Source organism: Mirounga leonina, unplaced genomic scaffold, assembly GCF_011800145.1.
Source record: "Mirounga leonina isolate KUSES-001 unplaced genomic scaffold, KU_Mleo_1.0 Mir_92, whole genome shotgun sequence".
Taxonomy (NCBI): Eukaryota; Metazoa; Chordata; class Mammalia; order Carnivora; family Phocidae; genus Mirounga; species Mirounga leonina.
This window is the reverse complement of record NW_023270852.1, coordinates 26,415,648-26,559,826: the sequence shown is the minus strand read 5'-3', so window position 1 is coordinate 26,559,826 and position 144,179 is coordinate 26,415,648. Positions and strand designations below refer to the sequence as shown.

The 144,179-nt window shown below is 44.1% G+C and overlaps 2 protein-coding genes and 1 long non-coding RNA gene across 6 annotated transcripts; 2 read left to right on the top strand and 1 right to left on the bottom strand.

The window, feature by feature from the left end:
• The first annotated feature begins 17,079 nt into the window (after window positions 1-17,079).
• FZD4 (frizzled class receptor 4) lies at window positions 17,080-26,201 on the top strand. The gene is made up of 2 exons (XM_034995061.1): window positions 17,080-17,681; window positions 19,801-26,201. The coding sequence occupies exons 1-2, from the start codon at window positions 17,397-17,399 to the stop codon at window positions 21,127-21,129; spliced, it is 1,614 nt and encodes a 537-aa protein (XP_034850952.1). The 5' UTR covers window positions 17,080-17,396; the 3' UTR covers window positions 21,130-26,201.
• A 24,659-nt stretch (window positions 26,202-50,860) lies between these two features.
• Window positions 50,861-78,962, top strand: LOC118003942. Its single transcript, XR_004677463.1, has 2 exons — window positions 50,861-51,432; window positions 78,678-78,962. It is a non-coding gene; the product is annotated as an uncharacterized LOC118003942 (long non-coding RNA).
• On the bottom strand, window positions 61,414-130,968 carry PRSS23 (serine protease 23). 4 transcript variants are annotated; one of them, XR_004677462.1, is made up of 4 exons: window positions 130,820-130,968; window positions 117,708-117,797; window positions 76,250-76,364; window positions 61,414-62,130 (listed from the first exon to the last, which is right to left on the bottom strand). XR_004677462.1 is itself a non-coding variant. In XM_034995062.1 (2 exons), exon 2 carries the CDS (start codon window positions 122,865-122,867, stop codon window positions 121,731-121,733), a length of 1,137 nt encoding a protein of 378 aa, XP_034850953.1. In that variant the 5' UTR covers window positions 122,868-122,880; window positions 130,820-130,953; the 3' UTR covers window positions 119,299-121,730. The 4 variants fall into 4 exon arrangements, 2 of the variants coding, with proteins under 2 accessions (XP_034850953.1, XP_034850954.1); XR_004677461.1 differs by lacking the exon at window positions 117,708-117,797 and adding an exon at window positions 75,602-75,683; XM_034995062.1 differs by lacking the exons at window positions 61,414-62,130; window positions 76,250-76,364; window positions 117,708-117,797 and adding an exon at window positions 119,299-122,880 and having other exon boundaries at window positions 130,820-130,953.
• Between the last annotated feature and the right edge of the window lie 13,211 nt (window positions 130,969-144,179).

Here is a 144,179-nt window from a genome sequence, read left to right as displayed (position 1 = left end):
ATCCAAGGGCCTGGGCACATAGCCATTACACCACACTGCCTCCCATCCCAGAGGATGAAGACAGATCAGCTCTCGAGCAGACATGGTAGAGAGCCTGACACATTGTAGGCACTCCATTCAGGTTAGTTTCTTCTCTTCCTCTTTCCTGACTTTTCCTATTCACATAACGGAGAGGTGTATGAGCAAGAAATCCATATGTATCCTTTGGAAGAACACTTTAAGTAAAATTTAAAAAAATCTCCCTTTAATCAGTCTTGCTGTCAAAAAGGCAGAGCAAAAATAGTAAAGGTTCAGAGAAGGGCAGTGAAAATAATGTGTGGCATGCATGGCAGAAGAGCATGCCATGAAAAGAGGCATTCCAAACCTGGGGATCATTTCATTTGGAAGGGCAAGCTCCCAGAGGCACAGTGTTTACAGTATCACAAGCTGACGACAGGTATAGGAAACGCTAATCAGGACCTGGTATTTACTTTTCCCCCAAAATACAAGAACCAGACTGTTTAACGCATTGTATAATAGCCGTGTCACCTTCCACTTTGGAACACTATCAAAGTGAGCTCTACCCTCCCTTCCTCCTGACTGTGGTGCCAAGCCACACCTCCAGCCCCAATCAGTACACAAGACACTGCGCTCTACACGTACTATGCAGCATCGAGGTTTCTAGCTGGAAGGTGTTTTGGGGCCAGGTAGATCAGCCTCCCGTGTTATACACGAAGTGCAAGCCCAGTAAGGTGAAATCGTTTGTCCAAATCTGCAGGGTGAGCTCATGGCATGTCTAGATTTAGCTGGGCCTTGCGACCAGTCAGAGGAACTGGACTGAGGTCCTGGCCAGACCTAGATGACCTTCCTGAGACTCAGTATCCTCATTTCTAACGTGGGTGGAAGATCAAATCGTGAAAGTACCCTAATGCTCAGTTTAGTATATCGCGGCTTACTGCTCAGTTTAGCACTTTTTCCTCTGTCCGTTCTGCTCCTTCGAATAGCCTTACATAGGAAAAAGAGCGCAATGCTGGACTGTTGAAAAAAATTGGAAGATGCAGCACCCCCTCCCCCTCTTGACTTCCCCCCACCAACAATAAAGTCCAAACTTCAAAAGAAACACACTCGCAAATGGTGGCCAGTCTCAGAGGCCTTTCCCGGAGTGGAACCCTGCGGTCAGATACTGGCCAGGGCAATCCTTGAACAACTTGGTTACAATCCAAGCCTGTTTTCAGTGGGGAATAAAGTTCATGTTTTGGAGACAGTATCCTTGACTTTTTTATCCTGTTATTCAAATATTTCCTAATAATCTTCGGCATTTATACACTCAAGAGACCTTGAAGGAAAAGGATGCATGGCTCCAGTCTTTTTTCCTTCCTTTTGCTAATGAATAGATGTTTTCTTTCTGAATTCACTGGCCCTATCACCCTATTTTTTTTAACACTCAAATAACCCTCCAAGCAAGAGGTCAACTAGCAAATGGGTAAATTACCAAGTTTTGGTTTGGACTTAATGCTATGAGTGCCTTTTCAACATGAAAAACCTAAGTGGAGAGGAATTGAAATTTGAGCAAATACATACATAACGCATCAATTAGTTGGAATAAGTGTGGGTGTTTCTGGTGCCACCTATTGGTCATACTGTAAGACTGACTATATGCAGTATGATTGGTCCTGCAAATGAATACCAAAGGGAATTTATGCTGTAGCAGTACCGGTTACAAATTTCAGCAGGTCAGCTGAATGTCAAAATAGGGTGACTGTTGCTTGAACATCATCTTTAGTCACAGCTACTTGGAAGTGTAAGACTATTTTACTATGTGGTTTTTGCCTTGGTTTATTCACCGATACATGTTTAGAGAGAAATACATAATGAGGCATAATCTCTGGGAACTCTGAGATTAATTAACCAATACTCAGATTCAAATGATTTTTGTGTCTTGTGATTCAGAACTGGTGTTGGTGCCCTGCCCAGATTCCTTTACCAGCCAGCACACCAGGCAGTTTCCCCGAGCTGCTGGGAAGTTGGCTAATCCAACAAACAGCTACCCCCTTCTCTGGAGAATTGCCCTTGGCCAGGAGGGAGCCACCTTGACAAGGAGACTACGTGCACACGTACACATTCATGTGGCCTCCACAACCAGTGGCCAATAGCTGACTGTCTCGGAGGCACAAAAGACCAGCCCTCCTAACCTTAAGGCAACACTAACCCTGTGGTGCAATTTGTTGCTCCAGAGCTCCCCATGGGATAAAGCCAAAGCCAAATTCTTGCTTAGCCCCCCTTCCCTGTCCTGTGTGGTTTCTCCTTGAAAACACTCCGTAAATCACTTGAACACAACTCATCTCAGGCTCTGCTTCCAAGGAAGCTGACCTAAGACAAGAACTATCCCATGGAAAGCTGTATCTGTGATGATGGAAGAAATCATGAGAGCAAAATAGCCCTTCGGGTCTATGAGTGTGGTTTTCCCAACATGCTCGAGTGGCTAAACAAAGCGACTCTTCTCCATAGGCGGTAGGTCCCAGACTAAACAGCAGCAGTGATATTGCACTGTGGGACCATGGACCTGTGTGATGATATAAAATATATCCTTGAAATGGCACTATGCCTGCGTTTTCTGAGAAATGCATTTAGTTTCAAAATAGTACATCCGTGCTGGCATTAGACCTAGTGCTCCCAGGGGTAATGAAGAATGACCTGGAACCGGAGCACTTGAGGCCTTTCACATTTCTGCATCTTCTGGAGGAGCCAGGACTTTTTGGCTTGTGCCAAAGGAGAGTGTTGGGGAAAGGAGAACGCTCTGCAGGGGATAGTTCTGGAAATCTCCTAAGAATGGGTGGCTGATTAAATCGGGTTCTGCCTGCCGAAGTTCCAGCTCGTTCTCCAGAAGTCGTCATGGCCAGTAAGAAGAAGCTGGAAGGGTAGGAACTGGTCAGGCCTGGGCTTGAATGCTCCTCCTACTTACTAAATCAGTTTCCTCATCTACAGAATGGGGAACCTAATATTCACTCCCTCAAGTTTCTGGGAGGTGGGGGAGGTAGAAATAGTGTCAGGTTAGCACCTGGCATACATTAGCCAGTGAATACAAGGCAGCTACTTTTCTGCACTCAAGTAGTAGCATCTACCAATCAGCCTAGCTTCTCTCACTAATTAGGGTGATATTTTGGCCTTATTTATTTATTTATTTACTTATTTACTTATTTATTCAACTTGTTTCAAACAAGTCGGGAAAAGGAGGCTGTTTATTTAGAGCTCTACTGGCCCCCCCCCAAGAGCTATTTTAATTTAATTTTAATTTTTTTTATTAATCCTCGGATTATTATGATCCTCACATAATGTAAGGCCATCCTGTATGCTTGAGCAAACTGTACAGTGTTCAGATGTGCCCCACTGTGGGTAAGCGGGGCTAAAATCTAGCCTTCTTCCTCTCCCCAAGCCATCAACCCCACAGGTAGTGTCCACCAGGAGGTGATACTTTACTAGTTCTCATAGAAACTGGGCTAGAAGCAGCCCTGACATTGTATAAGCCCTTTGTTCAAGGTTAGATCCCCAGAGGGGACCACGAGGACCCCCCCTGAAGAGAAGACCTGAGCATCATGCTCTCTAGACCCACTTTCTCCCACCTATATGCCTAACCCTCACAAATAAAAACCTGACAAAGATATCTTAGGCCATAGTAATTATCTGCCAGGGGTCGCCTCAAAATATGGTGCCTAGCTCAGATGTCCCCATATCATAATATGGTAGGGTCTGAAAAATTACCAATACCATCACCTGGGGCACTTGGTGAAAAATGCAATATCCTGAGCCATACACCTGACCTTCTAGATTCTACAATCTCTAGAGATTAAATTAGGGAACAGCTGTTGAGATATGATTAATTTCTTCCTCACAGGCTTGCTGACTATAAAGAAGGCTTCCGTGGTCAAGGATTCCCTTCATTAACAAAGTCTACAGAAGAGTCATGGTGAAGAGTTGAATGTTCCCTAAAAAGGCTCTTCCTCTGAGAAGAAGCCCAAAGATAAAAAAAAAAAGCCATAGGCTTCCCTTTCCTTGATAACCTCCTTCCACTCCATATCCAATTCCCCCAACACATACATAATATTATCTCTCTTAGGGCTCTTCCTTCTCTCTCCCTTTCTTGTTTCTGGTTGCTGGTATATAGAACATATCCCCCAGCAAGCAGAGGCAACTTGGTGATGGCTATCCTTAAAATTCTTGTTTACTTTTTAGAATCACATCTAGCATTTTCTATTGCTCTTCCTAGAGTCCTGGGTTACCCAAGACCTTCCAAGCAACCTAACTGTGTCCTTGGTGGCAATCCTAACAGTCAGGGACTGTCCATATGATGAGTTGTTAAGTTAATGATACCTTCAATACAGCATAGGTTTCACATAATGGTAGTTAATATATGAGCACATCACTTTCAACATAAGGTTTGCCCATTGGAGAACCAAACTGACCTGTTCTATAACCAACAACTATACTACAAGGTACACATCTAGAATTGTGTCAAGTTTACCTTGCCCAGTTCCTACAATGATAAGAGAACATTAAGGAAGAACTAATTCATTAAAAGATAGGGTCTAAAAAACATTCAACACCTATGCTAGGAGCTAAAGCTAGAGATAAATCAAATGTGTCACTATCTTCATGAAATTCAGCCTAGTAGAAGAATGCCTATGGAAGCATTCTGTGGCAGACAGACTATACCACTTAAGGGATTATCATTATTAACAAAAGAGTCTTGTGCTGTAACTTAGATGCTGAGAAGAAAAGTAGTATTTACTGACCACCATTGAATTTTCACAAAGATCCTACTGCTTGGTTGCTGGGTCAGTTATGATGCCTCCTGGTGCAAGACATAGGAAACCCAGCTAAAACTGATGTAAACAAGAAGAAAACTGTATTATCTCAACCCACAAGTCAAGATGTAAAGATTACTGGGGTTGATTAACTCAGTAGCTCAGTCATAACTGCAAGAACCCAAGTTCTTTCTGTCCCTCTGCTCTCTCATTGTATTAGGGTTTTTCAGAAAAACAGAACCAATAGGATATATATACAGTTACACACATACATATACACTTATGCACATATACAACACATACCTATGTACACACATATATTTAAAGAGATTTATTACAACAAATTGGGTATAGAGGCTGACTAGTCCCAAGATCTGGAGGGTAAGTTGGTAAGCTGGAGACCCAAGAGAGCTGATGGTGTAGTTTCAGTCTGAAGGCTGGCAGGCTCAAGACCTGTTCAGTTCAGTTAGTGTCCAAAGGCAGAAACAAAACAATGCCGCAGCTTGAAGGCAGGAAGGCAGGAGGAATTTCCCCATTTCAGGGGAGGGCTGGCCTTTTTATTCTATTTAGGCCTTCAACTGATTGGATGAGGCCCACCCACATTAGGGAGAGCAATCTGCTTTACACAGTCTACTGATTTAATTGTTAAACACATCCAAAAATCCTCACAGAAACACTCAGAATAATGTTTAACCAAATACCTAAACACACTGTGGCCCAATCAAGTTAACACGTTAAATTTAATCATATATTCATCTTCAGCATTTGACCCAAATCCTTGTTGGTATGACAGCAACACTTCCAGTTATCACATCCTCACACAACATCCAAAAGCTGGGTACTTTCAGAAAGCTCCTCTTCTTAAGAAAGCACTTGATACCCTGATACATTGTTGTTAGGAAGGAAGAAAGGTTTGAATTGCGCTGGGGGAAGCTACTGGCTCAACATCCAACAATGTCTTCCATAATTTCTATTATCCTGTTTTAAAGATATGAACACTGAGACTCAGAAAGATTGACTTGGTCAGCATCACACACCTAGTAAACTGTCAAGCACAAAGTTCAATCAGATCTTTCTGGCTCTAATTTGCTTGCTCTATTTGCAGGTCTATTTGTAAATATTCCTAACTCCACCTGTACCGTAACCTTGGGTGAGTGCCTTATTCCCTCCAAATCTTCATTTCTATCACTGAGAAATAGACATAACAACAGTCCTTACCTTTTAGAGTATCATTTAACTTAGTGTATGTAAACTTTCATTATTACAGATATTCCTTGACTTATGATGGGGTTATATGCTGATAAACCCATCATAAGTTGAAAATATCATTAAGTCAAAAATGCATTTAATCTACTAAACATCATGGCTTAGCCTCGCCTATCTTCAAGGTGCTCAGAATACTTATATTAGCCTACAGTTGGGCAAAATCATCTAACACAAATCCTATTCCTATTTTATAATAAATGCTGAATTATCTCACATAATTGATTGAATACCGTACTGAAAGTGAAAAACAGAATGCTTGTATGGGTACAGAATGGTTGTAAGTATATGCATTGTTTACCGTTGTAAGCTGTGACTTGCTGCCACTGCCCAACATCATGAGAGAGGATCATCCCCCCATATTGCTAGCCTGAAGAAAGATCAAAACTCAAAGTTCAAAGTATGGTTTTTCCTGAATGTGTATTGCTTTTGCACATTGTAAAATCATACTTATAAGTTGAACCATTGTTAAGTTACAGACTGTATTTGCTGCCCCACCACAGTATAAAGAGCCACATATTGTACAACTGTAGGGGGCACTATTCACCTAGAATATACTATGAATTATTCCCCCTGGAGTTTCACCATAGCTTACTAAGAGGTACAGAAAACTTACCTCTAGAATGAGAAATGGAGAATTCTTGGGTTTAAGTAGTACAGCACTGGCAAGTTTTAACTCAATGCCACAACAAACAGGTGAAGGAAAGCTAACAGAATTTTCCAAGCCCAATGGTAAGGACCTTCATATATGTATCTCATTAATTCTCACAAAAGCCCTACAATGATAAAGAAATTTTGTTATGCTTTTGTTTTTCCTGTAGAGAGTTACCATGGTAGGTTTTAATTCTAAGAAAGAAACAATTTCCTGATTTCCTTGCTGGAAGATACTGTCAGTCATTCAACACTCTTTCCTGGAGCTCACTGTGTTTCTGTGTTCTACCTGCCAAGGCTTCAGCATGATGCAATAAGTACTGATCTGTGAAGTCAGAGGCCTGGGTTCTCTAGGCTTACTCTGTGTCTAGCTAACAGTATCAAAGTGGACAGTCAATTAACATTTCCTTTTCCCTCTGTATCCACAATTATCTGCAAATGAGGTGATGAGGTAAGATTCTTTGGTTTCTAAGAATTTCTTTTTTCCTTTTTTTTAGGGAGAGAGAGTGCACACACTCTGCACGCTAGAGTTGGGGGGAGGGTGGAGAGGGTCAGAGGCAGAGGGAGAGAGAGAATTTTTTTTTTTAAAGATTTATTATGAGAGAGAGAGAGAGAGAGAGTACATGAGTGGGGGAGGGTCAGAGGGAGAAGCAGACTCCCCGCCGAGCAGGGAGCCTGATGCGGGACTCCATCCCGGGACTCCGGGATCATGACCTGAGCCGAAGGCAGTCGCTTAACCAACTGAGCCACCCAGGCGCCCGGAGAGAGAGAATCTTAAGCAGGCTCCATGTCCAGTGCAGAGCCCATCGCGGGGCTCAATCTCACAACCCTGAGATCATGACCTGAGCTGAAATCAAGAATCAGATGTTTAACTGGCTGAGCCACCCAGGTACCCCTCTAAGAGTGGTTTCTAAGGGCCCAGTTATACTGAGCAATCTATCACCCAGCTCTCTGCATATGCAGACTGAACCCTCAGGTCTGATTAATAGGTCTGCTGCTATTTACCCAAATAATCCTGGTTTGCTAAGGAGGTGGAAGGAAGACAGTGTGATGTGGTGGGAAGAGTCCTAAAGGCAGGGTAAAGGATATCTAGTGCTAACTCTGTCTTGGAGAAGTCATCTGCACCCACTGGGTCTCAGCTTCTTTTTCTGTTAAGTAGGGTTCTGCAAAAGATGATCTGGAAGGTTTCTTCCAGGTCTATGGTAGTCTAACAGATGCTATCAGATGCTACTGTTCCTTTGCATGTGTCTGAAAATTGTTTTCTTAAAATGTGTCCCTTGTTCTTGTTTTAGAACAGAAATGAAACCCCAGGTATAGATTCTTTTTTTTTTTTTTTAAGATTTTATTTATTTATTTGATAGAGAGACAGGAGAGAGGGACTACAAGCAGGGGGAGTGGGAGAGGGAGAAGCAGGCTCCCTGCAGAGCAGGGAGCCCAATGCGGGGCTCGATCCCAGGACCCTGGGATCATGACCTGAGCCGAAGGCAGACGCTTAATGACTGAGCCACCCAAGCGCCCCTCAGGTATAGATTCTTGAAGGCAAAAGAGATAATGGGAAAAAACAAAGGTAGGAAGGCCTAAAATCTAGTCAAATTCTTGAAACTAAAAAATTGAGGGCTACTCAGATGTCCATCAACAGACGAATGGATAAATCAGATCTGGTAATATATATATAAAACGGAACATGACTCAGCCATCAAAAAAAATCTTGCCATTTGCAATGATGTGGATGGAACTAGAGGGTATTATGCTAAGCGAAATAAGTCAATCAGAGAAAGACAATTATCATATGCTCTCACTCATATGTGGAGTTTAATAAACAAAACAGAGGATCATAGGGGAAGAGAGGAAAAAATAAAACAAGATGAAATCAGAGAGGGAGACAAACCATAAGAGACTCTTAATCATAGGAAACAAACTGAGGGTTGCTGGAGGAGAGGGGGGTGGGGGATGGGGAAACTGGGTGATGGACATTAAGGAGGGCACGTGATATAATGAACACTGGGTATAAGACTGATGAAGCACTGACCTCCACCTCTGAAACTAATAATATATTATATGTTAATTGAATTTAAATTTTTAAAAAATTAGAAAAAACATTTTAAGAAGTTGAGGGCTGCTGAAGGAAAATCAGATAAAATGTAAATTCCCAGGATGTGATAAATGAGTGATCTTTAATGTCTGCCCTGTTTGGGGGAGCAATTTCTGTTACCTTAGCAATACACACTGTAAGAACTCAAGAAATGGTTGCTGACTGATTAACTTTACTATAATGATTAGGCAGGGAACTAGCTGATTATCAAAGGTTCCTTGTAGTTCTAGTATCCTATGATACATTTTGCTGAATTACAACACAGGTCTGCCTGACCCCACAGCCTGAGCTCTTGACCATTAGGCATCCTACTTTAGACAGCTTCATTGCCTCCACAAGTTGGAATTCAGCGTTCTCAGTGACTGTTTCCTCACCTTAAAATGGGGAGAATAATAGTAGGTACTGTATAGGTTTGTTTACTTAACAAATATTTACTGAGTACCTGCTGGGCACCAGGGACATCTTAGTGAATCAGACAGTTAAGACCCTGTGCTTGTGGAGATTCTTTCTAGATAGGAGAGAGAGAAAATTAACAAATAAGCAAGTGAATAATCAAGACAGTGACAGACATTAGTAAGTGCTGTGAAGGAAATAAAACAGGGCTAAGGAGTGACTGCAGGGAAGGATGAAACAGGAGTGTTGGAGAAGACGTCTCAGAGAAAAAGACATTTGTTAGGAAGGAGCAGCCTTGGGAAGATGGGGGAGAATATGATAATGGCATTCTACGCAGAGGAAAGACTACAGACCCTACAGCAAGAAGTAGCTGGACATGTTTTAGGAATAGAGGGAAGGTCAATGTAGCTGGAGTGTGGTGAGCAAGGCAGGGGTGTGACTGAAGGTGAGGGAAGATGGCCAGATCTTACAGGACTTTGTAGGCCAGATAAATTTTCTTCCAATGGCAATGGGAGACCACTGACGAGTTTCCAGCAGTTTCAGAGAGGAGCATGATCTGTGGAAGCTGGTTTGAAAGCATCCCTGTTTGCCTCGTAGAGAAGAGATTGTCAATGAGCAGTGGTGGAGAGAGGCCTGTCAGAAGACAGCTGTCCACGTGAGAGCTGATGGGGACTGGACAGTTTGTGGTGGTGGAGATAGAGAGTAGAGAGAAATAATTCAAATTTAGGATATCTTCTGGAAGGCATGTGGATTAAATGAGGTAATTTATGCAAACACCTCACAAAGTGCCTGACAGAAGGGGCTCAATTAAGTGCTTGCTGTAAATAATACAGCCTGGTGTAGCAGGCCAGTCACAATTCCATAAGTCAAAGAGAAATCTGCCAAATACTTAGATCACAGAGCAGGTTAGCAAACTGGTTCAAGCACTCATTATTTATGTGCCACTTGGGAAAGTCACATTTGGGGCCTCAGTTTCCCCAATTATAAAATGAGAAGTGGGCCAAATGAACTCTAAGGCAGCTTCCAGAGCTAACATCCTCCAAACCTTTTTGATGGCATATATCATCAGGGTTTGCTCGGAGAAGCAGAGTCACTGTGAGTGAGATAGAACAAGGAATTTATAGCAAGGAGTAGACCTTACAAAACTGTGGAAACCAGTGAAGTACTCTATGCAACGCATTGCCTCTGTGCCTGGTGTTGGGCCCAAAGTCATGATAGATCAACCAACCCTGCAATCAAGAAGAAAAGTGAGGCACAAAGTTTGGGAAGTCAAGGGCAAACTGGAACACACAGGGATAAACTGGATGCCAAGTCTGTCTAACCATCTCTAATCTTGATGCAGGTGATCTGCAGAAGCTAGAGCCCTTAACCATGGAGCTACTCATGCACCTAGCCCAAGACTCAGAGCAGATGAAGGAGGAGCTCATGCAGGTCCGAGTGCTGCCCCTGCCAATAAGTGAGCCAGCCGACTCAATGTCATGAACTGCCACTGTGCCTGGCACCCAGCTGTGACTTTCAGAGTAGAAAACACAGCTTTGCTTCCACCTCTCCAGTCTTGTGCCAATTTCTCTTGTGGCCAATCCCAATCTGGAGCCATGCAGGGAAGGGAATTCTAGCAAATGAGTTCCACTGCAGCTAAATTGACAATAAAGAGCTACCAGAATCCACTCCTTGTCAACTTGGCATTCATACACACCTTTGAAAACCATACGTAACTGTTAAATAAAGACAATAGCAAAATCATGCTTCCACTTAACATGACCCAATGGTCCCTCATGCAACTGAAAACATTCTATCCTTCTCTCAAAGGGAGGATATAGGTCCCTTTATGCACCTTTGGGTGATATTCATTCTTTTTCTAGCTGAGTCACCCTCTCCTTTGGAGGTAAGGGCTTTGGGAGGTGATTAGGTCATGAGAGCAGAGCCCTTATAAAAAGAGACCCCAGGGAGTCCCCTCATCCCTTCTGCCCTGGAAGATACAACAAAGAGACAGCCATCTAGGAACCAGGAAATGGGCTCTTATTAACACTGAATCTGCTGGTGCCTTGATCTTGGAGCTCTTAGTATTCAGAACCATGAGAAATAAATGTCTATTTATAAGCCAGCCAGTATATGGTATTGTTATAGCAGCCCAAATGGACTAAGATAGGCATAAAACAATAATCATCATGGATTTTGTGTGTCAGGAATTTGGAAAAAGCACAGCAAGTGTGGTTCTTCTATGCCCCACAATGTCTGGGTTGAGATGACTCAAACAGCTGGGGGTAGGAACCCCTGGGACCAGAGAATCTACTTCCAAGATTCATTCATACTTCTGGTGCTCAGCCTGGGGTGGCTGAAGGAGAGGCTCATCTGGCACTATCAACTGGAAAACCTGCACGGTGGTCTCAAGGTAGCTGGACTACTTACAGGGCTGCTCAGAGCTCCAAAGCAAATTTCCCAGCAAATAATCTGCATGGCCTTTTATGACATAGCTTTGGAAGTCACCTGGTGTCACTTACACTATTTTATTGGTTGAAGAAGTCACAAGCCCTCCCAAATTCAAGGGGAGGAAATATAAACTCTGCCCTTCAATGGGAGGAATGTCAAAGAACTTGAGGCTATGTTTTAAAACCACCACCTGACACCTTGTCTAGTCTAGTTCATGTTTATCCACAGCAGGTGGCTAGTTCACAATTTTTCATTATTTAGCATTATTTTTATTACTGTTCATTTCTCACCTGTATCAACTGATGAGAATGCTGCCTGTGAGAGATATTATTACAGGTGCTTTCCCTTCCATGCTTCCCTGGGTTTCTTGGAAAGTCACACACCCCTCATAGCTAGACTCACATTTCAATTGTTCTACAAACTTACTACTTACAGGTGATCTCCTGACTTATTATAACTCTTTGGCTGGATACTCCTGCACATATGGCCTATATGATTCCTAATGCCTTCAGGTGACAATATTGAGATCAGTGGTCAATTAGCTAGTGAACAGTGATAAGAAAATATCTTGGGCTGATTCATGAAGTTTAGAAACAGGCTTCTGAATCAAACAACAATTCTAGCCAAGACATCTTTCTACCTTAAAATATTTAAGAATCTGCAGAGAAAAACAGAAAAGGAAGATAAGTGATTGGCAAATCCTCCGAACTGTGAAGAAAGCAGAAAGCTATCTTGTAGGCGTGGCCTGTAGAGTAGACTTGACCATCATTCCAGAACCAGTTGGGTTGCATTTTGATGGCCTCCTATACCCAGAACATAATGAAGGCTCTCTTTTTCTGAAGAATTAGAGCACTTATAGCCTGAACTATTCATTTATTCATTCAACAAGCATCTATCGAGTGCTGCGGACAGGCCAGGTAGTGTCTCCTTTGCTGTTCAGGAACACAATGGTGAGGAAGACACAGCCTCTGACCTTGAAGGACTGTGAAAGGGATCAAAACCAAGCCAAACCAAAACCAATTCCGAAACAAAACCCCAAATTTATAATGAGTAAGGGAGCTCAAGAAAAAGCACTTAATTATAAATAAGTTTCACTGTGGGTCTCGTGTCTTAGTCTCCTCTAATGTGACTGTAAGCTCGTTGGAGGCAGGAACCACATTCTAATGCCTCCATACCTCCCAGGACACTGCTCAGTGACATGTCCACAAGAACCTATCACTAAACATTTGCTACTGGTTTGACTGACAGATACTGAAATGAAATGAAGTTGCAGAGGTACAAAGTGTGTTAGCAGTATTTTTTGCCTCCTGCGCAGGTTCACAGTTGCCCATCTGTATATTAAACCATCACCACCAACAAATAAGAATGTCCTCTGTACCATCTTATGCTTGGTAGGAGGAACAACAGGGCTTTGATTCCTTGACATTCAAGAGCTCTCTGGTGACTTGATTCTTCCCCAGCTAGTGGTGCAAGTGATAAGAAGGCAGGGGTTTGGCTCTGCCACTTAAGAGCCGTTACTGAACCTCTTGGGGCCTGTGATTCCTCAACTTTGAGTGAGATTAGGGTTCCCTCCTGCTTTACTCAGGACACATGTTTTTGTTTCATAACTAGTTTGGGTGCAAAGGGAGATGTAGCACCCAGACCATCTATAAACTGATGGGATGTGACCTGACTTCTCCCCATGCTTCTCTTATTCCACGATAAATTCCCAGTCCTTATGAGGTTTTGGTCCCAGTGAATTTTCCCCTCAAAAACCAAACAGGATAATAATGAACCATTTTCTTGCATTTTCTATCAAGACCGCTCTTTGTGAGTTCTAAATGTTCTGTCCATATTCAAAGAAGCTGGTTTCTTCATGAGTGGTTGGAATAAGACTTCTCTTGGAAGCTACTGAATATGGATTAGTTGGATTGTTTCGCAGGAAATAAAAAGCAGGCTCTGGGGTGACTACTTCAGTACTTAATTGGGTTAGCAAAGAACTGCAAATGAGAGGTTTTCCTTAGGAGGGAAAGGATGTTTACGGCCCCCCACCCCCTTAGGTGGTGGATTTTTAACCTAAACCCTAGTGTTCAAATGCAGCTTTTAATTTAGAAACCATTACAAGAATCTATTAGAGCAGAAAATGTCAGGTTGAAAAATTAACACATCACAGGAGTTAATTAGAACCCAGCCTCTCATTAGATGCAAATAGAGAGCCCTCCAACTGGCCTGCTGAAGTCACATTTGTTGTAGCTCCAAAGTGGCTGCCTCCTTCCTACTCAGAGAGTGGACAGAGGAAACCGTCCAGGCCCTCAGGCCAGAGCCACTAGGGGCCCACAGCCTGCCCTTCAGGTTAATGGAAGGTTCCATTCCCCTGTCCCCATCTTCTGCTCCTCTCCTAAATGCTCTGCCTATCACAGGGTGGAGAGCCCTTGGTGTGGAACTCCCTCAGGGAAGTGTTTTCTGCAACAAAGACAAAATGCCAGGCCTGTCACTGGGAGCAGACTGGCGACTGTGTAAACCGCTCTGTGAGAGGAGAGGCTGAGGGGCTCCGGGCCATTCAGAGTGAGCTCTAAGTCGTGGTCTTTGTTTTCTTTCCACATGCAGACTGAAATGTGATTCCCCTGGCTTTCTTTTCTGGAAAATACCTGCGATGAGTTCCATGCCGGGGAAAGAAAAGCTGTTGACAGGAAAAGCTTCTGCCCAGGGAAGGGGCTTCTTCCAGCGTTCTCCAAGGAGACAGTGCTTCGAGCAAGCCAGGGCAGGGACGCCGGGGCTAGGAAGAAAAAGTCCTGATGGCAAAAGGGGCATCTCTAACCAGGGATTAGGCAAAGCGCACACAGTTTCCTCTGTGAGAACAGTACCATGCCCATAAACAGGCACACGTCTGAGTCCCCTGTCACTTACTGTGTGATCTTGAACAAATTGCTTAACCCCTCAAAACATCAGTTTTCTCAAGCTGCTGAGTGAAATAAATGAGATAATACACGGAAAGCATGTAACCCAGTATCCGGCCCAGAGTAAGGGTTCTATGGAAGTTCTTGGTTGTTGGTCTGATAATAGTATCGCTTCCCTCAACACTGATGGTGTAGCCTCTTTGTGCCAGGCCCTGTGCTGCTCCTTGACCTCGCGGAGTTCATCCTTCAATAAACCATGCACATGTACCATCAGTACATGGCAAGCCTTTCTCCCCTTCCTGCAAATGCGTCAGGAGAAGTGCCCATTGCACACTAACTCTGCTTTGTTGAGTAGCTCAGAATCCTGCAGGCCATCTGCCTCTGCACAGCTCTGTTACCTCAGCTACCTCCACCCTCAATTTACCTACAATTCTCTCTCTATGTACTTACCACATTGAGTTAGAGTTGTCTGTTCCTTCTTTGTCTCCTCCTGTGAGTTCCTAGAGGGTGGGGATCATCTATTCATTGGATTCATTCATCTCATCATTTATTCATCTCTGTGGGCCTATGGTCTCCTGCATTACTCAGCACAGTCAAACGGAAGAGTCAACCCTACTCCTGAGTATGTAGACTTCCAGCTGGGAATATTTCTAGGGAAAAAACCCTGCCTCCCATCTTTGAGGGGCCCCCTTGGGCCCTGGTTTGGTTGGTCTTCCATTTTCTTTTCTTTTTTTTTTAGGAAAGGTCTTCCATTTTCTAACTATTACTTCAGTTCTAGCCTCAGTTTCGTCACCTCTTTAAGAAGCTAATAGAGTCTCCTTTTCTGGGAGGTTGTGATGATGGCGGGAGACAAAGCAGCTTTTATGTGCCCAACACAGTTCTAGGTACAGAGCCAAAAACCAAAACAAGTTGATTCCATTCTTGCCCTCAGCCAAGTCTAGTTGCCAGTATATGAAAACTAAAGCTATAAGGCAAAATAGGAGCACCACAGGAGTGGAACAGATATCCTTCCAACTTGTATCCAGCCTCTGCCATCTGCCAGACTTGGCTGAAACAGAGGACACAAACATGCATACAAACCTGGTCCCTGTCACCAAGGCCCAGAAAACCTTGGCAAGTGTTGGTCAAAAAGATCTCAAGAAGAGAGTAGAAAGCTCTTTATCCAGATCTTCAGACCTGGGCTGCCAGGAGATGTCTTTGGGACCTGGCTGGAAAGTAGGAGGTCACCTCACAACGACAAAAACCAAGTTATTTGGCACTTACTTTGTATGTGCCAGACACTGTGCTAAATGATTTAGGGGCATTCTCTCATTTAACTCTTAGAACAACTGTGTGGGGTAGACATGAATTTCCTTATTTTACAGATGGCCCATTTGAAGCTCAGAGAGGCACAGAAGCTTCACCACAGTCAAGCAGTAAGTAAATGGCTTAGAAATCCACCTGCTGAGTGTTTCACTGGTCTGACTGGAAAGGGAAAGGGTGAACTAGCACAAACCTCCACCCGAGGGGTGGGCCGTGGGGAGGGGGAGGGCTGGGAAGGGGGGGCGGGGGCGGGGAACTGGATCAAAACAGCGGTCGCGTGATCCCGAGACCTCCAGGGCCCTTCGCAGCAGCTGAATAAGTTAAGAGATGCAGGCTGCAGGGGAGGGATGCCCGGGAGGCTGGGGGAGGGTACCCTCGGTGGTTGTGCGCCTTCATCGCCTCCTGTGCACAGGTCAAGCCTCTCCCCTCCCGCCCTCTCACCCTCCCAACCTTATTTAGAAACCGTGTCCTCGACACAGGAAGGGCGGCGGGCCGAGAAGCACGGAGCGTCCCGGTCTCATTTCCTTTTGAATCCCCCTGTGGAATTTCATTTCATACGGTGAGGAAATCGGAGCGCGAGACCGTCGGCTGGTCGGCTGCTCCGGGGCGCCTCCCCCACTAGCGGCTGGAGACAGGCAGCTCCCGGGCGCAGGTCGGGCCGAGTCTGGGGGCGGGGAGACGCGGCCCGGCTCCAACCCAAGCAAGTTAGCAGTGAAAATAGCTGCGAGCTTGCGTTGTACCAGGCACCGGGCTAAGCGTTTCACGCATTACGTCTAATCCTCCCAAGTCTCTTTACGGATGAGGAAACTGACGCCGAGAGGTTGAGCAATTTGCTCAAGGTCACACAGCCAGGATTTAAAGCCACAGTCTTTGCAAATCTAAAGCCCGTGTTCTTTGTGTACGTTTCTCTGCCTGATAGGTAGGTAGCCACGGGCCGAGGTGACAGCCGGAAGAGTGGAATGAAAGGGAGTCGACTGATCTGGGAGCATTTCTCACCTGGAAGAGGAGGGGGCAGGCTGGTCCGGCGGGAGCAACTCGGCTCCATCCCCGCCTGGCTCCCGAGCGCCGCGAACCGGGTGGGAGGAAAGTGAGAGCCGGGAAGCCGGGCGGGGCGCTCCGGGAGGGAGAGAGGGAGGGGCGGGGCAGGGGGCTGGCGGGCGGGGGCCTGACCCTTCCAGCGGCAGAGCGGCCCCGCCCCTCGCTGCCCACGGCGCCCGGCCATTGGAGAGGCGCGCTGTCCGTCCCGCCCTGCCACCGCCCAGCGAACCTCTAGCGCCGCGGAGGGCTCGGGCGGTGAGAGCGGCGCGGCGCTGGGTGCTGGCGGGTTTTGCCGAGAGGCAGAGCGGACGGGGCAGGCGCCGGTTTGGGGGCTCGCCGCCTGTAGCCATGCCCCTCGCAGCCTGTCCTTCGGCCCCGGCCACGGGCGTCTAATATCCCACACAGTCGCGCGCAGCTGCCAGAGACCCGGCCGCTGCCCCTTCTTCGCCCTTGGCGCCTTATCACACTCCCTTCCCGGGAGTTGGGAGCAGCGCGGGCAGCCGGCGCCCCGGTGCAAACTGGGGGTGTCTTCTGGACGCCCCCCCGCCGCCGCTGCCCCCGGCTCTGGCCATGGCCTGGCGGGGCGCAGTGCCGAGCGTCCTGGGGGCGCCCGGGGGCGTCGATCTCAGTCTGCGGCTGCTGCTGCCGTTGCTGCTGCTCCTGGAGCCAGCGCGGGGCTTCGGGGACGAGGAGGAGCGGCGCTGCGACCCCATCCGCATCTCCATGTGCCAGAACCTGGGCTACAACGTGACCAAGATGCCCAACCTGGTGGGGCACGAGCTGCAGACAGACGCCGAGCTGCAGCTGACAACTTTCACGCCGCTCATCCAGTACGGCTGCTCCAGCCAGCTGCAGGTGGGCGCCCCCACCCCCACCCCTCGCGGGACGGGACCCCTTGGGCGGGGACGGCCCAGACTAACTCCATGAAGCCCTTGCCAAGCCAAGCCCCCTGCCCCCTTCCAAGGCTGAAGGGTAAAACTATCCTGGGAAAGTGATTTCCACCCCCACCCCCACTTTTCTGTCCTTTCTCAGGGACTGGAAGCCAAAACGTTGTGTAAGTCGTCTGGCCTGCGAAAGAACCCACTCTTACACCCCGCCCTTCCGTTTTTCTCCCCTGCTCACCCTTGTCTGGCCAAGCCCCTAACCCCAGTGGAGCTGAGGGTTATCTTTGCCAAGGATTCTGGCCGCCGCTGCTCGGTGGGCGAGTCCGCAGCAGGGCAGCCAGCTGCAACTAAGACTTGGAAGGAGAGATAAGGAGCCGGGAACTTCTCCTCCCTCTCCGACCTCCTTTCTCCCCCATATTTTGGGGGTGTGTTATTAAATGAAACCCCACTGCTTGCTTCGTTTTCTGCGGAGTGGCCCCTCCTCGCGTCGTCCTGCATGACTTTAGAGGTCATGCAGGAAGGAATGGTTGGGTGGCTTGAGATCATTTTGGATCCTCAGGGTTGAGGGCAGATTTAGGATTTGGTGGGGAGAAAACACAGCTTGGGGAAAAGGTGATAGTGTGTGGTCAAGCTCCAGGAAGGTATTTTGTATATTAGAAGATTTTTTTTTCAGTCGTTAAAAATTTTAAAGCTTCTGTAATGATAGAGAAAATGCTCAGCCTACAATAGGTGAAGAAATAATTTGCATATACAGGGTGATTATAATCTTACAAAACCAACAACCAATTCACTTTTTAAAAAAGGAACTGAAAGAGATTTTTAAAAAAGGGTTAGCACTGGTTGTGTTTTGGTTAGTGAGGCGATGAGTGAGTTTTAGAAATTTAGACAGGAAAGAACTTGGGAAAAAAAATAGAGGGTAGTTGTCCAGGCTGAAAGCTTCAGAAATCCGTGGTTCTGGTTGTAACTTCTGAGAGATAAGAAACAGGCAGGCAGCTTACTTAGTAGGTGCGTGTTTTTACATAGGTCATTTTAAAAGTTGGACTGTGGTTTCAGAAAGATGATTGGGATTAGACCTGTTGCTGCTGAAATGTCCCTTCGGAGTTTTCAGAACTTTAGAACTAGGTTATAAAAGCTTAAGAAATGATCCTCTAGCTCTCAGTTTGGAAACAGCACATATCCTGACATCAGTGGCAATTTTGTTGGAGAAACAGCTTTTGCAGGGATATATATTTTTAATTACATGTATCCTGGGGAAGCAGCCAAGCTGTTTTGAAGGACAGGACTGGATCCCTTTACATGCTGGAAAATAGTTACTTGTAACTCTAGACTTCATAGACAACATCTGTAAGGAGCCAAGCCGACTGTTTATCAATGCTGGAAGAATTGAGGACAGCAACTGGACTCTCCCCTGCTGGTACTGCAGTTCCAGGGACTTCACATTTATATTTTCCTATTGTGCTTCATTATTATTCATTGAGGAAACCTGGCCAAACAAAGCCCTGGTGACCAGAGACCTCAACCTGCATCCCATCCTTGGGTCTACTAGTGTCTCAATTAGGACATTTTCTGTTTCAGTATGGGACTGATTAAAAAAAATTTAGGGGATAAAGTAAAGTAGAGAAAAGAGAGAATATTAATAGGAGAAAAGCTGGACCTACATTTTTTTTAACATTTATTTTTATGGTGATAAAGAAATGAGGACAAAAATAAATCACCCCATCACTGGAATGACTCAGTCATTCAATTAGTCTGTTCGGCTCTTTCAAAGAGGGAGACGCAAAGTCAAGTCTTAAGGTTTATTTTCTTAAGCATTATGCAAAAAAGGGATTATGTAATCCTTTAGGTCCTTTTAATATATTTATTTATTTATGTTCTGCGGGAAAGGATTGCTAGAACCCAAAGAAGCAAAGTGTGCAAGCAACGGATTTTTTAGGCACCCTAGTCTGAGGTCGGAGTAAGTAGTTAGAGTCCCTATAGCTGGTTAAAAGTCGGTATGTACTTTGCCTGGAAGCATTCAACTCCGCTTCATGCAAGCATTTGGTCAGACTTCCAAGTCATTGTTTTCTTTGTTCATTTCATTACTTTTCCAGTTCTTCCTTTGTTCGGTTTATGTGCCAATGTGCACAGAGAAGATCAACATCCCCATCGGCCCATGCGGCGGCATGTGTCTTTCAGTCAAGAGGCGCTGTGAACCCGTCCTGAAGGAATTTGGGTTTGCCTGGCCAGACAGCCTGAACTGCAGCAAATTCCCACCCCAGAATGACCACAACCACATGTGCATGGAAGGGCCAGGTGATGAGGAGGTGCCATTACCTCACAAAACCCCCATGCAGCCTGGGGAAGAGTGCCACTCCGTAGGCACCAACTCGGATCAGTACATATGGGTGAAAAGGAGCCTGAACTGTGTTCTCAAGTGTGGCTATGATGCTGGCTTGTATAGCCGCTCGGCCAAAGAGTTCACGGACATCTGGATGGCCGTGTGGGCCAGTCTGTGCTTCATCTCCACCGCCTTCACGGTGCTCACCTTCCTGATCGATTCCTCCAGATTTTCCTACCCTGAGCGCCCCATCATATTTCTCAGTATGTGCTATAATATTTATAGCATTGCTTATATTGTCAGGCTGACCGTGGGCCGGGAAAGGATATCCTGCGATTTTGAAGAGGCAGCAGAACCTGTTCTCATCCAAGAAGGACTTAAGAACACAGGATGTGCAATCATTTTCTTGCTGATGTACTTTTTTGGAATGGCCAGCTCCATCTGGTGGGTTATTCTGACACTCACTTGGTTTTTGGCAGCGGGACTCAAATGGGGTCATGAGGCCATTGAGATGCACAGCTCTTATTTCCACATTGCCGCCTGGGCCATTCCTGCTGTGAAAACCATTGTCATCTTGATTATGAGACTGGTGGATGCGGATGAACTGACCGGCCTGTGCTACGTCGGGAATCAAAACCTTGATGCCCTCACGGGCTTTGTGGTGGCTCCCCTCTTCACTTACTTGGTGATTGGGACTCTGTTCATCGCGGCCGGTTTAGTGGCCTTGTTCAAAATTCGGTCCAATCTGCAAAAGGATGGGACAAAGACGGACAAGTTGGAAAGGCTGATGGTCAAGATTGGGGTCTTCTCAGTCCTGTACACGGTGCCTGCCACCTGTGTGATTGCCTGTTATTTCTATGAAATCTCCAACTGGGCGCTCTTCCGGTATTCTGCAGATGACTCCAATATGGCAGTGGAAATGTTGAAAATTTTTATGTCTTTGCTGGTGGGCATCACTTCAGGCATGTGGATTTGGTCTGCCAAAACTCTGCACACCTGGCAGAAGTGTTCTAACAGATTGGTGAATTCTGGGAAGGTAAAGAGAGAAAAGCGGGGGAATGGTTGGGTGAAGCCTGGGAAAGGCAACGAAACTGTGGTATAAGGCAAACTGGGCTCCACGCTTTCCAAATTTTGAAGGCATTGGGGCGGGCGGGGGGGAATGCTAGCATTTTGGTGCAAGTGCGACTAAAAGTTTCCTGCAGTGAATCTCAGTTTGAGCAGACTGGCAACACTTAAGTGACCCCTGTAAGCCACCACCACCTGCCCCCCGCCCCCCCCCACTTCCCAGCATCATAAAAGGATTTTGCTGCAGACTTTGGAATGATCCAAAATGGAAAAGCCAGTTAGAGGCTTTCAAAGCTGTGAAAAATCAAAACATTGAACACTTTAGCAGTTCGCAGCTTGGAGCGTGGAGGTCCTGCCTAGATTCCAGGAGGGTCCAGGGCGAAGCTGCTTTTCCCTGCAGAGTGAGATCTGAGCTGTGAGTAGGTAACTCGCAGGGAGAAAGATTAACTTTTTTAACCCTTAAAATCTTAAATACTAACTGGGTCTTTCAGATAGCAAAGCAATCTATAAACACTGGAGACACGGGGTTCAGACAAGTGTTACAAGAGTTTTATAGTTGGGCTGATCTAACATAAACATTTTCTGTGGTGCGCAGTCTGCTGTTTAGAACTTTGTGGATTGCTCTCCCAAGAGGTGGTGTCAGAATCTTTCAGTGCCTTTGTCCTAAGACAGAACTGTTTGGAAAAACAAAAGTACCGTACAAACATACATAAGGTGTCCAGTGGATTTTTCTTCTCTCTCTTCCTCTTAAATTTCAACATCCCTGTTCTGGGCTGCTGCTGTTTTCTTCATTTTACATTAATGACTCAAAATAGGTATTTTTATAGGATTTTTTTTTGCACCGCAGCATGCCTAATGAGGGGGAAAGTAAGGGTGATTTACTTTCTGACAATCATTTAATTCAGAGGAAAATGAGATTTATCAAGTTGACTTACCTTACCGACCCGGAGACCTATTGCATTGAGCAATGGGGACTTAATATATTTTACTTTGTGTGATTGCATCTATGCAGACGCCAGTCTGGAAGAGCTAAAATGTTAAGTTTCTTGGCAACTTTGCGTTCACACAGATTAGCTGTGTAATTTGTGTGTGTCAATTACAATTAAAAGCACATTCTTGCACCATGACATAATAGTATACTCAACTGACTTTAAAACTATGGTCAGCTTGCATTCTCAGAATGATAGTGCCTTTCTTTCTTTAGCATAAGAATGTTATCAGTCTAGTCTACTACCCACAATGAAGACTTTGCTGTTTTGTAGAGAGAACTAAGGACAGCTAATCCAACTACTTGGTGCATAATTGTTTCCTAGTAATTGGCAAAGGCTCCTTATAAGATTTCATTGGAGGCAGTGTGGCCTGGAGTATTTATATGGTGCTTAATGAATCTCCAGAATTCCAGCCAGGAGCTTGATTGGTTAGTAGGGAATAAAGTGTAGACCATATGAAATGAACTGCAAACTCTTAACAGCACAGGTCTTAATTGCCTTTTGCAGGGGTATCCAGAGCTTTTAAAATTTATGCTTTATGTTCCTCACAATGGGGTACCCCCCTAGCAGCCTCTCAAAAAGTTGCAATTCTTTTAAAATTGTAACTGGACTCTCTCAACCTGCCTTAGGCCTTCTAATCACCAGCTCTCTGGGACAAATTGTCGACAATGTCACAGGTTGCTCTCCTTGTAGCTCATACCTATCTTTGCTTCAGCAGCTACTTTGCAATGACTCATTTATTTATTCATGCCCCACCCCACTCCCCTTTTAAAAACAGGTAGGAAAACTCTTTTATCGCCTTTCTTTGTGGAAAAACATTTCCAGGGACTCAAATTCCCGAATAGGTGGTCAGATTCTGGAAATACGCGTGTCCTTTTCTGTCTTTTTTGAGTTTTATGTCCGTGGTTTGACACTTTCCTTTCTTCTTTGTTTTTGGGGGCTCCTGAGCCGTCTGAGTGAAGATGCATATAAGGTCTGTTGTGTCTTTTGGGAGGGAAAGTCTCGGGGCTTTGAGGACAGATGCTAACTGGGCACGGGTGGTCCCTGGTGTGTGTGTGAGCCGAGCCCGAGTACCTTGGCTGGACTCTGGGTCAGGGTTCCAGGAGCATGAGAAATGATCCCCAGAAGGACCAGTTGAACTCCATCTGAGACTACGTCTCCTCTGAAATACAAAATGTGAACTCCCTGTGCTGCTTGCAGACAGTTCCCAGAGCTGGCCAGGGCCCTGGAGCATGCACCCAGGGGCAGAGCCTGCCCTTACTCACGCTCCACTCAGTGTCTTGGGAGTTGTGCTGAGACTCTGGCCCAGGAAAGGGAAGGACAGTACAGTGGGGCACTGGCCTTGCTGTGCGACTGTAGGGCTTTGTCACAGGCACGGAGTAGGTGCTCAATATTTGTGAATAATGAAATAATAATAAGAGTACTTAGGTGAACCTCTACACCCACGTTCTGGAGCTAGTGCCCCGACAACTCTCTGGGTTTATAGCATGTCCCTTCTGCAAATCTCTGGCCTTCCCAGGGGAAAGTATATTTGATCAGAAGTGGCCATCGGTGCAGCCTGGATTAGTAGCCCTAGCTATCAGGGCTGTGGGCCTTTCCTTTCACATTCCAGACAATGGAGAGTGTTTACGGTTTCAGGAAAAGAGCTTTGTGGCTGAGGTCAGTTACCAGTTACCTTGACACGACTCCATCACCTCTTAAGTTGCTATTTGTTTAAAAAAAAAAAAGTCAATTATTAGCACATTTATTGAGTGTCCACTCTGTGTAAAGCCCTGTGTTAGGCACCTCAGGGGATGTCGAGGAGTACAAAGCTCAGTTCTTCTCAATGACCTGAACTGAGGGTGCTCCTGGGTCTGCTGAATTTTGCTGTTGGTTTTGGGGAAGGAGGACAGGCCTCTGAATGTTCATCCATTTTACTGTCTCCCGTCCCATAAACCGCTTCCTGGGTCTTTCTGCCTTTACTGTCTCTCTCAGCCCTCCCCACGATTCCCTGCTAGTCAGTCACAAGGGTTTTGACAGAAGGCCTCAGCCCTGTTTCATGACCACCTCTGTGGAGATCACCGAGGAAAACTACGAACACTGGCTGAAAGGATGTGAACTCCCACACTTCATGTGGCTGTGGGGACAGGCCGTGCAGGGCTTGGGGTGTTCCATGTGACTTGCACAGGGGAATTTGAGGGCATCTTGCAAGGGAAAAGGTTAGGGCTGGGGTTTTTCTTGAAAACTAGAATAAGTAGGGATGATTGGAGCTTCCCACAAAATGCCTTGGCCTCTGGAGATTTTATTCAGCGGGGCCTAAGGGAACCCCTGTCCACCCTCTGCTCTGGCAAACCCCTCTTTCTCTTCCTTTGTAAAGACCACCATTCAGGGCAGAGGAACATGAGGTAGGGTGGAACTGGCCAGAACCATCTGGTTGAGCTACTTGGTTGATTCATATCCTTTTTCCTCCCATTTCCTGATCTCTGAGACGGCTTCTGAGCTGGCAGCTTGCTCCGGGTCCTGAAACCAGAGAAGGGGGTGACACTGTTTATTTCCCTGAGATGCTCCCCGACTTTCCCCTCCCCAGTCACTCCCTCACCTGCACCCTGAAACCCAGAATCAGGGACACTTCTGTGTTGAGGTTCTGAATTGTGACTTTACCAGCACCCTGAGCTCTTGTCTTCTCTGCCCCCCCACCCCCAAGCCTCCCGGTCACTGAATTCAGGGCTTACTGTGTTAGCAACCAAGTCAGGACCCGAGGACACGGAGGAGCTCGACAGCTTCAGCCCTGGCGCGCGCGTAGACTCCGTTTACAGGGATGTCACCAAGCTGGTGCAGTCTGTGGCTTCTGGGGAGGTGGCCCCAGCAGCAGTCCGCGGGGAGAGCCACAGAGCACAGACTTTGGAAGGAGCCCCCCTACGTCCTGAATTTCATTCTGTGATGGGAGAGATTGGAGGGAGTTGCCTTTCCAGCCAATTATGTCCAGTCACTGGACTCTAATGGTTCCTGGTATTCTTTTATTGTATTTGGGTTCAGAGTCCTCCTCTGGGTTTGTATAATGCCTGGCGAAGGACCCAGGTTATCATTTTTCCTCTGGGCCTAGGTCATAGATCTTGGATACTCCTAGAAGAGCATTTTGCTCCTACTGAGGATCAGATACCGGAGCCTTAAATAATGGATTTTGTTTCCCTGTGGCCTGCTCAGGGCTCTCTGCTGCTGCGGCTTGCCATGCGCTGTGCGGTCACGGCACCCTGGCTCTCACCAAGAGGGAAGTGAACCCTGACCCTCCCCAACAGGCTGCTTCCCTTTGGGCGGCCCATTTGCCCTGTAGCAGCTTGTTCCTGTTTCTGATTTACCTATTTCCCTTCTTCTTTGCACCAGCGAATTCCCCGTATTTGCCCAGGCAGTTTGGAGAGGGCCTGTTTGGGGTCCTCTGTGAGCCATGTCCTCCGGGCTTTGATGGCCCCTGATCCCCTGCAATATTCAGGATCTGATCACTGTCATCTCAGAAGGGCTTCTGAGAAGAGGGGTGGGAGCAGTTCTGCTCTCCGAAGGCTGGTCCATCTTCTCCCCCAGGATGTGCTCCCCTCCGTGTCCTGCTCATGGGCTCGGGCCCCAACTTGGTTGTGCACTTTGGGAGAGGGAGGCTGCTCTCTCGCTCTCTCTCCAGTGGGGCATCTAGGTGGTTCAGAATTTTTTCCTACCTCACGGGGATGTTGTGAGACTTTCGAAGGTCTGAGGATGAAGGCCCCTTGAGCTCTTTGCAGGAAGGGTGGAATAACTATCAAGTGTGACGTGTGACAAGACGAACTGGGCCTCGGCCTGCTTGTGCAGCAGGCAGGCTGGTGCCCTGTGGCCTGTCCTTGGGCCCCCGCGCTGCCCTGCAGCTCCAGCCACCTTGAGGCCAACCCTGGGGGCTTTCAGATGTTCGACATACAGGTACCAGGCAAAGCCCTGCTACACGTGCCCTGATGAATTGCTGAACGTCAAAGGAAGTGGACCCTGCTTTTAAGGATGTACAACGTGTGTCTGCATTGATGTCTGTACTGTAAATTTCTAATTTATCACTGTACAAAAAAAAACAACTTTGCTATTTAATTTTTGTATTAAAGGAAAATAAAGTTTTGTTTATTAACTGGTCTGAGATGTGGCGTGTTCCTGGAGGAATATCATAGTTCCCAGGAAGCACACATTCCCAGCAGTGAGAAATCGAGAATTTGGTCTGCAGGGCAGATTGGGAGCCTCTTTCTGAGAGCCTCTTTGTTTCTTTTTTGCTGGTGCTATTTTTCCCCTCTGGGATTTCTCCTGGGTCAGCAAACCCCTGAGGTCCAAGGTCAACAGAATTTATCACTACTGTGGTCATCAGTATCACTCTAATGGTCACATGATGCTTTGGAGGTAACCATAGTTCCCAAGCTGTCATCCATGACACCTCTTTTTGGCATTTCCACTATGGGTGGCCATTTTTAATATTCTTTCCAAGCACCTTTGACTTAATCTGGTGGCTTGAAAAAGTTTTTCCTATCACCACTAGAGCTTCAGGGGTCTTTAAAAGGGGCGAGGGGAATTTTTTTTTTTTTTAACATTTTCATTAAATTTTTTTTCCTGGCTACCCAGTGGTCATTTTTGTATAATAGACATGGGAGTATGTTGTATCAGTCAACCAGGATGACGACTTCTTTCGTTAATTTTATAAATTGGGTGGTCTATGTCTCCATAACCAGAAGTCATCAGACAAAGCAAATTTAAAGCCATTATCAGGACACTGTCCTGAGAGCAAATAATAAGGACACACAGACACAGATGAAAGGGGAACCACGGCCATTGGAGATGTCTGCTGTGGCCCAGAAGAGAACATCAGCCCTCTTCGTTTGCCTTTAAATTACTTTCCACACCCTGGTTTCACCTGAATACCACCCTGTTTGGTGTAAGGAAAAAGTCCAGGGAAGAAGGATCTGTAATACTATTCTCCTTCACTGCAGATTGCTATTGTACTTGTATCTGAAACCATAAATGAAGGGAGGTATGTAATTTAAATTCTCTTCCCTGGAAGACAGGCTGTGTTTCTCATTTCACAACCTACTCATTAGGTAGTTATGAAGTTAAGGAAAAGTCAACACAATCTGGAATGAATTCATAATTGCACTTGTAGGAACACTTTCCATATGAAAATACTTTTATACTTACATGATTTCATCTTATTCTCATGGCATCTTTAAAGTAAGCAGGGCAGGCATTGTCTTGTTTAAGGAAGAACTGAAACTTGGGGCAAGGGACTCACCCAGGGAGGTAACAGGTTGGACATCCTAGTCTTCTCACGCCCGGCCCATGGATTTTTGTTGTCTTACACACAGTGTGGTGAGTGTGTGCATTCACCCAAAAGACATGTTGAAGTCCTATCCCCTTGTACCTGTGAATATGGACTTATTTGGAAATAGGGTCTTTGCAGACGTAATCGGGTTAAAATGAGCTCACACTACATTTGGGTGGGCGCTCATTCAATGACTGGTGTCCTTATAGTAAGGGGGCAGTTTGGACACAGACACTGAGAGGAGAGATGGCCTTGTGAAGGCAGAGGCAGAGATGAGGGTGATGCAGCTGCCGGCCAGGCCAGAAACCCCAAGAATTTTCAGCCTCCCGAAAGCTAGGAGGGAAGCAAGAACAATTCTTCCTCAGAACCTCCAATGGCAGCCAGCCCTGCCGACACCTTGACTGCAGACCTGTAGCCTCCATACCTGCACGAGAATACATCTCTGGGTCTGAAGCCACCCGGTTTGTGACCATTGGTTATGGCAGCCCTAGGAAACAAAAACCTACTCGATTCCTTGGATTCCTTCAACCACTGCAAACAGTTTGGTGGGAATGGGTAAATGTTTTGGAAGGCAACTCTCTCAATAATGAAACCTGGCCATGAGCTTCTGTTGTTTAAGGATTATGTAGCATAAATCACTGGGATAAGTTTCTTTATCTGCAAACTGGACACCTCTAGAATCAACCCCATGATCCCTGACACTCAACTGACTTAAGCTGGTCTTGGCTGGTCTCCCACCCACCCACCCCCAATGGGAGCTCTGTGTGCAGGGCCAGGACCTTGACTGGAATGTGGCCCAAGGGTTTTTAGCATTTCTGTCCTGAGAACTGATTTTTTCTTTCCCATTTTAGCTTTCACATGCGATCACAATTTTAAAGTTGAGCTCACTCTTGACTAGAGAGGTCAGCCTCGGCTTCCTGTCTTCAGAGGTTCCGTGGACAGAAACAAATCATGCTTGGAGAAGGCTGTCATCCTCTCCTCAGTTTTCCTTCCCAGGGCAGCAGGGTTGGAGGAATGGGACCATCTCGCTAAATGTTGTGAAAATGTTGGACATGAAAAGGTGTATTCCAAAAGGCTTTTGGAATGGGCCTTGGCCCCATCTGAAATTCCTAAAATCACCCTGTCCTCTTTCTCAGTTCATTCTCAGACTAAGAGAATGCATGCATTCACCTGCCCTCACACAAAGGATTCCAACGTCTCACTCCCAGGAGAGAGAATAAAAATTAAAATTTACTACATTTAACCTCAGTGTCCTGATGCTCATTAGCCTCCTGCGTGGTTTCCTCTAAGCGCCTGATTCTGTTTTCACCCAAGGACGTGCCTAATCTCCTGGCGAGCCCACCTTATCAGTGCCTTTCTTTCTGAGAGATGAAGTGATTGGCTATCGAAGTTTTCTAAAATGCCCGAGGGTTGCATCATTTCACATGATAGGAGGCAAATGGGTCGAGTATAAAACCATGAGACGGAATTGATAAATCACATAGAACAATTTGTCCACGCTCTCCCTTGCTTTTTCATAGGTGTTTCCCTTTGCCTAGAATGCCCCTTCCATCTTTCCTCAACCAGGGAAAGTTGTGCTGTTCTTCATCCAAGACTCGAGTCTTGAGTCATCTCTTCTGGGAAGACTTCCTTGACTCTCCTCCTTACACTTCTGGCCTTTCCTTCTTACCATAGTCTAAGCCTCTGGCAGTCTTCACGGCACTGTTTATAATGGTCTCTTCATGTGTCCATCTCGTCACTGGACTGATATCCCTGAGGATGACTCTGGCTGCCCAAAGGTGCCTGCCTGTGTGCCCTCAGGGCCTGGTGCTAGCCGTGCCTGACACAGGGCATGAGTCTCAGGAATGTCTATGGAAAGAAGGCTGGAGGGAGGCAGGGCTTTTAGGTAGGTGAACTGGGGGGGGGGGGGGGGGGGTGGTTGTTGACAAACATAACCAGCATAGGAAAGAAATCAGAGCTAACAATAAGAGCCATCACATAGGTAGGACTTTCTGGAAAGATGCTCTGGCAAAATTCTAAAGAAAATTCTCTACTCTCAGAGACAGGTTTGAGAATGATCACCTACCCCTGTGTTGCTTATTGTTAGTTGTCTTTCTTCCCTTCCTTTTTCCTCCTTCCCCTCCCGAACAACATTTGCTGCGAGCCTACTGTTTGTAGAATATGGGCCAGGCTGGGGAAGGGGGAGATGGAGTGCTTGTAAAAAGCCGCAAAAAGACAAGGTCCAACTCAGAGTCCAAAAGTGCAGATGACAAAACAGAGAAAGAATTCAGCTGTTATTAACAAGCTTAAAAATCCAAACCTGGAAAAACAAATCCTCTACTGCTTAGTAAATATTTGTTGAATAGCTGAATGAGGGCCCATCATGCACCAGCCACTGTCCTTGGAGGGCACTGTAGGGGACACCAAGATAAGTAAGATACCACGTCTCCCTCCAGAAGTTCATTGGCTGCACCGCACGTCCTGGTCTATCCCTACCTGCTAAAGGATCAGTGCTCCTCTTCCTAGCTCATTTACTATGTAATTTCTCCCTAACCGAAGTCCCAGGACCTTGCTGGTTTTGCTCAGAAAGAACAGCTTCTGAGTACCGAGTACAATGGGAAAAAGTTCTTCAAACTGTTGTCATGTCATCATTCGATCGCAAAAATGACACCTCTGCCTCAATAGGTAAATGTGTAGGGAGGCAGGGGGAAGAGGAGAAAGGAAGGGGTGGACCCCAGAGATCACCACTCTTACGATTTGGTCTGCTCATCACAACCACCTGCTGATTTCAGTATGTAAAAAATAAAACATAAAAACGTACTCATGAGGGGCACCTGGGTGGCTCAGTCTGTTAGGCGTCTGCCTTCGGCTCAGGTCATAATCCCAGGGTTCTGGGATCGAGCCCCGCATTGGGCTCCCTGCTCCGCGGGGAGTCTCCTTCTCCCTCTGCTTGCAGCTCCCCTTGCTTGTATTCTTTCTAAGAAATAAAATCTTTAAAAAACAAAACCAGAACGTACTCGAGACGTGCCGCTGAAGGCACTCAATCATCAGAACCACCTGCACCTGAGCATCTTTTCTAGCAGCCATGTTAATTTGGAATATTTGCTCTGAATGGGTGGCTGCGTAGGGGGGTGTGCCTTGTGTCCTCCAAGCCCGTTCCCTTGCTTCTCTCATGTCATAATTCTATAAATCCAAAGAGACTATTCTGTAGAAGTTTAAAAAAGCATGTGGTCAATCCCCATTTCCTCGTTTACGCAGAATGAGAGGAATAAATGTGCGAATCAACGCGCTGAGAAGAGTGGCCTGTTGGGGGTGCGGGCGGCCAGTGCTCAGAGGAATTGGAACCGGAGATTCTTGGAGTGGGAGGGAAGGTGGCCGGAGGCCAAGTTAGGAAAGGCCTGGGAGGCCGTCCCGTACCCCGCGCCCCCGCGCCGGGCACAGTGTGAGGGCAGGGAGGGCTCCGGTCCACGTCGGTGGTTCCGCACAGCTCGCCCTGGCTGCCGCAGGGACGGGGGCTGGAGCCCGGGCAGACGCCGGGCAGAGGCCGGCCGACCAGTTTGGACGAGAAACCACGAAGGCCTGAGGGAGGGTGGTCGCAGAGGGATGGAAAGGCCAGGGCGACGTTCAGAGAAACCACAACACGCGGCGTCCTCCACGGCCCTGTTCTACGAGCCGAATTCGCTTTCTGGGCTGGGGGTGTTTCAAGGCCAGAAGCTTTCTGTTTGCTCTGCGCACCTGATCCTGCACCCTCCCTGCATTGTGAGCCACCAGCCGCAGAGAAATGACCACCGGCACCAAAGGGCCTCCGCAATTTGCAAAACACTGCCCAGGCGGCCCCGGGGGGAGCTGGGCTTTTCCTTGAATGGGGCTCCTTCCCTGGAAGGGCCCGGGTCGGCAGGATACCATTTGCCGGGCGCTGGAAGGAACAGGGCGCTTGTGTCTGGTTGTTCCTATCGGGCCGAGGGGCCCCACCACCTCTTCTGGACTCAGAGTTTCCTATCAAGACACACTTCCTAGAATAGCTGATACAAAGCCATAGGAAGGGCTGAATTTAGGACAAACTTAATCCCCAGTCGTGTCCTTCCATCTAGATTTTATTTCTTGACACAGTTTTCTTTGCGGCTAGTATGCACGGCCTAACCAGATCCACGGAAAAAGATACCACGGGCACACATTTTTCCTAGTCTTTTTCCTTTTCAGTGAGAAATTCTGTATAACATTTTCCATAAGTAAAAGAGAGAACCACTTCCTAGCTTTTTTTTTTTTTTTTTTTTTACAAGAACAGACCTTCCTTTTGGATTTACATCAGCATTTAGCTAACTTCCTGAACACTTCACCCATTTCCTGAACTTATTCTGAGGAAGGAAAAACATCCTCCTTCAGAAATAAATGCAAATAATCGCAGAGATTATTTTTATTAAATAAATAGTGTAAATGCAATGGAATTTCCTGCGCAATATACGTTTACTATGGGTATTTCAACAAAATCTGTGGCGAGCCTGTAGGAACCATCTTATTTACAGATAGTCTGAGGAATTCTAACCATTATGTAGCTACTCCAGAGATAAGTTCTGAACATTTGCCGTTTGTGTTCTTATTAAAAAGCATTTTTTGCTGAAGAAGTCTGAACGCTAGGGGGAATTGTTTTCTTTAGGTCTGCAATTTTGAAGCTTTCTTTCTTTTAAAACGGGGTTTTCATGACATCTAGTGGTGATCAAGGGAATGACATCTTCAGGGCGGAGGATCTACTCCACGGAGTGTCCCAGTAATTAGGATTTTTCTTGTTTCTGCCTTTGCTTGGGAGAAAACACACCCCTTCCAAGGACTTCTTAGCCCATACTGCCCAGGAATCCTGAAAAGTGGTGACAAGGAAACAGCAACCGTTATGCGTTTCTGGAGATGTTCTCTTCTCTTGATTAACATTTCTTCTGAGGCAGCCCCCTACCTAAGGCTAACCTGGTTCAATTTTAAGAATGAATAAAAAATGTGAGACCTTGCAGGGGAAACACATCATACATTGAGCTGGGATCAGGTTTTTAAATTTTTTTAATTTTTAAAATGAAAGTACTTTCTCTGTGACAAGGTCTCCTCCCCTTCAGCCATCTTTTAGTGGAGAAGAACCATCCTTTTCTGGTGAATAAATCTCATTGGCATCTTAGAGATCTATTTTAGGCTGCCTGCCCGTCATTTTTGAATGCTTTCCAGGGCCCTTCTTATGTTCTCTAGTGTTTGGCAGTGGTGGATTTTTATGGAGAGGTGATAGGGATCTGAGAGGCTGCTTGCCCCTCATCCCTAACCCATCCCTGCCCGGCAGAAGTCCGTGCCCTCCTCGTAGTGTCCCCAAGAAGAGACACCTTCATCCATCACTCCGGCTGACATTTTTCCAAGGTCCAAGGCCCCAGAAGCTGGTCCCTTCCAGCATCACCTCCCACGTCTTCCTCAGACAGAGCCTATGTTCTAGACAATCCCACCCACTTGTTCCTCATCCTTCTCTGCCTCCCCATGTGTCCGTCCCCTCAGCTAGAAGACTCTTTCCCTGCATGGCCCAGAGCCCATTCTTCAAGACCCTGTTATAGGAGTTTTCTCTCCCGGGCCATCTCCAGGAGCTGGTATGATCCAAGCAAGCAGAGCCGATGGTGTCCTTCCATATGTCAGCTCTCAGCCTAATTCAAACGTCTGTAATTATACATGTTCTGTTATATTCTGTTGTTGCTATGTGTCTCTCCTCTAGATGTCTGTGAGCCTCTCGAGGACACAAACTGTTCTTATCCCCAACACCTTGGCTTGTCAGGTGCTCTCCGAATGTTCACTAAGGTCCTGACATCAGCCATCTGTGGTTCTAGAATGTCCCACGTGGCAACAATGTTTTGGCAGGCGCACATTAGGAGTGGGACAACTACTTCAACGGAGAGTTGATGATCAGGGGAGTGAGTCCTGGGAACCGTACAGAGCCTTTTATTAACCCAAATGACCTCGGTCTTCACCCTCTCCGAGGAATAAGACAATTTCATAAAAATAGTCTCTAAATTTCTGCAATTCTAGGTTCTGTAATTGGGGAAACTAGGCTCTAAAATGGGTTTTTAAAAAAATCTGGAGTCAGTGCAGGGAGTCTATAGTTGTATGCAAAATACTTATGTACACATGTGTCCTTTTTCTGTAGAGATGGTCCATATTTTCATAGATGGGTCTATGATTACAGAAGATTAAAAACTACTGATTCACAATTGCTGACCAAAAGGGCAATCATAATCTCTGCTGGGTCCATAGGAGCGGACACACCTTGAATGCTTCAGGAGAGAGGCTTATAAACCAGCGTATGCAGAGTCCTGGTTGCTTTTTCCCCACTGCCCTTCGTTAGAGCACACCTACAGGTCTGCCCTACAGTTTTTTTTTGTTTTTTTAAAGATTCCATTTATTTATTTGACAGAGAGAGAGATAGCAAGAGCAGGAACACAAGCAGGGGGAGTGGGAGAGAGAGAAGCAGGCTTCCCGCCAAGCAGGGAGCCCGATGTGGGACTCGATCCCAGGACTCTGGGATCATGACCTGAGCCAAAGGCAGACGCTTAACGACTGAGCCACCCAGGCGCCCTGCCCTACAGTTTTAACAAGAGAGGCTAAGAGGCTTTGGCTATGTTCTGTTTGTGCTGCATTAATGAGTCCCTCCTCTGGGCACCTGGGTGGCTCAGTCGGTTAAGTGTCTGCCTTCGGCTCAGGTCATGATCCCAGGGTCCTGGGATCGAGCCCCGCATCGGGCTCCTTGCTCGGCGGGAAGCCTGCTTCTCCCTCTCCCACTCCCCCTGCTTGTGTTCCCTCTTTCACTGTCTCTCTCTCTGTCAAATAAATAAATAAAATCTTAAAAAAAAAAAAATGAGTCCCTCCTCAGGTTCTAAATGTAAAGTGAGGGTGTGGTCAGAACCCTTGTCAGCCCAAAATGATCTATCTTTCCCCACACAGAAAAATGTTCCTTCTCTGGGAAAGCTACTGCACAGAGCCCCCAAGTTCTGACCAAGTGATCCATGCTGAGCCCTCTGGGTGACATCAGGAAGTGTGCACATGAAGCAAGACCACTGGAGAATTCTGTCACTGAGGTCTGGGCCTCCAGTTACTATGATGCTTTTGCTCCTTGGGAGATGCTATTTGCAAAGTAAATTGTAGCTGGCAGGGCAGACTTCATGGGTGTGTGACCTGGACAGGTGTCCAGGGTCCCATGCTTAGAAAGGCCCTCTGCTTTATTTAATGCTCTACTGTACTGTCCTGAAATTCTTAATAATTTCTGAACAAATGGCCCCATATTTTTACTTTGCATTTGTTTCCACAAATTACGTTGCCAGTCCCGAGTTGCTGCATATACCTGAAGCAGTACCACATAGTGGAAAGAACACAAGCCTTGAAGTTGATAGTTGGGGGTTCAAATTCAGTTCTGTAACTTCCCAGCTGTGTGAGCTGGGTGTGAGTAGATTCCTTAACCTCTCTGAGCTTCGGTGTTCTTTCTTTCTTTTTTTAAAGATTTCATTTATTTATTTGACAGAGAGAGAGACAGCGAGAGAGGGGGAACACAAGCAGGGGGAGGGGAGAGGGAGAAGCAGGCTTCCCGTGGAGCAGGGAGCCCGATGCGGGGCTTGATCTCAGGACCCTGGGATCATGACCTGAGTGGAAGGCAGACGCTTAACAACTGAGCCACCCAGGCGCCCCTGAGCTTCGGTGTTCTTATATCTAAAGTATCCAAAATGGTGATCATTATATCTAACTTTTATAATTGTTGGGGCAATTAAACAGTATGTAATGTAGTAATTGGTAATGGTTTATAATAACAATGATTATTTGAAAATAACTAAGTCAAGGAAGAATAAAATACATTAGTGTGAAAGGCAGATCAAAACAAAACAAATAAAGTCACACATAGACTTTTAAAGCTGGGTCAAGTTGTTTTCACCTTTGTCCTTCCATTGCACTTTGCACAGAGTACCAGTAGAACACTTAAAAATATTATTATTTTCCTTTATTATGCATATTTCCCCCAATTAAACTCTGAGGACCCTTGAGCCTAGGGGTCTATCTATCCTTTAAAAAATATTTTCAGGGCTGCCTGGGTGGCTCAGTTGGTTGGGCATCTGTCTTCAGCTCAAGTCATGATCCCAGGGTCCGGGGATCAAGCCCTGCGTCCGGCTCCCTGCTCAGCGGGGGAGTCTGCTTCTCCCTCTCCCTCAGCCCCTGCTCTCTCTCTCCCTCACTCTGTCTCTCAAATAAATAAATAAAATCTTTAAAAAAATAAAAAAAAATATTTTCAGTTCCTTGCATAAGGCGTGTCCCAGATAGATGTTTAGTAAGTATTTGTTGAAAGAATAAACTAATGTATTAGGTCATTTTATAGTTGAGGAAGTGAGGCCCAGAGAAGTGAAATGAGTTGCCTGAGCTCACAAGGCTCTTCCTTGGCAAAGCCGGAACTGGAGTCCCCTTTGTTTGTTCAGAAGGGATTGCCTGGGGGACTGTGTGGACCCAGCCCTTGGTGCTATTAGACACTGTCTTTGTTGCTTGCTGAGTTGCAATTATCAAATTATCTGGTAAACGTTTGAGCCTTTTGAGCAAGTATGTATGTATTTATTTATTTATTTATTTGGAACAAAAAATCGGAGGGCAAGACCAGCCACTGAACCAGAATATATTTGAGACTATCCCAGGGAACTTCTGGAGACAGCAATCCATCAGATCACCTTTCCTGAGCTCACAATTCTGGGGCAGCTCAGGCTCCCCTCTTCCCTTCCCCAAGTGCTTCCATTCATGAGATTCTCTTCTGTGATGCTGATGTCCTGGGTGTGATTGATTACCTGCTCCTATCTTGGGGACCTGAGAGTGACCTTCTAGATGCATTTGTAAGGAACCAGCTTGAAAACAAAAACAAAAACTTGAAGACGTCCTCTGGTTGGCCTGAGATAAGGGGGCCTTAGGGTCTTTTTTCATCAGCCTGGCAAAACAATCCAAACAGTAAAAATCCATAAGAAAATATTCTGCTTCCAGGGACTTAAAAGACGCTTGCTCTGCTCGTGTTTCACCCACCCCCTCAACGTGAGACCATCCCTGTGTAGGAAAAAATAAGTGTGCTTGTGGGAGGAGAGGAAGGGAGGAAAGAAGAGAAGACAAGGAGAGAAACAGAGAAAGGGAGGAGGGAGGAGCGGTGGAAAGCCAGGGAAAACGTGAAGAGCTAGACAAAAACAGAGAGAGACTGCATATACTTGGACAGTGATGGGGGACTGATGTTTACCTGCAGAATCCCAGGAGGCCAAATCAAATCATGAGCGTGAGTCAGTGCAAATCCCTTTGTTAAGCCCAACTGGTGCAATAATAATTCTTGTGCGGGGCAGGAGATGGGGGTGGGGTCCAGTGAAAGGGTCTGGGTTTGAGTTTTCGTTCGGATGCTAATTTGTTGTATGAACATGGACACATTACTTCAAATCCTGGGTCTCAGTTTTCTCATCCAGAAGTGGGGGAAACAGATGAAATAAAACATATGAAAGTAATTTGAAAAAACAGAGTGTGAGACAAGCAAACACAGTCTCAAATTTACACTCAAGCTAGATCCATTCCCCTTAAATCAAAACAGACTTCAGGGCACCTCCAGCTCTGCTTCTCATGGGCTCAGGAAAGTTTTCTACCTTGGGTTTTTTAAATAAATAAATACATAATCCAGTGATCTCATCACATCATTACGAACTCATTCCGAATCATGGATACAACATGGAAATCATACTGTAAAAGAACAAGGCATACGGTTTACCCACTGGCGCTCAACAAATGTACTCAAGCAGAAAGGGCAGGTCTGGTTAGCAGTGCGGTCTGGCTTTGACGCTGGCTCTGCCATCACGTGCTGCATGGCCATGGGCAAGATCCTCAGCCTCACCCAACCTCACTCCTGCCACTTCAGATGCGAAACACCTCCCTCCCCGTGTTGCCGCCTCAGGGGCATCTGTTAGAGCCTCTGCCTCTGCTGACCCCCTGCTGTACCCTCAGTCCTGGAATGCAGTGGATAGAAAATGTGTGATTCTTTTCCCTCTCCGTCCTCTTCTTCACTCTTCTCTCCTCATCCCCACTCCCACGTATGCAGGTGTCTTCCCATTGCCCCCAAAGTAAAGCTTTGGATCTGAGTGTCTGAGAAACTGCTTGAGAGTGTTTCTATGAAGACATGAGATGGGACATGAAACCACTATTTTACGATTGTGTGTTTGTCTGGGGTGTCAGCAGTGAAAGCAGATTCCAGGTAACTTACATAGAAGGGAATTTACTGAAGGGCTATTGGAGGATAGAAATGGGTACAAGTTAAGGGAGATTCTTGTGCTAGGAAGGAAGCAGTGGGGGTACAGTGAAAAATCTAGGTTTGAGTTTTGGCCTGGATGATAATTTATCATGTGAACATGGACACGTCATTTTAAGTCCCAGGACTCAGTTTTCCAATCCAGAAGTGGCAAGTCAGAGGGCAAGGCCAGAGGAGTCACAGTAATGGTGTCTTGGCGGGAGTATTGGGTCAGCATGCCAACTTTTGAACAAATGACTTTTGCTACTTTTGAACAAATGACTTCCAGCTGTCTCCATGGATAACCACCAACCACATCCATGCTCTTGTATTGCTCCCCTGAGGCTCCCAGTTCAAGGGAATACCACTGGGTGGGCTAATCCCAAGTCAGTTACCCATCATCAGATTTTGCCAAGGCCAAGGGTGTGTGTGTGTGTGAGAGAGAGAGAGAGAGAGAGAGAGAGAGAGAGAGAGAGAGAGAAAGAGAGAGAGGAGTAGGGAGAGAGAGAGAGATCCTGTCTACTTTCAATGTGGAAGATGGGTCCTACCTCACACCAGGAGAAACTACAACAGAGATCAATTCTTAGAAAGAGAGGGGGATTAGGTGACAGATAATACCTAATAAAAATATGGCAAATGCCCACTGTAGCTCTGAAGAGGATCTTCTAACCTCTTCTGGAGGTCATGGAATCTGACTCGTGCAGGCATGGCTCCTCTTCATGGACAAAGGGCCCAAAGACAGTACAGGGCATTTAGCGTCTGTTGGTGTGGATAGGAGGGAGCCAGCTGTGTCTGCTCATTCAAAGTGGTTTTGGGAGAGAAAAGTCAAAAAGAAATGCAAGCAAATAATTAGGGATTTATTAACATTGAAAAAGCACATAAAAAAAGTTGCGTTCGGTTAAATGGTGAGTAGCCAGTTCTTCTGATGTCTTTTGACTGGTTTCCCCATAGCTGTTTCTCTAAACCTGTCTGCACTCAGAGGCAGCCCATGTGTATTTCCCACACACTCTCAGCTCCCAGAGAACTCTCCTGAACCGTGGGTGGCCATGTCACTGATTGTTATGGTCCCTGCCTCAGGAACTAACAGCCTGCTTCCTTTTCTTGGTATCCTTCAAACCCTAATGATTCAAAAAATAAATTCAAGACTCAAGCCCAGGAGCTAAATGCAGTTTTTTTTGTTTGGAAAGCCCAGTTTTTAGTAGAAAATTATCCTTGGCAAGGCAGCTCTGTACCCCGCCCCCCCACCTCTCCCCACACTACTTTATTCGTTTTAAAAATTTTTTGAATATTTTATTTTTAAGTAACCTCTCTACCCAATGTGGGACTCGAACCTACAACCCCGAGTTCAAGAGACGCACGAGCCACTGACTGAGCCAGCCAGGCACCACCACTGCTTTATTTTTGCCTCAAGACCAAGTATTCTGATGAATCGCAGCAGCCTCTGGATCCATTTCCTGCCAAATGGTGACAGACCAACAAGAAAATCATGATTAACAGCCCACAAGCCCTTCATTGCAAATAAACAGGACTGCCTCAGGCAATCAGATGTCCCACGTTCACCTCCAGAATTTGATATGGGTTAAGTTTGACTAAATCCTCACTTTTGCACAGGGCTTCACAGTATGTATAGAGCTTTATGGTTTGCATGGACCTTCATAGTTTGCCATCTTCTACACATTATTTTACTTGATCCCCATGATAGGGCATCAGGCGACCATGACCTTTCTCCTGGATTATTATAAACACCTCCTACCTTTCTCAATGACCACTATTTCTTTCCTCTCCTTTCCTTCCTTCCTTCCTTCCTTCCTTCCTTCCTTCCTTCCTTCCTTCCTTCCTTCCTTCCTTCCTTCCTTCCTTCCTTCCTTCCTTCCTTCCTTCCTTCCTTCTCTTTCTTCTTCTTCTTACTGAGATATATGATACACTTAACATAGAATGAAAAGCATAAATCTCAGCTGTTCACTTTGATGAGTTTTGACAGTTGCACACACTGTGTAACTGCCATGTACAACAAGAAATAAAACATTTCCATCGCCCCAGAACATTCCCTCATTTTTCCAGTCAATTTCTCTCTCCCCCCCAGGCAGCTACTTCCTGATATCTATCACTATGGGTTATTTTTTCTGTACCTGGATTTCATTTCATGTCAATAGATTCATATGGTGTATGCATTTCTGTCCTTTTCTTCCCCCACAGATTTAAGAATCATTTGTGTTGTGTCTGTCAGGAGTCCCTTCCTTCATATTGCCGAATAGTACGCCAGTGTATAAATACACCACAATTTGCTTAGAAATTCATCTTTTGATAGAGATTTGTAGGGTTTGGGGAGATCATTTTTGCTCTTACCAATATGGCTGCTATAAAAATTCTTGTGCAAATACTTCTGTGAACATATGTTTTCATTTAACTTGGATAAATACCTAAGAATGAAATTGCCAGGTCATAGGGTAGGTGTATGTTTAACTTTAGAAGAAACCACCAGATAGTGCTCCAAAGCAGCTTCTCAGATATATGGGTTGTCAACATCCACTCTTGCTTCCCCCAGTCATTTCTCCTCAGAGGCTCCAGAGCAATCTATTCAAAACATAACCTTGATTCCATCACTTTCCTGCTTAAACTCGATGGCTTCCTACTGCCCTTTGGATAAAGTCCAAGTTTTTTAACATAGCTTGCATACTTTGGCTCCTCACTGTGTCTTTAGCTCCCACGTGCCAGTCCCCCTACCCCTTGTGTCTGCAGCGCAGCTGTATGGGGTATCTTTCCATTCCTTGCAGATGAAGCCCCTTCCCTCCTCAGAGCTTTTGTACATGGGGTCCTTTTTCCTGGACAGCCCTCGTTCACTCATTTGCCCCTTTGCCTATTTCTCTGTCAAGTTTCATTTTAAAAAAGTGACTTCCTCAGGGTCTTCCTCTGCTGGCCAGGTCTGTACCCTGTCACCTACGCCCGAAGCGTCCTGGCCTCTGGCTTTGTGCTCATGGCGCTGCTGTTATTTTTAAATTATGTGTATTTGTTTCCATTTTTGAATGGGTTATACATTCATGAGGTTCAAACATTCTCAAAAGATTTTCAGCAAAAAGTTGTATTCCTACCCCTTTCCCCATTTGCCTGGGTTCCAACCTATATATATATATATATATATATATATATATATATATTTAAGATTTTATTTATTTATTTGACAGAGGGTGAGAGCACAAGCAGGGGAGAGGCAGAGGAAGAGGGAGAAGCAGGCTCCCCGCTGAGCAGGGAGCCTGATGCGGGGCTTGATCCCAGGACTCTGAAACCATGATCTGAGCTGAAAGCAGACGCTTAACTGACTGAGCCACCCAGGTGACACACCCCCCACCCACCTATATTTCTTTAAAAACCCAAACCGCTTATATTGGTTTTAAAAGTCTTTCCAGAGATTTTTAAAAATACCTATAGAAGATTTTACACACACACACACACACGCACTATACTAATTATTAGCATTACTATTACTAATACTATCACATGATTTCGTCATATTAGTGTATAACTATTTCTAATCCTATTCGTATTACTATACTATAATGAGTATTACTCTACATGGCTACATTATTCATATAACTGTACTATCACCTAGCATTACGTTAGTACACTCTACACCCTGTCCTGCACTTTGCTTTTTCTGCTCACCAACATGCCTGGGCAGTTTTCCATTTTAGACCTTAGAGAGCTTCTACATTTTCTGTCACCGGTGCTCACTGTTTCACTCTCTGGCTGATCCAAGGCCACTCTGAGGGCCACTGAAGTCATTTTTAATCTGTTGCTATTACAAACAGTGTTGCAATGATGATAATCATATGCATATGTTACTTTTTATGAGTGTGAGAACATCTGAAGGATAATTTCTCAGAAACAAATTGCTGGTACAAAGAGTATATGAGCTTGTATTTTAACAAATTTTGGCACAGGGTTGTACCACTTTGTATTCCCACCCACAATGTATCAGCATAAATGTTTCCCCTTGGCCTCACCCATATGTGTTGCGGAACATTTGGACATTTGGCAATCTGAGAACAGAACAATATTATCTCAGCAGAGTTAGTTTTACTTTGCATTTCTTACTTAAGAAAAGAAGCATCTAGTAGGCTTCACTGTATTTCTGACTACTTAGCACAGTGCCTGGCATGTGGTAGATATCCAAGTACATTTATTGATACAATAATAGGCATCTGTATTATATAGTAATCTATAATGTCTCATATGCTATATATGTATGTCTTAGGTATTAACATACAATATGCATAGGTATTATATACTAATATGTAGATTTGTTTAATGGATGAAGAAACAATTGATGATCAAAGAGCTTCAGGTGAAGAGATTTAGGACACACAGCTTGTAAGTGGTGACTTTCTGCAGGAGATAGTCTGCTTTCTATCAGTGCAGCGCCAACATTTCTAGGCCAGTCCAGAGAGAGGAAAAGGAGGTGTCACTGAAAAGAGGGAAGTACAATCTTAGCTCCGCCTTGCCCTTAGTGTTACTGTTGAAGTCATTTTTTGTAATTAAAAAAAATTTTTTTAATTATTTGAGAGAGAGGGGGAGAATGCGACAGAGATAGTGAGAGAGAGCATGAGCGGGGAGGAGAGGGAGAAGCAGGTTTCCCGCTGAGCAGTGAGCCTGATGTGGGGCTCAATCCCAGGACCCTGGGATCATGACCTGAGCCGAAGGCAGACGCTTAATCGACGGAGCCACCCAGGCACCCCTGTTGAAGTCCTTTTTTATATATGATATGTATTCATTCTCTTTAATGCTAACTAGAGAATACCCAGCTCAAGGCCAACTTCTGGGGCCTCACTGCTTGTTTTCTGTTAAGAACATGCCGTGAGGGTGAATTGGACCTGGGTAAGAATCTCAGCTCTGACATTAGCTGCGAGATTTTCCTCTCCTAAGATGCAACTGCCTGGACAACATGTACCTACCTCTAACAGGAATCTTGAGGCTTCTGCTCAGCCTGATTCTCTCCCTCCAATGAGCCTCCTCCCTCTTTGGACATGGTGACCCCAGGAGCCTGGCAGAGCTGATTGGACCCGGGGTGGGCTGACCCATGTTAGGTCAGTCAGAATCTCAGAGGCATGTGGGCCTAGGACCCAGAGGTGCTGCTAATTCTTGGTCTGGGCAGTGGGGTGAGACCATGACTGGGTAAGCCTCTTTTTGACTGCATGTCAAAACTTTGAGAGGACCCTCTCCTTTCTCTGCCTCATTTCAGAGCCAACTGAGGGATGGACAAGGGAAGAGCAATATATCAGCTTTTTGCAGATAAACATGGCTTAGTGTGGCATTGCTGAACCCCACAGTGAGATAGACTTTTTATAGGCAGCCCTAAATAGCCGGAGGCTCTATCACAAAGATGGAGGAAGGGAGACTGGGGGCCTTCTGGGGGCTTTCAGAGAAGAAAGGGGAGGGAAAGGGCTCAGCTATGAGTGCCTGGTTCTTTTCCCAAATTCATGACCAAAGGCTGGAAGTGTAACCCTAATGAAGTCCTTGTACTTGAAAACAAGGAAGGTCACCTGGGGGTAGGGAGAGAAGTCAGAACAAGAGACAACTCCTTCCGGAGAAGCAGGTCCCTTTGTCTGCACTCTGACATCCTGACCTCTGCTTCCAGTCTCCCTTGGGAAGCCCAGCCACACTTCTTACCCTTACATTCTCTCAGATACAGCACAGTCTTTATAATCAGATGTCTCCCTTTATTTAAATTCTTAAATTCTTTCACATGGTCCTGTTACTGATAACCAGGATTCTGAGTCACACAACTGTTGTGAGGTTTAAATAGAAAAATGAAGAGAGGGCACCTTAACATAGTGGACTAACACATGTTTAGGTTTACAGATACAGACACAGATAATAGGTGGGGGAGGCATGGGGCCAAGTTTCAAGCTGCAGTCGGTCAATTCATTTCTGCTTTGAACATGACACCAAACAAACCCCGAAGTCTAGAAGTTTCGACTTGAAGGTCAAAGAGCCATAAAAAGTAGTCTTTTTGCTGTGAAAACATTGCTGAAGACATGTTTGAAGACATGGGAAAACTGTGTGGGGCAGTAGCTGGGGCCAGATATACTTGAGTAGCAATTCAGGCTCCAACACCTACTAGCTGAGAAGGCTTACGGAATTCATCACCTCTGGGAATCTGAATTTCCTCAATTTCAAGAGAAAAACTTCATTTGGTTGTCGTAAGTACTGTGTTCCTGGCACATAGTGAGTGCTCAGTAAATGGGAGGTAATAGTGTAATATTCTTGATATTCCCAAGAAGGGTCAAGAGAACACTCCTTTCTGATAATAAGAGCTACCTGCTTCAGCATGTTTCCCTTTTGCCTGGAGTTCAGAATCAAACTTAAAAAACGCAGTCATGACAACCTCATTGCCATTAAAGCTGTCATGTCATAAACCCCTTTTTCTGGCTCTTGCTGTTCAACCATTGAAGCTTATTGACCAATGAGAAGAAGCTTATCAACCTGAGCAGGGCATTCGTATATATATGTGTGTGTACACACATGCTCACAAGCTTCAGTTAAACAGTGATTTTTCAAGACAATTCCCACTTGGGTGATTGCCTGCCAAGGGAAAATGTATATCATTTTTTCAGTTCAGCATCCAGGGGCTCTGCAAACGAGTCCAAGAGAAATTTAATCTTGGTGTACATAACAGAAACGGGGCAGCCAGCCAGCAAACTTGGGTTTTATGTTTTAAGAAAAATGGAGAGAAATGCAACGTGCTCTTTGTCACGTGATGTCTAGGGTGATGGAGTGTGGCCCTACTGAGCTAAGGGCTAACCCCAGGAAAAGGACAGGGGTACCTTGGTGGGTTGTGCTGAAGGATGATCTTTGAGGGATCAGTTTCCTTGGGTGACTTAAAGGCTGCAGTAAAGGGTGCCTGGGTGGCTCAGTCATTAAGTGTCTGCCTTCCACTCAGGTCATGATCCCAGGGTCCTGGGAGCCCCACATCAGCCCCTGCTCAGCGGGAAGCCTGCTTCTCCCTCTCCTACTCTCCCTGCTTGTGTTCCCTCTCTCGCTGTCTCTCTCTCTGGAAAGGCTGCAGAAAACGCCAAGGAATGAAACACTGAGCTTCGGCATCCAGGTTGTTGGTGCTAAAAGTGTCACAGATCAGAAGCTGCTAAGGATGGAGTGCAGGGAGAGGGGAGATGGAGGGGGTATGAAGGCAAGAGGGAAGCTGGGAGATGAGCTGGGGCCAGATCATGGAAGGGAGATTACACCTTCCCCTCGGAATTGTGGGGAGCCTTTGGACCATTTTAAACAACAGTATTGTCTTTCCTACTCTTCAACGTCGACTGAACTAGGAGGCAGGAATTATTATCATGTAACTACTATGACAATGCTTGGAGGTCAATTTTATTACTTTTCTTCTCCAATTGAGTAAACTGAGACTCACAGGGTAACTCAATTGCCCAGGATTACCCCGCAGGTGGAGCCAACACTTGAACCTGAGTATTGGAGCCTTCAGGCCCAGTGACTGCATTTTCCAGTTTGGCTTCAAGGCAAAAGCATTATCTTATTTATTGATCTGTGTTTTTCTAGCTCTCCCTACTTAGCCCCAGCTCTCCAAAAGTCAGTTGAGTCTGGGGAGTTGAAAAAGTCAAACATGACCTGGCCTTTTATTTATTTTTTAAAGTCCACCAGGCTCTAGAAATGGCTGTAGGAGCTCACAAATTAAGTGCACGTTGAGGTCAGAGGCCCCTTTCTCCCCTTCTGAGCGTATTCCCTTTCCCAAGCCAGTCTCTGGGAGAGGAATTTTGCCTATGGGAGCTGTCTCAGGTGCCGACTGCTCCCTCTGACCTTTCCTTGCCTCCCTACCACATTCTTGCATCTCAATCAGAACTGGTCAATGTTTCACTCCCCCAGCTCCCCTCCACGCCGGATCTTCTGAGGCTGGTGAACAATTAACCTCCAGCAGCTCTTGATCTTCTCTCCCCGGAAGCCTGCCAGCACTTAACTGCTGGGTGTCAATGATCTACCAAACCTGACAGGTCCCGGGTGTCCTCTCTGGTCTCCCAGGAGCCACACATTTTTACAATGATTCTGATGATATAAGATTCTTCCAGACAAGGAAATACATCTTGGGGAACAACAGAGCCCAAACACCTGCATTAACTCCTGAGTCACGTTTTCTGTTGGAAATTCCTACAAAGAACCAGAGAAGAGGGAGGAAGATTCTAGTCTAGCTCTAGCCAGCTGGCCTCAACCAAGACTCTTCACTTGTGCAGGTCTTCTCTTCTTCATTTACAAAACGAGGAGCGTCATTCTCCCCTCACACTTTTATACGGATTAAATGGCAATGTGTGCAAAACTCTAACCCATGGTAGCAATTTAATAAGTATTCATACTTAAGAAACTGTAGCCTAGGGCACCTGGGTAGCTCAATCGGTTAAATGTCTGCCTTTGGTTCATGATCCCGGGGTCCTGGGATCGAGTCCCGAGTCAGACTCCCTGATCAGTGGGGAGTCTGCTTCTTTCTCTCCCTCTGCCACTTTCCATGCTTGTGCTCTCTCTTTTGCTCACTCTCTCTCTCGCAAATAAATAAAAAATCTTGAAAAAAAATAAAAGAAACTGTAGCCTCAAGTTGATCAAATCATAGAATGCTTCAACTGGAAAGGGCCTCATGGAGCTTGTACATCTTTTACCGAGAGGGAAATCTGGCATGTATCCAATGATCTCTCAGCAAGTAAGGGGTCTATAGTCTAGCTCAGCTCTGTCTAGTAGAAATCCAACATATAAATCATACATGTAATTTAGACGTTTCTAGCAATGTTTTATTTTTTTTTTTTTTATTTTTTTTTTTTTTTTAAGATTTTTTATTTATTTATCTGAGACAGAGAGAATGAGAGAGACAGAGAGCACATGAGAAGGGAGAGGGTCAGAGGGAGAAGCAGGCTCCCTGCGGAGCAGGGAGCCCGATGCGGGACTCGATCCCGGGACTGCAGGATCATGACCTGAGCCGAAGGCAGTCACTTAACCAACTGAGCCACCCAGGCGCCCTCTAGCAATGTTTTAAAAAGTAAAAGGAAACAGGAGAAATTAACTTTAATAACATACTTTACTTAATTCAGTATACACAAATATATTATCATTTTATGTAAGTAATATAAAAACTATTAATGAAATATTTTACTTTTTTGTACTAAACCTTCAAAATCTGGCGTGTATTGTACACTTACCGCACAATCAACTCAGACTAGCCACATTTCAAGTGCTTGATAGCTACGCATGACTAGTAACTACATTATTGGGCAGTGCAGGTCTAATTGAATTAAAGACAGCAAATATTTTGTGCACCTGTCATGTGCCAGGCACTCTGTTAGATGCAGGGAGATGAGGAACAAACAGCAGGGGACTAGGGGGACAGCTTTGGAAACCACAATCATAATCCAAGGCTGGGAGTCCCGCCCCCTCTAGGCTGCTGGATTACTCGTCTGTTTGGTTGAGCAAGTCCAGAAGAAAATTCTCTTGGGAAAATATCGATACCTCTAGGGCATTTTCCTCTGCTCAGGTATCAGAGGATAGAAAAGCATTTATGGGACCACCTTAGATGGGACCAAGGGCAAGTCCTCCACTGGAACAGGATAAACGCAGATAGGTTGGCTGATTTTTGAGATGGGAAGTTTCTGTAGTTTTTTTTTTTTTAATTGCTTCTATGTTAATTTCTCAGGGAAATAGCAGGTATATACTTTTACATATATGCCCAAGAGAAAGAAAAACATATGTCTACTTAAAAACTTGTATGTGAATGTTTAAGCATTAGTCATAAGAGCCAAAGTGGAAACATCCCAAATGTCCATCAACTGATGAGCAGAATATAGCATGTGGTATATCTATGCAAGGGACATTTCTTCAACAATAAAAAGAAGTACTGACTCATGCCACAATAGGGAATAATCTTGAAAACATTATGCTAAGTGAAAGAAGCCAGTCACCACGAAAGATCACATATTATATGACTCTACTTATATGAAATGTCAAGAATAGGCAAATCTAGAGAGAAAGCAAGTCTGTTAGTGGTTGCCTAAGGCTGAGATGGGGCTAGGAGGAAATAGGATGTGACAATTGATGGGTATAGGTTTCTTTTTGGGTGATGAAAATGTTCTAAGATTGATTGTGCTGATGACTGCACAACTCTGAATATACCAAGAAACATTGCATTTAAACTTTAAATGGGTGGATTGTATGGTATGTGAATTACATCTCAATAAAGCTGTTAAAAAAGAAAAAAAAAAGAAAAGCACTTATGTGTACTGAGCTGCTCTTACGTCCCAGGCGTTGAGCTCTGCACTCAACAGGATGGATTTACTTCTCATAGTGACTGTGTGGGGACAGTATTTTGTCCATTTTAAAGAAAAGGAAATAAAGGCTTGGAGAAGTTAAATAATTTGTCCAAGAGTCTTACAGTTTATCATAGGTGAACCTAGGGCTCGGTCTCAGGAAGCAGGCATCTTTAACTTGGTCATTGTCACCCCATGGGGATGTAAGAGAGATGAATGTTCATTGACCATTACTATTTTGGCCTATTCATAAACATTCCCAAAGCTTCTTGAATTAAGTGACTGGAGGTTTATTTATTTATTTTTTTAAAGATTCACTTATATATTTTTAGAGAGAGAGCACGAGATGGGGGTGGGGGCAGAAGGAGAGGGGAATCCTGAAGCAGACTCCCCGCTGAGCGCAGAGAAGGAGGCAGGGTTTCATTCCAGGACCTTGAGATCGTACCTGAGCCGAAATCAAGAGTCAGGCACTTAACCACTTAACCAGCTGAGCCACCAAGGCATCCCTGGAGGTTTATTTTGATAACAACTTCCCATCCCAGGGAAGCTCCCCCTGCCTGAAGCTTCTTTCAACTCAGTTCCTCTCAGCTGCTGAGAACGAACCACTGTGTCTCAGAGGCCTCAAGTTGAAAAGGGTGTCAGGCTCAAGTTCATCTCAAGGAGGGTTTACCTCATTTCTCTAACCTGAGCATGTTGCCCACAGCTTCCCTTTGCCAGTGTGCTAAGGAGCCGGGCCAGGAATGGCTTTTTCTTTCCCAAAGCCTGGACAGCTCTGCCTCTGGTTCCTGCTGCCATCACTTGGGACCTGTGTATGCTGGTTAATAAAAGCCCCCAGAACGTGAATACACACCAAGCTGGAGCATGGGCTATGGCAGCTACAATATTTCCCGAAAGAATGTCAGCTGCCCTGAGGGTCACAGATAAGAAGCTTGTAAACTCAGAATAATCAAGGGGAATACAATATTCTGATCAAGTTCATCAGTGTGATTTAATGGGGAAATCTCCCTTTAGAGGAGAGTAGACAGCGTGTTGGGGGGTGGTACCAATTCCTAGACAAGAGTGATACTTTACATCAAGAAACAAATAAAAATTAGACCACATCCTAAAACATAGAGCATATGACACCCTGTGGGGCTTGCCTGGCTGAACTTGAACTAGATTGAGGGAAGGATTTTTAAAAAACCCTCAAAAACTACAGGTTTATTCTGTCATTTGAAATAATGTATTTACTTGTATTTCATTCAGTCAACAAATACTTTTTTAATTGCCCACTAGGCACTGTACTAACCATTATACATACAAGTTTGAAGACAGTAAAATGGATCTACCCATATGGGGGATTTTCAGTCTAGCAGGAAGCAGATAGGAAGAAGAAAAATACCAGGGAAAGGCACCCAACTTTCAGGTGCCAGAAGCTAAGACCCTAATATTGAGAAGTCTGGATTTCAGAAGTCATGTGTGGATATGCAAATTTTGGAGCCAATCCATGATATTTAAAACCATGGGAATGAACGAGATTCCCTAGGTAGGAAAAAAAAAGGTTCAGGACTGAGCACCTACGGATATTGATAGTTCTCGAGGGGTGGGCTAGGAGGAGCTGACAAGGGAGAGGGTGAAGGGGAGGAGCAGAGAGTCAACTTCGGTGTGAAGAGTGCCTCATCATGCCTAACGGCTGCTGGGAGACAAAGTAAGCCAGCAACAACAAAGGAGGGTTGTTTGGATATGGTGTCCTGGTGACATCGGTTAGTCATTGAGGGGTTTGGGTGAAATTTAAATAAGAAGCGGGGTTGTGAGGACAGAGCAAGAAGTTTGCTCTTTTGGAAAGTTTGGCCAAAATAGGCATCTGAGAAATATAGTGATAGCTAGAAGGGGAATCCCTTGGGTTGGTCAAGAACATTTTGGGTTTTGATCTCAGAGAGGGCATAGAGATGATGTTTTTGTGTCCACGGTCACCCTGTTCCTTCTTCCTGGAGTGTCTCTCTGGCAAATTTCTAGCTATTCCGTAAGGTCCAGATTTAAGTGTGCTGTCATCTGTCAAAATTTTCCCCAGGCCCATGTAGATGTCTGTCTTGAGCCCCCAAGCCATTCTGTATGCACGTTGTCTTCCTTATCTGACTGCATGGTAATGGAAACTTTTTCTGTCTCTCTTCTCCATTAGACAAAAACGATGTCCTTGAAGCGTATGGACTGTGTCTTCTCAAACTTGTATGAGCACAGGTAGGTGCTTAAAAGTTGGCACTTGGAAGATATCCATTAAATATTTGACAAATGAATAAGTAAACGAATGAATAAACTAACCATGAGTTTGGAAGCAGTTTGAGTGGCAACTCTAGGATATGAATGGAAAAATGAAGGTACAGAGCAGTTTGGAGTTTGATAATTTCACAAAGTCGGAGGAGCACCTGCAAAAACCATCAAATCTCCGGCCTGACCCTGTTCACTGTTCCCAGGTCCCTGCCAGCCCGCAAGACACCAGCAGCTGAAACCCTCCCATTCACATCAAGCCTCAAACTTCACCACAGACACACAGACCTTGGGTGTGGGTGGCCGGCCAGGGATGGGGGGGCGGGGGGGACTTGGCTTCCTGCAGATGGAAAGCATCAGGCTGTGGGCTAGAAAAACTGAAGCTCAAGGGGTCCACAAGGTGTCACTGTTGATCCTTGGCTTAAAAAAAACTGATTTGGGCAGGGACTTTAGAAAGCTTTTAAAAGCACTTTGCAGATGAAGAAACTCAGGCACAGAGAGGTAAATATGATTTTAACTAAGCTCACATAACAAGTTAGTGGCAGAACAATTCACAGAATCCAGTCCCTTAACTTTGGAGCCAACGTAACTACCTTCTCCCACTGCTCTTAGAGGGGCATTTAAAGATGAGGACCCAGCAGTCTCTACAATCATTCACTCAAGACAGTGGCTCTAGATTGGAAATAGACTAGAGAAAAAATGGAGAAAGAAAAGAGAATGAAGAAAAGCCCCCAGCTTTCACCTTCACATGTGCTGTATTCACAGTGTCTGGGTTAGATACCGTCGCCGACAATGAGAGCACAGCACGCAGGGCCTCCGTCTGCGGCGGGGTTTGAAGAGCTGAATAGAAAGTCTCAGGTAATGGATTTCATCCTTTTTTGGCTTCAGCTTAAAAAGAGTCTGGTTCCCAAGGAAAACAAGAAGCCAAGTTGCTTCAGCAAAGAATTACCGAAACCTAAGTAGGAACTAGATACAAACATTTGCTGGATGGGACAAGGATACATTTCTGGGCCCTGCTGTTCAGGGAATGGGAGGCTTCAGGGCAGAAGAGCCTTTGTGAGCCAGTGACCCCGAGACCAGGCATTTATCCCCGTGTCTGGAAAGAACCACGTAGCCAAGGAGTCCCGAGGGAGGGACTCTGGGCTCCCGTCCAGGTGTCCCATGAGGTCGCTCCCATGCTCCTTGGCCTGAATGCCATCAGCCCCTTCTGCTCCCTGTGTGGCTTCTATTGGAGTCTCCTTTTCTTGCCTCCCAGGTAACATTTTTTTTTTTAAATTAAAAGAGCTTTATTATTTACTTAGGTAATAAAATTAATATGAGCCCATGACAAAAATTCAGGTACCAAGTAGCAGAAAGAAGAAAAGGTAAGATCCATAATCCTTCCATTCAGAAATAATTGCTGTGAACAGCAGTTGGCCTGCAGAGCACCTACCTGGTGTGTGAGGTCCCGGGTTCAGAGCCAGGAAATGACACCCACCCATCTGACTTCTCCCAGAGCTTACATTCTAGTGGGGGGTGGGGGGGGAGATATCAGTCAATTTTAAAAAGAAGTGAAATATATAGGATGTCAGATTGTAGTAAGCACTATGAACACAAATAAACCAGAGAAGGGGATGGGGACTGAAAGTAGGATATTTATTTATTTAGATTTATTTATTTGAGAGAGAGAGTGAGAGTGGGGGCGGGGGGCAGGGAAGAGGGGCAGAGGGGGAGAGAGAGAGACTGAAGCAGACTCCCTGCTGAGTGTGGAGCCTGATGCGGGGCTCGAGCCCACGACCCTGAGATCATGACCTGAGCCAAAAGCAAGAGTCTGACACTTAACTGACTGAGCCACCCAGGCACCCCAAAACTAGGATATTTAGAAAGAAACATTTGAACAAGGACCTGAAGCAGATGAGGGAGCAAACCATGTGGACATCTGAAGGAAGACTTTCCTTTACCTTCTATTTTCTGTGCACATATAATAATGCAATGATAGCATAAGCAATGTATGACTACATCCTCAATGTGAAAGACTTCAAACGACACAGGAATATGTGAGTACCAAGAGTCCATCCTTCTCACCACTCTATCACCTCCTCCCTCCAAGTAAACACTTTGACAATGGGGTGTTCCCTGCTTGAACTTTGTCTCTGCATTTATGTCCGTTTCTGTATATCTCACGCACGCGTTTAGCTTTATTTCCTACATAAATGAGATTATTCTTTGTGAAAGTGATGCCTTTTTCTTTTCAGCAGACAGGCTCTTCTTCTTCTTTTTTTTCCCCTTCAATTCTCTTTTATTTTATTATGTTAGTCACCATACATCATTAGTTTTTGATGTAGTGTTCCACGATTCATTGTTTTCGTATAACCCCCAGTGCTCCATGCAGTACACGCCCTCCTTAATACCCATCACCAGGCTAACCAACCTCCCTCCCCCCTCCCCTCTAAAACCCTGTTTGTTTCTCAGAGTCCATAGTCTCTCATGGTTCATCTCTCCCTCCGATTACGCCCCCTTCATTTTTCCCTTCCTTCTCCTAGTGTCCTCCATGCTATTCCTTATGTCCCACAAATAAGTGAAACCATATGATAATTGACTTTCTCTGCTTGACTTATTTCACTTAGCATAATCTCCTCCAGTCCCATCCACATTGATGTAAAAGTTGGGTATTCATCCTTTCTGATGGCTGAGTAATATTCCATTGTATATATGGACCACATCTTCTTTATCCATTCATCTGTTGAAGGGCATCTCGGCTCTTTCCACAGTTTGCCTATTGCAGACATTGCTGCTGTGAACATTGGGGTGCATATGGCTCTTCTTTTCACTATGTCTGTGTCTTTGGGGTAAATACCCAGTAGTGCAATTGCTAGGTCATAGGGTAGCTCTATTTTTAATTTTTTGAGGCACCTCCACACTGTTTTCTAAAGTGGCTGTACCAACTTTCATTCCCACCAACAGTGTAAGAGGGTTCCCTTTTCTCCACAACCTCTCCAACATTTGTTGTTTCTTGCCTTGTCAATTTTCGCCATTCTAACTGGTGTAAGGTGTATCTCAATGTGGTTTTGATTTGAATTTCCCTGATGGCTAATGATGATGAACATTTTTTCATGTGTCTGTAAGCCATTGGTATGTCTTCTTTGGAGAAATGTCTGTTCATGTCTTCTGCCCATTTTTTGACTTGATTATTTGTTTTTTCGGTGTTGAGTTTGAGAAGTTCTTTATAGATCTTGGATACCAGCCCTTTATCTGTAGTGTCATTTGCAAATATCTTCTCCCATTCTGTGGGTTGCCTCTTTGTTTTGTTACTGTTTCCTTTGCTGTGCAGAAGCTTTTTATCTTGATGAAGTCCCAAAAGTTCATTTTTGCTTTTGTTTCACTAGCCTTTGGAGAAGAATCTTGAAAGAAGTTGCTGTGGCCGATGTCAAAGAGGTTATTGCCTATGTTCTCCTGTAGGATTTTGATGGATTCCTGTCTCACATTGAAGTCTTTCATCCATTTTGAGTTTATCTTTGTGTATGGTGTTAGAGAATGGTTGAGTTTCATTCTTCTGTATATAGCTGTCCAATTTTCCCAGCACCATTTATTGAAGAGACTATCTTTTTTCCATTGCATATTTTTTCCTGCTTTGTTAAAGATTATTTGATCATAGAGTTGAGGGTCCATATATGGGCTCTCTATTCCATTCCATTGGTCTATATGTCTGTTTTTGTGCCAGTACCATGCTGTCTTGGTTTTTCTTTTTCAACATCTTCTTGGTGATTCGGGGTCTTTTCTGATTCCATACAAATTTTAGTATTGTTTGTTCCAGCACTTTGAAAAATGTCATTGGAATTTTGATCGGGATGGCATTGAAGGTATAGATTGCTTGGGGCAGCACAGACATTTTAACAATGTTTATTCTTCTGATCCATGAGCATAGAATATTTTTCCATCTTTTTGTGTCTTCTTCAATTTCTTTCATTATTGTTCTGTAGTTCCTAGAGGATAGATCCTTTACCTCTTTGGTTAGATTTATTCCGAGGTATCTTATGGTTTTTGGTGCTATTGTAAATGGAATCGTTTCTCTAATTTCTCTTTCTACAGTTGCATTTGTTAGTGTATAAGAAAGCAGCTGATTTCTGTGCATTGATTTTGTATCCTGCCACATTACTGAATTGCTGTATGAGTTCTAGTATTTGGGGGTGGAGTCTTTTGGATTCTCCACATAAAGCATTATGTCATCTGCGAAGAGAGAGAGTTTGACTTCTTTGCCAATTTGAATACCTTCTTAATGTTTTCTAAACTTCAGAGGTCTAGGAGAACTATGGCCCATACTACTAAAATGAAATTGAGTGTGGGTGGAGGTTTCACTTCCTCCCCTGGGCTATTAATCTAGTATTCACTGCATTAAATTATACTAATTTGTTTCTGCCTCTGTCTCTTGTCCTGGACACTGAGTTCTTTGTGGTCAGGGGTTCTGTCTTGTCATCCCTGACTTTCCAGGGCCTGTACAATGCCTAGCATATGGTGGGCATCTGGTAAATGAATGGGCAGTTAATTGCACTTGTATACATTACCCGAGAAGACCTCCAACATTGGATGGGATAGAGGCTGAGATCGATGTTATGGTCTGTCCTAACAGGAGCCAGTTTATTCTCCACTGAAAAACTCTGTGTCACTGTTGGATACAGGGACTGTGGATTCAGCCAGGATGACTGTGGTCAAGTCATTCAGATCATGAAGTCCAATGTTAGCATTAGAATTAAAAGACCAACTAAAGAGAACTAACTTTCACTCCCTTTGCCAAAAGAAATGGGCATTTAGTGAGTACACAAATGTGCTAAGCATTTTATAACATATTCATCATTCAAGGCAGAAAACAATGAGTTTTAGTTTGCAGATGAGTAAAACCACAAATCAGAGGTTAATATGGATATGATGTGGGCCCATTAAAGTGTCACTATCCAGATTTTCTTAACATTTCCCCATATTTGTTTTAGATTGGGGTTTTTTTGCGGGGGGGCCTGGGTGATGCAGTCAGTCAAGCGTTGGACTCTTGGTTTCAGCTCAGGTTGTGATCTCAGGGTCATGAGATCAAGCCCACCTCAAGCTCCGCACTCAGCAGGAGTCTGCTTGAGATTCTCTCTCTCTCTCCCTCTGCACCCTCCCACTCGTGCTCTCTCTCTCTCTAATAAAAAATAAATAAGTCTTTAAAAAATAGATTTTTTTTTTCCAAAAAAATGAACCAATAAATATACCCTGGAGGGCCGTATTCATGAATTCCATTGCCAACACTGGATGAGATAATTTAAAAGTCACTTAATGGAACTTCATCACTTAGTCGACAGACATTAATTGAGCCCAGGCGCTGGGCTAGGCCCTATGGATACAGAAAGGAATGATACATAGTCCCTGCCCAAAGGGACCCCACTTTTTAAGGGGAGAGGCGTGACAGATACAAAAGGTTTTACAGTTGAGAAACTGAGGCTCAGGGATGGAGGTGACTCTTCCAAGGGACAAAGCCAGGTTTGGAGGCCAGGGGCTAAGTGAAGCTGTCTTCAGGGAGGACCCTATAGCACGTCCCTGCCCAGTGACAGCAGGCTGGACCCTTACTGGAGGTGGCTCCTCTCTGAGTGGTGCCAGCTACACAGCAGAGCTGGTCTGATACAATCAAGCCGAGTCTGTGAGAAACACGCACGGGTGTTTGCTCTCTCTTCACTAACCATCTTTTTGCTGCAAAGAATTAAATTCTTTCCTGGTGACACACATTTCCTGTCAGGATGAGGCACACCCAGTTGAAACACCCAAATTAAATGAAGAAAAATCCTTTTAATTCCTCTAGGTACACACGTTTGGGTTCCACTGGATTGTTGCCATTTTCCCAGGGGCCAAGCCAGACATGGATTTGGGGCACAGCAAACAAGAACAATATACTAATAAGGGTAACAATCACAGTGACATTAAAACATCCACCATTTATTATCTCTAATTCCCATGTTCTGTAAAAGCAATTCATTCTCACAGAAAACTCAGAAAATGGCAAAAAAATTTGTGTGCTTTTTGGTAAAAACAAAACCAAATCTGTGATTTCCCAGTCCAAACAACTACTGTTAACGTTTTGATATAAATACTTTCTTTTTAAAAATATATGTACTTTATATCCTGCTCTGTTCATATAACTTTATATGGTAAGTATTACCCCACTAATTACGCTCTTTAAAACATAATTCAAATGATATATAACATTCTGTTACGCAGTTGCTCTGTGGTTGATCAATCTATTGTTTGACATTTAATTTCCCTCCCTCTCCCCACCCAAGTTTTGGTTAGTATATTATTACAACTCTTTTTTTTCTTAAGATTTTATTTTTAAGTAATCTCTACACCAGTGTGGGGCTTGAACTTACAACCCCAAGATCAAGAATTCTATGCTCTACTGACTGAGCCAGCCAGGTACCCCTATTTACAACTCTAAGCAGACTCTTGCCTCACTGAGAGACACCACTGGTCTCTTTCCTTATATTATTTCCTCATCTTGAGCCTCCAGAGTGAGTAGTACAGAATTTTAGAAATGAAGAAATTGGGATTTAAAGAGGGTAAGGAGCCATCCCAAGGTCAGAGTCAGGTTTGGAACCAGGTCTCTCTAACTCCTGAGCCAGCCATCTGGGTGTGCTTGGCTCTCTCTACACCACTGCTGCCATGAGCTTTCTGTCTTCCCAGAGCATCATTGCCTACAATGGAAGAATGTTCTTGTACTTGCCTTTGTCCAAAGTCTTAATCCTGGTCTCACTCTTTTCACGTCCCCATGGATATCCTGGTCCCTTAATGAGATTCAAGACTTTCGAATTAAACCCTCTCCATTTGGAAGATCCCAGGCAGCTGGGCTGATGCGATTGATGGTTTCCAACTGCTGCGCCATGTGTTCTCGGTGTCCCTTGCTCTCAGCTATTCTCATATAGGCAGGCTGTGAGGCTAATCATGTCTCCACAGTGTAAAACTGAATCCTGATATACTCACTAAAGCCCTCATGTTTCCTTGGGCCCCATTTAGATTCCCATTTATATTCTCAACAATTTCCAAGATCAGAGGTGGCCTCAGCAACTCAGCACATTTTAAACAGGATGCTAAACTTGAAAAAAATACATTGAATTCAAACTTGTCTTTTGAATTCTGGTCTCATATAGCCAACAGTCTAATTGACATCCTTTCTTAGATATTTTGAAACTTGCCACATCCATATCAGAATTCTTGGTGTTGGCCGTCTCACCCGTAGCCATCCTCTGCCTCCTGCTCAGTTCACAGAACCTTGATTTTGTTTGGGGATAATGTGCCCAGAGCAGGGCTTGAACCAAGATTGGTCCAAGTCCATCACAGTGATCTCAGCCCCATCGTAGAGTACTCCTGTCCCTAGCCTCCAGCAAGGGGAGCTCAGTGAGATTTAAAGGAAGTCTGCTAGAGAGTTCCTAGAAACAAAGGGTCTTCAAAAGAAAAGGAAGGCTGTCTTAGACACTTCGTATGCAGCACTTGAAGTCATTGGGGCCTTGCCTCTTACTCCAGCCATCCCTTGGGCCTCAGTTACTTGCAGTATTCTACCAGCTTCCCACTGGTGCAACTTCAGCCCACAGCTGAGTGCCGAGTGCTCCCTGCCCTGGGGCTCCCCACCTATCCAGCCACCACCCTGGTCCAAGATGGCATCATCTCCCTTTTGAACTTTTACAATAGCTTCCTCATTGATCTCCTCCTTCCAACTCCTGCCCCTTCCCTGATACATCAAAGCAAGAGTGATTTTAAAAAATATAACCTGATTCATGCTAATTCCCTACTTCAAACCTTTTGAGGACTTGGCATTATACTTTGAGCAAAATCCAAACTCCTTCCCATGGCCTGCAAGACCTTGCATGATATGGCCAACTGCCCCATCTCCAGCCTTTGCTTATCTCAATTTTCCCTTGCCAGAGTGGCCCCCTGGGTTTTACATGTTTGGAGCCTTCCCAGTACAGATCCTTTTGCCTGGTACACTCTTCCCTAAGGCTCCCCATGGCCAAATCCCTTTTGTCAACCAGGTGCCAGTCTCCTCTTAGAGTAAGGCCTTCCTTAGCACCCAGGGTTAAGTAATCCCACATGATTCTTTTTGTTTTCTTCATAGCACTTAGGGCAAGTTGCAATTATATATTTATTTGTTTTTTCACCCATTAATCTGCCTGGTAAGGTTAGAATCTTTTACGGAAAAGTCCAGATTTTTATTCTCCACCAAATACCCAGGTCCTTGTACAATGCCTGTCTTTGAATGTGTACTCAATAAATATTTGTTGAGTGAATGAATTGTGATAATAACAATATCAGTTTCCATTGAATGAGCTCCTTGTTTTTTGTGTTCAAATCCTGACTCTGACATTTATTAGCTCTGTGAACTTGGGCAAGTAGCTTAACCTCTCTGTACCTCAGTTTTATCATCTTCAGTGGGTATAGTAATACTACCTAGTTGAGTTGTCAGAAACATTAACTTATTTATTATATGTGAAGAACCTAGAGTGGTGTCTGGCAAATAGAGAGCATCATATAAATGCTTAGCTGCTACAGTTGTTGCTATCATTAATATCTCTGCCTGGAACTGACTCTCAGGAAGATTAGAGCCATATACTTAGTAATTGGCAGCTTAGGATCCCAAAGGACTGAAAGTATGAATTAACAAAAGTTATTCATGGACACTATAGACAGTGTCTGCCATATTATAATCTATTTGCCAATTGTCTGCTTCTAAATGCCTTTGAAAGCATAACCAGATGGCACTTTTTTCCAAGGATATTCATGTAAATATGGGGGCAGAAAATGGCTTAATGTAGTTACACTTTTCAGAAATTATGAAATTTATGTGTGGGGAAAGAACAAGGAAGACAAGGGAGGTGCATTTATAGACACAGAACAGTTGGCACCTCCTCACGTTCCATTCATTTTTTAACCCTTTCTGATCTGGCTTCTCCACCCTCCACTAAAACTACTCCTGCCAAGGTCAGCATGACTTTCCAATTGCCAAGTCAGAAGGCGACTTTTTGGACCCCAGCTTATTGCACTCATTTGACATACCTGATGTTATTAACCAACGACACACCTTTTGTAACTCTGCTGTCAGCACAACTACTGCCACATTCTGGATTCTCTCTCTGGTTCTTCTTAGCCACCTTGCCACCTTATCACAGTCTGTGTCTTCCTTAGGGTCCACTCCTGGTCCATGTCCCTTCCCACTGTGTCCTGGGAAAACACCACTCAAGACCATCAACTCTCACCACAACCTACATTGCTACCCAGATACTCTTGACATTTTTGTCCAGACTCAATTGCTGGCCATTTTCCTGAAGAGCTGGAACCTCAGTCTGGACCTCTCACACATGAGCTTTCCTTTTCATCCACTTGCTGCTGCTGTGCACCCTCATCACCGGTTCCTGGGCATTCTACCAGAGCCCCCTGACTGGTCTCTCTACCCTTAGTCACCTCCAACCCATTCTCCACACTCCCGTAGAGCACTTTCTAAAACGTGGTAATCTGAGCTTCCACTTCCAATAACGGTGGAATTGTTCCTGTAAGACAACCCTCCACAAGTAACAACTAGGAACTCTAGAAAAATGAAAAATAAAAACCAATGACTTGAAGGCACTAGAGAGGAACCAAAAGCAGACAGATCATGGACAAGAGGTAGCACTTGGAAGAATGAAATATCATGTGTGAGTTCTGCATTTTTTATGGATTTTGGCCTGAGAGCAAACCCCAGTTAGTGCTAAGCAGGGCAGCTAAAACTCAGCAGCATGCAGTCTCACAAGATAGAAGAACCAGAGAAAAGCATTCAGGGTGATAAGCATAGCAGCGGTAACTTGGAGGGAGGGGGGAGTCCAAGACAAGAGGAAGCAACTTCAGAACTCATCCTATCATGATCCATATTGGTCGCTTTTGGATTCCATTACTTCTAGCATAATTCATTACTTTGATTTCTTATTACAAAAGTGATGCATAGGACATTTAGAAGATCTGGGAGAACAAAGGCAAGATGATTCATTATTCAGTAATTATTCACTGAGCACTAATTATGTGCCAGGGACTATCCTTGGTACTGGGAGCACAGCTTTTTAAAAAAAAAGTCCTTGTTCTCACTCTAGTATGTAAGTCACATGAAAAGAAAAGAAACAAAGAGATGTGTAATATAATACTCAAGGTGGGAATTTCAAGAAAATAAAAGTCAGCGATGCTGGACAACATTGAACGAGAGAGAATATTTAGAATGCTAAAAGTGGTCACTTATCTGAAGTCTTTTTCTTTATTGAAAATAATTTAGCTCATTCTTGATACTTTAGAAATTACTCTCAAGTAGCCAATGGTACAGAGATACATAATTTGCATGTAGACACCTTATTCACAGTTAAGGGTATGTTATTTTTTACCCACAAAATGCTAAAATACATCCTACATAGGTACAATCTAGGTTTTGTGGCTGGATCTATGAAGCCAAACGATTTTTGACCAGTTTTTTTTAAAACCCTGAACTGACTCAGTGTTTTGGTGTTATTTCAATCGAGTATGAATTTCCTTGTCTGTCATTTAGAGAAGGCATGAGGTATTAGTACAGTCAGAGAAGAGCTCTACTGAAAAGTGACCCCCCATCGTCTATCATCTCTGTCTAATGAGATGCTGCTGTGAGCTCCTGATGAAATATTGTGCCACAGAACCTTGCCCTGTTGTGCAATTTCTGCAGAAGACCTTACAGGGCCATCTGAGCTCAGGCAACATTGATTACTATTCCATCTGTCGATTTATCTCTAAATAATCATGTATTATAATGGTCTTCTATTTCCGGTGCGTTGTACAGATGTTCTTTTGGAGACTCATCAAAACAGTTGAATTTTTTTTTTTTTGAGATTTTTAATTGGACGTGCATTTCTCTTCTGAAGCAGCCTGTCTTCAAATTTCTGTTTTGAAAAGTGCGCCTATGAGCAGCACAGCGCATGGCACACTGTGGCTAGCCAGGAATCCTGTGCCTTTTAGCAGCCCTTACCTAAAATGCTCATTTGATTTCTTTAAACTTACTCTTTAAATGACTACTATTCGGTTTTGTCAGTGGTTAAAGAGGGGGAAGGCGCTGAGATGCACAACAGCTGGAGGGGGCACGGACATTCCTTAGTGGGGCAGGAGGGGCTTCTGATCAGAGCAGGTGTGTGACTAACAGGGTGGCACAGCACTGGGGGAGGCTGCTGCAGACTTGTCCTGTGGGGAGCCCTCTGGACACTCCCGCTCCTTTCCAGCCGGCAAGACCGTTCCTCCCTTGCCAGTGCCTTTGCGGATGTGCCCAGCTACACTGTCCTGAGTTCCAGTTTCTGGGAAGGCTCTCCTCCTCACTCTGATTCTAACTAGCTCTGCTGCTTGGGTCAAGTCACTTGCCCTCTCTGGACCTGTTTCTCCCTCCAAAGTTGGATGAGGTTGGGCTCCATGAGAGCCGGCATGGCTTCAAACTGATGCCATATGGTGGCCCTCTCCCCTGCTCACACCCATCCCCACAATCCCATGGTAGCTCACAAACACCAAGCCTCACCCTCCCGGGTTGGGAGTCAGCAGATTGTCATCAGGGTCTCATGGGAGAGCGAGGAATGTCCTCAGGAAACTCAGCTTGTCGTCTTCTTCTTCCTGGAATAGGGGCCCCTGGTGTCAGCGGGCTGTGCTGTTGAGCTTAAGGCAGAGGACCGTGGGTGCTCCAGCTTGGGCCATAGGTAGGAAGGTCTGGCCCATAAACACAACGCCAGGCAGGCTGGTGTGGCTGGTGTGGATTCAGCTCCAGAATCAGGAGACAGGCTTGAGAGCTGATCCAGGCGGGAAACGGGATGTGGCCCTGGGCAGTCACTTACCTCTAGCCTTGCCTCTTCATCTGTAGAATGGGGATAGCCACCGCTGTGCTAATAACTCAGGGTTGTTCAAAGTGAGGAAACGCACTCAACAGTATCTTTTTTTCCTTAAAAAGATAATATAAACCGTAATGTGCATATAAATCACTTGGGGATCTTGTTAAAATGCAAACTCTGGGGGCGCCTGGGTGGCTCAGTTGCTTGAGCACCTGGCTCTCAGTTTTGGCTCAGGTCGTGATATTAGGGTGGTGGGATCAAGCCCTGAGTTAGGCTCTGCACTCAGCGTGCCGTCTGCTTGAGATTCTCCCTCTCCCTCTGCCCCTCCCCCTGCTCAAGCGCGCTCTCTCTCTCAAACAAATAAATCTTTTAAAAAGTGCAAATTCTGACTCAGTAGATTTGGGGTAAGGCCCCAAATTCTGCATTTCTTACAAGCTCCAGGGTGAGACTGCCCATGCTGTGCTGCGCCACCCTCTGGTGAGCAAGGATCCAAACCATTAAAGTTTTTCAAAATAAAAACAAGAAATTATCTAAATCCCACCACCCTAACACTACTTTCACTTCTGCTTTTTTTTTTTTTTTTTTAACTTCACATTACATCTTCAGTGGTTTCCATGTTTCTGTAAATTGTATGGGCCGTGAATTTTCTGTAATTATTACTTGTAAATAGTTGTCCAGCATTCCACAGTGCCAAAATGTTATCACTTAGCTATCCTGAAGCTAGGCTTGAAGCTCTGCCTGCTGCCGGCCTCTGTGTATGGTTGGACCAGACAGTCCCCTGTGTGTGGGGAAGCCTGTGCTCCTGGGGCAGCAGGAGAGCACTTGTTTCCTCCTGTTCCTCCCTAAGATCAATCTGTGGGAGGAAACTGGCTTGAGATTATGAACATCTTCATGAACTCTTGTTACTTTTGACATATGATTCTTCTGAAGGTTAACAAAGTGATGGATATGCACATATTTTGATTATTAAAAATATGGGCTCCCCCTGCACACTGCTGGGGAGGTGTAAGATGTGCACCACTATGGAAGACAGTATGGAGGCTCCTCAAAAAATTACAACTAGAACTGCCATGGGATCCAGCAATCCCACTTCTGGGTCCCAAAGCATTGAAATCTGGATCTCAAAGAGATCATCTGCCCTCCTGTGGTTCATCGAGGTACTATTCACAGTAGCCAAGGTGTAGACACAACCTAAGTGTCCTTAGGTATATATGCAGTATATACATACAGTGTAAAAAAAAAAAAAGGACATCTTGCCATATGTGACAACATGGCTGAACCTTGTGGACATCACACTAAGTGAAATAAGCCAGTCACAGGGCGCCTGGGTGGCTCAGTTGGTTAGGCGACTGCCTTCAGCTCAGGTCATGATCCTGGAGTCCCGGGACTCGCATCAGGCTCCCTGCTCAGCAGGGAGTCTGCTTCTCCCTCTGACCCTCGCCCCTCTCATGCTCTCTCTCTCTATCTCATTCTCCCTCTCAAATAAATAAAATCTTAAAAAAAAAAAAAAAGAAAGAAGCCAGTCACAGAAGGACAAATACTTATGTGAAGTATCTAAAATACTCAAACGGGGGCACAGAGCAAGATGGCAGAGGAGTAGGAGACCTAAATTTCGTCTGGTCCCAGGAATTCAGCTGGATAGGGATCAAACCATTCTGAACACCTACGAACTCAACAGGAGATCGAAGAAAAGAATAGCAGCAACTCTCTGAACAGAAAAGCAACCACTTTCTGGAAGGTAGGACGTGCGGAGAAGTGAATCCAAGGTGATGTTGGGGAAGATAGGCGGTGGGGGAGGGGGCCTCCGTCAGCTGCTTCTGGCAAGTGATAGAGCAGTGGAGCACAAAATCGGAACTTTTAGAAGTCTGCTCCGCTGAGGGACGTCGCTCCAGTGGCTAAGCGGGGGGTGGAACCCTGGCTGGGACAGTGTGGTCTCAGGACCCTCAGGGTCACAGAAAGACCGGGGGTGCCTGAGTGCAGCAGAGCTCCCAGGTATTGGAGTGGGGAAGCCGGCTGCAGAGACGGAGCCAGGGCACAGGCTCTCAGCTCGGGGTTGCCATAAACCATGATCCGCGGCACAGTTGGGCCACTGCTCCTCCAGCAGGGACCCAACAAGGCAGATCCAGGAAGACTCCCCTTCCTCCTGGGGAGAAGCACTGCGGGAGCGCACCGCAGGGATCTGCTGGGTTTGGAGACTCCACACAGGGTCGTGTGCTAGAGATAGAAACACTCGGTCACAGGCCGGGTGAGTACGGAGTGTGGCCGGAGACCGGGGAGACAGGAGTGATTGACTTCTTTTCTCTGGGGGCTCACTGAGGAGTGGGGACACGAGTTCTCAGCTCCTCCGGGGTGGAGATTGGGAGGCCGCCATTTTTGCTCTCCTCCTCCAAGCTGTAGGGAAAGCTTGCAGGGAACAGAAGCTTTCCCGAGAGCACACCCGAGCAGATTACTTAGCCCAGACCCAGCAAGAGCGGGGCAGTTCCACCTCTGGCAAAGACATCTGGGAACCACGGCAACAGGCCCCTCCCCAAGAAGATCAGCAAGAACCGACAGCCAAGACCAAGTTTACCGATCAATGAGAATGGCAGAACGCCAGTGCTAGGGGAATACTGCACATAGAATTCATGGCTTTTTTACCATGATTCTTTAGTCTTTCAAAGTTAATTTTTTTTTTTACTTTTTTTTTAAATTTCTTTTTCCCTTTTTCAACCAACATCTTATCAATCTCTTTTTAAAAAAATCTTTTTTATTTTTCATTTTTAGAGTCATATTCTATCCCTTTATAGTAGTTAACCTTATTTTTGGTACATACATATAAGTCGTTCTCTCTTTAAAATTTTGGGATACAGTTTCTTCTAACAGATCAAAATATACCCTAAATCTCTAGTGTATGGATTTGTTCTAGTCTCCTGCCTGATCACATTCTCTCCCTTTTTTTTTTTAATTTTCTCTTTTTCAACCAATTTCTTATCAATTCCTTTTATAAAATCTTTTATAATTTTCATCTTTAGAGTCATATTCCATCCCTTCTTTGTATTTACCCTTACATTTGTACATATATAAATTTTTCTTTCTTTAAAATTTTGGGAGGCACTTTCTTCTACCAGACCAAAATTCACCCAAAATCTAGTGTGTGGCACTGATCTGTGCACCAGCCTGATCATATTTGATCATATTCTGTTTTTTTGTTTGTTTGTTTGTTTTTATCTTTTTCTTTTTTCTTTCTTTCCCTTTCTTTTCTCCTGGTTTCAGGTCTCTTCTGATTTGTTCAATGTATATTTTTCTGGGGTCGTTGTTACCCTGTTAGCATTTTGTTCTCTCATTCATCTATTCTCTGGACAAAATGACAAGACAGAAAAAATCACCTCAAAAAAACCCCCCAAAAAACAAGAGGCACTACCAACTGCCAGGGAACTAATCAATACGGACATTAGTAAGATGTCGGAACTAGAGTTCAGAATGACGATTTTAAGATACTAGCTGGGTTTGAAAAAAGCATGGAAGATATTAGAGAAACACTTTCTGGAGAAATAACAGAACTAAAATTTAACCAAGTCGAAATCAAAAAGGCTATTAATGAGGTGCAATCAAAAATGGAGGCTCTAACTGCTAGGATAAATGAGGCAGAAGAGAGAATCAGTGATATAGAAGACCAAATGATGGAAAATAAAGAAGCTAAGAAAAAGAGAGATAAACAACTACTGGATCATGAGGGCAGAATTTTAAAGATAAGTGATACCATAAGACAAAACTATATTAGAATAATTGGGATCCCAGAAGAAGAAGAAAGAGAGAAAGGGGTAGAAGGTATATTGGAGCAAATTATAGCAGAGAACTTCCATAATTTGGGGAAGGAAACAGGCATCAAAATCCAGGAGGCACAGAGAACCCCCCTCAAAATCAATAAAAATAGGTCATAACCCTACATCTAATAGTAAAACTTATGAGTCTCACAGACAAAGAGAAAACCCTGAAAGCAGCTCGGGAGAAGAGATATGTAACCTACAATGGTAGGAACATTAGATTGGCAACAGACCTATCCACAGAGACCTGGCAGGCCAGAAAGGACTGGCAGGATATATTCAGAGTACTAAATGAGAAAAATGTGCAGCCAAGAATACTATCCAGCTAGGCTGTCATTGAAAATAGAAGGAGAGATAAAAAGCTTCCAGGACAAACAAAACTAAAGGAATTTGCAAACACGAAACCAGCCCTACAAGAAATATTGAAGGGGGTCCTCTAAGCAAAGAGAGAATCTAAAAGTAACATAGGCCAGAAAGGAACACAGACAATATACAGTAACAGTCACCTTATAGACAATACAATGGCACTAAATTCATATCATTCAATACTTACCCTGAATGTAAATGGGCTAAATGACCCAATCAAAAGACACAGGCTATCAGATTGGATAAAAAAACAAGACCCATCGATATGCTATCTGCAAGAGACTCATTTTAGACCCAAAGACACCCCCAGATTGAAAGTGAGGGGGTGGAAAACCATTTACCATGCTAATGGACACCAAAAGAAAGCTGGGGTGGCAATCCCAGACAAATTAGATTTTAAACCAAAGACTACAATAAGAGATGAGGAAGGACACTATATCCTACTTAAAGGGTCTATCCAACAAGAGATCTAACAATTGTAAATATCTATGCCCCTAACATGGGAGCAGCCAATTATATAAGCCAATTAATAACAAAAGCAGAGAAACACATCGACAACAATACAATAATAGTGGGAGACTTTAACACCCTCCTCACTGAAATGGACAGATCATCTAAGCAGAAGATCAACAAGGAAATAAAGACTTTAAATGACACACTAGACCAAATGGACTTCACAGACATATTCAGAACATTCCATCCCAAAGCAACAGAATACACATTCTTCTCTAGTGTCCATGGAATATTCTCCAGAACAGATCACACCCTAGGTCACAAATCAGGTCTCAACTGGAACCAAAAGATTGGGATCATTCCCTGCCTATTTTCAGACCACAATGCTTTGAAACTAGAACTCAATCACAAGAGGAAAGTCGGAAAGAACTTAAAAACATGGAGGCTAGAGAGCATCCTACTAAAGAATGAATGGGTCAACCAGGAAATTAAAGAGAATTAAAAAAATTCACAGAAACAAATAAAAATGAAAACACAACTATTCAAAATCTTTGGGATGCAGCAAAGGCAGTCCTAAGAGGAAAGTATATAGCAATACAAGCCTTTCTCAAGAAACAAGAAAGGTCTCAAGTACACAACCTAACACTACACCTAAAGGAGCTGGAGAAAGAACAGCAAATAAAGCCTAAGCCCAGGCGGAGAAGAGAAATAATAAAGATCAGAGCAGAAATCCATGAAATAGAAACCAGAAGAACAGTAGAATAGATCAACAAAATTAGGAGCTGGTTCTTTGAAAGAACTAACAACATTGATAAACCCCTGGCCAGACTTATCAAAAAGAAAAGAGAAAGGACCCAAATAAATAAAATCATGAATGAAAGAGGAGAGAGCACAACCAACACCAAAGAAATACAAACAATTATAAGCACATATTAGGAGCAACTCTATGCCAGCAAATTAGATAATCTGGAAGAAATGGATGCATTCCTAGAGATGTATCAACTACCTAACTGAAGCAGGAAGAAATAGAAAACCTGAACAGACTTATAACCGCTAAGGAAATTGAAGCAGTCATCAAAAATCTCTCAAAAAAACAAAAGCCCAGGGCCAGATGGCTTCCCAGGGGAATTCTACCAAACATTTAAAGAAGTATTAATATCCATTCTTCTGAAACTGTTCCAAAAAATAGAAATGGAAGGAAAACTTCCAAACTCATTTTATGAGGCCACCATTACCTTGATCCCAAAACCAGACAAAGACCCCATCAAAAAGGAGAATGACAGACCAATATCCTTGATGAACATGGATGCAAAATTTCTCACCAAAATACTAGCCAATAGGATCCAACAGTACATTAAAAGGATTCTTCACCACACCAAGTGGGATTTATCCCTGGGCTGCAAGGTTGGTTCAACATCCACAAATCAGTGTGATACAATACATTAATAAAAGAAAGAACAAGAACCATATGATCCTCTAAATAGATGCAGAAAAAGCATTTGACAAAGTACAGCATCCTTTCTTGATCAAAACTCTTCAAACTCTTCAGAGTATCGGGATAGAGGGTACATACCTCAATATCATAAAAGCCATCTATGAAAAACCCACAGTGAATATCATTCTCAATGAGGAAAAACTGCGAGCTTTCCCCCTAAGGTCAGGAACACGGCAGGGATGTCCACTATCACCACTGCTATTCAACATAGTATTAGAAGTCCTAGCCACAGCAATCAGACAACAAAAAGAAATTAAAGGCATCCGAATCGGCAAAGAAGAAGTCAAACTGTCACTCTTTGCAGATATGATACTTTATGTGGAAACCCGAAAAGACTCCACCCCAAAACTGCTAGAACTCATACAGGAATTCAGTAAAGTGGCAGGATATAAAATCAATGCACAGAAATCAGTGGCATTCCTATACACCAACAACAAAACAGAAGAAAGAGCAATTAAGGAGTTGATCCAATTTACAACTGCACCCAAAACCATAAGATACCTAGGAATAAATCTAACCAAAGAGGCAAAGGATCCATACTCAGAAAACTATAAAATACTCATGAAAGAAACTGAGGAATACACAAAGAAATGGAAAAACGTTCCATGCTCATGGATTGGAAGAACAAATGTTGTGAAGATGTCAATGCCACCTAGAGCAATCTACACATTCAATGCAATCCCTATCAAAATACCATCCACTTTTTTCAAAGAAATGGAGCGAATAATCCTAAAATTTGTATGGAACCAGAAAAGACCCCGAATAGCCAGAGGAATATTGAAAAAGAAAAGCAAAGCTGGTGGCATCACAATTCCTGACTTCCAGCTTTATTACAAAGCTGTCATCATCAAGACAGTATGGTACTGGCACAAAAACAGACACATAGATCAATGGAACAGAATAGAGTGTCCAGATATGGACCCTCAACTCTATGGTCAACTCATCTTTGACAAAGTAGGAAAGAATGTCCAATGGAAAAAAGACAGTCTCTTTAACAAATGGTGTGGGAAAATTGGACAGCCACATGCAGAAGAATGAAACTGGACCATTTCCTTACACCACACACAAAAACAGTCTCCAAATGGTTGAAAGACCTCAATGTGAGATAGGAGTCCATCAAAATCCTAAAGGAGAACACAGGCAGCAACCTCTTCGACCTCAGCTGCAGCAACTTCTTCCTAGAAACATCGCCAAAGGCAAGGAAAGCAAGGGCAAAAATGAAGTAATGGGACTTCATCAAGATAAAAAGCTTTTGCACAGCAAAAGAAACAGTCAACAAACTCAACACCCAAAGAACAAATGATCCAATCAAGAAATGGGCAGAAGACATGAACAGACATTTTTCCAAAGAAGACATACAAATGGCCTATAGACACATGAAAAAGTGCTCAACATTGCTTGGCATCAGGGAAATCCGAATCAAAACCTCAATGAGATACCACCTCACACCAGTCAGCATGGCTAAAATTAACAAGTCAGGAAACGACAGATGTTGGCGGGGATGCGGAGAAAGGGGAACCCTCCTACATTGTTGTGGGAATGCAAGCTGGTGCAGCCACCCTGGAAAACAGTATGGAGTTTTCTCAAAAAGTTGAAAATAGAGCTACCATATGACCCAGCAATTGCACTACTGGGTATCTACCCCAAAGATACAAATGTAGGGATCCTAAGCGGTATGTGCACCCCGATGTTTATAGCAGCAATGTCCACAATAGCCAAACTATGGAAAGAGCCAAGATGTCCATTGACAGACGAATGGATAAAGAAGGTGTGGTATATATATACACAATGGAATATTATGCAGCCATCAAAAAAATGAAATCTTGCCATTTGCAACAACATGGATGGAACTGGAGGGTGTTATGCTGAGCGAAATAAGTCAATCAGAGAAAGACATGTATCATATGATCTCACTGATATGAGGAATTCTTAATCTCAGGAAACAAACTGAGTGTTGCTGGATTGGTGGGGTGGCAGGGATGGAGTGGCTGGTTGATAGACACTGGGGAGGCTATGTGTTATGGTGAGCGCTGTGAATTGTGTAAGACTGTTGAATCTCAGACCTGTACCTCTGAAACAAATAATACATTATATGTTAAAAAAAAAAAAGAAGAAGAAGATAGCAGGAAGGGGAAAATGAAGGGGAGGAAATCAGTTGGGAAGACGAACCATGAGAGACTATGGACTCTGAGAAACAAACTGAGAGTTCTAGGGTGGGGGGGATGGGTTAGCCTGGTGATGGGTATTAAAGAGGGAACGTACTGAATGGAGCACTTGGTGTTATATGCAAACAATGAATCATGGAACACTACATCAAAAACTAATGATGTGATGTATGGTGATTAACATAATAAAATAAAAGAAAAAAAGTTCCTATCATGATGGATGATGCTCTAGCTACGTTAGATTTAAAAAATAATTTTGATATTTTGGAATTTTGAACAACAGACTGAGACTTTATTTTTTTCACTCTATGATATATATTGAAAATATTTGGACTAAGCTTCTGAAGCATACTCTGTGAAAAGTGTCATGTTTGCAGTTGTTAAAATTCTTTAGTATATATATGTAAATGTTGTGAATCATTGCCAGTTTACAGATCTGTTGAACAAAATAGGAGAGCAATGAAGTCAATGATCTGTTGGGATTTTTTGCCAGTACTTATCAGTTGAGCTGTTTTGTAAAAATTTACGGTATTGTTAACTCTATTTTTTTAAAGATCTTATTTATTTATTTGTCAGAGAGAGAGAGAGAGAGCACAAGCAGGGGGTGTGACAGGCAGAGGGAGAAGCAGGCTCTCTGCTGAGCAGGGAGCCCAATGCTGGACTCGATCCCAGGACCCTGGGATCATGATCTGAGCTGAAGGCAGACACTCAACTGACTGAGCCACCCAGGTGTCCCTGTATTGTTAACTCTAATTCAAGATTTTCTTGAAACAAAATTAAGTCAAAGACAAAAAATGTTAGTGTGATACAATATCACACTACAAAAGAACAGGCTAAATTTGAAGTGTTGTGGAAAAAAAAAGCTTATTTGTGACCCAGCAAAACCAGTGTGAGAATTTGCTGAAATTAAAAATTCCATTACATAGAGCAATAATAATAATTTTATGCCTTTTTCTAATGGGAATCAATATGCAGAAAATTGCCAGTGCAATTAACAAAATTATATAATTTGGCTGCAAAAATGACAAGAGAAATTTGAAGGTTTTTTTTTTTTTTTTTGGTTACTGGTAAATTTAGAACTCCTTTTCAATTTACACAATATCTTTTGAACCCAATGCTAACATTGAGTTGACAGAAGAGTTGGTGAATCTATTGTGGACACAGTTTTGAAATGGACATGTTTTAGCTTGAAAGTCAAATTAATTGTTCTAAAAATGATGAGCCACTTTTGTCAATGTGGATTTGAATATTAAAGGAAAATGATATATTAAAAAAAAAAAAGTCAAACTCCTAGAAGCAGAAAGTAGAATTGTGGTTGCCAGGGGCTGGGGTTAGGGGGAAATGGGGAGATGGCTGCTCCACAGGTATAACATTTCAATAATGCAAGACAAAAACGTTCTAGAGATCTGCTGTATAGCACCATGCCTACAGCTAACAATATTGTATTGTGCACTTAAAAATGTGTCAAGAGGGTAAATCTCACATTAAGTGCTCTTACCACCACAACAAAAAAATACATGCGTCTTATAGAAAAAATATGAAAATGACAATTGACCTAATACCACTGCTGCATTTTGATTCTTTTTTTATAAAGATTTTATTTATTTATTCATGAGAGGCAGAGGCAGAAGGAGAAGCAGACTCCCCACTGAGCAGAGAGCCCGACCTGGGACTTGAACCCAGGACCCTGGGATCATGACCCAAGCCGAAGGCAGATGCTTAACCGACTGAGCCACCCAGGCATCCCTACATTTGGACTCTCAGCTTTCTCAGTCATTAATTTATTCCATAAACACTTACTATACACTTAGAATGTGCCAAGTACTGTGCATGCACTGAGGTTAGCGCAGGGAACCATCTTTCTGTCTAGATATATGTATAAAATGATCTACCAATCTCTATCACAAAACTATATATAACAGTGTGTCTATTATATATTACATATATTATAAGATACTTTCACTCACAAAGTTTTATGTGAATAACAAAACAAAACAAAGCAACCCTAACTGAGCCAAAGAGGTAGAAAACAGACCAATATGTGGGGAGAGCTATGGGTATTTTATGATCGCTAGGATACAAAGTGCAAGATGGGACTGTGGAAGCTGAGGAAATGGGTCTAGAGTTAGGTGAGTTACTGGAGTTTCTGTGTCTAGGTGGAGAAGGACTAGAATCCAATCTGACTTTCAGTCCTCTGTGTGTGTGTGTATTTTTTTTTTTTTTTTTTATCTATTTGACAGCAAGATATAGCGAGAGAGAAAACACAAGCAGGGGGAGTGGGAGAGGGAGAAGCAGGCTTCCCGCGGAGCAGGGAGCCCGATACGGGGCTCCATCCCAGGACCCCGGGATCATGACCTGAGCCGAAGGCAGATGCTTAACGACTGAGCCACCCAGGTGCCCTGTGTGTGTGTATTTTTAAGATTTTATTTATTTGTTTGAGAGAGAGCGTGCATGCACAAGTGAGGGGAGGGAGAGGGGGAGGGGCAGAGGGAAAGAGCAGGGGCAGGGGAGGGAGAGGGGGAGAGAGAGAGAGCACAGAGGGAGAGGGAGAAGCAGGCCCCCAGCTGAGCAGGGAGCCCAATGCGGGACTCAATCCCAAGACCCTGGGACGATGACCCAAGCTGAAGGCACACGCTTAACCGACTGAACCACCTAGGCACCCCTCTTTTACACTTTTTAACTGCAGTTGTGCAAATTAACATTAGACATCTCATCTCTTAATCCATTAGGGGGAGAGAGCAAGAGAGGAAGAGGGAGGAAGGAGGAGAAATATATCTAGAAGATGCTGGATCTGAATCACATGGTAGCAGGAAAAGCTGTTTTGAAAAGATATCTAATCTTTGGAAATATAATTCACTTGGGGCAGGTGAGTTCCCCAACATCCCAGTGGGCAAGCTTTGTCTGCACTCTCATCTTCTGTATCTTGGCAAAAGGAAACTGAAGCTTGCAGGGGTTACATAGCTTTCCCCCACTACTCAGAGGTGGACCTAGAATTTCCAAAGTCCAAGCTCTTAACAACTCTTACATACGTCTTTTATCCTTAGGAAGAAAGGAAGAAATTTCTAACTTAGGCCTGAAAACATAAAATAGTTGAGAGAAGCAATCTGGAATTCATTCAGATCAGGAAAAGTAAGCACCAATCTGTGCCTTGATGCTATTGTATTTGGGGGTTGTATTTTTACTGTCTCTCTAGAAAAAACATAGGTAGTGGCATTGTGTGCACTAATCTCTCCTCCTCTGTCATTCATGTTTGGAGGGAGTTTAATAGCCAGGCCTGGGACACCATGCCTGTTACCTGTCAGCTGGTGGCAGCTAACTGATGTATCCCATTTCTCTGGGATTCACTCTTTCAAATTTCATAGAGGGGCTTGGGCTGAGGGGAGGCAGGTGGACCCAAAGTGGCTGAGGCTTGAATGAAGACTCTTATCCAAGTCAGCCAAAGATGGGAATGAGATAGTCTGAATAACAGTTCTTAGGAAGTAGAAAATTGAATACAAATGCCTTGTCGGAAAGGAGGGAAGACTCTAGCTTGGAGATACTGTTGTAGGTCAGAGGACAGTCTACGTCTAAATAGAACAGAAGTTGGGAGGAAAGCGAGGGGAGTTCTGGAGGTTGTAGAAAATGTGCCCACAGGGTCTGAGCACCGGTAGACCTGACTGGAGGATCTATTATGTGCCTAGCACGGTTCTGGTACACAGAGAGAGCAACTTCCAGTTTCTGGCCGTGAACCCAGTCCTGATTCAGTAGAGGGAGACAGACATGAGTCATGAGTTTTTCTCTTTATTTACTTTTCCCTGGCAGTCTCCTGGTTTTCATAAATGACCATGACTTGACATGCACTGCCTTTATAATAATATTTTATAATCAGTGGAAAACCAAAGGAATGACTGGAAGTTGCCTTTAGTTATGGGAACAGCTGGGCCTCTCAGGATCACACCGGAAACTACTACCCCATGTGAGCAAGGAGCTGTGGGTTTCTCTGGAGATGCAGCTGCTTCTTTTCCAAATAACAACTTTAAATTCTGACATTTTAGCATTTACATGGATGGCTGTATGACTACAAAGAAACTTGAGTTGACCAGCTCTCCCAGAAAACTTCTGATTAGTGGCTTTCTGGTTTTGAAAAATAGGGCTTGTTTTTCTCAAAGTTCTTTATAACTTTGCAGCCCAGTGACCACCCCCTTTTTTTAGATTTATTTATTTATTTGAAAGAGAGAGAGAGAGAAGGGGCAGAGGGAGAGGGAGAGAGAATTTTAAGCAGACTCCGTGTTGAGTACCAGCCAGAGGCGGGGCTTGATCTCATGATCCTGAGCTCACCACCTGAGTTGAAACCAAGTGCCAGAGCTTACCGAACTGCTACTCCAGTGACCTCCCTTTAACACGGTTCTTTGGATAGAAGGAGAAGACAGTCTGGCCAAACTACCATTTTGTCTAATTCAATTCAGTTACAGGCAGTTTTAATAATTTGATATTCTGTCCTGAGCTGATTTTGGTCAGAAGCCATCAGCTGTGGGAGTCAATCAGCTTGAAGTTCTCTTCAAACCAGCCATTCATTCACTTTCTGAACATTTGTCACACCCTGTGCTGAGCCAGGAGCTGTTGTGAGGTTCTCAGTATCCAATACACATAAAATAGATGTAGTCAATGCCTCCGTCTATCAGAGATGGGGCGATAGACATTGAACAAATAACTCCACGCACGCATTTGAACAAGAGCCACTAAGGAGAAGACTGGGCTATTGTGAGCACATCATAGGGGTGGACCTACTTAGGATGGAGAGACAGGGAAGCCCTCTTTAAGAGAGAGACAATAACACTGAGATTTGGAGCGGGCACCAGCGAGGCAGAGTGAGGCGACCGCGGCCAGGCAGAGGGCAGAGCGTTAAGTGTAGACTGTGAGCGGGAAGGAGGAGGGAGTCACCAGCAAACTGTCAGAAGGCAAACACAGCTGTGACATAGCCCTGGTGGGGAAGAGTGACACAAAGTGAGCATGGTAAGGCAGCTCAGAGCCACCATGCAGGGCCTCGTGGCCCCTAATGACTGTGGGTTGCATTCTGGGGGGCATGGGATATCACAGAAGGGCTGCAAGCAGGGACAGAGTGTGATCTGATCACATTAAAACAATCTGTGAATTCTGTGGTTAGACAGATCGGATGTATCACATTACAGAGCCTCAGACATTATGCACCTGGCTTACCCGCACTCTGCCCTGGACTGCTCGTTTGCCAAGCTCCAAGGCGAGGTGGGCCGGAAGCTGGGCATGCGCATCCTGGGCATGCACACATCCGCTTCCCTCTTACCTGACCGAGCTGACATCCTGCCTGGGAGGAGGGCAACATCCAGACCCAGAAACCAAGTGCCTGCGACTGCAGCACAGGAAGGCTTTGAGGGGGAAACAATAAATCAAGTTTCAAAGATGTCACCAACTTCGAGAACAAGATTCTAATCTCAGGTTGACTCTCAGGGAAAGGAGTCCACTTGGCTGCAAGCATCTCAGCAGCAAGTCCTTAGGGCCGGTTGATTTAGACACATCTCTATTTCCCAAGTGGTTTTAGTCAGCCCCTTCCTTTTCTAATTCGGTTTCTTACTTTTCTCTCTCACAGATCATGCATTCTTTGGTTATCTGATTTGCCTTTGTAATTTTTTTTTTTTATAAGACAAACACATCTTGAAAAATCCACTCTTGTTAGTGTCACTTGTCCTTGGTTTCCCCTCCCAGTTGACTTCATGGCTGAGACCTCCCTTGGGGTGATATTTTTTCCTGACTTGTTGGAGTTAGCTTGATTCTCCTCTCAGCCCCCATAGGCGGGGTGCTGGGTTGGGTAGGGATCAGCACAGGAATGTGCTGGCAGGGTCAGGGTTTGTTGAAGTAGGTGGGTTGAAGGGTAAGGGACACATACCTCCCAGCTTCACAATGTGAACATGGTGGCAGTTCATCTGGGACTTACCAGCTGCACTTTGTCTGCAGGGTGTGCATGGACGTAGAAGGATGCCTCAGAGCACACGTGACCTACTGGTCAGGACACCTGGGTTTGATTTCTTATTGCTTCCTCGTGGGTAACCCTAGGACACAAAGGAATGAGCATGGATGAGTGCCTTTTAGTACCAGACAATGTACATAAATGCTCGTGGGCACTCAGAGATGTGGGTGCTGTTTTTTCCATTTAGACATGAGGAAATAAAGGTTCAGAGGAATTCAGTAAAATACCCAAAGATACACAACTGATAAATTTCAATTTTTTAATCTGTTGAAGGAGGATAGAAATATATCACTGGCTGATAAAGCCTGAGGGAACAATTTGTGCACTGGGAAAATTCCATGAAGACATGGCATTATGTGGCCCGTGTGGACCTCAGTGCACACATTTGAGGGGTCTCTAGAATGGGCCTGGGATCTCACTTGTTCCTAGGAAGTTGTCTTTGTTTGGGGACTGGATCTCACCCGTTCCTAGGAATGTGTGCTCTCTTTGGGGACCTGCTCCTGGCCCATTCTTCCCCACTCCCATTCTGCATCTCCCCCTACAGACCAGCTATCAGGAGCCTGCACCCCTCTTCTCCCAAGCAGTTCCCTCTGTCTAGAAAGTCTTTGTCTGCCCCCTCCCTCTCTTCTGAGGAACTCAGATTCCATCTGTTAGTCTCAGCACATATGTCATGTCTTCAGTGTGACACACTTATCTCCCACATAAGACTTAGGCCCCCAGGGCAGGGACCCATGAAGGAACAACAGCAGAAGGATACAGATCTGGAAGGTGCTCAGCTCCATTTGCCCTTTCCCCAGATAATGTGGGAAAGGGGCCCATAGCTATGGCCAGGATCGAATTCCCACAGGGACTCTTTCCTTACGATTACCTTCAATGGAAAATGGAATCCATAGGACTCTCTGATCTCTAAGAAGGAAAAAAAATAGATGATAGATAGATGATAGATGATAGATAGACAGACAGACAGACAGATACTGGTTGGTAGAGATTGATATTAATATTTAGCAACCTTATAATATCAAATTGGCTTTAATGAGTCATGGCATCTTGCTCATATCTTTTTTACACTATATTTGGTGATGGAAATAAAAAAAGAATAATTCAGTTTCTCAATCTGGTTCAGTTTGGGGGCCTTCTTCATTATTATCTTTTTTTAAAACATTCATGGAAACAGAGGTGAAACCCTTCTCTCCCGGCTTCCTGCACTACTGACATTATAAACATTGACCTAAATTATAACCATTAGGTTCCCACTGAAATGAAAGGTCTGCCCTGGGGTTTAAATTCCTAACTTGCTGTGTAAGATGAGCCTCAATTAAAGTCTTCTAATAAGAAAAACAGAGATTTGGTGTTAAAACATCTTCAAATAATCTGTGTGGAGCTTTACTTGTAACTGTATAGCACTTACCACAGTCTGATTTGAAGTAGGTCATCGATCTATCTCTCTCCTCTACTAAGGAGAGAGCTTCTTGAGGAGAAGGAATTTATCTCATTCATACTACTATTTGGCACATGTCTGAGCCCATAAGAGGCATTCAGGAAACTCTGGTTAAGCAGAAAGGAAAAAGACATGCTGAGAGTAAAAGCGCAAGGTAAAGCCATTCTGGTCTTTTTCTACTTCTTTGATGATGATGATGGTGATGATAGCAAGAGTTACCACTGTGTTGCTTGCTATGTGCTAGGCACTGTGTCAAGCACCTTACATACAATGTCTCTTTTAACTCATATAATAATAATGTACCCATTTTCCCCATTAAGTAGATGAGGGCCCAGAGTCATTAACTAAAGTGTCCAAAGCTAACTGACATTTTTAAGATATCATTTCAGGTCTGCATGCTTTTAACCACTCTGCTCTTTCCAAATGAGCCAACATTTCTTGCCTTTTTATGCAAATAATTGGGTCAAGTATTAGAAAACATTTCATATATTCTTACTTCAGCTAGTTTGCAAAGCAACCCCACTGGGGCTTGAATATGGTATAGGATGGGCCTGATGGGCCAAAGTTTGATACACAAATGTATAGGATGCATGAGATAATGTTGCTAACCCTGAAGGGTTAAAGAGAATTAAAAGTTTCAGTGTAACTACCAATTTGAGGCAGGAAAGTGTTAGCATGTAAGGAGGAATTTCCCTTCCTCTGAGCCACTGGCTCTTTGCCAAGGCTGCAGGGTAGATGCTGCATTAGGAGAGGACGAATTTGATCCAATAAGATGTCTTCTCAATCCCTGTGTAAGATTAGTATGAGTAGGAATCACTTGGTAACAATTTGGAATAGAGTGTGTTAGAAAAACATAGCTTTGTCTGGGTTGAGCCTAGAAATGGGTGACAGATGTTAATGATGAACGACTGAACAGATGTTTGGGGGAGAATTACAAAAAGGTTTTCTATCACACAGGATCTAAACCTTAACCTTCCTGGCCGATGCTGAAAGGAGAGCTTGTTTATGAAACATGTTCTTGCAAAACTATTTGGCGGATTGTGACAAAGATGAATGACCAGATACTATAATTTAAATTTGAAAATAAGGTAAATGGAAGTCCTTGTTTGTGTGTGAATGTATATGTGTTCTCTTTGACAAGGGTCAATGCCTTATTGAAGAGTAGGAAGGCCAAGTAAGTCATTCCTCTCTCCCTGTCCCATTTTTCTACCCCTGACTGGAAGGAATGTGCAGTTTTTGATACCACATCTTAAAGCTCAACAAAATTATTATTTTAAAAAGATTTTGTTTATTTATTTGACAGAGAGAGACACAGCAAGAAAGGGAACACAAGCAGGGGGAATGGCAGAAGGAGAAGCAGGCCTCCCGCCAAGCAGGGAGCCTGATGCTGGGCTTGATCCCAGGACCCTGGGATCATGACCTGAGCCAACGGCAGACACTTAACGACTGAGCCACCCAGGTGCCCCAAGCCTCAACAAAATTATTAAAATACCACCGCTTATATACATTCTGAAATATCTGCCCTATAATTACATGTGGATAAAGGAAAGAGTTTCTATACAACTTAATTGGTCATTTTAACTGGGGGCTCTGAGACTTACTTAAAGTTTTAAGGAGTCTAAAAAAGATCCCCCATCCAAAGTAAATAAGAAACAAAGGTAGATTTTTAAAAGCTGTATAGTTACTATCATAAGCCTATCTCCACTTACCCGCTCCACAGGAAGATGAACTGTTAGTTACGTTATACAAATCATTATGATGTTTCTGATAATTTTCCTGAAATGATGGATGGGCTGAGCAGAGGCATTTGCTAATATAGTCTCTAATGGACATAAACATGACATATCTTCTGCAGACTGTAGCTGTATCTACACAGCAATACCATGTATTTGGTTAAAAAAGATGAATGCAGTCAAAAAATCCAAATACTCTTGGTTTGGTGTTAAAATAATAATAAATGCCATTGAATTTATGACATTGTATATACAATAGCCTTATATGTCAGAATAGCCCTGCAAGGTGGGTTTATTATCCCCATTTCATGGATGAGAAGGGAGACATCCAGAGAAGTTAAATGACTCACCCAAGGTCATGTGTGCTAGTAAGTAGCAGGATCAGGATTTGTATCTTTACTGTGTATTCAAAATTCCCCTTCCTTTCTTTCTCTCTTTCTCTCTTCCTTCCTTTCTTTCTTTTTTCTTCCTTCCTTCCTTCCTTTTCTTTCTTTTTAAAGGATTTTATTTTAGAGAGATAGAGAGGGCAAGTGGGGGAGGGGGAAGGGGCAGAGGGTGAGAGAGAGAGAGAGAGAGAATACCAAGCAAACTCCACACTGGGTACGGAGCCCAACATGGGACTTGATCTCAGGACCCTGAGATCATGACCTGAATGGAAACCAAGAGTCTGAGGCTCAACCAACTGAACCATCTAGGCACCCCTTAAGTTCCTCTGATTTTCTAATATGCTAGACTGTCCTGGGTAGAACAGGCATTTTACTCTTTGATTAAGTCTTATGTGTTACTGTATATATAAATGAAATCTGAGTTGAAGCCATGATTATCAAACTTGGGATTTGAAGTCTCACTTTTTTTTTCAAATCATAACCAGTTTTACTGCAAAAGGACCCTGTACATATTTATCAATCCTAGTATCTTAATAGCTACATAACAAATCATTAACCTACAGAAACATGCATGACAAGAAGCAAGAAAGAACACCCATTCCTTCTTCATATTAGCAACATTTCACTGCTGAGCAACTCCTGCTTACAACACTGAGGTGTGAGAACAGTCATTTCTCACAGTTATCCTGAGTGAAAGATGGAAATAGTACTATTCAAAGACCACTGTTAACTCTCTGTGCTGTTGAAAGGGGAAGGGAAATACTAGACTCTTCTTTTGCTTCATACTGAAGAGAGACCAATAGGGAGGAATGTGATAAATGAGAAAGAAGTCAGCTGTGGGCAAAGCAGGATACTAGAGGCTGTGACGGTTGAAAAGACAAAGGAGGTACTTAGAGCCTGCAGGAGAGATAAGAGACATACAGGAATAATCAGTGATGAGGCAAATGGCATACATCAAGGCATCTGGGAGCTTAGGAGATAATGAGATTTTTAACTCTGGGGATTAGGCAAGGCTACATACAGGTGATGGCGTTTGTACTGTGAGCTTTGGAGTTCAAGACCAGGAAAAACCAGTCCCTTTTCCTTTCTGTCTGACTTTCCCTTCCTGTTCCTGGTCTGCTGCTTCTTTTTCTTGCCAATTCTCAAAAGAGTAACCAAGATGTTCTGTCTTCATTTCTTCATTATTATTTAGTAATCCTTAAACTCAGGATTCTGGTTTAGGTCCGTTCATTAAGATTATGACTAATTGTCCTCTAATATCTGTTCTATGTTCTTTAGGAAGAGAGCCCTCAAGTTGTAGGCACATGGCCACAGGGAATAAAGCCTACGTGTGCCAGCCTCCCTTGCAGCAAGGAATGAACATACGACTAAGTTCTGGCCTAACAGAATAGGATCAGAAGTCATGTGTACAACTTCTCAGTTATACCCTTAAAGGGAAGGGCATTAGTTTCCCCTTTCCCTGCCTCCTGTTGAAAGAAATGTGGTTGTGGCATTGGAGCGCTATCTTGGTCCACGCAGATGAAAGTGTCACTCTAGGGACGGAGGAGGAATAAGTAAGTTAGAAGCAGCTGGTCCCCCAGCACAGGGAGCTCCACGGTGGTTCTAGAATACTTACATTCTCATATAAGAGAGTGCCAGGAAAAACTGAAATAATTTGAAATGAGCAATAAAAAGATTCATGGGTGTTCTAAGGAGCTTATCCAGCAGTTATCTCTACCATTCATTATCTTTGAACTGTTTTACAGCTCTGTTAAGTTACAGATAATGGATAGTGGTCCAAATGATTCTCTTCCCCATGCAAACAAATTCTGTCCAGTGTGGGGGGATAGTCAATTCCCCTCATCCTTGTTCCCCACTCCTGCCCCATGGAAAAAGCCAATTTTACATGTATTTATAAATTGATTTCAGCATTCCTGATTAACCTGTGTAAGTGTGATATTTTGAACTCTCCATATATTACTGGATCCCTCATCAGTTAATGAGTTAAAATCTTTGACATGTATTCAGTTTATACTGGTATGAGAGTTGAGATTTTACCTTTTATATAAAAAAAATTATTCTTTAACAACAGGAGTCCATTATTTAAGCCACTGCTACTTTGGGTCTTTGTTATAATGATCAAACCTCTATTCTAACCATCAGCTCCTACCATCCCTACTTGAATTATTTCCTTGCTAGTCGGCATTGACTCTTCCCTCCAACCCCCACTGGCTTCTTGATTGTGTTTATATTTAATGATGATCCAGAATTGACTCTTAATCACCAAGTCCAAATATCCTTTCTCACTCAACATTCATCCTCAATGAGAGACAAAGTAGAACAGTTTTTTTTTTTTCCAACTGTGGATGACAACCCATCAGTGGGTCATGACATTAATTTTAGTGGGTCACAACCAGCACTGATAGAAAATATTAAAGCACATCACACATAGTAAGGATATTTTGTGAAGCTTTGGATTCAGATACCTATAAGCACATGTATGGGTTTCGTCCAACTTCTGTTAACAGATTACTACAAACCAGGTGGCTCAGAATGAGAGAAATGTATTCTTCCAGAGTTCTGGAGACTAGATGTCTGAAATCAAGGTACTCAGGGCCAGACTCTCTCAGAAAGCCTAGAGAGAAGCCTTCCTAGATTCTCCCAGCTTCTGGAGGCTGCCAGTATTCCTTAGCTTATAATAGTACACCTTCAATCTCTGCTTGCATCTTTACATCAAGTTCTCTGTGTGTCCTTTACTACCACTTACAAGGACACACTCATCGGATTAGGCCCCACCATAACCCAGCAGGATCTCATCTTGATCCTTGCCTAAATTACATCTGCAAAGACCCTCTTTCCAAATAAGCTATTTAGAATATTCCAAATATTCTAAAGTTCAGGGTGGGCATGAATTTTCAATGGATTCTTTGCTAATAATTTTCTTCCCCTCCACCCCCAACCTCTCTACCTTAAAAACCTTTCCTTTTCTGCAGCCCTTTGGAGCTCCTCTCTACTTGCTAGATCTTTAAAATTTACTCGGTTTTGAATTTGTATTTAACAATATATATATTTTTAAATTTTATTATGTTAGTCACCATACATCATTAGTTTTTGATGTGGTGATCCACAATCCATTGTTTTTGTATAACACCCAGTGCTCCATGCAGTACGTGCCCTCCTTAATACCCATCACTGGGCTAACCAATCCCCCCTCCCCGCTCCCCTCTAAAACCCTGTTTGTTTCTCAGAGTCCATAGTCTCTCATGGTTCATCTCTCCCTCCAATTCCACCCCCCCTCATTTTTCCCTTCCTTCTCCTAGTGTCCTCCATGCTATTCCTTATGTCCCACAAATAAGTGAAACCATATGATAATTGACTTTCTCTGCTTGACTTATTTCACTTAGCATAATCTCCTCCCTCCCATCCACATTGATGTAAAAGTTGGGTATTCATCCTTTCTGATGGCTGAGTAATATTCCATTGTATATATGGACCACATCTTCTTTATCCATTCATCTGTTGAAGGGCATCTCAGCTCTTTCCATAGTTTGGCTATTGTGGACATTGCTGCTATGAACATTGGGGTGCATATGGCCATTCTTTTCACTACATCTGTGTCTTTGGGGTAAATACCCAGTAGTGCAATTGCTGGGTCATAGGGTAGCTCTATTTTTAAATTTTTGAGGAACCTCCACAGTGTTTTCCAGAGTGGCTGTGCCAACTACAATATTTTTATGAATAAATATGTGTTCTTGAACACTATGTAAAATACTTTTCTTATCATGGAGAGAAGTTTCAAAAGTTTAAAGGAAAGGACTAGAAGACAGACCCCTACTCCCTCTTCCACCCTGATTCCAGAGAAGCATTTAACATTGTTGGCCAGCTTTTCCTTTTTTGCCATAGTAACAGTAACAATTATGTAATATAAAACTTGTTTAAGCAATTTTATATGCAGTAAGTCATTTCAACCTCATAACACCTCAGGAAGTGGATTTTAATAACATCACTGTTTTAAAGATTATCATATAGCCAGAAAGTGAAGGAGCCAGGATTCAATTCCAAACCCATGTTTTCTCAGAGCATCATGGTCTTTCTTGGTTCCCATTTGTTATATTGATCTCAGTGTCTCTGACCTGGCTCCATTTTCTGGCTTCTACTTTTTTCTTCCCATCTCCTAATAGTATCACTTCATTCACCACTGGCTCTGGCCTGGTCTCCCCCAGTCTCATTTGCTACCTTGCTTCCTACTTGCCAGGGCTGGAGAAGACTGAACCCTATCTGCAGAAGGGAAGGAGGCAGTAGAGAGCAAAGCTCGAGGAGAGATGAAAGACAGGAATGAGTGATGAGCCGAGGCTCTGGAGGGATGACTGAGTGCCCAGGAGGAAGAACTCTCCTTGGGAAATAGGACAGACACCTCTTCCTCTGAGACGTTTGGTCATTTCCATGAGGAAGACAGTGACAGCAGCAGAAGCAAAGGAGTTCCTGTTCCTTCAGCTGCAACAGCTTCTCCAGCCTCCATGTGGTGAGGCCTTGCCCCATGGATAAGGTACTTCATGTTACAGATCCGGGCCCATCCAGCCCGGGGAAAACAGGAATTACCTCCGCATGTTTGGTTCTGTAGTTTAAGGAAGAAATGATAAGCAGAAATGAAAATTCAACACCAGAAGCCTTCCTCTTCGTCACCTCATTAGCTGAGGTGATGACTCCCAGAGACACAGAGACCATGCCAGGAATCCAAGACTGCTGCGTTCCTCAGCCAGGAGGAGCAGTCAACAACCACAGGGTCCCCGAACACTGAGAAGCTGCTATCTTTGCCAGATGATTAATGGGGCGTCCTGTGGCAAATGAGGAAGACGCAAGCTTCAACAGTTTAATTCTTTAAATCTGGACCTTTTAAATAAGAATGTGTTGTTGAGGGGGCAATAAAACCATCAGAATGTAGCTCTGGCTTCTTTCCATCATATTAGGCTTGAGGTCATTATCCAGGTAATTCAGGAAAAATAAACTCCATTGCCTGAATTACTCAGATAATTACCTCACTGTTCCAATTCAGTCTAGTGGGGGAGGTCCAGCTGTAAATATCTCACGGGCCTCAAATAGTCTGATAACTGAAAACAGCCTTGGTAATTTAGGAGTCAGGGTGAAGCACTGAAAGGGGCTGAGCTGACATAATTATAAAATCCGGGTGTTTCAGACCAAGCTCTGCTGCATATGACCTGCTTACTCAGGGTTGGCAACTTTTCCTCACTGAGCCTAAGGTCATTTTCAGGATGATAAGCTATAAATGCTAGCCAGTATACTTTATTATTTTTTTAAAGATTTCTATTTATTTACTTATCAGAGAGAGAGAGAGCACAAGCAGGGGGAGCAGCAGGCAGAGGGAGAGGCAGACTCCATGCTGAGCAGGGAGCCCGATGGGGGACTCCATCCCAGAACCCTGACCTGAGCTAGCAGATGCTTAACCCACTGAGTCACCCAGGCATCCCGCCAGTATACTTTAAGCAATTATTATCAGTACTACTTTTAAAAAAAAGATTATTTATTTTTAGCGTGAGCGAGTGAGAGAGAATCTCAAGCAGACTGCCCAGCTGAGCATGGAGCCTGATGTGGGGCTCGATCTCACAACCCTGAGATCATGACCTGAGCTGAAATCAAGAGTCGGACGCTCAACCAACTGAGCCTCCCAGGTGACCCAGTACTACTTTTTTGTTGGTGGTGTTATATTCTGGCATAACACTGAAAAAAATTATGTTTTATGCAACGGTATGAGATTTTAGGGCAATGCTTCTCACCATAGCTTCCTGTTAGACTCATCTGGGGAGATTTTACAAAAAATAGAGGATTTCCCAGTCTCCACCCCAGGCCACTTACTCTGGATCTCTGGGGTGTGGTCCGTGACATAGATTTTTTTTTTTTTTAAAGATTTTATTTATTTATTTGACAGAGAGAGACACAACGAGAGAGAGAACACAAGCAGGGGGAGTGGGAAAGAGAGAAGCAGGCTTCCTGCAGGGCAAGGAGCCCGACGCAGGGCTCAATCCCAGGACCCTGGGATCAGGACCTGAGCTGAAGGCAGACACTTAACGACTGAGCCACCCAGGTGCCCCGACATAGGTATCTTTTTTAAAATTTTATTTTATGTTATGTTAATCACCATACATTATATCATTAGTTTTTGATGTAGTGTTCCATAATTCATTGTTTGCGTATAACACCCAGTGCTCCATGACGTACGTGCCCTCTTTAATACCCATCACCAGGCTAACCCATCCTCCCAACGCCCTCCTCTCTAGAACCCTTGGTTTGTTTTTCAGAGTCCATAGTTTCTCATGGTTTGTCTCTCCCTCCAATCTCCCCCCCTTCATTTTTCCCTTCCTACTTTTTTTTTTTTTAAACATATAATGTATTATTTGTTTCAGAGGTACAGGTCTGTGATTCATCAGTCTTACACAATTCACAGTGCTCACCATAGCACATACCCTCCCCAATGTCCATCACCCAGATCCCTCCCACCCCCTCCCACTCCAGCAACCCTCAGTTTGTTTCCTGAGATTAAGAATTCCTCATATCAGTGAGGTCATATGATATATGTCTTTCTCTGATTCACTTATTTCGCTCAGCATAATACCCTCTAGTTCCATCCACGTGGTTGCAAATGGCAAGATTTCGTGGTTTTTTGATGGCTGCATAATATTCCATTGTGTGTGTGTGTATGTATATATATATATATATATCTCACATCTTCTTTATCCATTCATCTGTTGATGGACATCTTGGCTCTTTCCATAGTTTGGCTATTGTGGACATCCAACATAGGTATTTTTAAAAAGCTCTCCAGATGATTCTAATGGGCAGGACCACTGCAAGGCAGAGAAAGACTCAAGGATGGGAGATTTCTGTCACCTGAAGGTCATATCCAGGGTTTAACATGTCTGACGATGAAGCCTCAGAGTGACAGGTGAAGCTGTCTGGCTGTTCAAACCTGTTCCCCAGAGTTCCAGGCAGAGGGAACCAAACTGCCCTGATCCCTGGGTCCGAGAGGGTCCAGGACGGAATGGCGAGGACGGCGCTCACTGTGCCTGTCTGCTGACGTCCATCTGTAGACAAAGCACAAAGGTCCAGTGGTGCCCACCATCCACACCGAATTTAAGTAACTGAAGGACTTACCCAAAACCACTTAACCAAAGCTAGTTATTAACAGAGAGGGGCTGAAAGTACCATTTCCATTTCCTTTTAATTCCTTAAAGCTTCCTTGGGAAGTCTCCCTAAGGGGCGTCGGTGTGTCACATGCACACACATTACAAGTAACAAGACCGTAACGGCTATGACTTCATCCCGGCAGCAAGTATTTCCCAAGGGCAGAGCTGCCATCGGATTGGCAGTGGTGGGAATTGGGCCAGCTCTTCCTTCTGAGGCAGCTCAGTGGATCTTCCGGGTTCAGAGCACCTGGTCGGCAACCGTGCCGTCAGCATGGAGCCACCCTCTCTGTGTGGTTTCAAATGCCTCTGGGTCAGAGCCTGAGGACAGAATTCCTGCGGTCTAGACACAAGCGCTGCTACTGGGGCCTACAGATGGGGCTCTCCAGTAAGTCTCTGGGGGGCACATGGCTTAGAAATGATCAAGCCATCTCCCGGGAATGGTCAACTGTCTGAGAATAGAGCAGAACATTTGTTTCCCCTGTGGAGCTGCAGGGAACCTAGGCTGCCTTCCCTGTGCACATGTGGCTCCGGCTGGAGTCTTAGGACATGTACATTCAAAGGACCATTTCTTTTGCCCTATGACAAGGCTGTCAAAGGATGAAGTGCTTGGATTTACAAGGATTCTCCAGGAGCATTTTCTCCTAGTTGTTGAAATATGGAAACCACCAAGTGCCTATGACCTATTACAAAACAATGCAGTGATTCTTCCCTGTGGAGTGCTCTCCACGCCCTGGAGAAAAACAAATAGCCGTGTGTCCTTTCTCCCCTTAGACAATAGATTAGTCTTTTTACATTCTCCTTGACTGCAGAGAGCTCTGTTAACCTTCAAAACCCTGTTCAAATGTCACCTCCTCGGGGCACCTGGGTGGCTCAGTTGGTTGAGCGTCTGACTCTTGATTTCAGCTCAGGTCATGATCTCAGGGTTGTGAGATTAAGCCACGCATCAACAGGCTTCATGCTGGATGTGGAGCCTGCTTTGGATTCTCTCTCTCCCTCTGCCTCTGCCCCTCCCCCCCCCACTCTCTCTCTCAAAAAACAAAAACAAAAACAAAAAGTCACCTCCTCCGTAAAGCCTTCCAGGGTTCTCTCAGGCAGAATTAAGCACACCTTCTGTGCCAGCTCACTCTCTCCACTGACTCCTCATTCAGCTGCATTGTGTAAATTTAGCTGTTTAGCGTGTGTGCCTGTGTGCTTCACACTCCCACCTCCACTCCCAGGACCCTGGACTGTGAGCTCCTTGAAGACAGGGATTGATCATGTAGGTAGATGCCCATTAAATATTACATGGGGAATTGGATTTTCTTCTGGTTCATGTTTGGGGTTTTTTTGCAGTGGGTGTCAGGGATTTTTGACTTTTTCAGGTGTTCCATAAAGATGTGTTCCAAGGGGCGCCTGGGTGGCTCAGTCGGGTAAGCGTCTGCCTTCGGCTTAGGTCATGATCCCAGGGTCCTGGGATCGAGCCCTGCATCAGGCTGCCTGCTTCTCCCTCTCCCACTCCTCCTGCTTGTGTTCCTTCTCTCGCTGTGTCTCTCTCTGTCAAATAAATAAATAAAATCTTAAAAAAAAAAAAAAAAAGATGTGTTCCAGGTCCTCGCAGGGAATATGTCCTGAACCTTCTCATTTGCTTCCTCACATTGGTCCTGGGACAGCCCTGGTTTTCTCCCTCTCGTTTTCCCAACTGTTTTCCTGTCGCCTTCTAGTTGTTTCCCATTTGCCATCTCACCTCTTGGATGGAGTTGGCACATGCTTGTAGTTCACTCCCAACCCAGGCTGGCCCTGAACTTTGCTTCAACAACCCAATCTCCACCTGCCACATACCTTCCTCCAGACATTGCATTTGGAGTCTCCAGAATGATGTGAAAGAAGACAGGAGAGCCTCATAAGGATGAGCATGGATTTGGACTCAGTCATACCTGGACTCGCAGTCCCTCTTGAATTTTACTATATAAGTCAGTCAGTTACTTAACGTCTCTTATGTTCAATTTCTTCATCTGTAAAAAGGGAATAACAAGAGTACCTACCTGTTTAGGTGGATAATAACAATCCCATCGTTTGAATACTTGCTCTCTGTCAGGCCTTGGGCAAAGGACTTTCTGTGGATTCTTTCATTTAATCCTCACAACAGCATTGTTGTGTAGGTTGGATTCTTTGAGAAGCAGATTCTGAGACGGAGGTGAGCAGGGGGAACGCATAATAGGGATTGATGCTGGGATTCATACTGTGGGGGGGGGTGGGGTGGCAGAAGGAAGAGGGAGAAGCTAGGCTGCAGTATAGTCTTCAAGGCTTCAGCCAATCTTACAGGCCCATTTGAAGCTGGATGGTCCTTCAGACTTGTCTTAAAATCTAGGGAGGGAGCTGGGGTCTCCTGCATTGCCCCGGTATTGGAAGGAGGTTGTCCCTCCCCAAAGGGAACGTGACCTGTGATGAGGCAGCTCTTCCCAGCTGAGGGCAGTTTTTCAAAAGTCCTCACTGTGCACCTATTTTGCAGATAACATGTAAAATGCTTAGCACAATGACCGCCAAAGAGGAAGCACTCGGTAAATGTTAGCTGCTCTCACTGTCATTATCACCATCATTTTTCACCACCAGATAGATACCCCATACGTGCCATCTTGCCCACAAGAATAGAATAAATTGCTCTGCTTGTAGAAAAGCCAATGGACCTATTTACTGAATTCATCCCTTAAAATAATCGATCATCCTTTAGCAGCATAAAAAAGCTAATGCTTATGCTAATGGAAAAGATTCTTAGGTATTAGTCAGGGTTCTCCAGAAAAATGGAGCCAATAGGGTGTGTGTGTGTGTGTGTGTGTGTGTGTAGAGAGAGAGAGAGAGAAAGAGAGATTTATTCATTTTAAGGAATTGGTTCATGTGATTATGAAGGCTAATAAGTCCAAAATCTGCAGGGTAGGCCAGTGGGCTGGAGACCCAGGGAAGGGTCAGTTCAAATTTAAAGGCCATCTCCTGGCAACATTCATTTTTCGGGGGAGGTCAGTTTTTGTTCTATTAAGGCCTTCAGCTGATTGAATTAGGCCCATCCACATTATGGAGTACAATCTGCTTTACTCAAACTCCACTGATTTCAATATTAATCTCGGCACAGTTGTCCAGCCAAGTTGACTTAACCATCACGGGAAGTGAATGGGAGATATCAGCTAATTTACGGAATCAGAATTAGACAAAGAGGGTTTTATGGTGTGAAGAACATTATTCATTGACAGTGCCAAAATAGGTTTTAGGTCTCTGTTTTTTTTTTTAATTTTGCCTATAAAGTACTGGGATGAAATAGGTAAGTCAGTAACAAACATTCTTTTTTTTTTTTTTTTAAGATTTTATTTATTTATTTGACACAGAGAGAGACAGCAAGAGAGGGAACACAAGCAGGGGGAGTGGGAGAGGGAGAAACAGGCTTCCCGCCCAGCAGGGAGCCTGATGTGGGGCTCGATCCCAGGACCCTGGGATCATGACCTGAGCTGAAGGCAGACGCTTAATGACTGAGCCACCCAGGCACCCCGGTAACAAACATTCTCGAGTCACTGGTAGTGAAAGAAATTTAATGCTGTTATATAGTATGTGGTGGGGTACAGAACAGTGGGAGATTCAGTCATGGAATACCTGTTTTGGGCCAAGATTTCCTCTAGCACTGGAAATACAGAGATAAAAGATGTGCTCTACCTTCAAGAAACTATTTTCTAGTTGGAACACAAACATCCTAATGAGCACAATACAGTAAAATAACTGCCTTACTAGAGATGTAGATACAGTATATTGTTGAGCATAGATGAAGCACCTAAGTTTGTCTGGGGAAACAGGGAATGCTTTCAAGAGGAGGCAGATTTTGACTAGAGATTTGAAAGATGCTAGTTGGAATAATGCCAAGTTTGGGAGGAGCTCTCTGGGAGAGGTAGTATCATTCAAGGTCATGGAAGCATGAAAGAGAGAAGACATGTTCAGTAACAGTATGTTCTGGGACGACTGAGTAAGGCATGACGGTATAGAGGGAACCATCATGGAGCTGGAACTGGAGCTGGTTTGGGAGGCAGTGGCCATATCTTGAAGGCAGTATGTCATGCAAAGGAATAGAGGGATTACTCTACTGATAATGGCGTTTTGAGCAGAAAAATGATATGATCAAATTTGAATGTGAGAATATTCTGTGGACAATGTGGAGGGTGAATGCAAGGTGTTGGGGACTAGAGACTAAGAAGTGAAAAATCACAATAATCTGGGAGAGAGAGAGTGAGAGGACCTAGTCTCTAGAATAGCACTGGCACAGAAGGAAGATAGAGAACAGGATGTGTGCCAAGATTTTTTGAGAGGATGGAGAAGCAATAAGACTAGATGATTTATTTATTGGCTATACCCATAAGAGAAAAGTGAATAATATGGGATGACTCTAGGGTTTCTGTCTTGGGAAATGAATAGAGATGCATATCAAAAAATTATAGAATATAGGATGAGAAGGCAAGGTAGAGAAGGGAGACCCAAAAAATGTTAGTTTAATTTTGATCACTAAATTTGAGATACTTAGGGAGCATCCACATGATTACAATTTATAAATATGTAAAATTAAACAACACACTCCTAAATAACTAATGGATCGAAGAAGAAAATCACAAGGGAAATTAGAAAGCACTTTGGGATAAGTGAAAATGAAAACACAACATACCAAAATTTGTGGGATACACTAGAGCAATGCTTAGAGGGAATCTATTTTTAAAAAAGGAAGATCTCAAATCAATAGCCTAAACTTTGTCTTGAAGAGTAAATTTAACAAAAGAGGTGCAAACTTGCACAATATTAAAAATCATTGTTAAAAGAAATTTTAGAAGACTTAAATAAATAGAACTGCATAAGGAGAAGAGTATACACACTTGATGGGCCATTCTGGTGGGCTAGAATGGGGACCTTTCGGATAGCTCCCAACTAAAGCTTCCCATGTGTCTCACAGTGACACCGTGTGGAGAGCTGGGCATTCCAGACAAAACAGATGTCCTTGATTTGAAGGAGTTCACAGTGCAGTGGAGGTGACGGACTTGAACGCATATAACAGAGTAAAATGGATAAGGTTATGATAGAGGAGTAAATGAGAGGCACTGTGAGAGCCAGACACCTATTCTGCACACTGCCCTGAACAAACCCATGGGCGGCCATCCCGATTTGAGTGCAATTGCCATAGTGAGCCCAGAGTACCACAAGGTGCCCTGGTCATTGAGGTGGCTAAAATGACCTGTTTGGCCAAGGCCCAGCTGTGCAGGTAGGGAAGAGAGTTTATACAACTCAGTCTTACAATGAAGCCTCTTTCCTGGGTGGACTTAGGGTAATAAGACTAAAGCATGTGTTCAAAATCCCACAACCCCTGCGAATCCTTAGCCCTGTTTTTTCCTTTTAACTGAAATCCTTAGAAATGGGCTTTTAATTTTTATTAGATTCTTATGCATGTTACCCATAGGTTGCCTTACAATGGATCTTAAACTGCTTTGTTTTTTACTTCATCTCGGGGTGCCTGGGTGGCTCAGTCATTAAGCATCTGCCTTCGGCTCAGGTCATGATCCCAGGGTCCTGGGGTCGAGCCCCGCATCGGGCTCCCTGCTGAGTGGGGAGCCTGCTTCTCCCTCTCCCACTCCCCCTGCTTGTGTTCCCTCTCTTGCTGTCTCTCTCTGTCAAATAAATAAGTAAAATCTTAAAAAAAAAATGTAGTACTCTCGTGGACCACTGCCTTGCAAGCATTAACATGCATAGCGGTCACCTGAGGGTCTTATTAAACTGGAAATTCTAATTAAGTTGGTCTGGGGTGAGGCCTGAGAGTCTGCATTTCTAAGAAGCTCCCAGGTGATGCCAGTTCTAATGGTCCCTGGGCCACAATTCGGCTAGTGATGCAAGACCACATCTTTAATATTTTAACATTTACAAAGCACTCAAATACCTACATCTTAGGTAATATTCAAAATAATCCTGTGAGGTAGGAAAAGTGGTTATTATTATTCATCTTGTAACAGATAAGGAAACTGAGGCACATGCGGGTTAGCCAGAGGAAGCGAGGAAGCATCTTGCCTAAAACTCAGCCGTAGACTATCTGCTCCTCCACAACAGATACGGTACCCCCTAAATCAGCCATGATATCTCTGGTGACAAGAACTGCGCCCTGATCATCACTGTGTCCCCTGTGGTGTTGGCACATGACAAGCATTTGATCTTTGTTCATTCCAAAATGTCCTTTTATATCCCAGTAGCCACTGTGCAGTGTTCTGGCTGCTTTAGTTCATATTTATTATTCTAATCCTTACGCTAACTCACTCAGAATTATTACCTGCATTGTGCACTGGGGAAACTGAGGCTCAGTGAAGTGGAGTGACTTGCCAAAGTCTACCTAGAAAGAAGTGAAAATAAAAATCTGCATCTGCCCTATGTTTTATTTTATTTTTAATTACACGGTCGTGCACACATCATACAATGAAGAAGTGCTTCTCAATCATTTCCTTATTACCGATACCCTGGTTGTCAGAAATCTGTAGAAACTTGATCATGAGAATGATAGTTGATCTGCCCAAGATCTCTGAAGATGAAAAGCACCATTCTCATTTTCCTGCTGCACATCCTCACAGCTGTTGCAACCTCTATCCACAGTTTTATGCCAAATGACAGAATAATTGATGCAGTTGGAGGGTTCTGTCTATAAAGAAATTAAGCTTGTTCTGGTGGTCCTGCTATGGTACGCAGTGGCTTAAATTTTTAATCAGAAATTTAGTCAAGAAATAGTGCAGAAAAAGTTAGTGGTTGTGTCAGTGCTGCTGAGGATGATCTGAACAGATGTTTGGAAAAGAATTTTATGCCATGGGCTGGGTAGGCATTTGAGTTCTTACTTTGTGAAAGAGCCAGAGCTCCTTACAGAGGGTCTCTGATAGACATTAAGAGGCAAGAGGAGTTATTAAAAATGACGGTCTCAAAAAAAAAAAAAAGAAGGTCTCGGCTTGGCCAACTAATGAGCATGGCACTTTAAAATCATGACTATGGGGGTGCCTGGGTGGCTCAGTTGTTAAGCATCTGCCTTCGGCTCAAGTCATGATTCCAGGGTCCTGGGATCGAGCCCTGCATCGGGCTCCCTGCTCCGTGGGAAGCCTGCTTCTCCCTCTCCCTCTGCCCCGGCTTGTGTTCCCTCTCTTGCTGTGTCTCTCTCTGTCAAATAAATAAAATCTTTTTTTAAAAAAATCATGACTATAAATCCTTTCACACCAAAAGGTGAGATCTAGATCCCCTCTTCTTAACTCCAGGTGGCTTGTGACCACTTTGACCAATAGAATACAGCAGAAGCAAGGCTGTAGGACTTCTGAGGCAAAGTCATAAAACGTTATGCAGTTTCTGTCTTATTTACCAGAACTATCATGCTTGGAGCCCTAAGCCACCATGTAAAAAGCCCAACTAGCCCGAGACAGCCATATTGTGAGGGATCCCAAGCCACATGAATACATGTGTAGGCATTCTGGATGACGAGTACCCGCTGAACCAGCCTCCAGGGTGCTAGATGTAGGCGTGAAGAAGCCTCCAGATGACTCAGTCCTCCAGCTCCTTATGTCATCCTTTGCTATTTGCATCCCAGATAAGGCCTCAGACATTATGGGGTAGAAATAAACTATGTCCTCTGTAATCTCTCCTAATTTAGGACGCATGGAAGCCACAAGCATAATAAAAAGTTTTTGTTTTACACCAGAAATCAGAGGATAGTTTGTTATACATTGGTAGATAACTACAGAACCAACACGCCTCGCAGATCGACCATGGGAACATGATTGACCAGTCGCCCCCAGCTGCATTCTGACGGCCATCCCTGTGTTGTTCACACTGAGCCCAAGCTCCTCACAAGCTTAGTGGTGCCAGATTAAGCAAATAAAAATATAAGATGCCCTGTATCAGGGACTTATACTAAAAATAATTCATGGTTTATCTGAAATTCAAATTTAACCAGGTGTCCTGTATTAATCAGGCAACGCTATACAAGCCACTCCCAGCCAGTAACTTTGCTTACCTCTGGATCAATCATTTCTGGCCAGAGGTAGAGACTGTAAGAATGTGAAATTTCCTATGCAAATCACATAGTGGTAATTGGGGGGGGGGGGCGGATTATTCCCAAAAGGAGAGAAATGTTTGTCTAGACAACATTATAGATAGGAGGGTCCACGATAGCCTCTGATCTACCAAGTAATGTCCACCAAACTTGCTGGTGTACATAAAAATCCAGAGTTCATTAACGGGCGATTGAATCAGTAGAATGGTGGGGAACTTAGTTTCTTGAGATATATTATTTCCTTATAATCTTCACAACAGACCCTGTGAGGTAGTTGTTATTCCTTTAAAAAAAAAAGATTTCATTTATTTATTTAAGAAAGAGTAAGAGAGAGAGAGAGAGTGAAAGAGCACAAGCCAGGGGTAGGGGCAGAGGCAGAAGCAGACCCCCCACTGAACAGGGATTCCAACGCGGGACTTGATTTCAGGACTCCGGGATCATGACCTAAGCTGAAGGCAGATACTAAACCCACTGAGCCACCAGGCACCCCATTGTCGTTATTCCTTTCTGATAGATAAGGAAACTGAAGTGCAGGATATTAGTCACTTATTCAAGGTCACTCATTTAGTAAACAGCGGGGAGCTAGGATCTGAAAGCAGGTCTCTGTTTCCCCATGTCTTTCTACTACCCTCAGCAGGCTGTTCGGTATGGAGTCAGTAATGGGGTGATTGTATTTTCACTTTTACAACACATTGCTTTGGTGTGGTAGATGCATAACTCCAATTTTTATTCCCTTGTGTGAAGAATTGTCTTTTTACTCCATTTAAAAAATTTAATAACACTTGAATGAAGCTACTGTCTATAAGAGATACAAATATGAATAAAACTGGCCTCTGCACTCAGAGGAGCTGAACCATCTAAGATAAGAATGGAGGGGTGGGTGTGGAGAATAGACATGTTTATAAATAATACAAATGAGAGGATGTTAGAGTCAGGAACGTGCTGAGCGTGGGATGGACATGAAATTCTCCATTGTTCCTAGTCAAACCACTCAATTTTCAAGAACTTGAAACAACTCAGAAAAAAATGGTATTTGTATCTGGAAAATATTGTCTGATTTTTAGACATGGACCAGTAAATGATGTATCATTATACTCTCTGAACATTAAGCATTTACAAAAGAGCAAATCATAATGATTATGTAGAATTTATGCTATTATTTTGCTAGGTGCTTTATGTAATTACCACGTGGAAGCACCACGGGGTTCCTGCTGTGTAGAGGCAGCCTATGTTTTTCTCTGAGTGGAAGAAACAGATACTGGAGTGTGGGCTTCTGAGGGGGCTGGAACTTGTGGGGCAGGAGAAGGGGACACGGTGCATAAAAGGAGCTTCAGAAATGTGCATAGAGAACCTCTTGGGTCTCTGACTGAACACCAGTTTGCTTGTGTGCACGATCAGACTCCCGAAGGCCTGGAAGAGAACAATACCCAAAGGGCTGAGAGCTGAGCAAAGACTCCAGAGATCAGACAGTGCTTGGAGGCATTGTACTTTCAACCAACTTGAGTGAAGGGATCTCATGAAAACTCAGGGAATTTGGCTGAGACATCAAAAAGGCCATGCTTTAGGGGAAAGGATCACATCACATCCTGGGGTAAGGACCACTCTGGAGCAACTCAAATGCAAAACCAAGTCTCAGCAGGATCAAGGTATCTGCTAGTAACTTAATTCCTCGCTGAAATAAAACTCCACACTCTTTAGAGGACAATAATATAATCTAGACTGTCTACAACTGAGCAGTTAGGTGAGCATCCACTGTAGCCCCAGATCTGCTGTGTAATGTCAGCCAGACTTTTCTAGCTCACAGTAGAATGATGATTTCTAAGATCCCTTCCAGTTCAAATTTCCAAAATTAAAGATCTAATCACAGCTTTCTTTCCTTGGTCCCAGCTAGTTACCCAGGTCACTGCTTAGGCTTCAAGCCTCGGAATCTGTCCACTGAAAAATGACCTCGATTGATGCAAACACCCCCTTCCAATATTCACCTCCTAAAGAGCAACTACATGGTTGATAACCCTCCAGGAAACAGGACAGATGATGTTGACACAGGTAGGGTAATTTGGAAAAGACTTTTAGCTCGGCTTAGCCAAGGCTGGCGAGATGCAGACTCGTCAGCAGGCAGGGAAGCTCGGTGCATCCGAGCCCGCCCTCTGCTGGTTGGATGCAGCCATATCATGCTCTGCTCAATTGGTGGGGGAGACATTGGATTCTTGGCATGTCCTATATTTTAAGCCCTTGAAAAAAGAGGAGGAGAAGAAGAGAGTTGAGAGGGGGAAAGAGAGGTAGGAGGAGAGAGAAAGAGAGAGAGTGAGCAAGAGAATCACAGAAAGCAAAGGAGTTAAATTTTATGAAGAATGGATGAGTTTGCCTCTCTCCTTTGATAATCTCTGATTGGACGGAGAAGAACTCCAGGCCTAGGCTGGGACGTTCACATGTTGGTGGTTCACTTTTTCATTCACTCTGTGTTGGAGGGAAAAGCCCAGGACCAGAATCAGAGGAGTTGAATTCTGTCCCTGCCCTGCTTCTTACTAGTCAAGTGACCTTAAACAAGTCAAATACCCTCTGTGAGCAACGTTCATTCATTAAGTCAGTATGCGATATTTATTGAAGACCTGTGCTCCAAACCCTGTGTTAGGTTTGAGGGGAATACAAAGATGAAAGAGAGGTTGACCTTGCCCTCAGGTTGCTCACCATTGGTGGGAGAAACAGGATTATTTCACAGTGGCCAATCTGGGAGATGCTGGAGCTGGCTCCCATCCTTTTGGTGCTCTGTTTTTAAACGCAAGAGAAATACACAGAAAAACATGAGACTGGTTTTCAACCACTGAAATATTCCAGCTCAGTTTAGATCTAGGAGGCCATGCAGGAGGTGAGGAGAGGAGGCTTTTCTCTAGTTCCAGAAACCTGAGGAATGACTCCCACGCCTCCTCATCTGTGAAATCGAAGAAGGGATGATTGAGGACCATGTTCCCAGCCACAAATTTGTTTATTTGATAACGCGCTGGCTCCTGTAGGCTACATTTGTGACTTCAATTCCAAGGACAATGTGCAATCCATTGACATTTTCTGTTTATTCCAATGCATGGAAAATGAATTTGCAATCAGCTGTCTTCTTGGCCCGGTCCTGCTTTTTCCACTGAACATGAGAACACTTTGGCATCATTAGGTGGATAGGAGGAGGTCCTTGAGCTGCCAGCGCTGTCCGTGGAGTCCTCAGTGGGATCCAAACCAGGAATTGGCTGCCTGAGTAGGAACCGACTGCAAGTGAAGGAGTGCAGACCTGCTAACTGATGACCAGAGAGAGTCTGACCATCTCCTGAGCCTTGTACAATAGCTCACCACCTTCTTCCTGCACTGTCACCCACCCATCTTCTGGTAAAGAAAGGCTGTAAAGGCATTTCTGCAGAGGCCCACGCAGGGACTCCTTCTGCCTCAAACATTTGGAGTTTGGATTCCCATCATTACCCTCACAGACCGTGCTTAAACATCAGAGTGACAGTTACGATGGCCCCTTGTTCATTAGGTTCTGCACGTTGCATGCATTATCTCCAAACCACACGAGAACCCTAGGAGGTGAGTGCTGTTGTCATTCCTGCAGGTGGGCATTGAAGCTCAAAGAAGTTCAGTCACTTGCCCAAGACCACAATTAAACAGTAGTGTTGGAAATCGAATCTCACACCTGTGTGGTTTCAGAGCCCGTGGCCTCCTCACTGCATCATGATGCCTCCTTAGAGCAGGAGGGCCAGTTCCAGGATAAAAAATATCCACCAAGCTCCTGCTACTTCCCTTGTGCAGAGACAGAATAATGCGCTGCCCCTTTCCACCACCACCAAAGACAGTCACATTCTGATCCTCAGGACCTATCTGTATCTCACCTTATGTGGCAGAGGGACTTTGCAGATAGAGCTGTGTTAAGCATCTTGAGATGGGAAAAACATCCTGGATTATCTGGGTGGGCCCAGTGTAATCTTAAGAGTGCTTGTAAGAGGGAGGCAGGAGGGTGACAGTTAAAGAAGGCAATGTGCAGAATCTGAGAGACTAGAAGCTGCTATCTGCTGGCTTGGAAGATGAGAAGCAGGCCGTGAATGAGGCCAGCCTCTAGGAGCTGGAAAAGGTAAGGGAACGGATTCTCCTCCTGAGCCTCCGGAAGGAACACAGCACTGCTGACACCTTCATTTAGTCTCTATGACCCATTTTGGGGCTTCTGATCCACAGAACTCTAAGATGATGAACTTGTGTTCTGGAAGTCAATAAATGTGCCGTAATTTGTTAGAGCGGCCATATGAAACTAACACACTCTGGAAAATATTACATCCTGCCACAGGACAAGAGGTGCCTTTAGGGTCACCATGAGGGCTGGTGATCGGGAGAGGCGGCCCCAGAGAGACGGCATCATTGGCCAGAACTGGGGGCACCACTCGCGATGCTTCTCAGGCATGGCTGCCCGGCACGTCCCCGCCCCCCGCCCCCCAATATGGCTTTAGCCCTGCGGCCGCTTGGCTTTCAAAGCCTCCCAGCGTTAGCCTGGCTCCTTCCTGTGACCCTGCCTCTCCCATCCAGGCCTGGGCCTGTGGCAGCTGCCTGATTCCCAGCACTGGCTCCGCCACCCACCCTCTTTCTACCTTGGCCAGGTCCTCAGTCAGGCCGGGAAAGCCAGGCTTGGAAGAAAAAGAGTCCAGTGAAAATAATCCTCATTATAGGCTGTGCGGTATGTGTGAGGCCAGGTTTTCATGTCTCAGCCTTGGTGATCTCATCTGTGAAACGAGGATAGGAACACATACCTCATGGAGCTGTTGTGGGGGAAAGCTAGATGATTTATGCAAAATACAGTTGGTGCGTGAGGCACAAGTCAGTTCTCCCTGAATGACAGCTACTCTTGTTATGACTATACGTTTTAAATGTGAGTGAGGCACATGAGCTCCAGAGTGATCTCAGGCTTAATACCCACGCAGGTAGTTGGAAAGCACATGATTCCTCTGTGTCAAGCATGGTTCTGCAATACAGAAGGACGATGGAAGCTTGCTCCAGACTACAGACCTGGATTTGGATTTTAATTCTTCTGCTCACAGCTGGTGGTTGCTTCTTCCTTCTTTTTATGTTAATTGTTAGAAAGTCAAAATTTTAAAAATACGTGGGGGTCGGGAATGCTAAACTATTTGAGGTCTAGGAAGGGATTTTGTGGAAGAGCAAACAGGTTTGGGAAAATCTGGTAAGTGGAGAATAAAGAGAAAAAGGACAGTGTTGTAAGCATTTTGAGTTGCTGTGAGACTTTAAATTCCGAAAGTTAGGATTCTGCCATAGGAGAAATATCTTGTGACCCGCAAATATTCACAGCTCCTCAGGTGTCCGCATCCTGAGGCGTGTGTAGAGAGGGTTGATTTACCCAGATCCCTTCAACTGCCTGGCCTACCCCTGACTCCATGATAAGAGATCACTGGCTCTTAAGAGCACCTGTGCATTTCCTGTATCCCACTGGGTGCTATGAGCATACTACGATGTTCGGTGTTCCGAGCCAACATTCTCTCCTCTAGAAGCTCCTGACCTAGTGAGGAAAAGGTTACAGGAAGAGAGGAGAGTTTTTAAAAAATCAAAACAGAACTCATAAGGCAGAAATTCTATTTTTAGCAACATTTACTGGGGGTTCACTCTAGGGACTGCCATTTATTGAACACCCACTTTGTGCCAGGCCCTTTACCCCCATGCTCTACTTAACTCACACATTTGCCCTCTGCCATGTCCCACAGTGAGTTAGTGATGGAGCCAGGATCTGGAACCAGGATCTGACTGGAGTCTCTGCTCATACCACATGCCAGGCACTAGAATTGAGTGTGAATAAAAGGAACAGGGAGGGCATGCTCTTGGAATTCAGGGGAGTGACAGTTGTGACCTTAAAAGGTCAGTGAAGGCTTCGTGGAGCACGTGGTTTTAGCTAAGCCTGGAAGGAGAGCTAGAATTTGGATAGTTGGAGAGGAGGGTGATGAGGAAAGGCATGAATAGCAGGTATTCAGGAGATTTAACTGAGCACCTGCTAAATTCTAGACACCGGTCTAGGTGTTTGAATAGAGCCATGAGCGAAACAGACATCTGTCCTTGCCACTGTGGAGCTTATGTTCTAGTGGGAGCAGAAAGACAAAACAGTAAAAGCATAACAAGTAAATTATATGGTGTCATAAGACGTGATAAGTGCAACAGAAACAGGAAAAGGTAGAGGAGTATATTCATTTTCTATGGCCACTGTAACAAATTATCACAAACTTGGTGGCTTAAAATAACCACATTTATTCCCTCACAGTTTTGGAGGTCAGAGGTTGTATATCAGTTTCAAGTTTCACTAGGTTCTAAGGTCAAGATGTCAGTAGGGCTGGTTCCTTCTGGAGGCTCTGAGAGGAGAATTCACTTGCTTGCCTTTCTCTGCTTCTGTGGCTACCTGAATTCCTTGGCCCCTTCCTCGACCTTCAAAACGCATCACTCCAACCCCTGCTTCTGTCATCAGAGCCTTCTCCTGATTTCCCGCCTCTCTCTTTAAAAAAAAAAAATTTTATTTATTGGAGAGTGAGGAGGAGGGGCAGAGAGAGAGGGAGAAGCAGACTCCCCGCTGAGCTGGGAGGCTGTCATGGGGCTCAATTCCAGGACCCTGAGATCATGACCTGAGCAGAAATCAAGAGCTCAACAAACTGAGCCACCAAGGTGCCCATTTCCTGCCTCCCTCTCTATAGGGACTCCTGTCATTAGATTAGGCCCCCTTCCCAGAGAGACCAGGATAATATCCCCCCTTTCTAAACCTTTAACTTAATCACATCTGCAAAGTCCCTTCTGCCATATAAGCTCATATTCACAGCTTCCAGGAATCAGGGTGTGGACGTGCTAAGGGGGACATTATTCAGCCTTCCCCAGGATAAGGGGAATTAAAAATGAAGGATGAATAGGGTTGGTTGGAATAGGTGTTTTAAGTTGGAATCTTGAGAAACAGAGCTCAAGACAGGCATTTGGGTGTACAGGATGGATTTTAGGAGAATCCTGTAAAGGAGGGAGCAAAGCAGGACAGGAAGAAGGCAGCCAAGCAAGAATATGGTCCCATGATCTTGCCTGGCTCAACCCACAGAGAGTGGCCTCTGGAGCATAAACGGCACCACAGACCACAGATTTGTTCCCTCTTGAGGCTAGAGGCTGCCTCTATTATTTTTAACTTTTTCTTCGGAAATTCTTCCAAATTTACAGAAAAGTTGCGAGAGTAGTACAGAGAACTCCCACATACTCTTCAGATTAATCAATTTTAAACTTTTTCTACATTTAAGATTCTGTCTCTACTTTTCTTTCTCTGTCTCTACAGACACACACATGCACATGCACACATGCATGTATGCACTTTACTTTTCTGAGCCATTTGAAAGCAGTTGCTACATCATGCCCCCCCCGCCCCCACACACACTCAAGGGTGTACTTCCTAAGAGATGATATGCACAGTGCAGTTATTATAGGCAGGGAACTTAACATTTATATAATACTTGCTACAGTTTTTATTCCATTTCTATAATTGAGTCTGTAGTTTAGACTCCAACTACGTCAATTGTCCCAATAACATCATTCATAGCATTTCTTTCCCTCTAGTTTAGGATCTAGTACTGCATTCAATTCTCTTTAGTGTCTTTTCCTATAAGAAAATTCCTCAGTCTCTCTTTGTCTGTCTTGATATTGACAATTATAAAGAATACAGTTCAGTTATTTTATAGAAACTTTCTCAATTAGAGTCTAATATTTCCTCAAGATTAGATTCAGATTATATATCCGTAGCTGGATTACTTCTTAGATGACATGTTCCTTCTGGGTGTCCCATCTGGAGGCACACACTGTCTCCTTCACCAGTGAGGCTAATGTTGATGACCTGGTCACAATGCTGTTCAACTTCTCCACTGTGTGATTATGATTCCTCCCCCTTGCAACTATTAGCAATCTGAGGGAAGCACACTGTGATCGTGCAAATATTTGGCATCTCATGAACCTTTCCCTCCTAGATTTGGAATCTACTGATGATCTTGCTTGAACTATACTTTACTATGATGTTTGTAAAATGGTTATTTTTGCCCCCAACTCCACCTGTTCTTCCACATTGATCAATTAGCACTCAGTTCATACTATAAGACAGAGCTCTCCTTTCTCCCCTATTTATTAATTGATTTATTATCTATTGACTATCAGCATGAACTCATGGATTCCTATTTCAGTCAATGAATTACGTCTTTTCTATCCTTAGTTCTTATGATCTTCAGAGTGTCCCAGATTTAAGGATCATGTTAGATAAGGAGAGTAAAGGTTTATAACTCCTCTGTCCTTTGGGTCGGCCCCATTATTATTATTATGAACACATCCTTACTTTATGGCCCAATGATGTGTCCCAGGCTATCTTGTACCTTCCCTCCCTTTGGAGTTTCTGCCTACATATGCAGGGCTTAGTCTTCAACAGCAGGTTCAAGGAGATCTAGAGATTTGGGGTGCTTTTTCCTGTGATTTTTTTTTCTTTTGGAAAAAATATATAAGTAGATATACATATGCTTTATTTCTTCTTATTTCTTACACAAAAAGTAGCATACTATATATATTCTTTTGCTCTTGGCTTTTTCACTTAACAATGAAAGATGGAAATGATGCCCTATCGGGTTACAGAAAACTTCAATGGCTCTCTGCACATCACCCAGCATTCTGGTATCTACTCCACAATTCCAGCCTCCTCGGATTCCATGGCCTCTGTCCCCTCAACTCGACAAGACGGCCCTGCTCTGCTTGGGTGTTGCCATCAGGCACAACGGTCCAGAGAGTACCTCCGGGCTGAAAGTGGTGTGACCCCGGAGCTCATCTCATCCATTTCCCTTTAGAGGGGTCACACTCCTGTGCTGACAATTACTGAATGTCTTCAAACGACTGTTTGATACACTGTGTCCGGGTTTCCAGTGGTTAATGGTGGGAGTGCGAGTCCGTGCTCGGTTAACCCATCCTGGAGAACATGCCTAGGAAGAAACTCTGCATACAGAAAAGAATGACTTCCTTTTGCTCAACCAAATGGGGTTCCTTTCTTCCAAACAAGCTCTTTTTGAACATACCCAGAATGCTGACACAAATGTCTAAAAACATGCACTTATTCTCTGACAACTTTAATATAACTCATCGCCTTAAAACCAGTGTTGGCCCCAAACCCTTATCCTTACTTGCCTTGTCCTTCCCGATCTGAATTTAACTGCCCAGTGTTCGTGGCCTATGTCCCCATTTCCTGATGCCTTCTGATTTTACTGTCCTATTTATTCTCATTTCTCTTTTAGCTCTGGTTGCTGCCCGGCTAAACTTCTGAGGTCTCTTTTTCAGATTATGGGTTTTCCATACAAAGGGAATCCTTATATAGCACGTTTTAAGCGTCTTGCATTTATTAACTCATTTCAACCTTATAACAGGCTCATGGGGCAGATAATTGCTGTTGCCCTCAACTTCTCCATGAGAAAACTGAGGCACAGGGGTTGGTAATTTGCCTACGATCACACAATCCGAAACTGGCAAAGCTGACATTCAAACCCAGGTCATTTCTCTCCAAAACTCATGCTCTCAAACATCTCTACACTGTCTCAGCCCCATACATAGAGTGAGGCCCTGGGCTTTGGAGGGAAATGGGGCTTTTAAATCTTAGTTTTGCTGTCTAGCAGTTATGTGACCTTAAGCAAATGACTTAGGCTCACTCTGCAAGCTTTAAGTTCTGCATTTATAGAGATGATAATAGCATCTAACTTAGAGTATTGTAAAGAGGTTTAAATTATATCATATATATATATTTGTATAATTATAGCATTATACAATGATCTATATCTATTTCTATTATTAGCAAAATACTTGCCAACAGTGTGCCCTTAATAAAGTGCGGTTATTATTATCACAGGTCCCATGGGGATTAAATCTGACTCTTACTTAGTGGCTCTATAATGACTACACCCCACCATTAAATATACCCAAAGGCCCTGATTTAGGTACTGCTATTTTCCATGCCAGCATCTATCTCATTGTCTGGCACAGAATGGGCACTTCATAAATGCTTGGTGCATATATTATTGAACAGATGGACTGAGTGAATTAGGGGCTGGCCAGACAGTAAGACTATGCAGCACTTTCTCATGGTTGATATCCTTGGGGCTCTGGCTGGGGTCCTGCAGATGGGTGAACCTCATCAGCTCTCAGAGGGCAGGTGGGGTGGGAGAGTGAGACCTCATTCTCTTTCACAGCAGAAGGGCTCACCCGAGCTCTTGTTTACTCTATTGTCTTCAATGTCCTCCAAGCAGTGACCACGCAGGAGTCTCAGCCAGTATTTGGGGTTGGTTTTCTCCCAAAGGGACACAGATGTGGTGGATCTAGTTTGCTAGCTTCAGTTCCAGACAGTCTTCAAAGTTGCAAGGAAAATCCCAGCTGTTTTTATACCAAGAACTTTCTGGGTCCCTGTCATGGTAGTTGGAGACCATTTCTCAAATATACATTTGACTGCTTCTTGCTTTTCACTGCACTTAGAGCTGCTAAAGGTATGAGTTGACATCGCTGGGTTCGAACACTATTCTGCTACCACTTGGCTGTGTGAACTTGGTTGAGTTACTTAAGTGCTCTGAGCCTCTGTCCCCTCATCTGTAAAATGGGGGTTGTAAAGATATGTGATATGTGTGTGACGTGCTTAGCTCAATGCCTGGCTATATTAGTCAGGGTTCTCCAGAGAAAGTGAGCCGATAGGATGTCTATAAATATATAGAAAGAGAGAGAAGTGCCATGATCTGCCATTGGCAAGCTGGAGGCCCAGGGCAGCCCGTGGTGTCGTTCTAGTACAAGCCCGAAATCCCCAGAACCATAAGCACTGAGATTTGAGGGCAGGAGAAGATGGATGTTGCAGTTCAAGCAGGGATCAAATTCACCCTTCCTCCCCCTCAAGAGATGGGACAATGACCTTCCACATTGATGAGGAAGATCTTCCTTACTCAGTCTACCAGTTCAAATGCGAATCTCTTCTAGAGCCGCCCTCATAGACACACCAGAAACAGTGTTTTACCAGCTATCTGGGCATCCCGCAGCCCAGTCAAGTTGACCCATAGAATTAACCATCACATTGGCCATCGGTGATGTTGAAGGTTAGGTGCCTTATGCCCCGCTCCTTTAAGCAGAGTGAGATTGTTGTCTCCTTACAAAGGATACTACCTAAGATGACTTGTCCTGCCCCTCTACTCCCAGAAAAGTCCCTACCACTGACAGATCCTGCCTCGGCAGGACCAGGTGACCCACTTTCACTACCCTGTATGTCTGAATTTCTGGCCACCACTCCTCAAATTCTGGAACTTCCCCACCCACTCTCCTCATCAGCAAGTTCTATCATGACAGGACTTAGAATTTGCTGAGACTTTGCTCTCTGGCAATTGTGGATATAGAAGGCTCTGGGGGTAGAATCCCTACACATAAAGAGAGATGCTCACCATATCCCCAGTCTCCAGCAAGAGGGGGCCCACTCTCTTACAAGAACCATTATTGTCATCATGATTATCACTACCATAACAAACAGTCCCAATTCCCCCTTGAATGCTTTAGAGCATTTTTCCTAGGACTGAGGATTTTCTCTACCAAAATTAGTAGTGACCTTACTACAGTACTATACATTACAGTCCTATTCCAATTTTGCCTATTGTCCTGATCACGTCCATTATGATTCCTGCCCCCTCCCTCCATGATGAGGAGCCAATCCAGGATTCTGCATAGCATTTAGCTGTCACTTTGCTAGTCTCCTTTAATCTGGAGTTTGCACGGAGCTGATCAGTCCCGTTGTCCTTTCCACTACAGCCTTGCTTCCCTGCTCCCAGTCACGGAGAAAAAACTGAGCAAACTAAATCATCCTGTGCAAAACCCTCCTGGGGATTGCAGTAGGGCTGCTATTTAGGTACTGGATTAATGCCAGTGCCTATGAGGTGTCTGAATGGCCAGGGCGTCCTGCACTGGAGCTAAGAAAAGTAAATTATGTATTTGCCATACCTATTTGAGAACAAACCCACATCTTAGCAGTTCATTTCTTTTGACTTGGCAAAGATACATTGTGTTCCTGAGGGCAGCAGCCATGCCAAAGCTTTTAAAAATGTTTTTTCCTCTCTCTCTCTCCTTTTCTCCCCCTCTTTCCTCCTTTCATCTCTCCCTTCTTTTAGTTATCTCAGCTCAAAGGTCATCTCATAAATATCTTATCATTTGAATAATAATAACACCCATGGTTCTTTGGAATGAGAAGCCCGAAATTAGAGTGGTTCCACCAGGCAGAAGTTGTTTTAAATGATGGCAGAACCTGGGCACTCTTGCTTTTGGCGGCTGCTATCAGACATATTAAAAGCCACATATGAGGGCTGTGTTTTTAAAGTCTTTTTATCATTATGTTTTTGAAATTATTATGTTTTTTTAAAGATTTTTTTTTTTATTCATGAGAGACAGAGCGAGAGAGAAAGGCAGAGGGAGCAGCAGGCTCCCAAGGAGCAGGGAGCCCGATGCGGGACTTGATCCCGGGACCCTGGGATCACGACCTGAGCCGAAGGCAGACGCTTAACCATCTGAGCCACCCAGGCGCCCTGTTTTTGAAATTATTATGTTATTATGTGAGTGATGTGGGGCAGGACCCAGAATATGGCCAGCCCCATATCCATCCATCTACCTACCCATTTAACCATCCATCCATCCATCTATCCATCCATCCATCCCTTCAACAAAAAGTTTGAGCATCTACTACATAATGGTAATCCATCTTGGGAATTGTATGTGTATGTATGTGTTGAGGGGGGCATTTTGCACCATAAAAAGTTTACTGAGAGTCCAAATAAGTGACTTTAATATACACACTTTGACTTATAAATCACATGATTAATTCATTTATAAAATTTTTAAAGTTTTATCAAGGAAGAATCCAAGTCTTGAATAAGGTTTGCCACAGCCCAAATGTTGGGATTTTGTTGATGTTGGGGAGTAGCTAAAACAGAGAGTTAAGCAGTAGGGGAGTTGGACTCAATTTGAAGCTCAAACACTGAGCTTAGCAACCTGGAGCAAATGATTTAACTTCTTTAGCCTGGAGTTTTATCACCTATAAATGTGTATAAGAGCAACTGTTATATTATCGACCTCAGGGAGCCTTTGGGGGATTCTTGAGATCATGAATCTGTGTTTTATGAGCTGTGAAGAACAAAACATCGTTGTAAGAAAATTTGATTATGAAGGTGATGACCAGGGCTGTTATGAGAGGGTAGCAAGAGGGGTGTCAAATGATAAAGTAGTCTATAAAACACAGAGACCAAATTAAGAAAAAATGATGAACAGACACAAAGAGAGGAAAGGCTAGAAGAAACACCTGAAGGAATAAAGAGTGATCAAGACACATGCTCCTGCATTTCAATAAACATAAAGACTGACCTGTACATGAGAGCACAAAATCAGGACATCATTCATGACTTAACAGCCTTTCTATAATCTCCTAGAGTAAATATTTAGATTCTAGACTCAGTGATGCCATGGAACTGTTCCTCCCTACAAGAATGTGGGCCATAATCCACAAGGACTGGAGAGAGGCTTGCACTTTCTCCTGTTTTGGAAACTTGTTGGTTATGCTGATCTATTTGCAGAGTTGTTCTGTTCACATCGCTACCTAACTGTAATCTCGGCCCCGTTTGCCTCTGTCCACAGAGGGAGGGAGGCCATGGCTTCCCACTATCCCACTCTGCAAAGGCTCCTTTCTGGGTTTATTGGATTAATGATACTTTCTATCACAGACAAGGTCAAGGGGCCGTATGCATTTAAATCAACAATCTGGCAGGACGGGCACCCAAGCCTTGGTCTCAGTTCATGGCTCATACTGAGTGCCCACTAGCTCAATGTAAGAGTTGAGAGGAGAGATGTGGTAGAAACAGGTGAGATTTAAATCACAATGAAGGAAATCATCTAGGCACCTTGAAAATAGGATCAGATAGTCACACGTGGTCCTTTGCCATTATTCACTGGGTTTTGCGGGATTAGGAACTCCAGAGAAGACAGTGGGTTCTACCACAACTTCAGAACTCAAAGGCTCTGCTTCACTGTTCTCAATCCCTCCTTCTGGGCAGGGCCTTCTCTTGGCTTCAACTTCTCTTCCCCAAAGCCCCCTGCTCTGAATTCTCCATGTCACCTTTATGAGCGAGCTTTGCTCCTTTAAAGCGAATTGCACTCTCTTTGCAATGACCTATGTATGAACCTGCCTCCTTTATTCTTCGGTGAACTCCATGAGGGGAGGCCACCATCTTCTTTCTCCTGGTACCTCTGCTTCTAGCCAGGTTCTCCAAACTCGTATGTACCTAGGAGGTGATTCTTGAACTGGATTAGAAATTCTTGAGCCCACCCTCCCATTGAGGGGTGGAAGATGAGGCCCAGAGCAGGGGTGGAAGATGAGGCCCAGAGCAGGAGTGGAACCCAGGCATCCTGTTTCAGTCGAGAGCTCATTCCACTCACTAAGGAGGCACCGTGGAGGGCAGGAAGGACAGAGACAGTAAGTGCAAGTCCTGGCGTCACTACTAATTAGCTGTGCAGCCTTAGGCTAATTAGTGAACTTCGCAGACCCTCAGTTCTGCAAAATGGGATTAATTACACCTACTTTTCAGGGTGCTTTTAAAGATTAGAAATACTGGGCGCCTGGGTGGCTCAGTCGTTAAGCGTCTGCCTTCGGCTCAGGTCATGATCCCGGGGTCCTGGGATCGAGTCCCACATCGGGCTCCCTGCTCGGCAGGAAGCCTGCTTCTCCCTCTCCCACTCCCGCTGCTTGTGTTCCTGCTCTCGCTATCTCTGTCTCTGTCAAATAAATAAATAAAATCTTAAAAAAAAAAAAAAAAAGATTAGAAATACTGAAGTAATAGGCTCTGAAGAAATTGAAGGTATGATGATTATTGCCATCCACCTTTGTATGCGCGCGCCCAGCTGCTCCATACGGCCTCCCGACTCTCTTACCACAGTAAATTGCCCCATCTCCTGATAGGGTCTTTCCCATGCTCAGCCCTGTCACCAGACCCAGAGTGACCCAGACTCAAGGTGCCTGATTCCTGGAGACCAAAGATGACAGGAATTATGACTTCAGCTCATCTATAGCCAACTGGTATCTGCATTTACACTCCTTGATTCTCTGGCCAATGACCGAGGCTTTCCATCCCAGTCCCGGCATCTTGGAACTAAAAGGTACAAGGCAACATGGATTTCATGTATTCCCATCTTTCCCACACTGCAGAGATCCCTGATACTAGGTCCCAAATTTCACTGACAGAACATCCCCTAGCCCACCTACCCTCTACTTCCAGAGGCAGACCCATCCCATTTCTGATGAGCTGTGATTACAACCAGGGTCTTCCTTACATTGAGTGAAAACAGCCACCTTGAAAGTCCATCCACTGGTCCTAGTTCTGCTTTCTACAACCACACAGAACGCGGCAGCCCCTCTCCATCATGACACCACAAGTCCCTAAAAGATGGTGGTCATTTCCCCGCTGTCTTTTTGAGGTAAGCTTCACAAGCACACACATCTTTTCAGTTTTACCTCAATGGTGCTTTACACATAATAGGTACTCAATATTTTCTGAATGAATGAATAAATGAATGAATGAATGGCCCTCTTTAAAGTGCTGTACTACTCACTGGACCCTTTACATTCTCTATCTCTAATTCTCACAACTGTGCTGGGAAGAAATTACTAGTCCCATTTTATAGATATTTTTTCATATATTAAGGATTCACTTTTTTTCAATCATTTCATCTGTGATTTCAATCCTTCTTTTAGGATTCAGACAAAAGCAAGTTTGTTTGTTTTTTCTTAAAAATACCTTAAGGGGTGCCTGGGTGGCTCGTCGGGTAAGTGTCTGCCTTCAGCTCAGGTCATGATCCCGGGGTCCTGAGATCCAGTCCTGCATCAGGCTCCCATCTCAGTACGGAGCCTGCTTCTCCCTCTGCCCTTGCTAGTGCTCTCTTGCTGTCTCTCTCTCAAATAAATAAATAAAATCTTAAAAAAATACTTAAAAACTTTATTGGTATTCTTACCTACTAAATCAAGCCAACTACTGGCTTTCTGCTTATTAAAGAAGGTTGTTCAGAGTGATGACTGTTGCATTGAGGGTCCCGGTTCTGGTCTACTTGGTGCAGGAGACTGGGACCCACATTCTGCAGAGGGTCGGGTCCATCACGCTGGCAGGGCCCCACCCTGAGCTGGCAGAACCACAGAGGTGTCTTGTGTTATTTGGATGATACTCAAGTAGCTGGGCCAGTGTGTCACAGCCCTGGCTGCCCAGAAGGAGCCGAGAAGTCTGGGACTGACTGAGGCCTCTAAAATGGTGACTTGTTTATGTGGGTGAGGGTATGGGGCTCCCACCCAGCAGCATTCAACGGGCTTCATTGGCATTTTCAAGGCACAACACTGCCTATAAGTCCTTGTTTCATCCTTCGATTACCTGGCACCAGTCCAGTAGGATGTTGACAAAGGGAAGAGAGTGAGGGTGGGCAAGTAAAACGTGGTGCCATGATACAAAGAGGAAAAACAAGAGCACAGACTTGAGGGAAGGATTAATCCCCACCATCAGCAGCAGCGTGTCTCGATCACCACCATGTCTGGGTCACTTTGCTCATTGTTCACTTTTTATTTCAAGATGTTGTCTTTGGGCAAATGTGAGAAGGTGTAGAAGGAACAAAACTAAAAACATCCCAAGCAACCCAGAGTTACCTAGTAGTATCTGAGAAATAGTCATGTCAAGTAAACCACTAGGGGGCGATCGAAGAATGCGCAAACGTCAGCCCAGGTGGCAAAGGAAAGTTCTCGTGGGGAGAGAGGCTGTTTTTAGGGTATTTTTCAGAAGCTTGAAGAAATCTGAGGTTATTAGCCTGAGCGTATAGAGCAAGGTGACATTTCAAACTGTCATTCGGGGCGGGGTTATTTTGACTTAGAGAGGAAAGGTCTTCCTTAAATGGTCAGGAACGTGTATTAAATAGAGTTGTGTAGAATTATGCTATCATGACAAACGATAGATTAGAACAACAGTGTATATTAAAATTTTAGACTCCTTCTCCAAGACACTTGAGAAACTTTCGAGTGTTGGCCATTTTAAATAGATTTTTTAAAAGATTTTATTTATTTATTTGACAGCGAGAATGCGCACGTGCGCGTGAGCGAGCACAAGCAGGGGGAGTGGCAGGCAGAGGGAGAGGGAGAAGCAGACTCCCCGCTGAGCAAGGAGCCGGAGGTGGGCCCCATCCCAGGATCCCAGGATCAAGACCTGAGCTGAAGGCAGATGCTTAACTGACTGGGCCACCCAGGTGTCCCAAGATCTTAATTAATATACATAGGATGTGACAGTGTAAAAGAAATCTAAGAATACTTCATTAACACATGAAATGAATAGAATCATACATGAATTGTATTATGCTTGAAGTGATGTTCCAAGTTCTTAGCTGTGTAACGTGGCTTTGCGAGTATGTGCATTTTTTTTCCTAGTGCATCTTCTTTCCAGATAACTCAGTATATGCTAACCAGTTGCTCCCGGGGATTAAATAAAGGCTTCATCAAGGCTCGAACATCTCTTGCTCTGTGCTGCATTGCCTGATGCCCTGTCCCCCAACTGGGAAGCATGGTTAGTTGCTAAATTCTCAGTAGTTCTACTTGCTATAAGTAGAAAAAGATCATAAACTCTGGAGGCAGACTGGTAGCATATGAATCCCAATTTTAACTGTGTAATGTTTGTCAAGTGACTTAAGTTCTATATGCTTCAATCTCCCCTTCTCTGAAATGGAGAAAAAATCAATGCCGACTTTTGTAGAGAGAAGTAAACAAATTGTTGTATGTAAACCACTTTGAAAAGTATCTGGCACATAGCAGTTAGTCGATAAATGCTTGTTGATTCCATGAATGAGTGACTTAATACTTGCCCTGACTCAGTATAAGTTCAGTATAAGGACAAATTCATGAGGAAATTGCAGGATCCTTGGATGTGTGTTCACTGGCTATAAAGAGTCAATGGACCTGTGGCAGACAGGAGAGTTGAATAGTGAGATCCTCTACAAAAAGGAACTCTAATTGGAGTTCAGGTCTAACAGGCAAGCCTCTTTGTCTCACCTCTAGAATATGGTAACAATCAGTGAGCCAGAAATATTGGCACTTCAATAAAAGTATAGAGTTTTGTCTCAAAAATGCCTGCTAGCCACTTAGATAAGCTCTATAGTTCTATCTGCACTCACAGAAATTTCTTGCTTTGTTTTTCATCTTTTCAGTTGTAACCATCTAAAGAGCTTTAAAAAGTGAAATCACTAACTTGATTCTTTGGACAGACTGATAAAGAAAGAAAACTTTCCAAAAGAAAAGTTTTTTTTAAAACGGCCTCTTAAAGAAACACTATATAAAGGGGTTACAGAGCTCCAGAGTCAAGAAAAACATGATCCGAGGCACACTATCAATGAAATAGAAAATGTCAAGGGAAAAAGCAGCTCACAGTAAGAAGATAATTTAAAAAATCAAATCAAAGGCTCTTTCTTACTCTAAAAAGCTAAACTTTCAAGCAAAAATGGGCCATTTGAAAAAAATATGGACTGAAAAGAAAACTGATCACAAATGTTAATGTCAAATGCGATTATATGTTTTATCCTCTCACACAGTGTTATAAATAATTGGATATTCAAGTCAAATTATTTTCCAGATGAATCTCCATAACATTTTACCATTTTTAAAATTGTAGATGAATGAAAATGAAGAGAATATGGTTATTAAACAGCTTGAATAACATAATGAGGACTAAGAAGCAGATCAATAAAAATGTAATAAAGGAACTGAATGAATTCTTCTTGATATTATGATACAGTCAACCAACAAACACATTTTTCCCTTGAGGATAGGAAAAAGGTGGTTGCATTTCCATGGGATCTTCTACTCTGTGTTTGGCCAGTCTGCTAAATATCCTGGGGTGCTTACACATGTCACTTTTAAAGGACATGTCCTTATGTCTAAGAACGGCTTATCCATGGAGGATATTAGTCATGCTTGAGCTATACTGGTTTACCAAACATGGCATTTTCTACATCAGGAAACTGGGTGTAAAGCATATATTAGTAAGTCCCAGGAAAGAAAGGTACTAGCCAGGCAGGACAACCTAACTCAATGATTTATAAAATGTGAGGAGAACATTCAATTAATTTAATTTACAAGGTAGCAACTCCATTTCACTGACACTAAGATAGTCTTAGAGAGAAGGTAGTTACTGAGCTTACCACTCGCAGAGGCAAAGCAAGAGCCACAACCACAGTGACCTCTAAAGAAGACGTGACACATGAACATCTTGAGCACAGGGGTGTGTCTCATTTGTCTCTGCAGCTCCAGGGTGAACACAGAGCAGCACCAAAAAGGGCTTATTTTTGAATGAATAACTGAATGATGAAATAATTGAAGAGGCGGGGGAAGGGCTATCTAGGCAGAGGAAGAGAGCTTGGACAACGAGAGGCTTGAAAGCACAGATGCATTTGGTATAAATTGCTCGACAGCAGGTTGTAGGACTGGGGAGCAATGGAGGCTAAACCTGACCACCATCTTGGATTAGGTGGTCGATCTGAGGCTTAGAAAACTAAGTGCTAGCCTCTAGTGGCCAGAAGCTAGTCAATAGGATACACAAGTGAGGGACCTGATCAGGTCTTCCCCTGAGAACATGCCTTGGGCAGCTGTGACTGAGCTCAAGATCCGGTTCAGAGTCGGCTATAATGGTATAAAGAAGAGAGGGCAAGGGGCCAGAATCGGGGTCATGGCAGAGGAGCCGGAGAGAAGGACATGGGTAGCACAGACATCTAAGGGACATGTTGCCTGATTATTTAGGAGATGTGTGAGGGGAAGGAGTCTCTGGGCCACAGGCTAAGTTATAACAGACATCCATTAATTTTCTCATCAGATATTTCCTGTGCAGGACCAGGGACCAATGGAAGATATAGGAAAGATCAGGGTTCAGCCCCTGCTTTTATAAGACTTACAGTTTCATAGGAGAGACAAACGCATACATAATAGCAATGTAATGCACGCTAGAACAGAACATGTACAAGACGTCACCAGAGTTTTATTCTGGAATATATGTGGATGCAAGGAATATCCACACCCACATAATCCCAAGTCAGGGCATTCCAGGTTATATAAAGCTACTGGGCTTGCTCATTCAATCATTCATTTGAAAAACAAGATGTATGGAGAACCTGTGTGCAAGGCATCGGTCTAAGTGTGGGGGTAAGTCAGACACAAATCCCCGCCTTCACGAAATTACATTCTAGGGGCAGAGAAGGACAAAGAAGAGAAAAAAACACAGCAGAGCATGTGAGATAGTGCCCAGCAGAGACAATGAGGCAGGGAAGGGAAGAAGGGCGTCCGAGGCAGGGGCTAGGGAGGGTGGGGCTTTTCGAGAAGATGGCCAGGGAAGAGACAACTCTGCAGAGCCAGGCTGGGCCACTAGCTCTGTTTATTTCATTTTCTGAGCTCTCCTCTTTCTCTCCAGTGCAAACAACACTTCAGTCTTGCTTCACTGGATTGAAACTCGACGCTTCTCAAAACTGTCCTGGCTGTTTATGGAAGAGACAGTGCCTTAGTCCTATTTTTTTTTGTTTTTTTAGTCATCGCCATTTAACATGGGGCTCGAACTCATGACTCCAGGATCAAGAGTCACGTGCTCTATGGATTGAGCCAGCCAGGGGCCCTTGCCTGGGTCCTTTTAAAGTCTGAAGACAAGGGGCAGTGATAAATCAAGACCAAGGGACACTTCGGATTTTGACACACTTGATACACACACACACCACACTGAAGAGTCATCTTGCACCTTCCGCCCTCAGAAAACACCAGGCTGGGCAGGAGGGGACAGCCGCCCCTGGGCCTCCCTAAGCCCATGTTTTCCTGGCCCTTCCAAGTGCAGATTCCCCCAGGGAGGGTGTGACCCTGGATCCTTGCACCTCCTACCGGCAGAGCTGTCCCAAGGCTCCCCGGGAGGGTTCCGTTCACACAGCACGCGCTCTTGCAGTGCGGAGCCCAGAGATACACAAGGCCATGTTCTGCATGCAGGACCGTGTGGCCCCTCCCAGGTCTCCTGCTCTCCAGCCTGCTGCCTTGCCCACTGCAGCCAGAGGGACATTCCTAAATGCAACCTGGTCCTTGGCCCTCCCTCCTCACCCACTTGACTTTAGACCTTTTCTCTTGGCTTCTGTGAGACCACATTTTCGTGGTTTTCCTTTGACCTCATGGGCTGCCTCTTTCTCCTCCTCCATGAACCCAACCTCTAAACACTGGTGGACCAGGATTCTGTCCTCAGTCCTCTTCTCAAGCCTCATGTTCCCATTCTCTCCCCTGGTGATGTTATCTCGCTCTGTGGTTTTAAATCCCACATGCTGATTCAAGATCCTTCTGCTGAACTCCACAAGCGGAGATCCTTACTGAGCAATAGCTTACCTGACATTTGGAGTGCTTATCTGACATCTCCACTTGGGTGTCTAGTCTTTCTCCTTCCTTCCTTCCCTTCTCTTCCTTCCCTTCCCTCCTTCCTTCCCTTCCTTCCTTACTTTCCTTCCTTACTTTCTTCCTCTTTTCTTTCTTCCTTCCTTTTTTCTTCCCTTTTCTTTCTTTCCTTCCTTCCTTTCCTTCCTTTCTTCCTCTTTTCTTCCTTCCTTCCTTTTTTCTTCCTTTCTTTTCTTTCTTTCCTTCCTTCCTTTTTTTTCTTTCACAGATTTATTTATTATTTGAGAGAGAGAACACAGTGGGAAGGGCAGAGGGAGAAGGAGAGAAGCAGACTCCTTGCTGAGCGCGGAGCTCCAACGCGGGGCTTGATCCCACCACCCTGAGATCATGACCTGAGCTGAAATCAAGAGTCAGACACTTAACCGACAGAGCCACCCAGGCACCTCTCCACTTAGGTGTCTATTCTTTCAAACCTAACATCACCAACAAAAATTCTTGATTTTCATTCCCCTGATCCCAAACTTAGTCCCTTCCCCAGTCCTTCCCTTCTCAGCAGATGGTACCTGGAATCTGTCTGGAAGCTCAGCCCCCAAACCTAAGTGTCATTCTTTTTTTCATTGAGGCATAATTGACATATGATATTAGTTTCAGGTATACAACATAATAACTGTATATTTGTATTTGTTGTGAAATGATCACGAGTCTAGTTAATGTCTGTCACCATACATGGTGACAACAAATTTCTTTTTCCTGTGATGAGAACTTTTAAGATCTACTTTCTCAGCAACTTTCAAATATGCAATGCAGTATTTTTAATTATAGTCACCATGTTGTAATTACATCCCCATGATTTACTTATTTTATAGCTGGCAGTTTGTACTTTTTAATCCCCTTCATTCATTTCACCTCTTGAGCAGACCCTCAAGGGCCTTCACACTCCAGTTCCCTCAGCCTGGAACATTCTCTCCCCATACCCCAATCTTCAATAAGCCAATTATGTGTGACAAGCCTGGGCTTGGGGTATTTTGCTGGTTCACCACCGGAGGGGGCTGTCTGCCAGTTAAGTATGTCCCAACCGCAGGAGGCAGAGGGTTGCATCACCAGAGGTATGTGCTAAGGAGGATGGAAGAGCTGGTGTTACCTGAGAAGCAGCAATCACTGAGGAGAGGACACAGACGTTTCCCCTTTCCCTCTTTCTCTGCTCCATGCCAGCCCACTGGAGGAGCTGGACCTAGAAGAGAGAGGATCTTTGAATCAGATAGGAGGGTTTTAAGTTTTAAATTAAACTGCATTGAGATTTATTCACCAAAAGGAACCAGGCAACTCTGGAATCAGTCTGCCCAGCTCCAAGGCCATCATGTTCCCATACCAGTCTGCTGTCCAAGCCCTTAGCCTTATTTATTCTAATCCTGGAAGCTGTTTTCTTTCTTTTTCTGGGCCAACAGCAGACTAAAAACAGATACGTTATCTGCTAGAAATGGTCCATGTTTATCACCTATCTGCTCTAGATGCCACCCCATCAAAAGGATTTTTAAATGCCCTTTCCCCATTGGAAGCCCTCTTCCAATGCTCCAGGCAAAGAAGGCTTGCAGTAGGAACCACTGTGGCAGCCCAGAGATGAGACAGGCAGGAGGCTTGCAGCCCCACCATTGCTCCGAGCTTACCAAGGCTGGCTGTCGGGCTGCATTCCAGACAGCACTTTGAAGGGCTTACCAGTTAGGGTTGAGCAGACATGCTGGATTTCCTGGGACCTACCTGGTACATGCCTGTTGTCCTAACCTCATTATTCACAAACTTCCCATTCAGGCTCAAAAGAACTCCATTCTGGATGATAAATTAAATAGCCGTTCTACCAAATAGCCATAGAAATCAACTGACGGTGGCAACTTCAAGGTATCCTTGAGTTGGTTCATAACAAGGACTGAGAAGAGGGCCAGCCATGAAAAGGAGAACTCAGACAATGCAAGAAGGAGAGCCAGGCCAGTGCAGGGACCGTCTACTAGCCTCCCTGGCCCAGGACTGTGACCAGCCCCTCAAGAGCAAGTGCCGAGGACTGCCATCAGAACTCGCCCGGAGCCCCCTGGGTGGCTGTCTACTTCCCAGTAGCACGTAGTCCGTAGAACAGAAGGTGTTTATTCTAGTACACACCTGTCATCCTCGACAAGCTCTGGACCAGAGACTCTGGTAGGTGTTAGAGATCACTACCTTAAATACTGACCCGGTGTCCCTGGGGACTTGCCCTCGTACTGAGCAGGGCATGGGGTCACACAAAGAGAAGAGCATGATCTCGATGTTCCAACTTGCTTTCCAGTCATTTTAAATCCATTTTTGGTCCCCAAAAAGTAAAGAAAAAATACATCTACAACTTCACTACTGGCTGGCTCACGTATCTTTACCTCTATTTTTCCATTTGTTTGGACTAGCTCCTTTCTAAAATTCAAAATTCTGAATAAAGTCTATGGGGGAAAACAATGTCCCAGATTCTGCCACAACTTTCTGACTCTCAGCGACAAATGATTTGCAAGTTTATTCTCTCCCATTTTACCCTCTGAACCTTTCTGAATCTGCATCCCGTGTTCTGGTTAAACCCCAAAGGCACCAACACCTGATGCCACTAAGGGCTCGTCATACTTTCCGCACGATCGCCTTGACCAAGGGCTGCTACAGAGATCCCCCAAATGTATTTCTTAGAACACTAAATTGCTCATAGGCATTATATGACAAAACAAGGGTTCAGTGATCAAAGATCTTTATTGAAGTGCAGATTTTAAAACATTACCATGTCTCTTTACTACAGGACTTCTTAGAGCTTTCAAAGTGCAAACGGGCAAATGAATCCCTGATAAGGAAAGGGAGTACAGGGAGGCATCTCCCTCCTCCTCGATGATGGTGCCCTTTTTGTTCTTCGTAGAAAATCTGGAGGGATGAGTGTTTATGGCACACACTTTAGGAATGTTGTTCTACTAGCCTTACTAGAAACATATCCTTACGATGTATAACTAATACATGTAAAACACTAATTATATTAATATCATGAGTCCATTCTTTATTTCAAATTCCACGACAAATTCCACATACCATGCTTCCTTTTATTACCACTGAAGAGATGGACATGTTATTTTACCGTCTATGAGTTCTGTCGTACACAGCATGTGGGTATTATTCTTGAGCAAATGACACCTATTTGTGAACTAAATATTGATATTATTTTGACTTTGTGTCATTGCCTACCTTTGCAGAGGGAAATTTCAACTTTGCAAAAAATCAAAATCAGGAAATCAGGTGCTTCGCAAAAGGAGCATTTTTTTTTTAATCAGTCCTGTCTAGGTGTTCAGTGAACTTCTTTTCCTATCAAGCAAGAGCAAAAACAAAACCCCCAAATACCAAACACGGGGATGCAGACCACTCTTCTTTCTCACGCTAGATTCCTGCTAGATTTCAAAGCAAATTGTACTGGAATTCAGAAGAATCCTGGCGGCCTTACATCTCTTTGCTATGCATAGTATTTCTTACGTGATCTGAAGAAAGCACTGTGGCTGTACATTTCTTGAGTGTCTTATCAGGATTATTCTTCTGAAAAGCTCAAGAAACACAAGCAAAAAGCCACCCGGAGAAAATTTAAGCTTCAGTGCCATATCTAAATGTCCTCGCAGAGAGTTACAATTCAGGCTGATATTCCCTAAGGTACAAGCCCAGCAAACATCTGTCCTATAATCCTTTTGCTCTTTTTTTCTCCCCACACTGATACATTTAGGAAGACGCGTTCAGGCTAAGAGGCATAAAATGAAGACATAAAATAAGTCACATTCTTTTCTTTACAAACTGTGATTATCATATGGATAAAACATTCATAGAGACCTTTCCTGGAGTGGGAATTCTGATCCACTTTGCATTCTCCCGATTTCCATTTTTACTACTGTACTTGATTATATGTGCCTGTAGCCTCAAGTATCCCCAGTAAAAGAGGCCCTTTTAAAGCCGGGGGAGGTGTCCTCTTGGTTTTTCTTAAAGCACCATCCAAATATTTTTACTATAAAATAAGTAAAGTAGAGAGGTTTCCAAATTGCACAAGTCCATTGCTCCCTGAAAGCACACTGAAAACTCTGCAGAATAATTTTGATTAGGTTGTAGGATCGTGCCAGGCTCCAAACAAGTGCTTATTCTGTTGTAACATCTGCCAAGCAATGCGTCCATTGTTCTCTGGAATTTAATTCATTTGAAATTACTCCATCCAAATGATAAAACATGAGATGTGCTATCCTCCGGGGTAAAATGAAATGATTATTTTTAGTGGGACCACAACTGTTCAGTGGGAAGGGATACAGCCTCTTCTAATTAGGCCCTGATTATTGTTTTCTGGAAAAGAGCGAGTTCAAGAAACATGAGTAAAATCCTGTTAAGTGGAAGGATGGGCATAAAGGGTCTTGCCCACTCTGGTGTGTCACTAAGCTGCCAGGGCCATAGGTTGGGTCTTCCCCAAAAGTAGAGTAACAGTCTTCGGGAGAGAAACTATTTCAAAACTGCAAGCAGCTTGGGATACTGACTTACTGTAAGATATAGTTTAACATGTGTACCAATATAGTCAACAAATCTTTTACTCATCAAGGACTACTGTGCAAACACCTCCAAATCCAAAATATTATATCTGCCTGTCTAAGAAGTATCGTGAAGGTTCCTAAGAGTTTTATGCGGTAGGGAACACTGCCACTGCAAATGTTAATGATTAGGCATTAAAAACAACAACAACAACAACAAAAACCCCAAGATGAATCTCAGGAGAAAATACACATATATACACACATAAGAATTTATATCTCCCATATGCGACATATTTAATATAAACCTTTGAAACAAGTTCAGATGAAATAAAAATCAAAGTTCTCAAAAAGTGAAATATTAACTTACTTGCTAAATATTCCCTATCATCCCAAACATCAGTATGGTGTTTTTTTGATTCCTATGCAAAAGTATGCCTTTAAAGTCCTTAAATGATATATGATACACAAACCAGTTTTCAAATAATAAAGCCAGGCATCTTGCAGTTTTAAAAAATTAGGTAAAAGATTTATCATCTCACACACACACCCACCCCAATGACAACATTTGGCCTCTCCTAAAATAAGTACATGAAGACCACCAGGTGCCGTGAGGAAGGAAGACTGTGTCACCCCTCCCTACAGTCCAGGTAGTTTCCTTTAATCCAATAGCAGATCTGGGCATATTTGAGAGGGGTGATTCTAACGGCCACGTTGAAATCCTGTGGAGAACCATTCATGTCAACCCACTGGTGCCCTGAAAAAATGCCAATAATTTTCCGCTCCCACTTCCGTGGCTGCCTCTTCCACATCCTGACGTAGACCCCGGAGCCGCTGGCCCCAGGCTGGGCGTCACACTGCTGGTACAGCAGGTCATAGGTCTCCTCTTTGACGTCACAGAAGCGGTATACCAAGTTGCCTGGCCGATCATTGTCATAACCGGAGAAGTGGATTCTGCCCCCTGGCAGCTGCTTGGCAGGAGGGCTCACCCCAATCTTCATGAACTTTCTCTTGTGGGGTTTTTTGAGTTCTAGGAGGGCGTAGTCATAATCCATACCAATGTCGTTGGCATTGCCTTTGATCCAACCCTTGGGCACGTGGGTGCGCTTCACCCGGATCCACTGAAACTTCATCTTCTCTGGCACGGCAGAGCTTGAGCTGTTGGCTCCTCGACCACCATCTTTAAACTTGGGCTTCAGGAAGCCCACTCGAAGTTTCTGGGTTCCCTTCACATAGGTTTTCCCATCATGGATGCAATGGGCAGCCGTGAGGACATGCTTCTCTGCCACGAGGGTGCCCGTGCAGCCGGTAGATAACTTCACTGATGTTGAGAAGGGGTAGTTGAGCAAGAAGTCCTTCCCAAAAATGCTGAATCTGCTGTCATAGCCATAAATCTGCCGCTTCCTCCGAGACTTTCCCGAAGACTCTTGTCCCCCACCCTTGCTGAGGACATAAATGCCCACCTGCGTCTCCGTGCGGCTGCCATTGGCATAAAGTGTTTCGTAAGACAGGTACTGCTTGGCCTCTTCGTAAGTAGGCAGTGGCATTCCCTTATGACACTGGGGTCCGCACGAGGAGGACACTTCCAATTTGGCTTCGGCCCCAAAGTCTGGCTTGCCTAGGTTGAGGGTGGACTGGGGCAAGACCACGGGGAGGTGGTAAGTGGGCCAGGTGGGTTTCCAGTGGGCACCATAGGGGCTCACCTGCCCGACAGCACAGAGGAGGAGGAGGAGGAGAAGAAAGAGAAGCCCTGGGATCCCCGCCATGCTGAGCACCACTCTGTAGGAACAAAGATAAGCAGGTCAGGAGGGCAAGGGGCTGAGCACTGGCTGGCTGAGGAAACAGCCCGCCAGCATGCCTGTCATTGTTTCTAAGTCTGCGAACCCTCCTCAGGAATCAGGGTGTGGAGAGGAATCCCGAGATATTGGTCTCACTTACAATACAAGGCTTGACCTGGGAACTTTTCCGTGCTCAAAATGAAATGGGGTGTTCATTCCCTTCCACGTTTAAGATGCCCCTAATGATGGCCCAGTGCAAGGCGGCGTGCAAACAGTCACTCATCCCCAGAGGAGCTGCTCTGGCAGCCCTGGGTTCTGTGTGATTTCGGGCCTTCTTTGTGCTTGGTTCTAAGCTTTTGTCCTTTCCTACCTCCCCAGTCCACCCACCCTTCTTTCTGCTCATTTTCAATATAGCCTGTGCTTGGAAAATCTTCAGAGCAACTTGCTCATGTAAATTTACACAGCTGAGGGCTTAAGGCCTCAAGGAGGGATAGCTTCACAGCATCAGCTCACTGGGATTCTTATAGTTTCTAAATGCAGAGTGATTCCAAAGAGGGCATGAGATCCCCCTTTTTCTTCTTGGAATTTAAAACAACCTTAACTATTATGAATTTAGTTCCAGAGTCGTCAGGCCTCTAACAAGACAGTCCTTCTTCCTTTGGATTTTGTGGCATGCTAACAGGATCTCTGTCAAAGATCTGAAGCTCTAATGTAGCATCAGGTATCACATTATGAGCTTTACTGCTGGTTACTTTTCAGGTCTTTGTATCTATGTTCCTGGCTCAGCTGAATGCCTTGAATTTGGCCCCATGCTAGCGTTCAACAAAGATTTCTTGAATGGATTTATTGAATGAGTACCTGTATTCATCGGAGAGTGAGTGATTAGTGTAGCTATAAAAACCACATTTTTGGAATGATGCATGCTGAGTGCTAATGACAGAGATGTATGTGGATGATGGGGTGGCTCAAGGAAATCCCATGCCCATGAAATCCAGGTGTGGTAGGGGCGCCTGGGTGGCTCAGTAGTTAAGCGTCTGCCTTCAGCTCAGGTCATGATCCTAGGGTTCTGGGATCGAGCCCCACATCAGGCTCCCTGCTCAGTGGGAGGCCTGCTTCTCCCTCTCCCGCTCCCCCTACTTGTGTTCCTGCTCTTGCTATCTCTTTGTCAAATAAATAAATAAAATCTTAAAAAAAAAAAAAAGAGAGAGATCCAGGTGTGGGGAGTAACAAGAACAGGGGAGCCATTCCAGGGGTGGTGATGCTTGAGGTGGGTGGTGAAGGTGAGGAGAAATTAGATAACCTAAGAGAGAGTGAAGGGGACACTTTGAGAGGGGGGACAGTAGTATACAAGGACACAGAGACATGTAACCATGCAAGGCATTTCAGAAACTGCTCAACAAGGGTGGAAGACAGCAGGTGGTAGACGCAGGGGGCAAGAGCCGTATTATGTGAGGCTGTGTACACTAACCTAAGAAGTTTGGATTTTCTCCTGAAATGTATGTTAAAAGAGCTGGCTCAATCATCCCACAAGAAAAACAACAATGAAAAACGAGTGTGGGAAGTATTTTCATAAACATTCAAGCACCAGTTGCTTCTGACTGGCTGTGGATCTTCTGTTCAGGAGAAGCTGACGTGGCAGGTAAGGTAATGTGTTCATGGTGGAGTGTTCCCGAAAGGAGGACAGGGAAGGGTTAGGTCTCCCAGGCTTTGGAACCTAGCAGGAGTCAGGAAGAAACCATGTCCTTGTTCCCATTCGCTTCCTCTTGAGAGTACAGACCTGCCGGTTGCTTTGGGGTGCCCCTTCAGCTTTCTTTTACATAAAACTGGAAAATCCCATTGATAGGCTCTAGTCCAGCTGACCATACCAACCCACATTCCCATATCCACACATGATATTACTAAGAAGTGTGCTTGCCCACACCCCCCCGCCCCCGCCGCCCCAACTCTGGGATCTTTTTTTTTTTTTTTTTTTTTATTTTTTTTTTTTTTTTTTGGGAGAAAGAGAGCATGAGTGGGAGGAGGGTCAGAGGGAGAAGCAGACTTTCTGCTGAGCAGGGAGCCCGATGCGGGACTCGATCCCGGGACTCCAGGATCATGACCTGAGCCGAAGGCAGTCGCTTAACCAACTGAGCCACCCAGGCGTCCCCCAACTCTGGGATCTTTTTGCTTGACTCTTTCTCTCTGATTCTACTTCTGTCAGAGAAAACAGGGATGGGATAAAAAAAGAATGAGGTCCTGGAAAAGGTAATTCCTTGGGACTTCCTGACTCTTTGAAATTGTTTCTTTCCCTTTTTTCAAATAGGAGTCATCCCTGGGCCCTTCTGTGGGGAGATAATACATCTAGTGGTTTCTCTAAGTCCTTGAAACCATGGGGTATGTGTGTATGTGCACACACGTGTTTGCATGTGCTTGTTGGTGGGAAGAGTGGATACTGTCATGACTAAAGGCTCTAAGTGGATGAGGGAGGGGATGCTAATGCTAGGAAAGCCTTCCTCCCCAATGGGGACTTCAGGGGTGGGCTAGGTGTGGTGAGGACAGACCTTTAGGAAACTTCAGGAGATGGCTCTGTGTCTGATTATTCTTGTCTCCTGGCTCAGGACCCAGTCCTTAAACATATCTAGGTCCTGGACAGCGTTCTTCTCTATGTAAGTTGCTGTCTAGGTAACTAAATGCCCCCCACACCAGAATCTCTGCCAAGTGTGATATGTACTAGGAGGAATCCTGCGTCGCCCACAGGGCTTGTCTTGGACCCCTACACACCTTCTTCTCCTCCTGGGATTACTGTGGAGAATGCTGATGCCTGCTAACACTGACCAGCAGATGTGCTAGGCCAAGTCTGACTTCAGCTTATCTGAGAAAGAAAACAGGATCCAGAGGCCCAAGCTGCCAAGTATTCCCGTTCTCAAAATGTGATTCTTAGGGGAGAGAGAGGAGGAGAGGAGATGGTGTTCTGCTATGAGGTATCGCAAGCTGTAGGTCATCTTTTCAGGTGCTTGAAGAACAGGGTAGTTAGGTCGTGCTCACATGGGTCATCATCTTGAGCGTGCACCTTCAAATCTCAAGTTGGAAATTTATATGTGAATTGGATCCTGGGAGTGCAGAGCCTGAATTATCTACTGTAGCAGAAGTCCCCCAGTGGCACCTGTCTTTATCCAAACACTGAAATAGTCCATTGGCAAGGGTGCCAGGGAAGAGGATGGCAGGCAAGAGTCTGAAACAGTTAACTAGGAACTGGGTCTTAATGAATTAACCTCCTCTTAGGCAAAATTAACTAATTGCACTTTCCCAAGTGCTTTGCCTCTACAGCAAACCTATTTTAAAAATATTTTCAAAGTCCTTGAAACATGTCTTATCTCATAGTGAGGTTACAGATTTTTTTTTTTTCCTTCAATGTCTGTCTTTCAAAAAATGTTTTGGAAACAGTTCCTGAGAGTTTGTGGGTCTGGAGAAATGGAGACAAGTCTTTTTGCGGGCATGAGGGCTGGGCAGTTAGCGAGGCTCCCTCACTGGCCATGGCTTCACTCCAGCCTCCCAACATACAGGATCGAATTTGTTTCTCAGAGAGAGGACAAACAACTGTGCCAAGAACCCCTGGGATCATTTACAAATCACGGGATGCTGGTAGAGAATGCTAAGAGTCTACTGTAGATTATTATTAGGATATTAATATTCTCTAAGGAATATCAATATTCTAGATAGAATATTATCTAATCAATATCTAACATTCATTCAATAATATTCCTAATTCAGGGTCCTTACAACTTAAATTCTGATCATTTAGCCAGTGAAGCAGAAGTTAGCCATCTACAAGTAAAGGACTACTAAGCCAACAGGGTAGGGTAAAGATTTAATCCTTTAGGAATAAACTTTTTGGATACCTCAAAAACACGAACTTCCATTAGTCTGAAACACTGCCTGCAAGTTCCCTATGTTATTGCTTAAACTGAACTCATTAACTTGTGATAAGATCGTGTTCTGATGGTTTATATCTTGATTAAATTTTCTTTGTAACTCTGAAGGCTATAAAACTGCTTTAAAAAGACTTTAATTCAGATTGAGAAATTAATGCAGACTAACGCAGGTCAAATTACTCCAAACTGATTAAATTTTTTATTATTTTAAAAATTTTATTGAAGTATAATTATATTAGTTTGAGGTATGCAAGGTAATGGTTTTTAACTGTAAATTGGGAGATAAAGTTGTCTGTTCTCAGGCTCCCAAATGGGTTTAAGGTGACATCTGTATTAAGGTTACGAACTTCATAAACTGCTCACCCCTTTACCAAATGTGTGTTTAGGGTAGTTTAGAAAGTATTCTGAATAGCAACCTGAACTGGATGATCTCTTTAGTCTTTTTAGTGCTGGTCTTTTCAGGCCCAGGATTTTCTAATTTTGTAATTTTCCAGGGTCACAAAAGTCCAAGGCAAACACTATGCTGTGCACAAACAGGGTCTGCACCACCGTTTACTGTTTGGCAGCCTACACTCACAGAATTGAGGAGGCCGGAGGCAGAAGGGAAAAGGAAAATTTACCTTGCTAATCTCTTCTTCCCTATCTGGGAGACAAGATTTCCCTCATCAGTTCGCCAAGGAAACAAAGGCCTCCAGCAGAGGGCGGCTTTCAAGAATGGAGCAGAAGGATGGTTGGGTGTGCTGGCTCTTAGAAAAGTGTGAGGAAGGGGTACCTGGGTGGCTCAGTCGTTGAGCGTCTGCCTTCGGCTCAGGTCGTGATCCCAGGGTCCTGGATCGAGCCCCACATCGGGCTCCCTGCTCCGCGGGGAAGCCTGCTTCTCCCCTCCTTCTCCCCCTGCTTATGTTCCCTCCCTCGCTGTGTCTCTCTCTGTCAGATAAACAGATAAAATCTTAAAAAAAAAAAAAAAAGAAAAGAAAAGAAAAGTGTGAGGGGAAATCTCACCCACCAAGGCCCTTTCCCAAGGCATTCACACCCTACCCTGACTCCTTTCCCATTAATAAGACACCAATGATAACCGTGATGCTTTAAAATTAGGTTGGTGGCTTTGCATTAATTTCTCAACTCGCCTGATGATAATTTCCTGAATAATTTCCCAGGAGACAATTATTGTTTCCATTTTTATAAACACTAAGTAAGCCTGCACTATGCCCATTTAAGTTTACTTAAACACTCTAGGATGGAAACAGATATAATAACATTCATAATCTCACTGTTGGAAAGGTAACTAATGGATTCCATTAACTTGAAATGCTCTCTTGCCTTCACAAATGAATCACCTTATCCTTATAGAACTGTCTGAAATATTCACCCCTTAAAAAAATAAAGATTTCCAAACCTTATCTTCCAAATCTTATCCTTATTATATCTAAATCCAGATGAAGAAAATTCAGGTCTATAATGTTTCATTTCTAGGAAAAAGCCTTTACTGAATAAAGATTCCTCACATACATAATTATCTTGTAAAGTTCTCAACCAAGTATTCTCACGTATCGCTTCACCTGAATGACAAAGCAGAACGAAAAACTAAGGTAAGCAAGTATTTTTTTTTTTACCATGCTTAGTAATACAGAAACTATTCCTTTTCCAATTTTGTATATCTGACTCACAAGAGTTACACATACCGGGCTCCATCACTCAATATGAGCTACTCTCCTGCTGTCCACGGTCTAAAAATATTTATACTTTATGAGGATGCTGCTACTTCACAAATCCACTAATAATCTAATGGCGAAGGGACCGTGCACATTATCAGAGACATACAAATACCCACCATCTGCTTGGAGGCTGGGCACTGAAACTTCTCTGCCCCAGATCTGCACCTTAGTCTTCAACACTGCAACAACACAGCTCTCCTCAAGAGGGCAAGTGTTTGGGAGAATGACTGAACTCCTCTAGCAAACAAGTACTGGGAGAAAAAAAAAAATCTAATCCTCAGGACATACATTCTCTATTGTACAACAGATGAATTCCTGTGACCGCTATAAACAGTAATGTCGAAACAAACAGTGGGCAAGTCTGTGGAGATAAAAGTTTTGGACACCATCTGGAAGACTAACAAAGGGTTTTCCATGGAATCTGTGGCCAGGAATACTGAGCAGTGAAACCATGCTAATTCCTAAAGCAAATACCTAAACATGAACAAAGCTCTGTGAACCCTCTTGCTCTCATTTTCCTGAGTCACAGAACTTATTAAAGGAAAACAGACCTAATCATATAATGGTTTAGGAATTACAGCCCGGACAGGAAAGAAATACAGGGAGTTTACAAGCCCAGCCACCCTAAACATAATCTTATGGTCAAACCAAGTTTAACTTCTTCTGTATCAGCTTTTAGGCAAAATGAACTACCCTAGTGAGCTTGGGACAAACCTGGTAGCAGAACAAGAACACTGTCAATGGTGAGCCCAGGAGGAAGGAATTCTCCAGGGCCAGTGGGAGTTATGCATGAATAACGCCGGTGGACTGAATCCTCAGGGATCTATGAGAAGAACTATGTGGGAGAACCTGAGCCTATTAAACACTGCAGACTGCGGCCAGCAATGTTCTCAGACCCACTAATGGGCACTTTGGCACTGATACTACAGACAGAAAAGTGCACCCAAATTCACCATCTACCTGAATAAGGTGTGGGTGTTACAAAAATGAGATCCGTATTAGAAGAATGCTTCCTTTCCCGCTCAGGTACAGGAAAGCATGACAAGTTGTCTCCTGACTATTTACGTGGGAAGAACACAAGTGAAACAATTTATTCGAATGCAGAAGGTGTGCATATGATCAAACTTTCGCAAGTAAACATAGTGGCTTTTGTAGCATTACTCCTAAATCCCTCCCCCCCACCTCCAATTCACTGTCAGCCTTCTTGAGAGATACAGTCCTAAGGCCTATTTTCAATGCTCTTATGCACAAGGAGGACCCTGAAACAAGTGCAATAAATATCCTCACATTAACTGGCATTAGGCTTTGGCCACAGCTGACTTCAAACTATAAACTCAACTCCTTCCCCTGTGGCCACGTGAAGATAACTCTGGCATTGGCCTATCTGCTCCTGAGGCGCACACAGGGAGGGACTCCTTAAGTCCAGTTTCGGGAGCTGAGGGAAGCCAGCCCATCCCCACACTGAACCTGAACAACCTGGAGCTTTCCACCAGCCTGGGGCTGTTTCTCTTTCAGAAGTCTCTTGGGTGTCGCCCGAAAACACACTGGATTTTTATCAGCTGCTTTTTCGTGAGATGTTGGAAAGCAACCCTAATTTGTATTCTGGAAGGGAATGGTGGTTTTCCTTCACCAAAATAATTTTTCTCCCTCCTCTTCTAAAACAATTTTTAAACTTTTCAAACTTTTATTTAAAAGCTAACTCGTAGTGAACGTCCACAGGCCGAAGAAATATTTGCTTCCAACGAGGGTGATAGTTCACAGGTAGTTTAGAAGGAAGCACACGGTCATCAATTAAGGCTCCAGAGAAAAGATCCTATTCCCCAACCTGTGTTTGCTGCACTTTCTTGCTAAGATGTGTTCAAAATCACGTGCCCAGAGTTAAAAATTAATGTTCAGCTCATGTTGGAATACATATATGCAAAACCCCAAGAAAATAAGTGGTGGCGGGTGTGAGAGCGCGCTCGCGGAGGAGATGGGGGTGTTGTCATCGCCCAGCTGGGGGAGAGCTTGCCCAGAGCCGGCTCTTTCTCTACTCCCAACCAGCATCCAAGATAGCACGTTCAAACCCATCTTTCCCATCCGCTGCACGGTGACACTGTGTGAATGCAGGCGCCCTGCAGCCCCTGACTCTCCGCGGAGCTCCTTCAGGCCGCGGGTCCCAGCCCTCCAGCCCCGAGGGCGGCCCGGCGAAGTCCCGGTGCCCCCCGCAGCCCGCAGTCACCCCACGCCGCGCGCACAGGCCCTTTGTCCCGCTGCTCTCGGCGCCGCGCTCCCTACGCCCTCGGCGGTGTCCCCAGCCCGCGCCCGCACTCACCCGCTCCGAGCAGTCCGCCGGGGCAGCCGCTCACTGCGCCGCTCCAACAGGTGTGGGCGCCGGGAGGGCGCGTGCGACTCCCATGCCTGCCCCGCGGCGCGACCGAGTGCGAGCTGGCGGGCGGGCGAGCAGCGCCGGCAGCGGGCGGGTCCGCCCCCCGCGCCTCCCGAGGCCCGCCCGCCCCGCCTCCGGCCTCGGGGAAGCCGCGCGGCCGCCGCCCGCCCCCCACCCCCGCACCCGGCCCGCGCGGCCGCCCCCACCCCCTCGCCGCCAGCCTCCGGCCCGAGCGGGAGCCGCCAGCCCGGGCGTTCCGCCGCCGTTCGGTTTGGGCAGGTGGGCCCCAGCGGCGCAGCGGCTCTCTCCGGTCCGGGCCTCTCCGCGCCAGTCCGCGCCGGTCCCGCGGAGGGCCCCCCGGCCCAGGAGCCGTGCGCCTTCACCCTTCCGGCACCGCGCACCCCGGGGCTCGGCCGCAGCGTCCAGAGCGAGCTTCTGGCCTTCGCCGCCGGCGCTCAGCTGCCTGCCCCTGAAGACCGAGTGCTGCCCAGGGTCGCCCCCCAACCCCAGCCTAGAACTGGGGACGCGGGCTACACCTGGGGCATGGGGAGCCCCTCCACAAATTGAAGAGTTGCGAAAAATCTGTGCACTTGAGTTTTTAGGGGCGACCGAAGTCCTTCCCGCTTCACCCAGTTTCTCAGGTGCCTCCGAGGAACGCAAAGCTGCGCTGGGTGGCAGGACTGCCAAGGCTTTGCATCCCTTTCTGAACACGCGGGGTGCGTGGGGCCCCGAGCCCGGCAGGCCTTGAGGGCCTCAGAGTGGCGGGCGGGCTGCTGAGCCCACCGCCTCAGCTTTCCATAGGGGCACCAGCTGGTGGAGCCACCTCCTCGCCCAGCGGGCCTGCTTTCCTTGAGTTCACTCCTGGGAGCCCGTAGTTCCGGTCTCCCCCTAGCCAGGCCTGGTGATTGTGCCATTTAAGAATCTAGTGCTAGACCTCACAGAATGAGTCTGGAAGCTTTCCTACTGTTTCTATTTTTTGAAACAGCTTCAGGAGAATAGGTATTATTTCTTCTTTGAATGTTTGGTAGAATTCCCCAGGGAATCCATCAGGCCCTGGACTCTTGTTTTTTGGGAGGTTTTTGATCACTGCTTCAATCTCGTTACTGGTTATTGGCCTATTCAGGTTGTCAATTTCTTCCTGTTTCAGTCTTGGCAGCTTATAGGTTTCCAGGAAGGCATCCATTTCATCCAGATTGCTCAGTTTATTGGCATATAGTTGTTGATAATAATTTCTAATAATGGTTTCTTTTGTTAGTCGTGATCTCTATGAGGCCAGCATTACCTTAATCCCCAAACCAGGCAAAGACCCCATCAAAAAGGAGAATTTCAGACCAATATCCCTGATGAATATGGATTCCAAAATCCTCAATAAAATCCTAGCTAATAGGATAATACATTACATTACAACAATACATTAAAAGGATCATCCAACACAACCAAGTGGGATTTATCCCTGGGATGCAAGGGTGGTTCAACATTCGCAAATCAATCAATGTTATAGAACACATTAATAAGAGGGGTGAGAGGAACTGTATGGGCCTCTCAATTGATGCAGAAAAAGCATTTGACAAAATACAGCATCCTTTCCTGATTAAAACTCTTCAGAGTATAGAGATGGAACATTCCTCAAGTTCATAAAATCCATCTTTGAAAAACCCACAGCAAATATCATCCTCAATGGGGAAAAGCTGAGAGCCTTTCCCTTAAGATCAGGAACTTGTCAAGGATGCCCACTCTCGCCACTATTGTTCAACATAGTACTAGAAGTCCTAGCAACAGCAATCAGACAACAAAAAGAAATAAATGGTATTCAAATTGGCAAAGAAGAAGTCAAACTCTCTCTTTTCGCAGACGACATGATACTTTATGTGGAAAACCCAAAAGACTCAACCCCCAAATTACTAGAACTCATACAGCAATTCAGTAATGTGGCAGGATATAAAAATCAATGCACAGAAATCAGTTGCTTTCTTATACACTAACAATGCAACTGTAGAAAGAGAAATTAGAGAAATGATTCCATTTACAATAGCACCAAAAACCATAAGATACCTTGAAATAAACCTAACCAAAGAGGTAAAGGATCTATCCTCTAGGAACTACAGAACAATAATGAAAGAAATTGAAGAAGACACAAAAAGATGGAAAAACATTCTATGCTCATGGATTGGAAGAATAAACATTGTTAAAATGTCTATGCTGCCCCAAGCAATCTATACCTTCAATGCCATCCTGATCAAAATTCCAATGACATTTTTCAAAGTGCTGGAACAAACAATCCCAAAATTTGTATGGAATCAGAAAAGACCCTGAATCACCAAGGAAATGTTGAAAAAGAAAAACAAAGCTGGGGGCATCACATTGCCCGATTTCAAGCTATATTACAAAGCTGTGATCACCAAGACAGCACGGTACTGGTACAAAAACAGACATATAGACCGATGGAACGAATAGAGAGCCCAGATATGGACCCTCAACTCTATGGTCAAATAATCTTTGACAAAGCAGGAAAAAATATGCAATGGAAAAAAGATAGTCTCTTCAATAAATGGTGCTGGGAAAATTGGACAACCACATGCAGAAGAATGAAACTCAACCATTCTCTTACACCATACACAAAGATAAACTCAAAATGGATGAAAGACCTCAATGTGAGACAGGAATCCATCAAAATCCTACAACTATTTATTGAGCACCTGTTACATGCTAACCATGGTGGTAGGCACTAAATCAAAGAGATGGCCACAGGAAGACAGTACAGCAACATAATTAAGAGTGCACCAGAGGCATTCAACTATGTGAGTACTATTCTGGGCTCTGTCACTTACTTATTACCTGTGTAGCTTTTGGCTTAACCTTCCTGTGCCTCCGTTTCCTCCTCTGTAAAATGGAGACTACCTCATGGAATTGAATGAATTAATACACATACAACACTTAGCACACTGCCTGACATATAGTAAGCCCTTAATAAATACTACCCACTGTTACATCTGTTATATGAAAAGAACATGAGTTAGCTTTGCTTTGGAGCAGGCTCTTTCAGCAGGACCTCAGCCCACACTGACATTCATGGTTCCTTTGTCCTGACGGTTTAAAAAGTTACATTGTAACCAATTTGGGGAGATAGGATGGTGGAAAATAAGATAATTATTCCCATCATTCAGAGAGAGAAACTGAGGCATGGAAGGACCCAGGAGCACATCCCTTCCCCATCACCACTCCCACAACTAGTCTCAGGTCCGATGCTCCCTACCTAAAGAAGCTCTGACTACAGATGTTCCCCGGGAATTCAGGGCATAAACAGGCACTACCCCACTCCTATTGTTTCCTGAGGCTGTCAAGAGTGAAATGAGACGATACTACATGGCTCTTAGGTTATCATGGCAATTGCCACAGGAACACGAGCAACAGATCTTTAGAGTACCTTGACCTCTAAGAGAAATGTCTTGTGCAAATAGAAGATGTCCTCCTGCTGAGCCTAGATACTTTTCTTTATATATTTGCCCCATTCTCCAGCCCCCAAAACAAAAACAAAACCAGAAAAATCAAAACCCTCACCGCTTCTTCAGACCTCAGTTCAAATCTATGATCATAATTCTCAAATACTTTTCATGTGCATAAACAATTCAGTGGTTAAAAATGCATTCAGGGCAAGGCCCCCACATTTCCTGAGTGTGCACTCTGTATAAGGTGACTGTGAGAGAGAGCAGATCTCCCTCAGCTCAAGGAATGTATGCTGTGGATCTAAACAAACAAACAAACAAATCAAATACAGGAACAAGTGAGATATAGACTGGATCTAGCTCCAGCTAGAGAACATGGAAGAGGAAATCATTAATTCCCACTCTGGCTTCCAAGAAGTGATGGAGTTTGAGGTGGAGCTCAAAAGATGAAGATCTGATCAAGGCCTTAACAAACTTCATCTCATTGAGTTCCTCCTGTGTAAATGAGCAAATCAGTGGGTGAACGAAGGGGGCAGAACTAGTACTGCATTGTAATAATTATAGCTATTGCTTCTTGAATGCGTATTATGTGCCAAGTAGTGTGAAATATACTTTATTGCACGTAATCTTCAAGACAAACAAAAAAATAGAGATGAGAATTATCCCCATTTTGCAGATGAGGAGACTGAGGTCCAGAGAGGTTCAGTAAGATACCCAGGGTTACACTACTGAGTAATGCGGCTGTGACTTCTGCCCAATCTGTCCCACTCTTTCATCAACTTTTTCACTCATCATTTTAAAAAAATCTTTTTAGAAAGTTTTAATTCTTGCTGTTAAAAATCAGTCATGTCAACGTTTAGGGATAAACTTTGGGGTATTTAAAATAACATGTTTGGAAAACTGAACCACATTTCTAATTGCCAGCAGTATGCTTTGTTCTTGGTAGAATCACCTTTTTTTTTTTTCCTTCTGTTTATTATATCTCAGTTATAACCCCTGGCCATATTGACTTCTGTGGTAGTAAACTGATCTCAAAGAAAGTCAAGGTCTTCTGCAAGAGAATCATGATTCTTCATGGCAGTCAATAAATTCCTTTTCAACAATGCCTGAGCTTCATCAATTCATATTTAGGCATTACATTAGCCCCCAACCACAGACACACTTTATCGGTAGGAGGAACTGAAGCTTTGGAATACAGGGTATCTGCTAGTAAGAATCTGGTCTCCAGTGAACTGGTCAACTCTTTTCTCATGGTGTTGTGTTGCTTCCCCGACCTGCCTTTTCTCGAGCTTATGATAAGGAGGTTGAATCAGCTGCTGATGTCACTCCAGCTCTAAACATCCTTTCGATTCTATCTTCCTTTTGTTCCAATTGTGCAATCACTAAATAATGTCCTATTAAATGGCCTTAGAGCAGCAGACAAGATGGAACTGAAAGATGATTGGAAACTTAGGATAGCAGATAGGTTAGAGACCCAACACCAACTCTAAATCTAAACTGCTAAATGCAATTTTTAGGGCTAATTTTTCATGAGTTTGAGATCTGTATGCAGCTTCAACAATTTAAGTCAGTTCAAAAGTTATCAATGAGGATTATTTCTAAGGAGATACATTTACATACTTAAAAAATAATTTCCATGTGGTTTCTTTGGTGATAACATGGCTTCTTCTGTGGTGGATAATATGGATCTAGAAGTTTACTCAGATAAGTAGGGCTTTCCAGCTCCATGTAGTGAGTAAAGAGAGTTGAAATGAGAGATGACATAAGAGATTGGCGGCGGAGGCTGTGGGTGGAGGGGGAGTATTCTAAACCTGTCTATGTGACCTTGGGTAAATCACCTCACTTACCAGCCTTATTTCTCATCTGTAAAAAGAGAGCTTAGATCACCTGCTCTTGCAGCCTTTGAGTCCATGACACTGTACTCCTTACAGGAGGGATGATGCATGTATCTTGTGATCTGTCAGGCACCATGGGATCCTCGCATAGCAAAGAATGTGGAACTCTGGAGTCAGACTCTCTTGGATCCAGTTTAGAATTCATTTAGTCTCTGGATGACCATAGATAAGTATGTGACTTTCTGTGCCTCATTTTTCTCATCTGGGCTTTGGGGCTAATTTAAGACTATTGTAAACATTTAATCAGTACAAAGCATATGGTACAGAGCTCAGCATAAAATAAATTCTAAACTGAACTTACCTAGTATTATTACTATTATAATTACTACTACTAGGATTGTGAATGCTCAATAAATGTTTTAAAATTTGTTGAATGAATGAATGAATGAATCAATCAATCAATCACACTGGTATAGCATCAATGCTAAAAAGTTTAATGCAGGTTTTCTAAGGAGAAATGATCAGGACTCCTATTTAACCACTCTCAAGGCTTTCTGTCATAACTCTGGTCTGTAGCAACAAAGAATTTCTTAGAACTGAATTTAGGAGAAATTATAGATTTAAATGAGAGCCAGGGTTGTATTTTTTTTTGTCTCCTCTTCCAAGCCCCCCTGTGGTACCATCAGTTATATATTCCACAAATATCTGTTGAACCCCTGATATTACCAGGTCTGTATGTTTGTCAGTGTTTTTGAGGGCAAAACCAGATTTTTTCTTATGATGGTGAATTGAAAATCTTACATGGTAAAAAAGTAAAACCACAACAAACTCCTGTAATTGACCATAATTTTTTGAAAAGCCAGCAAAAAGAACCACTAAAAAAAAAAATCTTTGGGTGCCTGGGTGGCTCAATTGGTTAAGCGACTGCCTTTGGCTCAGGTCATGATCCCGGAGTCCTGGGATCGAGTCCCACATCGGGCTCCCGGCTCAGCAGGGAGCCTGCTTCTCCCTCTGACCCTATCCCCTCTCATGCTGTTTCTCTCTCTCTCTCAAATAAATAAATAAATAAAATCTTTATAAAAAAATCTTTATAGCATTTAATCAAACAAATGTATTTGTATCGCACTTAAAACTTTTTAAAAATTCCTGTTTTTGTTAAGTTTATTGTTTTTTTTTTAAGATTTTATTTATTTATTTGACAGAGAGAGAGATAGAGAGAGCAGGAACACAAGCAGGGGGAGTGGGAAAGGGAGAAGCAGGCTTCCCGCCGAACAGGGAGCCCGATGTGGGGCTCGATCCCAGGACTCTGGGATCATGACCTGAGCCGAAGGCAGATGCTTAACGACTGAGCTACCCAGGTGCCCCTAGATTATTCATTTTAAGTGTTTAGAAATATAGGCACACTCTGAATATAAATATGGGGAGGTATAATATGTAAAAGATTAATATATAAAGTAGTTATAGAGTTAAACTGCCACATTGGTACACATGGTGCCCTTAAAAAAATGCTGCACAGCAAAGAAAAGCTTTACTCTAATCCTACTTAAAAGAATATAGCAATTTAAAATTATCAGGAAGAAAAACAGGCTTTGGCACTAGCAATTTCCTGTAAACTGTGGGCATGATTCTAAACTGAAAAATTAGAAACATTTTGAAATAACTATGTGTTTCTCATTTTCTCTGGTCCAATTCAGAAAGTCTCCAGAGGCCAGCCCTGGACTTCTCTGATGTCCTCTAACTTGCCTACTGGATCTCATGAGCAAGAACAAAAGGGAAAATAAAGGGTTTTTTTCCTCCTTTAATTCAAGGAGAAGCAGCAGAGCCATTGGCCTCAAAATAGACATTAATAATCTTTTGATATTCTCTTTACATTCATGTGATAAAATTTTCTCCCAAATTTCTGTAACTTTAAAAGGCATTTTGGGGGTGAATTCTTTTGTTTTTATGTTCATATTTATCCATAAATACTGAGTTTTCTCTTTTCTGTCTTATAAGGAGCAAACTTTTATGTGGTTAAATATGGGGTCTGGATACTAAATATCAATGTCTTTCAAGAGTTTTCTCTTTTTTCCTCTGGCAAATGTTACTTGTCCTTCAAACACAAATATCAACTCTTTTCTGAAGTTTTCCAAATCCTTCATTGCTAGATATGTAAGTTCATCCTCTATGCTTTTAGAGAATTGTATTGACATATCTTAACTTGTAACTACAACTGACCTTTAAACAACACTGGTTTGAACTGTGTGGATCCACTTAAATGCTGATTTTTTTCAATAAATACAGTACAGTACTGTGACACAGCCACCCATTACCCTGGCATTGTTCAAGGGTCAACTGTACATATTTACGTGTTCAACCTCAAGTGGTCCTAAGCTCCTTATCAGCAGAAACTCTATCGTGTTTTTCTTTCTCATCTTTGTGGTTTTCCTCGATAGTCTAGCAGAGAGCCTGGCTCCTAGTAAAGGCTCAACTGATTTTTATTAACAAATGATTGAATGAATTAATAAGTGAAATTCTAATCTGCTTAAAATATCCGGTCTGAGATAATTTGTATTGCCTGTCACTAAGAGCAGGACACATTGTATGTACCATTTTACCACTAGGGCTCCAGTGTTTTCCAGGATATAAATCTGAATTTCTGTTTGATGCCCTTCCACCATTCTTACCTTACAGGGCATGTCAGGACAACAAATTCAATTTCCACTTGGGCTGCTTGTTACATTTCACAACTCATTTTATGGCTACATGATGGTGTTCTAGTATATTTGCTCACAGTTTGTAATATCCCCGTTGACTTTCTGCAGAACACTTTGGAATATGCTCTGAATTCTGGCTGCCACAGTGCGTTCTGAATTGATATGCCAGGGAGTCCTACGGGATTGTAGAATCTTAGTGGACAATATGTGTTTCCCAAACCCTATTTCCTCACACACTTCTAGAAAATGTTAAAATAGGTTGTCCATGGGAAAAAAAAAAAGTTGAACATTGTATTGGCCTTTCAAATGCTCTGAGAAGTCCTAAGTAGAGAAACCTGGTTAAGCTCCTTTATAGCAAAGTTATCTGATCTTATTTAACTGTGCACTCTTTTTTTTCAATATGGTAGAACATTCACGGAACAGTAGAGTTCTCTAAGATACAGTTTGAGAAACAGTTTGCTCCATTTCTGGTACTAAACCACTTCGGTTCTCAAAATGTGGTTTGTGTTTTTTTTGCATCAGTGCTTTTGTTTGCATTTGAAACACTATTTTTCATATCCACTTGTCTCAATTCCACTCATATATTAAAAGTCTAACATAATGGCTCATCCCCTACAGAGTATTTTTATTGGTCTTCGATTTTCCATAACATTTTCTACAACTTTCTTATGGCTCTTTTAATTTAATTTTTTTAAAGATTTTATTTATTTATTTGAGAGAGAGAGACCGAGATAGCACAAGCAGGGAGGAGAGAGAGAGAAGCAGGTTCCCCTCTGAGCAGGGATCCCAAGACCCTGGGATCATGACCTGAGCCGAAGGCAGACGCTTAACCGACTGAGCCACCCAGGCGTCCCAATTTTATTTCTTTTACTGTTTACCTTTTCTCTCCCCAACTACTGAATATTTTGGGTTTGAATCTCAGGTCTGCACTCCTTTTGCTGGATATATCCGTTGGAGTCTTGACAGGAACACAATTTGCCCTTGATTGGTTCAAATGAAGAGACTTCATGAAGCAGCTACTTGCAGAGGTGAGAACAGGGTTGAGGGAAGAGACAAGGACAGAGAGCACTCAAGGTCTAGCAACCGGGAGAAGCCATCACTGCTGTTCAGTTGGGAAGTGGACAGGAGGAAATGCTGTAGCCCCAAGGGTGTAACCCCAGGAGGGGAACACCTTGAAGGGGCCTGTTGCCAGAGCTGCATGGTCCAGGGAGGTCGCAGCCACTGCAAGGAATCCGACACAAGGAAGGGATGGAGTGAGATAGAAACACCCTGACCTCTTCTCCTCCTACCCTCTGATCTCTGGAGCCTGCCAAAGTCAGCTCACAGGGGAGCTGGGCTGGGGTGTGGGCAAGGCTCAGCCTCACGGGCACCGAGCAAGGCAGCGGAGGGTGCAGAATTGCCGGGGTTGGGGGGAGGCAGAGAATAGCCAGCACATTGGGAAAGCCTCTGTTTCCTCATTTGCAAAATAAAATAGTGACAATCCTTTCCTCACAGGATCATAGTGAGGATTAAATTAGGAAACGTGTCAAAATAGTAACATGTTGTATGGTGCCTGGTTCTCTAGTCAGGTTAGCTACTTGGCATTATTACTATTATTCACCCAAACAACTCTATGGATAGCTACTACTATAAAAGCTAGTTGAGGAAGATATCACGTGTTGGTTACTTTGTAGCCCTTACACATCCAGAACAAAACCCCACTTATTGTAGCAAGGCCCCAAACGGATGGTATTGTATAGGTGATGGGGAGCCCTTTTGAATGGAGACAAGAGGGAAGCTAGTTGGGCTGTTCTGACTGACATCATCAGCCAATCTGATCTGACCTTGAAAACAGACAACAAAGAGCTAAATTTGAGACTTATTTTTAGTTTTCGGCAGATTGTTTGGCACTTCTTAGACACAGTCTTAGGCCTCTGGTTTCATTCCCCTCAGCGGAAAGGGGAGTTACTACAAATCAGGCCAGTTGCCCAGCACCAGCACCCCCCAGCCATGCCTGGGCAGGGCAGCGAGTTCTCATGTTTTAAGAGCAAAGTCAGGATGGCCAGCCTGAGGGTAAAGCAGGAGGGTTTGTGTCTCTAGAGCAATTTGCATCCTGTTCTTTCAGATCAGTAACCTGTTTTATTTCAAACACAGGGTCACCTAGCTCCTGCTGCCCTTGGTACATAGATTAGCGAAACCACAAGAATCAGCGCCCTTGTTCTTTTCACTTCAAAGCCTGCAGAAGGCCGAGAAGGGCTAGCTCTCCACCTGAACCAGGGAGGCTGATTCCAGAGAAGGCCGTTTCATCAGAGCCTGGGGGTGGGGTGGGGAACTTACCCACACGAAGGCAGGTGGATGATCGGAGCCGGTGGCCGCACAGGTGCCCTCTGCAGCAGCTTGTGCTCTTGGAGGAAGTGCAAGTTAGGAGGGTGACAGCTCTGGAGAGCCCGTCACCCTGACAGAGCAATGAAGGGCACACTGGGAGGAGATTCCCGTACTGACAGCAGCAGCTTCAGGTAGGGACTTCCTTCAAGGAGGAGTGACTTTTTATCCGGGTTTCCGGCCGACTAAAATTAGTGAGAAGAGCACTGAGCCCCTAGATCCTGCAGCATCTGTAAGTAGTTGTTCACATTACCGTCCCAGTCCCTGAAAAATCAAGACATGAACCGACACTACTAATAAGCATCTTTGAAGTCACCATGCCCCTGAACCTCACACTCTCCTCGTGGACCTGAGCATGGGTCCTCTGGCTTTTCCTGGGGCACACAGATGTTTTGTATCTGGACGCAAGGCTGGCAGAGGCCCTAATTGGACAGCTGTGTACAGTTAGAGCAAGGGCAGACTCTCCGGAAAAGTGGGGCCACTCCATCAAACAGAAGGATCTTAGGAAACAGAGTAGTTTGGGGATTATTTTGCCAATAAAAATTAGCTCTTACCACGCCAGGTGATACTGTCATTCCAAGATGCTGTGATATTTTTTGTTTTAATGTTGAAATGAAAAAGGCACTTGGCTCTAATGCAGGAAGACCCGGGAAGGCCCAGCCCAATCCTAAACTACTGTGACCTCACAGTTGTATAAATAGCATATCGGTAAAGTGAGGTGACTCTAGCTACCTTCCCATTCAGGACAAGAGATGGCAAGGTCTCTCCCTCTCTCTCTTTTTTTAAGTGCCATAAAATTTAACTATTAAATCCTTAAAACCCTTTCTGCAGGAAAATTAAAAACAAATAAATGACAAGTCTTTGATTTGTTAGACTACTCTTTGAAGAGTTGATTGCTGACTTCAAGGCAAATTCCGATCTTGGTAGCAGCCCCCCAACCTCAGCTCCAATAGTGATTTTATTATCAACGCTTTCATCCCCTGCCCAGTGATCTCAAAGCTTCAGGGAAATGAAGTTCACTTAGAGGTTGGGTTTTCTTGATCTAAGCTTGATAGGAATCAACCTTTGTACTTACTCTAATGCCTGCCTGACTAGAGGAGAAAGGATGAGTGAACCAATAAAGTTGTTTTGTGTAAAATTATGGCTTAAAAATATTTTTCAGAGGGCACCTGGGTGGCTCAGTCGGCTGAGTGTTCAACTCTTGGTTTCAGCTCAGGTCATGACCTTGGGGTCATGAGATTGAGTCCCGCATCAAGTGTGGAGCCTACTTAAGATTCTCTTTTCTTCTTTTCCCTCTGCTCCTCCCTGCTCACTCTCTCTCTCTCTCTAAAAATATGTATATATATATTTTTTGGGGGGGCACCTAAGTGGTTCAGTTGGTTAAGCATCTGACTCTTGATTTCGGCTCAGGTCATGATCTCAAAGTTGTGAGATCAAGTCCCACGTCAGGCTCCATGCTGGGCTTATGACATTGGTATGGTTAGAGTTCATCTTAACAATAATGGTTATTTATTATCTACCATATACCAGACACTTGCCACTATTTAATACATCTGACCAAATAACCCTCAAGTTATAAATAGTTAAGTAATATTCCTACTTCGAAGTGTTGGAAAGGAAATTCAAACCCAGGACTCTCTATCCCAAATCCATATATCATAATCCCATATTGTTTGTGTTGGGATGATTTCAGGTACAAATAACAGAAAATCCTAACTCACACTGGCTTATACAATTAGGAAACTGATTATCTCACATATCAAGAAGTTCAAGCATAGGATGGCTCCAGGTGAGTGGTGCTCTGCTTCTCTCGGCTCGACCTTCTTCTCCATTGTCTCTGTCCTCAGGCTTGTGGCAAGATGGGGGGAGAAATAACAAGCAGACACCATATATAATTACATTCAGGAGAACAAAAAAAGGGGGCCTTCTCTTCCTATGTCTCCTTTTTGGGAGCAGGAAATTTATGCACTCTCTGGGCCTCTCCTCATATGGCAATGGTCAGAAGCAATGGCCATAAGGTCTTTATAAAATCAACCACTCTCGGGGGAATGAGTTGCCTTAGTTAGCCCGAGGTAAGCAACATGGAATAATCACAAGAGTGCTAGACGAGGGGTCAGAGATGTGGGGTTTTGGTCCTGGTTCTATCATCTACTTAGTTACAGAAGTTCCTGGTTACTTAGCCTCTCTTAGAACTTACCTTTTTCTTGTTGGTAAACAGGGCTGATGATTCTTATCCTATTAATCTTATAGGTTGTGAAACAGGAATGGAGTAATGTCCACAGAAGCATTTTGCAAACTGTAACACACAACTTAGATGCATAGTATTGTGTCTATTAACATGGTTCAAAGAGAACTGTTGGCCATAATACACTTTCTCAATTACACTCATATGTGGGGCTTGATCATCATCAAGATGATAATTTAGAATTTTTAAGGCTTTGCCAAAGATTTACCTAAATTTTACTTTGGTGCTGGAAAATTAATAGTGAAAAAATAGGCAAAAGTGTGAAATTTAGTAACTGAAAACCAAATGAACTCCATGAACTCCAATAGGATCTATTTATATATGGGTAGGTTATTTATAGGTTATTTTTATATTCACCAAAAAGCAAGCTTCCTAAGAATCTATTAAATAACCTTTCTCATTCCTTTATTTATTTATACCAATTCAATAAACATGTGGAATGTTACTATGGGGGGAGGGGATGAGGATGCACACAAAAGTGAATCCCAAGCCGACCCTATCTGAAATAGGGTAGCTATCTAGGATGGAAAAATTCTAGAGAGAAGACTAGACAGAACATATCACTGGTGGCTATAATATGTAGAAAGATAAGAGGGAGTGAGAGGTAAAGTCCTAAGGAGTGAAGAGATAAGAGGATTGACATGGTTCCCAGCCGTGGGGTTAGGGAAGGCTTAGGACAAGGTGTCATTTGACGAGGAAGTTGGGAGTTTTGGACATGGGAATAGC

Coding starts and splice junctions, on each gene's coding strand:
- FZD4 (XM_034995061.1), top strand. CDS start 17,397: ATGGCCTGGCGGGGCGCAGTGCCGAGCGTCCTGGGGGCGCCCGGGGGC. Junction 17,682..19,800: donor GCTGCTCCAGCCAGCTGCAG/GTGGGCGCCCCC, acceptor TTACTTTTCCAG/TTCTTCCTTTGTTCGGTTTA.
- PRSS23 (XM_034995062.1), bottom strand. CDS start 122,867: ATGGCGGGGATCCCAGGGCTTCTCTTTCTTCTCCTCCTCCTCCTCCTC.